Source organism: Hevea brasiliensis, chromosome 5 (genome assembly GCF_030052815.1).
Source record: "Hevea brasiliensis isolate MT/VB/25A 57/8 chromosome 5, ASM3005281v1, whole genome shotgun sequence".
NCBI classification, from domain to species: Eukaryota; Viridiplantae; Streptophyta; class Magnoliopsida; order Malpighiales; family Euphorbiaceae; genus Hevea; species Hevea brasiliensis.
The window spans coordinates 110806859-110908695 of record NC_079497.1 but is presented as its reverse complement, the minus strand read 5'-3'; the positions used below and the strand labels follow the sequence as shown (position 1 = coordinate 110908695).

Here is a 101837-nt window from a genome sequence, read left to right as displayed (position 1 = left end):
CAAACCCTAAGTTTTGACTTCTACTTTTACTATCTCAAAACTCCACACATTTTTGCCTTTTGAGCTCTCCAAGTGAAAAATATTTTTATTTTACCAATAATTTATAATATAATGATAAACTTATAATATTATTTCATTTATTAATATTTATTTACCTTCTTTTCCTCATTTTTTTCATCTTAATTGTCCTATTTTATTTGTTTTTTTCTCTTTAATTATCTTTTTTTATTATTTTTTTGACAAGAACATATATTAAAATTTCAATATATAATCTCATTTAAAATAACTTATGTTGTTTGCAATCAGTCTATGCTGTCTAATGTTATGTTTTTATACCTACAATGATTATACTAATCTGATTAATTAAAAAAATAATTATTTGACAAAAGAAATTATAATAATTAAAATATTTGAGAGAATTTCTCTCATCTCCCAAACTTAAATTAATAGAAGTCAACCACATGAAAAATAAAAGAAAAAGTACACTTTAATTGAAATAGTCAAATAATTAGAGAGTGATATGATGACTTACAAGGTGCAATGCAATGGATATCTCTAATTTCTTATTTGGTTAAGTAATTACTATAAGTTAATAATGTAACTAATCTCTCTTACTTTTCAACTTCTTTTAGGACCATCATCTAATAATACTCATGTCATCTCAAATTTCACACTATGTAATTATATTATCACTATGTTTGAATCATGGTTAGGTATTAGATAATTATGTATTTATAAAGGGTACTAGTTGGGTATGGAAATTTCTTACCTAGACTCGATTTATAATAAACTCAAGATATAAGATGTATGGTGGGAGTGATTAAAAAAAATATACAGTAAGATTCACCTATTAAATATATAAATTTCATATATTTATGTATTGAATTCATGATAAACTGAGTCTAAGTAAAAATTTTTCAATTACGTATAGTTTAGACATATAACATAAATTTGGTATTATTGTTAGAGTTGTTGTTAGCATTAATTAGAAAATATTAAAAATTAATTTAAAATTAGACTTATAAAAATATTTAAATAATAAAATAAATTTTCTTTTTTTCCCAACAACATCAAAAGTAATTTTTAATATATATATTAAGTAAGACTATAAGACTATAAAGTATCTCTACATGGTTAAACCATTATATATCTTTAATTAATCATAATTTAACACACAAGTCCACATCAATATTATTATGTATAATAATTACAAACTTACATAGTAACACACTTTAATAATTAAACAAAGATGTAGATCATGATAGGGTCTTATTCCAATTAAGAGAGTCTACTAAAATATTATAAGGAGAAAGAAGAATAATGAGAAGAGACAAGTACAAGACAAAGAGGAAAAGTGAAAGTGAAAGTGTTGTTTAAGCATATACAAGTGCACTTACAAATTGTGTTTTCTTCATAAGTCATAACCTTAATATTATTGTATGATCCCACCAATTACACTTGTACCACTTTCAATCATTTAAGAAGCAATAGGCAATAACCATGTGAGTTTTTACATTTTTTTTTTTTATCTAAAATTACATATCATTCTATCATTTTAAGAAGATTAGGGAGAATTAATTAATTTTTTTTAATTTTACTTTTATCATAATAATTATTTTTATAATTTTTCAATACCCATTTTATTACCTCTCACTCTTAATTATATGAGATAAAGAGTAGTTCAATTTAATTAAGAAGTATTTTATTATAATATAAGTGATTAAATTATTTCGTTAATAAAAAAAATGGATGGAGGGAGTTAGCATTTGATTTGTAATTAGCTATAGTAAATGAAAAACTCAATGAAATTGAGTACATCTAATATAAAGTCAGCCTCATATAAAAACGAGTTTAATAACCGTTAGATTGAATATTTATATTAAGATTTATACAAAATTAATTAAAGATTATATAATGAATGCACTGATTTAGATGTAAATTTTTAATATAATGTTCGTTAAACTCATGCATATATGAGTTCAAACTTTTTATAATCACACCCATTAAATTTTGAAATTTTTGAAAAAAGAAAATATGAAATCTCATAAAAAGTTAATAATAGATGCATCTGCTATAATTTCCTCATATAATAATGCACTTAACAACCATCAAATCAAATATTTAAATTTAGATATTATACACATTGTAATTAATTTTAAATAAATATTAATATAAAATTTTAATCTAATAATTATAAAATTGATTTTCATATAAGGTGGAGTATATATTAAACGAGACTGATAAACCTATGGACACTGAAAAAGAATAAGAAAAAGTGAAAACAAAGAAGGACCGAGGAGCTGTTGCTTGCTGTATATGCTGGAAAAGAAACTTTCACAGGATTATACCGTTGAGAGTCGTTGTAAAGACACTGTTTCGAATTCAAATGAAATTTGGCGGGCGTCTATGCGTTATCCAACTCTAGAATTCATATTAAAGTTTTCAGAATCAAAGGACATATCAGAAAATATATATAAAAAAAAAATTAGATTTAATTTAATAACTTTTTTTCTTTAAATGAATGCATATTGAAATAATATTATGAAATTTTTTTCCATGTAATTATAGGGCAAAGTTCGAAGTAAGAAAATTTGATGCTAAGTAAGTTGAAATTATAGTTAATCCTCACACTTCTTTCTTGGAAACTTGAAATTCAACCCTAAAATATGGAAAAAGTGGCGAATTCTAATGTGAGATGATCTGATTAATATTGAGTGATAAGAAGAGTTCAGTGTGAGAGTTGTTAGAATTGGCAGTGGAAAGCTATCACGAGGCAGGCAAGTTGAGTTGTAATCATTACACAAAAACCAGCTCAGTATGTTGCTTCCCATTTCAAAAGGTGAGGTCCGCAAGTAAATTGGGCGTACACAGGAATTAATATTTTGAAATTTCACATCGATTGTGGATAGTGTATATGTGACTTATATAAAAACGACAATATTAAAATTATCATGATTTTAACAAGCGTCCATTCCCGTAACTAAATCGTATGAGTATCTATCTACTGACCAAACAACAAAGGCACCCTTAAGTGAAAACAAAAGGTAAGGATGAGTGTCCCGATGTGGCTCTGATTGAGGTTCGCGAGTGATTCGAGTGTGCCTCGAGATTGATCTTTCGGGATCCCACATCGGTTGTAAACAATGCACGTGTGTGGCTTATAAGAGAATAAAAATCTTATTCTATTCCCGTCACTGAACTATGTGCATGTCTATCTACTAAACAAAAAAAAAATCAGGCCTGGTTTGATTGCGATTATTTGTCAAATATAAATCAAACTAACACTACCACATTGCATAATTTTTTTTTTAAGAGAAAAAATGCCAAGCTTTATGCATAGGCAGGTGCAAATACAAGTATAATAGCTGGATTCGACATTTCCTGATTAAGATAAATAAAGTGAAATTCTAATTCATCACAGGGTTATTGATATTACTTTCTTTATAATTACAGTTAATCAAAATAATTTTTTAAATATAAATAAATTACCTTAATTATAATGAGAGTTATAATTAATTGAAAAAAACCTGTTATATATCAAATATTTTTGTTTTCAAATATATTTAAGAAGAAATTATTGGGTGAAGTTAGGCCTGACCAAGAAATTAAAATTATCGATTGTGGTTCAGTCAAAATGATAAACTTGAAGCGAAACTATAAACCCCAAAGTTTCGATTCGGCCCAGTCTGATTTAAATCTAACAGTCTATTATTTTAATTTTTTTTATCTAAATAAATTTTAACTTAACCAGAACCAAACCGAACGACTCATGTTCAATTTCCGTGCGGTTTATTCATGGTTCAAGTTAAATATGCCGGGTCTGGAGCATCTGAGTGTGACGTGGCTACTCTACGTGGCTTACTCAAGACACTCCACTTAATAATTTTTTTTTTTAATTCCCCCATTTAGAATCTATAATTTTGCAACTTAAATGGCAAAAAAGACTGCAGACCTTATTGCCTGTGGCTCTGAACACGCATAGTTCATCAGAAAACAAGCCTTCCATCGAGGCAAAGGAGTTCAGTTCTGAGCCCCAGTACTAGCCCGCACCCACAGCCACACTTGAAGCTCAAAAATTCGGAAGTCTGCAACTTAAGCATGAAGCATGTAGCAATCAATTCCAGAAGGCATGTAAATGTCATTGCAAGATAATCAACGGCAGCCTAAGCCCGCTAGAAATGCAATCTAATGCAAGAATTACTGATGAAATAAAAGGCCCACATAACCTTCCTTGCATCTACAAATACAGAATGACTTGCAGTCGTGCATCCCACGTATAGCCGTACCAGGTGAAAATAGATTTTAAACTACAGTGGAAAGTACTAACATAAAATCATAATCACATTGCTCTGTTTACAGGTTCTAGCGCTTCAACAGTGACAACACTATTTCCTCTGATTACCTGCAGCAAGAAAATGATACAATTAGTATGAGCATCGTTGACAGATTCAGCAAACAACAAATTACAAAAGAAACTGACTTACCACCATGCCTATGTCAGTTTTCTCATCACCATTCACCTCCACAGAGTTGTCAACCACCAGATTCATGAATTGATCAAATCCACGAAGTGTTCCAACTACCATCCTATTTGCGTTCAGCTTGACTGCATAAAAACCAAAATGTAATAAGTATGAAAAGAAAAAGGGAAGAAGAACAAGAAGCAACAGCAGCCAAAATTAATCATCACAATCCTAATGCCAATTTATACAACATGTGTCCGCTTGCATAAATCACCGATATATATGCACGCATGCAACACCGCCAATTTATCAATTAATCACCCATAAGTAACTCTCAAGAAGCCAAAAAGGCAGCTGGACAATTAATTGAAGCTACTAGCCCATTTTCAATGAATCAGGGGTTCTGCCTAATACTGGACCAACGAATGCAACACCAATAATGACAACATTACAAGACAGCTGACATAATGTTCCACAAATGGCTATTAAACACAGTAGCATCACAATTTTTGTTTGACTTACAATGTTAAGGCTAACTTAAGGTTTGCCGCTTCCCTAAAATAATATAACTATAAATAAAGAAAGCTACATAAACTGTAAACCACATGCTCTTTTTTTTTTTTTTTTTTGAAACAACTGTAACCACATGCTTAAGCTACAGAAACTGTTAATTCAATGACACAACACAACTGCAAGTGGTCAAAGATTCACAGCACATCCCTAATTTAAACAAGATTGAGTAACTCTACAGGGAAGCACCTAGAAAAACACAAGGAAAAGCCATAAGGTAATAGGGTTCAACACGTTTTGAATGCCTCTTTTAAACAAACCCATCCCTCCTTTTCTCATCCCAAACAAAGGAAGAAAATAAAAAAGTCGGTGTGATGTATAACTAAGTTGAAATTGAAAAGTTTAATGATAAAATTATAGATTCTAAACCATTTAGGATTTACAATTCATGAAAAAAAAAAATCCCCACCGCCCTCTCTTTCTCTTCCTCCCTCCAAACAAGCACTTTCATATACATTTCACATCTGATTCACATTCAACCAACATTAGAAATTCTCCCTTTACATAATTTGCCTACTTTTCATGTAGTTACCATTTAGAGTAGTCAGTGCCAGCACAGTGCATCTAACAGCCCCCAAATCTTAAATATCCCATGTTTTTGTAATTCCAAAATTTAGCTCCTGCTACCTATGGAGGCACACACATATTGCTAAAGCCAGCTCTGGCCTTCAAAAAATCTATCTAAAAGTACCTCTTCCACCTTTTCTCATCATGAACCTCTAATAATCTAATGTTCCTTCAAGAATGTGGGCATGAATTCTAAAGTAGTGCTTAGTAGCATCATCACTAAGTACAAAAATGCAATTAAGTTCACCTCAAAAAGGAATTAAAAAAGAAAAAATAACAAGCAAAGGCAGGACTCTCTTCTTCTTCTTCTTCTTCTTCTTTCAACAGTGTTATTCACCATAGTATTTCAAACATGTTACAAACAAATTCAGATGCTCTACAGTGCACAACTCAGCTCAGATGCATCTCAAAGGAGATACCACTATTAGCCAAATAGCAAAATTTCTGCATTTTTGCCAAGACAAGTAGACCACCCATAGAACAACTCAACTACATCTAAATCCCAAATTAGTAAGGCGGGCTATATGGGTTTCATACTTCACGTTAAACATTACAAAGTTGGAGTATAGCCATTCCCAAACCTATTTACTCTTTCATGCATAATGTGACAACAGAATTCCATCTCTTTAATAAAAATCTACGCACACCATAAACAATTTTATACATAATTGTTCTATTAAATTTCCATGTTATATTTGAAGCTATTTTTGGGCAAGTGTGAATTGGAAATTAAGCGCACACATTTTTTTGCTATTGCTCTTAAGCTAAGAACAGTGTTAACATGATTTTAAAATAAATAAATAAATAACATGATTTAAGAATACTACTTTGGTTAAACCCTAAGAAGAGCAAACAAAACTTACTTTGAAGTTTCTTGTCCATGTACCTGGAAGCCCCAAAAATGAAAGAAAACAAAAATTAGATATTCATAGTTGAAAAGAAATAATAATAATAATAATAATAATAATAATAATAATAATAATAGTGATTAGATGAAGATAATAGCATCATTAAGAGGAATTACTTCTTGAGATCTGGTGGCTGGCCTGATCTGCTCATGTTGAGCGGCTTCTATTGACTGTACTTTGCGAGCTACAAAACAAGAAGAAGCACAGAGGCTGGGAAAGGGAGGGAGAGGAAGTAGAGATGCCCATGGTTTAGGCATGGTTTCGTGTTAATATCGCAGAAAAAACAAAGGGATGTTCCGATGTCGTTTTGAAGGCCAGGCCTCCATGTGCTGAAAACGAATGGAGGCCCAATTATTTCGTACACAAACAAGCCCAAAAATCTCGGTCTGTTGATGATGCCAAAGTGGAGGTTGCGTGTTTCTCATCTCGACTCGCAAGTTTTATCAAATCAGGTTAATATGTAATTTTTAATTTTTAATTATTATTTAAATAATAATAAATTTTATTATTATTAAATTAATTTTTATTTAATTTAATTTAATAAATTTTCACATAGTAATTTTTTAATTAATTTATAGTACAATTAATTAAAATTTTTATTTAATCCTTTTTATATGTAAATTAATTATAATTCTATGATTACTTTAGTTAAAATGTAATAATTAATTTATTCACAAAAATAATTTAAAATATTAGGAAATTTTTATATTTTATCTTATAAATTTATGTAAGGTGGTATTTATTTTTTTAGTACTTAGTAAAAGTATATTAAATTAAAGAAAAATAATATTATTTCTAATAATAAATAAATATAATATTTTTTGTAATTAATATAATAAAAAAATTATTTTAAATTAATAATAATGAATTGAATTATTTAAATTTAATAATAACAAAAATATATAACATTATTATTAATTAAAAATGATATTTTATTAAATTATTTTTAAAAATGCTACATCTTTATATTTTTGCAAAGTGTTAAAATTATTCTTCTATTAATATGATATTTTTTTGCCAAATAATTTTTTTCATAAAAATTATTATCATTCTACAAAAATTTATGATATAAAATATAAAAATTTAATTAAAATTAAAATTTTAAATATATATCATCATTTCTATTAATCCAATAAATTTTAAAAAGATATACACATAATTTTGATATTGTAACTTTTTCTTCAATCAACTTTACTTATAATTATATCATATTTATTATCTATTTTTTAAATTCTAGAGCTATATAAAAATATAATTGAGAATTGATTTCTATATAAAAATATAATTATCAATAAAAATATAAAATAATTTTATTGAAAAAATAATAAAATAATGGATGATCAAAATATTAGTCTAGGGGTGTAGTTACATTGTCCTTTAAAATAATTACAATACAAGTCATTATCTTTTAGAATTTAATGGATACTTTCTAATATTATAGAGAATCAGAAATCAGTAAAAATATAAATAATTTTTTATAATTAAGACTAATAAATTTTAAACAAAAACAATAAAAATAAAGTAAGACAGAAAAAGAAATTAAGAAAAAAATATGAAAATAAATTTTTTCTTATTAGAAAATTAATAATTTTATTATAATTGAAAGTAATTAAATAATTATAATAAAAATAGAGAAAATTTAATTTAATTAAATTAATTATATTTTATAATTAGAGAATTAATGTTTTTATCATAATTAAAGCAATGGAATAATTATAATAAAAAATAGATTTGTAAAATATTTTTTCATAAAAATTATTATCGCTTTATATAAATTTATAATATAAAATATAAAAATTTTATAAAAATTAAATTTTTAAATAAATATACAATATATGTATATCATCATTTCTATTAATTTAATAAATTTTTCAAAAACTACCTATAATTTTGATATTGTAATTTTTTTTAATCAATTTTACTTATAGTTATAATAATATTTATCATTTATTTTTAAAATTTTACTATTATATAAAAATATACTTGAGAAATAATTTCTACATAAAAATATTATATCACAAATTAATAGTTACTTTTTTAAAAAAATTAATATAATGGCCATCGATGACCTTTTATTATTATTATTATTATTATTATTATTATTATTATTATTATTATTATCTTTTAAATTATTTTTCATTTTAAATTATTATTATTATTATTATTATTATTATTATTATGGAAAATAACATGATTGTATAATTATGGAAACAATTGCCTACTTTATTTATATACAGAGATATATTTTTAATAATGATTCCATAATATTTTGAAAACATAAAAATATTTTTAAAAATAATAAAAAATAAATATAAATTAAAAATGTGAAATAATTTGAGATTAGTTAAATCATATGATATTTTCATCATTTAGAAAATAAAAAAAAATTATATATATATATATATTAAACATTATCTTTATTAATATTATTAATATTCTTAAAAAATATGCTAATAATATGAAAAGTATAATGAGATTATATGAAGAAAACATGAAAAAAAAATGTACTACACAAAATTTTAAGTATATGGAATATATATTAACATTTATTAATAGTATTAAAGCTAAAAACTAAGTTAATCAGCTACCACTATATCTATAATTATTTTTATCATTATAATTAGAATTTATAAAATAAATGCAACTAAATTAGTAAAATAACTTTTTCATTTCAAATAAATTGCATATAGCTCCTATATTATTATTTTGTTTCTAAATTGTAAGTAATAAAGAAGAAATTTATAAAAATTTTAATAATAATAATAATAATAATAATAATAGTCTGAGAAATGGTGACACTATCTTTAAGAATAATTTTGGCACAAATTATTATTTTTTAAGATTTAATAGACTCTTTTTAATATTATAGAGAATAAAAAAATTAATAAAAATATAAATAAATTTTAAGATTAAAATCAATAAATCTTTAATAAAAATAATAGAAAATATAGTAAATCAAAGAAAGAAATTGAGAATAAAATATGAGAAAATAACTATTGATGTGTATATAAGCATATAAATAAAAGTCATTTAAATCAAAAATTAATTTTATCATTAAAGACAAAAAAGTTCTAAAGTTGGCCGTTTGAAGTTTATGGGCGTAACCGCCAGTTAGCCATTCAATGCCATAACATACTAATTATTAATTATTATTTTAAAATTATTTAAATAACTTTGACAATAATTACTTATAATTATTGCTCATAAGTAAAAAAAAAAATGTTAAATGCATTATATTTTTTATGGCACAAATAAATTATATATTTTTAAATAAATTACAATATTATGGGAAAATACCTACATGAACAATTTTTTTTTAATTTTTATAATATAATTTTAAATTTTTAAATAATTGTATATATATTATGCATGAATTTTTATGATAGAATAAATATTAAACATTTAAAAATTTAAAAAGGAAAATAAAAAAATTAAAATTAAAATAATCATTTAAATTATGAAAATTAAAGTAATAATGAAAATAATAAAAATATTTAAAATAAAAAGGAAATTAAAGAAATACATCATAATTCTTTATGTCATAGATAAATTGTATATTTTTAAATAAATTTCAATTTAAAAAGGAAACTTAAAAAATTAAAATTAAAATAATCATTTAAATTATAAAAAATAAGGTAATAATGAAAATAATAAAAATATTTAAAATAAAAATAAGGAGGAAATTAAATAAATACATTATAATTCTTTATGATATATATAAACTATATATTTTTAAATAAATTGAACTTTTATGACCGAATAAATATAAAACATTTAAAAAATTTTAAAAAGAAACTTAAAAAATTAAAATTAAAATAATCATTCAAAATATGAAAATTAAGTTTCCGTTGTATTAAACTATAAATATTAGAATTTTTATTTTTTAGCCAAAACTTATGCATATTGGGTTAAAAAATTATTTGAGTCATTTTACTATTTGGTTTTATTGGTTTTAACAGATAAAAAATCAAATCAAATCGAATCGAAAACCAAACATATTAAAATTTTCAAATTGAATTGAATTGATAAAATTAAAAAATCAAATTGATTAAATCTAAATACCTCCATTCAGTTCGATTTTTCGATTCAGACTCAAAACTGCACAAATATTCCCGAGTGTTTATGGATGGAGGAAGTCCCTCATCCTATTTTTTCTGCTGTACTCAATGACTCTTCTTAAGTTTCGATGAAATTTCTTAAACATGTAAAATTAATAGCCAAAAATTTCAATTATCAATAATTATAATTATAATTGCTTACTTTTAAAAAATTTATTTTAAGTCAATTTTTTAAAAATTTAAAAGTTAAAAATTAGTTCCAAAGGCCGAACTACTTAATTTAATATAAGAACGAATTTGACAATATTTTAAATTTGAATTTTTTTTTATTCTACATTCACTTGTGAATCAAAATAATTTTTACTTAAATCTAATTCACTATGAATTTAAAATAAAAAAAATTATGAGTTTAACATTATTATTAAAAAAATATATTTTTTAAATGTATAAGCCGGGAGCCCTTACCACTCATAGAATGAACTCATGCTATGCCTCTTCCCTATCCATAGGTACTCTCTGGCTGTGCCCTTTTGTTCATTATACAAGTGATAATGGGACCGTCGCACCTTAATGTCAAAACAAAGATATTTCTGATACACAGGATCCTCATAAAGAGGCAAGTGTAGAGCATACGTATCTCTGGTTATAAGAGTATCATACACATTCAAAGATTTTCAGAGAGAAGGAGAAGAGTTTAGAAAGCCATAGAAGAAAACTTCAGAGAATCTTATTAAAAGAAAACTGAGTCTGGATACAACTGAAGAGAGCAACTCCTTATATAGGCGAGGAGGCTCTTGATATTACAGGCAACCGGTTAGAAACTGGCTACCGACACTCTTAAAGCAACATAAATAAAGACAGATACACATCATTACATTATTGACTGACAAACTTTAACTTTTATCATGGAGTAGTGGACAGATTGAGGGTGTCAAAGTCGGAATCATCAGAGTCGATTCCAAAAAAGTCCTTTGGCCACTGTTGGTGAACAGGAGATGGTGGGTCCGCACTCTGAATGGCCTCTCGTGACTCTGTGTCCATTGGATCCTGAGAATCTTGCCACATGGGATGGGTCCAGTCAATGGGCTCATCAGTGAGAGACCGGATGGGACCAAGTGATGTACAATTCACATGGGGAGGCACCGGGCAATAATAGCTGTTAATTTCACAGAGGTACTCAGCTAGTTGCTTTCTCAAGGGTCCCATGGCATATTTGTCAATAATTGACCCTTCGTAAGTCCTCCACTCATATTCAGTATTCTGGGTCCAGAGGAGTCCATCGGGCCTTCTAGAGAAAGGCCTGTGAAAAATGAACAAGGTTCTGATGTTGGGCTGAGCAGCAATGGGCCTGTCTTCTATTCCATGGGTGTCTATGATGCGTTTCAGGCTGTAGCGCCATGCTGAAATAGGCTTAAACCATTCTAAAAATCTGGACAGGAGAGTCCTGTTAGTATTGTTCATAACATACTGATACAGGGCCATGAGTGGGAATTCCAGTCCTGTGGAATAGAGTGTAACCATGCACCAGAGGAGCCATAGTTCTTCTAGGATGAGTTCTCTGCCAGGTTAGATACTGAAACAGGTGAGGAAAGGGTTATCAGGGATAAAGACAGTCGAGGAGGGGAGTAATCCCCTTAGGGTGTTTCTTGCACTCAGGTAGTGAAACAGATGATCCCTTGCGAACTTAGCCATTTTTGAGATAGGCTGGTTTGGTGAACATCCAGGGGGAAAACTGTCTGGAGTAGGAACCAGGAAATTGTGCATTGGAGAAGGAGTATGTGGAGAGGAAGAGGATGATGCCATAAGGATCAAAGGAAGTGTGGAGAAAGACTGAATCAGGTGGAGGTTTTTGGGCCTGGATAGGAGGTCAGGAACCAAGTTGTGTTTTCCTTTGATATGCTGAACTGAGAATTTATACTTGGCGAACCAGTCCTTAAGCCTCAGTAATTGTGGTTCAGGAAGAGACTTGTTTTTGAAGTCTAGAACCTTTGGGAAGGATGAGCTGTCCATAACCACAGTGAAGTGGTGGCCAATCAGATGAAATTCGAATCTCTTTATCCCATTTTTGACAGCTAATATCTCTTTATAGACTGAATGATAGTGTTTCTGAGGTTCTGGGAACTCTCCACTAGCATGTCCGCATATGTGCTTTTCTCCTTGAATTTCTTCGATGAGGACTGCACCCCAGTGGGTGTCACTAGCATCAGTCTGAAGAATGCGGTGTCCAATGCTAGGAATTTTTAGTGGTGGCGGGTTTAAAGCCACTTCTTTTAATTTTTTGACTGCACATGTCTGTTCTTCCCTCCATGGTGGGGAATCCTTTTTAAGCATCTTTGACAGCTGGCAAGTGTGGGCGGCCACATGCGGGATAAACTTCCTGATGTAATTGATAATACCAAGGAACTGTTGTATTTGTTTTACTGTCAAGTCCTTATCAGGAAACTTCAGTAATTCTTCTGCAATGTGAGGTCCCGGTTGGTATTTTCCATCCTTGAATCTCATTCCAAGGAAGTCGATATCAGTTTGGGCCAGGGAGCTCTTCTTTTCTGATAGCATAATTCCATAGGAATCCACCAATTGTTGGAATGTGGAGAGGAGTGCCCTATGGGTTGTAACATCTTTGGAGAAAAGAAGGATATCGTCTATATAAATAAGAGCACTATGCAGTATGGGCTCGAATATCCTTGTCATGGCCTTTTGGAAGACTGATGGGGCTGTCTTAAGGCCGAATGGAAGGACTGTCCATTGGTATTGGGCCGTAGGAATGCAGAAGGCAGTCTTGGGCCTATCAGAGGGATTAATACCCAATTGCCAAAAACCGGCTTTAAGGTCAAACTTGGAGAAAATATGGGCTTCATGCAGTTGAGTGAACAAGGCTTCAGGCTTTGGTAATGGGAACTTGTCATCTTGGAGGAAATGATTCAGAGGCTTGTAATCTATGACAAGCCTTTTTTTCCCTCTTAGTCGCTCCGATCTTTTTTCAACATAAAAGGCCTGGCAGGCCCATTGGGAGGAAGTGGGTTCTATGAGGCCTTGTTGGAGAAGCTGTCTGCACTCTTCTTGGGCTAAAGCCAAGTCTGTAGGATTCATTCCCGGGTGTGAGGCCTTTGTCGGATTGATATCTTCATTGAGTTTGAATGGGAGACTGATAAAGAATTCTGGTAGTGTTTCTCAATGTCTGATCTTTTCAAAGAACAGCAGCGCATATCAAAGAACTCTTGTCTTAACTGCTTGCTGTATAAAGATGCATCTCCAAGAAACTCAGCAAAGAGAGCATTGATTGCTTGTAAGGGAGTCAGGTGGCAAAATTGAGCTTTCTGATATTCTCCAATGGAGGAAAACCAGTCTTGCAATGTGCCAACAGTTCGAGAGATGAATTCTCTGAGTATGGTGTGGGAGTCAGCACCTTCCCGGAGCATTTGAACATCAAGCCAAGCTTTAAATTCTGCAAGGCGGTCTCTCCATCTTGATGGGGGAACATCATCTAAGGTGAACCATGGGCCTGAACTGGGCCTGGCCTGTTGTGGAGCGCCTGGTAGCCCAAAGTCTAGAATTGGTTCATCATCAGGGATCTCAACATGGGGATCTTGAGGAGGCCCTGTAGGGCCTGTAGTGCCACTGGCAGAATCTGTGGTTGGTGAAGGACCTGTTTGGGAGGCTGTTGGCTGAGGATCAGCCATGAGTAGTGTCGTGATATCCATTTGTCCGTCCTCACTATCATCAGACGAGTCATTAGAAGAATCTTCTTCTGGTTCTGGCTCAGAGGGTATGGACACCATATGCTGAGGAGGAGGATCAGGATACATTTTGTCCTTCCCTTTGTCAATCTTCCTTTTTGGAGGATGGGATTCTTCTGAGGAAGATGGACTCTTTTGTTCATATCTGGCAGGTGTCGGAGTAGGTTTGAACAAAGGAGATGGGTGATATGTTGGAGGTGGTTCATATGAATAGTTAAAAGGTCCAAAAGGAGAGTAAGCAGGTTCAGATGTAGGAAGAAAAGGGTTAGGAGTTGTTTGAGTAGAGAAAGGGCTGAATGGGCTGAAAGAGACTGGAGCTTCTGTGGGCTTATGCAAGTCTGCTTCAACTTGGGCCAACTGTTTTTTCAGCCTTCTTATCTCCTGTTCCTTTTGGTTGAATTATGCACCAAATCCCCGCTGTTGGATTAAAGCCTTCAGATCTCTATCAAGCTGGGTAATTCTACTTTGTAAGTCCTTATACATGTTTTGGGCAAACGCAGTGAAGGAGTCAATCTTTTGATCAACATGCTGAGTCCTAGTGAGGACCTGGTCAATCTTGGAATCAATACGCTGTAGCGCCTTATTTTGGACAGCAGCATTCTTGGTTTGCCAGTTTAAAACTTCTTCAGCTTGAGTGATCGGGGTTGTCTGTCCTTCACTATCAACCTTAGTTGAGTGAATGAAAGGTCTGGTGGAGATCTTGGTCTGTTGGTCGGTCTGTTGTGCTAATGGAGGAAAATCTGCTTCATAAGAGGTAGGTGAGAACATCATACAGGGTTGTACCAGAGGAAGTGCAGGAGGAGGGGAAGAAACCGGTTTAAGAGGGGGTAGTTTCTTTTCTTCCTTTCTGATGATCTCAAGGGCAAGCTCATAGATGGTAAGAGGCTTCTTCTGCTTGGTTTCCTCATGGATACCAATCCATGGGCTACTATCTGGATAGTCTCTTCTGGGAACTCGTTGTGGCTTGCAAGAGGCTCTTCTTGTTTGTTTGGTAAGCTTCCTCCAATTTTTATCAGACAGAGGATGGTCATACTCATTTTCCCAGTAATTGTCTTGACAGTCACAATCTTCATCGCATGCTCAGAACAGGAGATCCTGAGGCAGTGACCATCTATTTTCTGAGGGTAGATGTAATGATTGTCTGGTGTTACTGCTCCAATGGGATAGTAGTCTTGCTCCTTTTCTAATGGCTGGACCATCATGGTCTGGAATACAGGCAAAGAACCTGTAGAATGCCGAGGAGGTTGAAACGTGGTCTGCACCGTTCCATCAGGGTTTCTCCTGAAAGAAGACTCAGTAATCTGGATTGGCTGAGAGGTTGAATGAAGCCTTTCGTAATTGGTTAACCAATCTTTTGGAATGAGCTGTTCAAGCTCATTTCTAGGCAGTTGCCTAGGTATCTGGACAATTATTGGGGTGGTCTCAGTATCAGCCAATACAAGCAAAGCATCATTGGAAACAGATGGCTTTGAGAGATCTACAGCATGATACCAAGATAGATGGTCACTGCCCCTGGGATCTCCCAGGTTCTGGAGCATGCGATGAAGATTGTGACTGTCAAGACAATTACTGGGAAAATGAGTATGACCATCCTTTGTCTGATAAAAATTGGAGGAAGCTTACCAAACAAACAAGAAGAGCCTCTTGCAAGCCACAAAGAGTTCCCAGAAGAGACTATCCAGATAGTAGCCCATGGATTGGTATCCATGAGGAAACCAAGCAGAAGAAGCCTCTTCCCATCTATGAGCTTGCCCTTGAGATCATCAGAAAGGAAGAAAAGAAACTACCCCCTCTTAAACCGGTTTCTTCCCCTCCTCCTGCACTTCCTCTGGTACAACCCTGTATGATGTTCTCACCTACCTCTTATGAAGCAGATTTTCCTCCATTAGCACAACAGACCGACCAACAGACCAAGATCTCCACCAGACCTTTCATTCACTCAACTAAGGTTGATAGTGAAGGACAGACAACCCTGATCACTCAAGCTGAAGAAGTTTTAAACTGGCAAACCAAGAATGCTGCTGTCCAAAATAAGACGCTACAGCGTATTGATTCCAAGATTGACCAGGTCCTCACTAGGACTCAGCATGTTGATCAAAAGATTGACTCCTTCACTGCTTTTGCCCAAAACATGTACAAGGACTTACAAAGTAGAATTACCCAGCTTGATAGAGATCTGAAGGCTTTAATCCAACAGCGGAGATTTGGTGCAGAATTCAACCAAAAGGAACAGGAGATAAGAAGGCTGAAAAAATAGTTGGCCCAAGTTGAAGCAGACTTGCATAAGCCCACAGAAGCTCCAGTCTCTTTCAGCCCATTCAGCCCTTTCTCTACTCAAACAACTCCTAACCCTTTCCTTCCTACATCTGAACCTGCTTACTCTCCTTTTGGACCTTTTAACTATTCATATGAACCACCTCCAACATATCACCCATCTCCTTTGTTCAAACCTACTCCGACACCTGCCAGATATGAACAAAAGAGTCCATCTTCCTCAGAAGAATCCCATCCTCCAAAAAGGAAGATTGACAAAGGGAAGGACAAAATGTATCCTGATCCTCCTCCTCAGCATATGGTGTCCATACCCTCTGAGCCAGAACCAGAAGAAGATTCTTCTAATGACTCGTCTGATGATAGTGAGGACGGACAAATGGATATCACGACACTACTCATGGCTGATCCTCAGCCAACAGCCTCCCAAACAGGTCCTTCACCAACCACAGATTCTGCCAGTGGCACTACAGGCCCTACAGGGCCTCCTCAAGATCCCCATGTTGAGATCCCTGATGATGAACCAATTCTAGACTTTGGGCTACCAGGCGCTCCACAACAGGCCAGGCCCAGTTCAGGCCCATGGTTCACCTTAGATGATGTTCCCCCATCAAGATGGAGAGACCGCCTTGCAGAATTTAAAGCTTGGCTTGATGTTCAAATGCTCCGGGAAGGTGCTGACTCCCACACCATACTCAGAGAATTCATCTCTCGAACTGTTGGCACATTGCAAGACTGGTTTTCCTCCATTGGAGAATATCAGAAAGCTCAATTTTGCCACCTGACTCCCTTACAAGCAATCAACGCTCTCTTTGCTGAGTTTCTTGGAGATGCATCTTTATACAGCAAGCAGTTAAGACAAGAGTTCTTTGATATGCGCTGCTGTTCTTTGAAAAGATCAGACATTGAGAAACACTACCAGCGCATGACTCAACGTTATTATCTGCTTAATGGTTACAATGATGTCAACCTCCGGCATACCTATATTGCCTCCCTACCAGAAGCATTGCAACCAGAACTCCACAGAAGTATTGCTGCTACCAGAAGAGCAATGAATGCTATCACTATAGGGGAAATTCATCAAATGACTCTGGCCTGTCTTGACAAAATGTGTGAACAACAGAAGTTGTTCAAAGATATCATTGACAACAGCAAAGCCTTGAAGAATGTATGCCAAAAGTCTCACCTTGCCATTAAATGCAAGGAAAAGAACTGTGAATGCAAACCAAAGAAGAAAGCACATTACAAGAAGCATCCCTCTGGATTCAAACCCCCTTTCAAGCAAAAGAAAGGAAGAAGGTCAGTAAAATACTTTCGAAAGAAAAGGACGGGTACAAAGAAGTCTGACATATGCTATATCTGTGGCAACCGAGGCCACTATGCCAAGAACTGCCCTAAGAACCCCAATAAGGCAGTTAAGCTATTACAACACATACAACAGGCTTCTCACATCTCCTTGGAGCATGATGATGTCGAATCCTTGTTCTCTGAACAGGATGAACCCGATGAAGATACAGTCTTTGCCCTAGGAGTAGACACTGGATCAGAAGAAGATTACTTATTCACTTCAGAAGAATCCAGTTCAGATACTGAAGCCCATTACCTATCTTACCTGGCCCAACATATCCAATCCTCCCAATCCACCTATGGTCCAGACACTATTCCAATTCCTTTAGTCCCGATCCATATTCTTCCCAGCAAGTATGAACGGCCCATTAGTGTCATTGGCTTCTTGGATACCGAGGCTCACAAGAGTATGATGAACCCAGCCATCTTACCCTCAGAATACTGGGTCCCTCATGAAGAATACTTTAAGGCTGCAGATGGAAATGTTTTCAAAACTAGCCTTATCACTAAGCACCCAATTGGAATCCAGTTCTTCCCCACTTGCATCCTTTGGACTAAGGTCATCGGGTCGGATCTTCCTGACAAGGATTTGCTGATAGGCTTTGACTTGTATCAACAGGCGAAGCATTTGAAGATCCTCCCCACAGGATTGAAATATAAGAGAAATTTTCAGCCATTTACTTCTGTCCCAAGGTTATATTCTCTGGCTGATGCCTCAGCCGAATTCCAAGAGCACAAGGAGCTCCTTTTAAGGTTCTGTGCTGGCTCCCATGCACATTTTTACCATCACCATCCCCTATGGAAAAATCCGGAATTCTTTGTCAGTCTCCCATTCAAACTCAATGAAGATATCAATCCGACAAAGGCCTCACACCCGGGAATGAATCCTACAGACTTGGCTTTAGCCCAAGAAGAGTGCAGACAGCTTCTCCAACAAGGCCTCATAGAACCCACTTCCTCCCAATGGGCCTGCCAGGCCTTTTATGTTGAAAAAAGATCGGAGTGACTAAGAGGAAAAAAAAGGCTTGTCATAGATTACAAGCCTCTGAATCATTTCCTCCAAGATGACAAGTTCCCATTACCAAAGCCTGAAGCCTTGTTCACTCAGCTGCATGAAGCCCATATTTTCTCCAAGTTTGACCTTAAAGCCGGTTTTTGGCAATTGGGTATTAATCCCTCTGATAGGCCCAAGACTGCCTTCTGCATTCCTACGGCCCAATACCAATGGACAGTCCTTCCATTCGGCCTTAAGACGGCCCCATCAGTCTTCCAAAAGGCCATGACAAGGATATTCGAGCCCATACTGCATAGTGCTCTTATTTATATAGACGATATCCTTCTTTTCTCCAAAGATGTTACAACCCATAGGGCACTCCTCTCCACATTCCAACAATTGGTGGATTCCTATGGAATTATGCTATCAGAAAAGAAGAGCTCCCTGGCCCAAACTGATATCGACTTCCTTGGAATGAGATTCAAGGATGGAAAATACCAACCGGGACCTCACATTGCAGAAGAATTACTGAAGTTTCCTGATAAGGACTTGACAGTAAAACAAATACAACAGTTCCTTGGTATTATCAATTACATCAGGAAGTTTATCCCGCATGTGGCCGCCCACACTTGCCAGCTGTCAAAGATGCTTAAAAAGGATTCTCCACCATGGAGGGAAGAACAGACATGTGCAGTCAAAAAATTAAAAGAAGTGGCTTTAAACCCGCCACCACTAAAAATTCCTAGCATTGGACACCGCATTCTTCAGACTGATGCTAGTGACACCCACTGGGGTGCAGTCCTCATCGAAGAAATTCAAGGAGAAAAGCACATATGCGGACATGCTAGTGGAGAGTTCCCAGAACCTCAGAAACACTATCATTCAGTCTATAAAGAGATATTAGCTGTCAAAAATGGGATAAAGAGATTCGAATTTCATCTGATTGGCCACCACTTCACTGTGGTTATGGACAGCTCATCCTTCCCAAAGGTTCTAGACTTCAAAAACAAGTCTCTTCCTGAACCACAATTACTGAGGCTTAAGGACTGGTTCGCCAAGTATAAATTCTCAGTTCAGCATATCAAAGGAAAACACAACTTGGTTCCTGACCTCCTATCCAGGCCCAAAAACCTCCACCTGATTCAGTCTTTCTCCACACTTCCTTTGATCCTTATGGCATCATCCTCTTCCTCTCCACATACTCCTTCTCCAATGCACAATTTCCTGGTTCCTACTCCAGACAGTTTTCCCCCTGGATGTTCACCAAACCAGCCTATCTCAAAAATGGCTAAGTTCGCAAGGGATCATCTGTTTCACTACCTGAGTGCAAGAAACACCCTAAGGGGATTACTCCCCTCCTCGACTGTCTTTATCCCTGATAACCCTTTCCTCACCTGTTTCAGTATCCAACCTGGCAGAGAACTCATCCTAGAAGAACTATGGCTCCTCTGGTGCATGGTTACACTCTATTCCACAGGACTGGAATTCCCGCTCATGGCCCTGTATCAGTATGTTATGAACAATACTAACAGGACTCTCCTGTCCAGATTTTTAGAATGGTTCAAGCCCATTTCAGCATGGCGCTACAGCCTGAAACGCATCATAGACACCCATGGAATAGAAGACAGGCCCATTGCTGCTCAGCCCAACATCAGAACCTTGTTCATTTTTCACAGGCCTTTCTCTAGAAGGCCCGATGGACTCCTCTGGACCCAGAATACTGAATATGAGTGGAGGACTTACGAAGGGTCAATTATTGACAAAGATGCCATGGGACCCTTGAGAAAGCAACTAGCTGAGTACCTCTGTGAAATTAACAGCTATTATTGCCCGGTGCCTCCCCATGTGAATTGTACATCACTTGGTCCCATCCGGTCTCTCACTGATGAGCCCATTGACTGGACCCATCCCATGTGGCAAGATTCTCAGGATCCAATGGACACAGAGTCACGAGAGGCTATTCAGAGTGCGGACCCACCATCTCCTGTTCACCAACAGTGGCCAAAGGACTTTTTTGGAATCGACTCTGATGATTCCGACTTTGACACCCTCAATCTGTCCACTACTCCATGATAAAAGTTAAAGTTTGTCAGTCAATAATGTAATAATGTGTATCTGTCTTTATTTATATTGCTTTAAGAGTGTCGGTAGCCAGTTTCTAACCGGTTGCCTGTAATATCAAGAGCCTCCTCGCCTATATAAGGAGTTGCTCTCTTCAGTTGTATCCAGACTTAGTTTTCTTTCAATAAGATTCTCTGAAGTTTTCTTCTATGGCTTTCTAAACTCTTCTCCTTCTCTCTGAAAATCTTTGAATGTGTATGATACTCTTATAACCAGAGATACGTATGCTCTACACTTGCCTCTTTATGAGGATCCTGTGTATCAGAAATATCTTTGTTTTGACATTAAGGTGCGACGGTCCCATTATCACTTGTATATATTTTAATTATAAAATTTTAAAATAATAAAACACAATTTTTCTAAATTATTTTTTAAAAAATATCTAAAATAATAATTTTCTTCTAAAAGCGTCTTTTAATCACCAAAACCTAAATGTGAAATGGGTTTATATAATTTAAAGTCATCACAACTACAAAACGAGAAAACTTGAGTAATGAATTATACGTTTACTAACAGAACTGAAAAAATATATATTAAAGAATATTAAAAATTAATTTAAAATTAAATTTTTTATTTTTAATTAAAAACTATTAAAATGATAAAAATATTTTAAATTATTTTTAATGTTAAATTATATTTTTTTTAAATTTTCTTTTTAATTATTGAAATTTAATTCCCATTGAATTCAGATTAATTATTAAAACAAAGGCTATTCTCTATAAAATTTATATCTGAACAAAAACTCTCAACTCACTACATTGCTTCTTGCCCTCCTTCTTTCCTCTAAACGTAATAACCTGATTTTTTAATATAAAATTTTTTTTTATATTTTTATATAGTATTTAAATATTATTTTAATATTATCTAACTAATTTATAATTTTCGTACAATTTTTATTTATATATATATTTAATGTTATTTCTAAACATATTTTATAAATTTTTTAATAATCCAATTTTAATTTAAATGATTAGTTTTAAATTTTAATGTTAAACCAATTAACAAAATATATTATTTCATTATTTTTAACCTTAGTTTTAAGATTTGATTTATTGTTATTAATTTGAATATTATTATCTATATTATTTATTGAATTTATTTATTATTTAATTGTACATATATTGATATTTTGAGATTTATTTGAAAAATATAGAAAAGATCAAGGATTTATAAAAAATCAAGGATTTATTAAGTACTTATTTGAAACTTTCCATAAATGAATCTTGACAAACGCTTGTCCAAATTTATTCCCATATTTAAAAAAAAAGGCAGCAGCCCCTTTTTTCTCTCCCTTTCCCTCTCTCTCTCTCTCTCTCTCTCTCTCTCCCCCTGTACCTTTTTGCAGTTGCCAACGAGCTACCACCCACCACCCATGGCTAGTGAGGCATGCCACCACCCTGGGTGATGTGGGCAAGCAACCTGCTAGCCTAAGCAGCGCCAATAGCGGCGCACAAGGGGAGATTTTAGCCTTCAACGGGCACACAGGGGTGGCGATTCCGACTTCATCTGACGTCTGATCAAGGTGTTCTTGGTGGCATTAAAAAGCTTATTCCAAGAGCTTTCTTTTGATACCAATTTTGTAATAAATGGTGGTCAGAAAAAAAAAAGTTATGAAGAAGAAAAGTTTCAGATTTTTTAAGTTTTCTGATCAGATCTAGAACGATCTGACAGTTGGAATTCAATATCACCGTTAAACTCAGAGCGACAAAAACTTCGAGATGTGACCAACTCCGCTTCGATCAGACTCCGTTTGAAAAGGGCGATTATCGAACACTCCAAATCGCTTGATAAGATTTTTGACTTTTTTTTATACCAAAAAATTAAATATAATTATATGATAATTATTAATAATTTTTGGGCTTCGTTTAGGTGTAATTAGATTGATAATAGATCATCGACCCCTGGGACCGAGTTTTCAGCTTGATCCGGCTGCCCGGCGACCCATCCCAAAATATAGTCAATATTACAATCGTTCCTAGTATTTTTAGACTTTCAGATACGTTCCAGATAGCAGAATATGCAAAGGTAGTCCCGAACTTAAGTTGTGTAATTTTTACCTTGATTAAGCTAGCTGATAAATCTGTAAAATATTTCTGGCTTATTCAAATTAAGTAAAATAATTTTAATTAATATAAGAACGATGTAGAGGACCTTCAGGAATATTTTTATAATTTTTAAATTGCTAAAAATAATTATTTGAACTATAGAAGAGATAGGGACTCGAGCTGGAGTTTGGAGGATTGGACCAAGATTATAATTCTTGTAGGCCCTGAATAGGCATTATAATTGTTGTTATGGGCCTAAGGACCTGTGTATTATTGTTGGTTCATTTTCTTGTAGGGGCGTTAGGTCTAATTATAAGGGAAACTCTGCCGAAATTTTAGCAAGACTTTAGAAAATTATTTTTGCTTCTTTAATTAAATTAATTAATTTTATCAGTCATTTGATAGAGATCAGTGTGTACATTTAGGTGATCGGTGCCGGTCATATTCTCCTTCCAACCGAACCAGCTATAAATGAATCGACCAGTCTGTGAGTTAGATATTGATTATTTTTACAATTTTAATATTAATTATATATTTGGCATGCTCATATGTTCTATAAATATTTAATTATGCAGATAAATAGTTAATATATTAGGAATATTTTGACTGTTACATATTTAATTATTGTTATTTATTTGTGATTGCCACCCTAAGAATAATTTGGAGCTCTATGTGTGTGTATTGGCGTGAGTATGGTGTGGATATGAATATGGATAGGATGGGTAGTCATGGCTGAAAATTGACTCTCTGGGACTCGATCCTTATATATGGATAAGTCGGGGTGAGTACGGTTTTAAGTTGATCTCGTTGACCCCCGCAATTAGATTATTAAGTGAAAGCCTGGCTTGAGTTGACATTGCTGGCAGGTATTTGATCAAAAGAGCTGTATAGGAAATCAACTCCCATATGTATATATTGATGTAATACTCTGGGAGTAATTCCAAATTAACTTCTCATGCGAATATTTGGTGAATTATTTATTTTATGTATTAGATGTGCATTTCATATTAGGATTATACTAGTCTTAGATAGTTATAGAAATTGCATCTATAATCAATATCTAAACTCTATGAGTCAATCACTCATTCCTGGTTAAATATTTTTTCCCAGATTGTAGGAAGAGCGAGTTTATTTCTTAAAGTCTAACTTACATTTTTCCTCTGCAAATTATGCTTCTTAATTTAACAATTTCTTGTGTCTATTTATTTATTTATTTGGTAACTAAAACTCCGATGTGACATTATTAGATTATATATTTATGGTATTAATTAATGAAAAATTTTTATGATATTAAGTAGTTTGTACATTATGAGTATCAGGGTTGAGCTGGGCTCCCATAGTTTTGGTTTTTAATGGTTATCTAGTTGAGTTGAATCATATAAAAATATAATATTTTATTTTATTTTATTTGCATATTGGGCCTTAATTTTGGCCCTAACTATGGGTTTGAGTATAGTGAGGCTTACTATCAGTCTCAGGGCTTTATACTGGTCCAGATCCTAGTACCGATCCGACCCGTGAAATCGGGTTGTGACACTAAATCTTTTTTATTATAAATTTGCTTTTTTTCTATTTTTTATTTTTTTTATTTTTTTCTTTTAATAATTTTCAGATACGTGCCATTTTGGAATGAATTCTAAAATTTTGTTTTCGAATCCATTATTATTGGTAAATCTTGAGTTTATTTGTCTCATCTCGAATGAGAGTTATTATATTTTATCTCTACTTTTATGATAGTCATTTTTGTAAGAATTTAATATTAGTTTTTCTAAATAAAAGTATGTTCATCGATAGTTTTAGATCTTGATTTGCAAATAAAGTTTGATAGTGTGATTTGTTCCTCTACTGACTTATAGTGACTTAAACGTCATATGTAGCAAATCCTTGAATAATTAGTTCAAGTATGAAAAATTAAGATATGTCATTTTAACATTTAAATAAATAACATTATGTTTGGATTGAAGAAAAATAATGGAGGAAGGAAAATATGAGTGTAAAATAACCTTATTTTTCATTCAATTTATGTTTGCTTGAGAATAAAATAGAGAGGAAAGAAAATATTGAAGAGAAAGTAAATGTTGGATTTCACTCTCATTTGCTCTCTCGATTGGCAGAAAAGTGGGAAAAATATTTAAAATTACAAAAATATCTTTTATATTTTTTGCTTATTTTTTAATATTTAGAGGTAAAATTATAATTTTACTTTTAAAAAGTAATTTTATTTTTAATATTTATCTTTTTATATTCAAATATAAAATTAAAAATTATTTTTCTTCCTCATCTTATATTTTTTATTTTTTTATTATTTTTCTTTCTTTTCATCTAAACATAGCGTAAAAGACTATTAATTACATGAAAGATTTATATTTATTGTGAAGATAATCTTGAAATAAGAAGTGGGGTTTTGCTCTTCATATAAATTATTTATAATATTTAAAGATTTAATATTATTAATGAATTTATTTTAAACAAAATTAATGTGTGATAGTTGATTGAAAATATATTTATTATTATTTAAAAAGAGAGATTATAAAAAAATGTCAAAAAGTATCCGTGATTGACGAAGAAGAAGAGTACTTCTTTTGTACAAATGGATCATAAGTCCACTCTGTCTCCTTCTCCTTGGAATTTTCCATTCAGCTCTGCCCCCAACCCTAACCCCACTTGGCTGGTTGACGTTGAATATCCCCTCCACCCTCCAACTCAAAATTTATAAATCAATATTTTGTCATTTATATTTCAATTCTATGATATTTATTTTTTCAATTCAAATAAGATTTACTTTATTATTTTCAATGCCTTTTAATTAAAATTTTAATTTAATATTCTATGGAATTATGAATTTTCAAAGTAATAAATTATTATATATTTTTATTATGAAATTAAGGTACTAATTAATTATTAATAAATTATTATTTATTTAAAAATTTAAAAGAGAAGAAGCTCGAATTAAAAATAAAACATATTATTAGTTTTATTAAGAAATTATATTAAAATTTAAAATTTATAAAAAAAATATTTGAGTAAATTATTATCTAATCTCTATATTTTAACGAAATTAACTACTTAATCTTTATATTTTGAAAAATATATTATATAATCATTTTATTTTGCTTTAGTTAAACTATTTAGTCATTCTATTAATTTTTCTATTAGTTAATATTAATTAAATTATTATTTAGTCTCTCTATTTTTTTAATAAAATTAATATGCTAATCTTATATTTAAAAAAACGTATTAGTTAATCCCTACGATTTGACTTCAATAACTATTTAGTCAAATAATTATTTTTTATACATAAATTATCATAATCTCCTCCCTTTTATTTTTCTCATAAATTTCCTTGTTGCTCTCTTTCTCTTCATAATTTTTTCTCATTTAGGCTTGCACCATTATTTTCCTCATTCTCTTTTTATTTTTATCTGTTGATAAAATGATATAAACTCTCTATAAAAAAAAAATTAATCAGTTTTCTTAAATCTATAAACAATTAAGAAAAATTATTTTATAGTAGGAAAAATATAAAAATAATATCTCAAGAATTAAAAATTTTAAAAATTTATAAATTCAGATTTAATCTCCCCATAATAAAATTTTTATTTTTATCTAATAATATATATTTTAAAATACTATTTTTTTAAAATATATTAACCAACTAATTAATTTCACTTAAATAAAAGAATTAAATGATAATATTTTTTTAAAATATAGAAATCAATTAATTAATTTTCTTAAAATAAAAAAATTAAATTGTAATTTAAATAATATTAATAATAAAAAATTAAATAATTTAATAAAAATAAAATATAAAAATTAAATAATATATTTTTTAAAATATAAGATAAAATAATTGATTTTATTAAAATATAAAAATTAACTAATAATTTTTTTAAAATATTAATAAAACTCGAATTTTCATCGGCCGATTGAGTCTTGCCCTAACCATTGTTTGTGTTGTATGCCGGCCGACCTCTACGCGTCCGTATTGATATCGGCGAACAATAAAGACAAATTTTCCTCCAGCTCCTTCTTCCTGACACGTTGTAAGTCGTATATGATACTATCGCCAATATGACAATGAGATTTTTCTCCTTTTTTTAATTTTTGTCTTAATTGAGTTTATTATTTGACTATTTTAATAAGTGAAAAGATAACAAACCACAATATACCTTAAAAACCAATTAATTAATTAATTATTTATTTATTTGATGCCACCCACCAACCCCCATATCTCTCTCTAATACTCTCTCTTGAGCAAGGGAGAAACATAAAATAGTGTGTAAGATGGTAAGCACTACTTTATTTCAATTCTTATTATAATAATTTCTTTTATTTTTATAAACTAATAATAATAATAATTAAATTATTAATAATATAAATAGATTTGGTGCTTGATTAGAAGTGGGAGGAAGGATTGTAAATATCCACCATACCTTATTTTAGTTACTAATAGTAATGAAATTGAGATTCCATTTCATAAAGAAAAGAGTAAAAATGCTAAGCACTATAATAAGGGTAATGAGGGGTTGGCATTTGAATCAATCACAAAAATGATTGATTGTCTAGCAATTTTAAAGGTTGAAACTTCATTATCTAATTAACAAGACTATTAAGTGACTCCTAACCTATAGTTTCAAGGTGATTTGATGGGGTTTACCAAGCATGATCACTATGCAATAGTGGTATATATAATGGTAGATGACCAATAAAAGGGAATAATATGAGTTTAAGTCAAAGAAAATGAATACTTTATTTATAAGACAAAGTTGCCATAATCATTAGATTCTTAAACAGAGTGAAAACACAAAAGAAGAAGACCCATTCTTTCTTGAGACATTCTCCTCTTATCTCAATACAAATATCTCCACCCTCAGCCACCCCTCTCCTATAAGCAAAAGCCATGAGACCACTTCTCCTATAGCCCTCTCCCCCCCACTTCCATCTATCCATCTCCAAACTCTCTTATTCTTGATCTCAAAAACAGCAAAAGATATCTTGGAAAAAGGAAAATGTTGGGGAAAAAGATGGTTTCTTTCAAAAAACTTGCCAAGAAGGTGAAGGTTATTGGTAAAGGGGATTGTGAGTCATCACAACAAGAATATTTGCTTAGGGGATTTGAGGATGCTTCCTCTGCTAATTTGACCACAACCCCAACTGGATTTTTTGCTGTATATGTAGGGGAAGAGAGGGAAAGATTTGTGGTTCCAACTAGCTTCCTCAGTCACCCACTCTTCAAGATGCTGCTGGAGAAATCATACAATGAGTTTGGGTTTGAGCAAAGGAACAAGCTTGTGGTTCCATGCAGTGCCTCCACTTTTCAAGAAGTTATAAATGCTGTTGAATGTTGCAATGGTAGGTTTGATTTTGGAAATTTGGTTGAGGAGTTTATATAGATGAGAAAAAGATTACGAATATTGGGTATGAAAATACATACATGTAATATGCTCAGCTCTATCTAGATGATTGGGCTAATTTTGGTCATATCAATATGAGTCATAGCTAGAATGTAGGTTTTCTTTCTCCCCTTTTTTTCTTTTCTGGGTTTAGTGTGTTATATTCTGGAGAATGACCTAATATATAGCAGTGGCAGAAGAAGGAGATAGCTTAATTTTGAGAAAGTTGCGTGTGAACATATCAAAGAAAACCCAGGTTCTTGATCCTGCTTCTTAATTAATTTCTTGCATTCATTTCTTTCTTCTAGTTTTCAGCTTTATTGGAATGCTACAGAGCTCAATTGTTTTTCATATCCACCAAAAATGGGTATCAGTGTAATGATAATAACAAATAGCAATAGATAAAAGTAAAGAAACTGACTACAATTGCAAATTTGAGCAAAGGTTTAGATTTTTTTAATGTTAACTCAAAAGAGAACTCTGTTTGCAATGAATAGTTTATTTATTTATTTATTATTTAATTATTACTAAATGGGCCCTTTCATTTTAAGTACATAAAGAAATCATGGGCCTAGCTCATAGGGAAAATGATGGGGTGGCCATAATCAAATGGTTCATTTCATAATCCAAAGTTCAGCAAAGGAAATCTAGTTCTCCCCTTCCTCCATGTTGACACAAGAATCCACAAGAATTCTCTTCATATCATCAATAAACTTCTGCATTTGATCCCTTGAATGCAATGGCGATGGATAAACACAAGCAGAATCCAAGCTTCCATCACGTATGGTGTCAAATACGGCGATGGAAGGGCCAACGCCATGGACTGAAGCACAACCCACATAATCCTCAACTCCAAGCTCTCCATGCGTTTCATTAGAATCATCAATCACAGGGTCCTCAAACACTGATATGCAGGCAGTTCTCAATGCTGAAGATGGAGTTAAACCTGGATTATCAATTGCCTTACACATTAGGAAGTTGAGGTCACTTATGTCCATAAAGTGCTTGTTGTTGTTCTTTGCATTTGAAAAGGCCAAGTAACATCTCTTTGCTAGCTCCCACAGCTTGTCACCTCCACTTACATCATGTGTATTCATGATGCCAGAGTGGTAAAATCCTGATGCAACAAAGAGTATAAGATATAGAATCAGTTGGAATGGAACGAAATGGAGTTGATAACTATAATAGAAAAGCATGGCTTACCAAGATGGTGGGAATTGAGGACAGGGTCAAGAAGTGAACGACAGTCGATGAGGGTTACAACACCATACTTGTGCCTTTGGTCAACAGTAAGGCCTTTGGAGGAGTGTGCTGCTATCAAACCAGCAGCTGCTATGGCTCCACACAGTTGAATCCCTATCGATTTGCAGCCCTTCAAAAACATGCAAGTGATTATTTATATTAATCATGTGATAATACTACTGGTACCAACAATGAGCATTGAACACCCGAACTACTAATGCTAATCACCAGTTGCTAACTATATAACATAATAGTATAAGATTAAAAAACATAATAAAACAATAAAATAAACATATTGCTTATAAAATAAAATAAAATAAAATAAAATAAACACATTAATTAAAAATAAATGTATATAAATGTATATTTAATTAAATTGATCCTTCTAAAATTTGTATAAAAATTGCGACCACCAATTTAATTTATTTATATAAATATAAATAAAATAATTTTTTTAATTTGAAAAGAAAGATAAAAAAAAATTATTGTATCCATATAACAAGGGAAGAGCAAAAATTAAAAAAAAAATGAAAAACCCAAACTATTTTAGATTATATGGCAAGAAATTATTAGATTTGATTGAATTTAATTTTCAATAACTACTAATCAAATTTTAATTTATAAATATAAAAGTTTAATAATTATTTAATTTTTATATTTATTTAATGACAATCAAGCAATTTTATTGTTTTAATTTAAATTACAATATATAAATTATAAATTATTAGGGTTCAATAGAAAAATTAAAGGGATAATCGATGAAAAATAAGGCCCAGTTTGATTCACCAAAAATTGACCTAAAAATGGGAATGAATGAGAATGATTTCCTTTGCAGGTATTTGAAAACTAGTTTTTGCATTCTCATTTCCACAAACTAGGCAATCCAATTCCCATAACTAAGATAATAAACATTCATTAACCTGAGAATCAAAATACAACAATGAAAATAATTATTATATTAAATGCTTAACGCTCATTCTTACTCATGTATTTATTAGGATGTATCAATTTTTATATTTTTATATTATTAATTAAAATAAAAATATAAAAATAATATTTTTATATTTCAAATAATTAATTAAAAATTAAAGTTATTATTATAAAAATTATAATAATAATTAAAATAATCCCAATAATTATAATAAATAATTATAATAATAATTAAAATATAAAAATATTATTTTTTACATTTTCACATAAATAATTTAAAATTAAATATTATAATTATAAATAATTATACTGATTAGACCGAAACACAATAAAAATATATTTTTTTATTTTTCGTATAATAAAATAAAATTTACAATTTACAATTAATTCAAATTAAAAATATTAAAATATTATTTTTATATTCTCTTAGAATAATTAAAATAATAAAATAAAAAAAGAAATAAAATAATTTTAATTAATTTTTATTAAGTACAAAATAAATTTAATTTCTATTTTACAGTTTATATATGTAATTCAAACACCTTAAAAAGAAATCTGACTCCGATTTTACAGTAAAACAAACATAAATAAAAAATTTATCATTCCGTTTTCAATTCCGCTCAATTCTAATTTCAATACTGATTTTGATTTCAATATGCAAACCAAACAAGTCCTAAAATTTATTATACATATTTAAGAAATTTTTATAAATATATAGAGACTAATACAAAAAATTAAGAAATCAATTAATTAAAAAAATAAATTTTAATATACCTATTAAGATTTTTTGAAAATAATTGAGAGGCCAAATCTACCCTATTCTCCCTTATCGTCTCTTTATTGTCTCTTGCTTTAGATAGCCCAACTACTAGCTATTATATCAAGAACAAGAAGAATCAACCAAGAAATACATTGTCTTTCTTTTGCTCACGTGATACTCCTACATCACAAAATCATATGATAATCCAAGCCTGCCCTAGTGGTCAAGGCCTTTTTTAAGCCCAATAGTACTTGCAATATGTTAGTTTAAAACTTATACAGGAACTAGGCACTAGTAGGCAGAGCCCCAAACCCAGATCATGAAATACATTCACAAAAGCACATCTTTAAAAGAGAAATTATAACATTTTTTTTTTAATTCAATGATCGGCAATTAAGCGATTTAAAGTTTATTCAGGCCTCTCAAATATGATTATAAGGAATACCCAGGAGAAATTAAGCAAAAAAAGGGCAGTGGACGCAAATTACCTGAAGAAGCCTGTGGGTTTCATCTGGGTTCATTTTTAATCTCACCAACTGAGAGCATCTAGCAGATTCAGCATCAACAAAGTTCAAATTCGCCAGCCTTAAAGAATTCAAAGAATACCCAAGAACATCCATTCCACGAGCCCAAAAGGGCTTGTTAGCTTTCCCACTAGGAATACAATCTTCAATTCCCAACCCAACCACTCCATTATCATTATATAATTCTATATTACTATTCTCTTTCCTTCCACCCGTCGCCTCTAGCAGTTCTCTTAGCACCGCCACCCCCGATGCACGGTCGCATGCTGCCGTGTGCAGCCGGAGCACCACTACCCACTGGCTTTCGCTTAGAGTGTACACGCTAGCGAAGAACAGATCAAGGTCAGTACTCTCGAGTGCTGATGACGACCATGAATTTGTGTTTATTTCGTGCTCTAGAATGAGATGGAATGGCGTAACAGAGGGGTTGTTGGAATTATTGGAAAGAATAGCGGAGGTTGAAGAATGATCAAATAGTTGGATTTTGAGGTGAGAGGAGGGCGGAGTAACGAAGGAGAAAGTGGCGGTGGCGGCGTCGAAGTGGAGCTTGGAGCGGAGAATGGGGTGGGAAGTCTGGAGTTGGTGGAGGGCAGCTTGGAGAAGGTTTATGTCAGGGAATTTTGAAACGAGAAGGGCTAGGACGGTGATACCGGTGCCGCCGGGCACTGCTTTGCACCAACTGTACTCTGTGCCACCCACCGGCCTAGCCCTCGGCTCAGGGATTCGTGGTCCTGGGTGGTCGTGGTCATTGTCAGACATGGTGAAGAAGATAAGGGATGGATTGGAGGAGAAGAAAATAAATGAAGTAAGACTGAGAGCTTTGTTTAATTTGGCCTTGTCGCTATGAGCCCGTGACTCATAACCAACGGATAACGACAAGTTCTATGTCCGTCCAAAGAAAATTAATTAAAAGGCTGACTTTGGGTGGGCCCGTACCGACGTGCCATGTCCTATGTCCAGCCCATGTTTTAATTATCGACTCTTATCAAACATATTTGAAACGATTAAATCGAAACTTAGACAAAAATAATAATAATAATATTTTTTTTTATTATTTTACTTTTAAAGAATGTATTTTAAAATATTGTAATTTCATTGTAAAAAATATTATTTTAAATGATATTAAAAAATTAATTTAAAATATATATTTTATTATTTTAATTTTTTTCTTAAAATGTATCAAATTTAATTTAAATTAATTTTTAATATATTTTAATTAATATAATTTAAAATATATTTTTATATAACTCCACGTACATAGAAATCAAGGAATGACAACAAGGTGAGTTAGGGTAGGAATCACTCACCGTTCTCTCCCAACACAAAATTAGGGTCGAGGTGGAGACTTTCTCATTGGGGAGCTGGCAGAGTGAGTTTTCCTATGAGAATTTTTCTTTTTATTTTTTATTTTAATTTATAATTATTTAATATAATTTTATTTATTAGAAAATAAATTATAAGTGAAAAATATAAATTTTAAATATAATCTTAATAATATACATTTATTTAAAAAAATTTAAACATATAAATATATAAAAATAAATTATTTTTAATAAAAATAATAATATATTATAATTGAAGCTAGTTATATAAATTTAGGGTCTGGCCTTCCCACTGAAAATCAAAGCTTTAGCCTTGATTTAAATAATCCAAATCCTTTAAGGCCGGCTACCCAGACACATGAACCCATTAACAACACCAACCCAATTCCCCAACCCAAAACCTGGGGCCATCCCAACATACCCACTCTCCCAAACCCAATACCAGTGGAAGTGAGACTTTCTCCTTGGGCCCATCAGCACCCAAGAAACCTGTATCTAAATGGCATCAGAGAAAACAAGATATAGTCTCAGCTTGCAGGCCCATTGAAGTTTGTCCACGGATTCTCAGGCTAGAAGAGTTTCTTTCTTTGGACACTTGATTCATTTGGCTGTTAGTTACTTTAAACCCAACCCATGCCAAAAGCTACTACAGCAACAGAATGTCCCCTGCAACAGAATGCTAAAAAAGGTTGGAAGAAATTGGCACGAGAAAAGATCAAACAGAACAAAGGCATCGTTATCGGGGAAGTTGCACAAGAACATGACAAGATCAATGATGAGGAAACTAAAGTAGATAAAAGGGATTTATGTGAGAAGATATTGTTGCCAACCAAAAGAAGATTTGAAGAGGATACTGTAAAAACAAAAGGAAAGAAAATCTGCCAAGAAGTAATTTCCATTGAAGAGGTGGAGGTCCAGCGCCAAGTGGCCCCAACCATTCAAATGAGAATTCTAACTCCCAGGGTGTGGGGAACCCCCGGACAATCCATCATCTCAAAGGACTTATTAGAGTTCACTCCCTAGATGTGTTGTGTCTTATAGAGACTAAAAATAAATCCTCTGTAGTCTCAAAGCCTCTCCGAATGTGTGGCTTTAGTAACTTTTATTTTGTAGATCCAAGAGGCCTTGTTAGCGATATTTGTATCTCTTAGAGAGACTCTTTTCAAATTAATATCGCTAGTTTGGATTACTACTATGTTCATGTCTCTATTTCTCACTTGCAATTTTGCTTGGATTGGGACTTGGTTATTACTCACTTAAGTTCAGATGACTCTTTGCAACTCCAATAATTTAATTTTCTATCACAGTACCAGCAACATCTTCGAGCAGAGGTTCTTTTCATGGGTGATTTCAATTCTTTATTGCATCCAATGGAAAAAAGAGGAGGAGATCGTCACTTTCAATCAAAAATTTAAAACTTCAGGAATTTTTTGAATACTTTGGGGTTGGTGGATCTGGCTACATTGGACCCAAATTCACTTGGAACAATAGAAGAGGAAACCATCAAAATATTCAGGAGCGCATTGACCGAAGCCTAAGCACAATCCCTTGGCTTCATCTATATCCTGACTCAATTGTTGACCATTTAGATGACTCTGGTTCTTATGGCCGTCCTCTACTTCTTTCCACTCACAGGGCTGACCTGAAACTAGCATCTAGATTCTTTTTTAATGCACGATGGTGTGATAATGTCGATGTGAAGTAAATTATTTCATCATCTTGGCTATATGATTTCCATAGCATGTTTCGTACTTTCTCCAAACTTAAATTCTGCAGGAATCGCTTGGTAGCTTGGCTGAAATCTTCAAACCTCAATTCAAATAAGAAAATGATAGAACTTTAAGAGGAAATCTATCGAGTTAGATCTGCTCCAAATTGGGATGAATAAGCAATCCACCAATTAGAATTAAAGTTGAAGCAAGAAATTTCTAGAAAGGAGCGTTTTTGGGCTCAAAAGCTAGAATGGATTGGCTACTCAGGGTGATAAAAACACAGCTTATTTCCATTAAAAAGTGCTTCATAAAAGACGCCGTAATTGTATCTTAAAGATAAAAGATGAGTTGGGGCATTGGCACTTTTCTCTTGATAGTATCTCAATAGTGGCACAAAAATATTTCAATAAAATCTACTCTTCATGCAACCTTTCTCACTTTCAAAGAATTATTGCTAGTTTCGCTCCTCAAGTTACGGAAGACATGAACATCTCTCTTATTAAGCCTGTCACTAGAGAAGAAGTTAAACATGCAGCCTTTTCTATTCATCCTTCCAAAGCTCCAGGAGATGATGGGCTTACTGGTTTATTTTTTAAAAAATACTAGAACATTGTGGGTGCAGATGTTAGCGAAACTGTAACACCCTAGGTAAATCCCACATCGGCAAAACACAGAAGAGATGCTGGGTTTATAAGTTGGTGGTTCGTAACCCAGTGACGTGTTTTAAAACCGTGAGGACTTCGGTCCAGAGCAGACAATATTACTAGTAGGCCGGGCCATTACAGAAACAATTATCAGCTTCTTCCAATGATTTCAAATGTTAAGAAACTTCAACCACACAGTCATCTCCTTAATTCCAAAGGTGAAATAGGTTTGCATTCCATTGTTAGCGAGGAACATAATGCTTTTACTAAGGGCCATCTCATCTCAGATAATATTTTAATCTATCATGAACTCATGCACAACCTAGAATTGAGGAAAAAGGGAAAGAATTATGGCATGGCTCTGAAGTTAGACATAAGCAAAGCTATGAGTGTGTCGAATGGGGGTACTTACATCACATGTACTCAATTGGATTATGGAATGCATCAATACAGTGTCTTATTCTCTTCATACCAATGGTCATAGAAAAGGCTTCATCATACCTTCAAGAGGACTCAGACAGGGAGACCCTCTCTCCCTTTATCTTATTCTTTTCTATGCTGAAGGCCTATCTCATCTATTGCATCAGGCTACCTTTAAAGGCATATCCATTTCTAGACACGGCCCTTTGGTGAAACATTACTCTTTGCAGATGATTTAATCATTTTCTCAAAAGCAACCATAGTAGAAGCTCACAAACTTAAACATGTTCTCAGTGCTTACTCTAAAGCAAGTGGTCAATCCATCAACTTGAACAAATCAACTCTATTCTTTAGTCCTAACACTCCAAAGGATCTAAGGAGACAAATCTCCTCCCTACTTCAAATTCAAAACACCAAAGATCAGGATAAATTTCTGGGTTTGCCATTGGTCTTTTCTCGTTCCAAATGTCAAACTTTCTAGGAATTAAAAGAAAAAATTCAGAGTAAGGTTGCAGGTTGGAAAAAAAAAAATCCTATCTCTTAGAGTTAAGGAGGCCCCCATCAAAGCTGTGGCCTTGGCAATCTCGATATATGCTATGTCTTGCTTTAGATTACCAACTTCGCTCTGCAAATCCATCAATATTTTACTAGCTAACTTTTGGTGGGGTCAGAAGGACAGTGAGAAAAAGATCCATTGGATATCTTGGGATAAAATTTGCAATTCTAAACTCCATGGTGGTTTGGGTTTTAGGGATCTAGAATTTTTCAACATGGCTTTGTTGGCAAAACAGGGCTGGCGCATCCTCTCAAATCCCAACTCTTTGGTAGCTCGTGTCCTTGAAGGGAAATATTTCCCCCACACATCTTTTCTACAGGCTCGAGCAGGTTCTAGGCCATCTTAGCCATGGCAAAGTCTAATTTGGGATTGTAAAATTCTTCAAGAGGGTACTAGATGGCAATTATATGATGGGTATTCTATCCTTTGTAAGGAAGACAAATGGATACTGTCCTCTTTTCCATCTCCTCCTAAGATCAAACCTAATGCTGATAATTTTATTGTGTGGGCTTTTTAATTTATTGACACTGGTTCCCTATCCTGGAATATCTCTAACCTAAGAGCTGTATTTGAAAAGGAAGAAGTTAACAATATTTTAGTTATGCCCATCAGCATGTATCTATCTCCAGATAAACTAATTTTGCATTTTTCTAGTGTAGGGGATTACACGGTGAAGTCAGGATATTAGTTTGCTTGTAGAAGATTTTGGAATTTCTTTCCATCTAGATCTTCGGCTGCATTTGTAGAGTCATCGGATTCTCATAGGGACCATTGGCGTCAACTATGAAAATTGAATTTATTGCCAAAAATTTTCATTTTCCAATGGAAATTCCTAAAAGGAAGATTGCCCACGAATGATTGACTTCAACAAATTATTTTGGATTGTCAATTTGATTGCAAATCTTATGGAGAGGTTGAAGACATTATTCACACTTTCTTTTCTCGTCCCGCAGCTAGGCAAGTTTGGCTACTGTCGCCTTTGATGTTACGTTCAAATTATCTTTAAGGCAATTCTACCATGGACCGATGAAGTGAACTAGTAGCTCACCTTCAAAATTCCAATGATCTCCTCAATGACCTGAAACTTCTTGGTTTTATTCTATGGAGCATATGGAAATCCAGGAACAATTTGGTTTTTCAAAATCAGTCCTCCTCTCCTAAGGAGATTGTTTTATTGGCTTTGAAAATGTTACACGGCTATTCTGCAGCCAACCATCGGAGCAACTCATCTCTAAATCTGTCACGACCCAACCTATGGGCCGGACCGGCACTAGGACCTGGGCCGGCATAAAGCCCCCGAGGCCCGTGGTAAGCCTTACTGTTCTCAAATCCATAACCAAGCCCACAATTTAGGCCCAATATGCATATAAAATAATTTTAAATTAAACTGTTATAATTTTATTTCGAGCCATCTTAGCCCAGAAATTATCAGAAACAAAAATTAGGGGAGCCCAGCTCAACCCTATTACCTCATTTATAACCATTTAAAACTCATAAAATTTTTTCTTTTCATTTATTAATATGAAAACTTGAATTCATACAGTCCCTGACAGGCTTAATGCTACTACTAGCACATGCGGAGTCCTAAATTACAAATTTAGATAATAATAATACAATTAAGTAATCTTTTCATAACCTAAGAGGAAAGGGACAGGTTATTCTGAAAAATGTCTCCTCCTGTAGCCTAGAAAAATATGGTGAACAGGAGTGAGCGTTCGACTCAGAGAGTAAAATATCAATTTTAACCATAATCTCTATAACTATCTAAAGCTAATGCACCCTGTAGAGTGAAATGCAACATCAGCAATAAGTTCACATCATAACAGCAAAAAGGTAATTTGGAGCACTCACACACCTAGTAATGTCAATCATAATATATGGGAGCCGATCCCCATACTCTCTTAAATCCAACTTTGGTGCGTGAAGAACTCAAGCCGGACTTTCGCTTAATAAATCAAATCGGGAGTCCCAGCGAAGAACTCAAGCCGTGACTACCCCCCGAATGATCGTGTCCCAGCGAAGATCTCAAGCCGTGACTACCCGTCCTATCCATAGTCCACATCACATCACACGCACGCCAATGCACGCACACTGCTCCAAATTACCACAACAACATCCATGGCACATTGACAGATATGAATGCAACATAAATCGTGCCTAGAGTTTAACTACATAAATATATGCATATAAGTGATGCGTGGGCATGCTTGAACATATAATAATATCGAAATTACAATTAAAATTAATATTTTACTCACAAGATAATCGATGACTATTGTGGCTGCTGGATGCAGAAAAATAGCTGACCTCGATCACCTAATAATTAAATTATAAATTTATTAGTACTAAGTTAAGATAAAACTCTAAAGAGGCAATAGACAGCCTAATTCATGCCGGAAAATTCGGCAGAGTTTCCCCTATACCTGGGATCTACCCAACCTACAAAAAAGCTCAAATAACACTTCTAGATTCTCAATTTTTACAATCACATCTCGTCAATATCACATGGCTCCTCCTGGGCCCTCCAAATCAGATAATACTCAAAATCTTAAAAATTACATTTTAGTCCCTATAATTGATATTTTTCAAAAATCCACTCAAACAAGCTCTAAAAATTCTAAAATTTTGCCCCGCGGTCCTTAATAATATTATAAGACTATTGCAAAATGAATTGTAATTTTCTAATCACCCATGAATATTTTATTCAAGAATTTTACTCGATTCCATAAGTTTCCAACATCTAACGTATTCTTAATTCAACCCAATTAAATATTTACATATTTAAACTTCCATCCTCAAGCTTCAACCAATTATATAAAATTTAATTATCTTAATTTCAAATAATCTTATATGCCCATATGCTAAAAATCTAACTAAAATCTATCTATATTTTTCAAAAATATTCTACAATCACTCAAAAATTCAACAAACACCATAGAATATCTCCAAATAATTTTACTTTCATCATATACTTTTCTTAGAATTTTTCTCCAATTTTTCCTGTTTAAGAAACACTGTATTTATGCTCCGCAGACAGAGAAATAATAGAAATTGTCTTACCCGAAGTTTATCTGTGTCTCAAAAATTCCAAAAATTTATGAGGAAGCCTCTGGAAGTTGAACCATCACCATAGCTCACCGGAGCCACCGCAAGACCATCACAAGACGGTGGCCGGCCGCCGGCGACATTTGCCGAATCTGATCATACTACCATGTTCCTCTCCTCTTCCTCAGTCCATAGGTGGTCTCGGATCGTCGATCCAACAGTCGGATCGTCGATCCAACAGTCGGATCGTCGTAGATCTGACGAAAAAGCTTGAAAAACCCGAAACTTCTCTCCTTCATATCTCACTCATTCGACCTCCATTTGCTGCAAAATTGGTGTCAAAAGAAAGCTCTCGGAACAAGCTTTCCAACGCCACCGGAATCGCCTCGATCGGACGTCGGATGAAGCCGGAATCGCGCCGGAAAGCCGCCATCAGGCGCTGCGTTTTCTCTCTCTTCTCCCTCTCTTGCCGCCGTTTCTGGTGGTCCTGGTGGTCGCCGGTGGGGAGCTGCTTGGGACGTCGCCGGCCGGTCACCGGAGAAAGGAAGAAGAAGAAGAAAGGGAAGGAGAGGAGAGAAGAGAGGTTTGGGGGGGGGGGGGTTCCTCCTCCCGATTTTTGAAGTTTTTTTTTTTTTTTTTTTTAATTAAAAAGGCTGCTGTGACAGTGGGAAACCCACTGTTACACACCAATCCCATCATTCAAAATTTTTTTTTTTTTTTTTCTGGATGTTACATTCTTCCCCCCTTAAGAAAAATTCGTCCTCGAATTTTCGAATAAACAAGAGATAAGGAAAAGAAGATTATTAGAACAAGCACAATCATTACTCCTCCAGCTATGCAGAAATTGATAAAACATTTATTCTTCAAACTCTTCGTATATTATATATGACATTCTACTGTTCTCTGATTCTACTATAGTGTCCTATTTGTCATCATCTCTTTCTAGAGGGCTTTTATCTTGTAACTATTCATTGACCATTTTTCTGACATTTCAAGTATTCGCTATACCTCACTGTTCTTGACTTGATGTCTCATAACTTCAATCAACTTTGGTGCTTACCTCACTTTTATTACGCCCCAACATGTCTCTTGGTGACTTCAGTCATCATTCCTTTGTTTTAATAATCTCTGTTTCCCCAATGACATAACTTATGTTCCTTATTCCATGGTATCCTATGAGTAGCTTTCCTGTAGTACCTAATCTAGGCATCTTGTTCGAGATCTTTACTCTTCCTATGACTTCAGTGGTCAACACCTATAAATCTTCTCAATCCCATGCTACTTCAAATTCTTAATCTCTTTTGTGTCATTACTAAAGTACTTAGACCAATCCTCTATCAATCTTATGTAACTAGTCAGGTAGAGTCTCCTCCAAGGGCCAAGTGTATCATTTATCAACATTGGAAAGTAAACTGGGTCTCTCCTTCTAGGTAACAAAAGTGTTTATATTCCCTGACAACTCAATCCATGCGACTTTATCAATTCTCACTCCTTCTCTGGAATGAAAATATCCAGACTTCTTCCTTTAGCTTCTTAGTATGTGGCCTACTTCTGACACATTGGCACTCAGATCGAGGCTCCACTACTCCTTTAATCTATCATCTCATAATAACTTATTTTAAACATCCCTTAGTGTGTTCCTAGCATACCTATTCCTCCTTATCCTCATCATTATAACTGGCTCTATCGAGCTTTCTTCCTGTCCTTTGCATCTTATCCACTTCCCTTTTCCTGTTTCTACTATTGTTGATATCATTCCAACCTACTGTACTTATTCTTTAACCTTTGTTTTCTCTCGTTCTTATACTTTTTCCTTCAAGGATGTCCATTCCATCATCAACTTTAACTTTCATTTTATTACTTAGTCTTATCTTGATTACTAATTCTATTACTTCGGGAATTCTAACCTTACGATTTACTCCAACCAGCACATTCTTCACCTTATGTAACACTTATAATTACCTATGGAAATTTCTTTTTGTATCTCATTTTCCAACTTAACTATCAGAACATTATCATTCCCTACCAGCCTTAGTAGGAAATTACTTATCCTGGATGGATATGAGCCCCAAAAACTATAAGTTCCATCTGAACTAACACGGCTATGGAAAATGTGTGCCATGCCTTAATTCTAAACAAGATACTTCACATGTTCATTCTCCTTAATATAATCACGTATACTGCCCATAGCTTTCTAAACTTTAACCTCAAATTATCCATCAGCAACAATTTCATCTATTGAAACTCATCCATAAATAGTACTTCATCTAGCTCATGGTTTAAAACAGTCGCAAGCCTTAGTAGCTAACTCAATTTAACTCCTGTCATTACTCTGATCGTCCTTTCATACTTAACACTAGGTATGCACTTACTGTCATTCTCATATCAGGAAATTGTATATGAATTGGTGCCTACCAAACTCTCAAATAACTCGGTCTCCTTGACTCAGTCTCTGTTCCTTATATAACCTTCTAGAACCAAAAGCACAAGCTAAACTTGAAAAGAAAGAAAAATATCCTCTTATATTCAATTACGCCCAATTGTCCATATAACAACGTTTAACCTATGTTTCTTGGTCTCTCTCTTCAAATTTCATCATCTCCTAGCATAATTGTCCTTTACCTATAAGATATCATCTGTATGAACCATTTATCATACCATTGTCCTTCCTGACATAATATTTTGTAATTTATTAATTTTACTTATACTCGACCTATGATTCATATCTATTATAGTTTATATTGTGCCCTTAACTTTTGTTGATTCCTGAAGGATTTCTCTCGCTAATAGATTCTTCCAACACTAATTCCACCCTTATCTAGGGTCATTAATTTGATCCTTGAACTTTCTAGTGATTTATAACCACCCAGACTTGTCACTTTTCATTCTACCCCTACTATTGTCCTGTCGTTATTGCTTCACTACAAAGTGATTCTGTTGATCACACTAAAGACGTTTGCCTGACATTCATAACGAACCTCTAACTACCTTCTCACTATCTCAAAAGTCCAACCTAAAGCCTCTGTGTCATTATCTATCATTCTTTTCCTCTCATCATACCTATTTGATCCCTTAGATTGACTTTTATTCAACTTACTGCTTACTAACTTCTCTTTCTCTGCCTAATTAGATAGTCCGCAATATCATCGCACACCTTCTACTTTTTACTCATTATTATTGTATTCCATACCTCCATCACTATTCTTGCTAATATGGTCCCATTTTGGGTTCTCCATCCTTGTCATTCACCTTGCCAAAAATAACACTTAGCCTACCCTATATCTTAACTTTGTTCCTTTTATTATGCGCTCTTTAGGTTGTCCTTTCATTTATTTCCTTTGTCTTACCCAAAATAGAACTTAACTATTCTATCCCTGGCTCCATCCTTCTTCCTAACATGACAGCTGTACCTGCTAACTATATCTTCCAGAGTCTCTATCACGTTATCACATATCTGTGTTACTCAGATTTGGTCCTTTGACCACTCTAGCTAGTACTCCCACTGGCACTTAGATTATATTGCATCTGTAATCAATTATCCAAACCTTTATTCTGCACTTCCTCTATCCATTGGCCTTCTATAATTTATCTTCGCTAATTTATTTTTCTTAACACTATTATAATTAGATTATACTATTGTTTTGAATAATATGAAGTTAGAAAGGAACTCAGGAAATTACAGTCATACTTTTATTGTAGAATCTCTATTCTTATCCTTTAGCTTACATAATACCCTTACTACCTCGAGAACTGATTCTACAATAATTTTATTTATTTGTTATTATTATTATTTTCCATGTTTGCTCAATTAGCCAAAACTTAAGATTCTGGGCACCCAAACCCATCATCCAATTCAAAGGATTTACATCCATCATGATCTGATTATATATGGTTCCTATAATGGAATTTGTACCCTCTGCAGGATACCCGAGCCAACTACTCTCTACCACACTTTACAGTCCCATCTGGGACACTATTTTGTTGGTCACCATTATTAGTAATAACTTTCGATCCCTTCTGAAAAGATAGGACTATACCCTAACTTGTTGCAACAAAGGTACTACATTTACTACCTTGCCAAAACCACGTCAAATTAATGACTCTCTTATCATATCATAGCTTGTAAATCATCAATTCATAGTTTCGAACTTCCCTAGGTAGTAGGGTTGTACTTTATTCCTTACTGATACACACAAGGTATACTATTCTTACTAAACTCTAAGCAAAACGTCTGTCGTACTACAAAAACAATCCAAAATTCCATACTGAAGACTAGATGATCTCCCCCTATAAGTGTCACCTTTACTTTGCATCTAGTGCGAAACCTCTGGTCTGATGGCAACTCTTAATGCAACTCTAGCTTATGCTAGGGTAACTGAGTCACTGACTCTAGTTATCACCCAACTGTGACCTTCGATATTCTAGCTCTGGACTCTTAACCAGGAGTTCCCAACTTCTTTGCAGATATAGAACTCTGTTCTGGTATTACTGTACCAAAACAGAGACTGCCTGCAACATCCTTATCATAAGCACTAAAGGGAAGTACGCAGCTCTACACAATAATCTCATGTCGGTACTATAATCTGCAGCTTACAGAGCAGACATTGAGAACATTGTATAGTTACTACGATACGTCCTGACAGACTAGGTCTCCTAATTTCTTATCTCTCCTGAATCTTCTATTGTCACAAACTTATTCTGACTGGGTCATCTACTGATGACTGCCAGCAGTGGTATCCTCATCCTTATCTAGAACAATTGTACTTTCAAGACTCACCTTTATGTACTCGTGCCTTGCACGAAATGGGCACACCATTTAAACCCATACAGACAGAAATATAGTATTTATTGGAGTACGTGTCCTCATGACAAACCTCAACATGTCTGCTAACTCTATTTCACGTTTTTATGTACTCCACGAAAACCAAGACACTAACTGAGGTACTCTTATATTTCCCGAGGAATAACGCAGAATCTAAAAACAAAGAATTATAGAAAAGACAAAACAGAATCCTATACTCCGCATGTAACATCCTAACAAGACTCCTTTTTCACTCCCAAGTATATTCTTTCCCATGAATCTAGAGCCTAAGCTCTGATACCAACTTTGTCACGACCCAACCTATGGGCCGGACCGGCACTAGGACCTGGGCCGGCATAAAGCCCCCGAGGCCCGTAGTAAGCCTTACTGTTCTCAAATTCATAACCAAGCCCACAATTTAGGCCCAATATGCATATAAAATAATTTTAAATTAAACTGTTATAATTTTATTTCGAGCCATCTTAGCCCAGAAATTATCAGAAACAAAAATTAGGGGAGCCCAGTTCAACCCTATTACCTCATTTATAACCATTTAAAACTCATAAAATTTTTTCTTTTCATTTATTAATATGAAAACTTGAATTCATACAAATTCCCGATGTGCTTAATACTACTACTAGCACATGCGGAGTCCTAAATTACAAATTTAGAGAATAATAATACAATTAAGTAATCTTTTCATAACCTGAGAGGAAAGGGACAGGTTATTCTGAAAAATGTCTCCTCCTGTAGCCTGGAAAAATATGGTGAACAGGAGTGAGCGTTCTACTCAGAGAGTAAAATATCAATTTTAACCATAATCTCTATAACTATCTAAAGCTAATGCACCCTGTAGAGTGAAATGCAACATCAGCAATAAGTTCACATCATAACAGCAAAAAGGTAATTTGGAGCACTCACACACCCAGTAATGTCAATCATAATATATGGGAGCTGATCCCCTATACAGCTCTCTTAAATCCAACCTGGTGCCAGCGAAAAACTCAAGCCGGACTTTCGCTTAATAAACCAAATCGGGGGTCCCAGCGAAGAACTCAAGCCGTGACTACCCCCCGAAGGATCGGGTCCCAGCGAAGATCTCAAGTCGTGACTACCCGTCCTATCCATAGTCCACACCACATCACACGCACGCCAATGCACGCACACTGCTCCAAATTACCACAACAACATCCATGGCACATTGACAGATATGAATGCAACATAAATCGTGCCTAGAGTTTAACTACATAAATATATGCATATAAGTGATGCGTGGGCATGCTTGAACATATAATAATATCGAAATTATAATTAAAATTAATATTTTACTCACAGTACACCGATGACTATCATGAAAGATGTTTAATAATAAATAAAGTTCAAATCAACATTTAAATTCAACTATAAAAATACATATTTAGAAGTTTCATAGTTATAAGAAATAAATATTAACTACAACACATTCAAATGTTAAAAAAGAAAAGATAATGAAATTTATAACATTTCCTCAACTTCACTGTCTTTCTCATTTTCCTTCTCCATGCTTGTAGTTGCATCTTCATCAAACAAAACAGACACTAACTTTGGTTCATCCAATGAAAGGTTGGCAAATTCAAGAACTCCCACATCTTCCATACTCCCAAATTGATCACCACCAACATCCCATAATTTTGTCTTCTCATCATAATATTTGGAGGAGTTTCTCGACAGAAGACGAAGATTATTATGGATAAAAACCAAGTCTTCTGCACGTTTGGGAGTTAATTTATTCCTTCTACATGAATGAATGAAGGAATAAATACTCCAATTTCTTTCACAACAAGAGGAGGAAGTAAGTTGTCCAAGCACTTTAAAAGCCAACCTTTGAAGTAAAGGTGCATTAGAACCAAAACATGCCCACCATTTCCTAGGATCTGTAACATACATACTTCCAATAGAATCAGGATCAACAAAAGGTCCACTTTTCAAAGAAAAATTTGCAAATTCATCATTTGTTCTAATTCGCTCATCTTCATTAGAGAAAATCCTCCTAAAGCATTTAATTCTCTCAGTTGATACTTCTCCATCCATATGAGGAGGCACTCTACCTTCTCTCTCTTGAAGCCATTTTTCACTATAAAATCTTCAAAAATAAGAAAATAAATTCAGAAAATAATAAAAAAAAATTTGAACAAGAAGATGAGTATGTAAGTTAGAAATTTACCTTGGATTTAATGAATGGGCTAAACAATGAAGGAGAGTGTTGCTCTTTGCCCAACGATCAACAAGAATTCGATGAACCACATAATAAAAAGGAGAAAACCCATTTGCTTGCTTTCCTTCATGATCAAAAATAACTTGCTTCACCTTTTCAATCATAAAATCCCACAACTCATAAACCAAATGAAGGCATGGTTTGTCTGTGTCACAAACTCTGATCATGTCATAAATGGGCCCAGTAAAAGCAATGATGTAATCAACCTTTTCCCACCAATCCTCATCTACCACTTTATCACGAACAAATCTAGCTTTGCCTTGATCATCTTCTCAGTATTGTGCCCATTGATCACTCATAACCATTGCTTCTAAAGCACGCCTAATAAGTTTAAATCTTTTAAGCATCACAACAATAGAAGCAAAACGAGTGTCAGCAACTGAAAGCAATTTTAAAGGGCTAAACCGATTATAAATTGCAAGCCTCATAGAATGATTCATTATAAAATTCTTGATTTGCAAAGCATCCCCATGGATTTCAGTGATCCAGTGACACACATCATAAGTTTCTTGATTAGTTTCCAAATTTTTTGCTGCACATATATTCTTCAAAGCAAGATTAAGAGTGTGCACAACACAAGGAGTCCAATAAATATGTGGAAACATTCTCTTAATGATTTCTCCAGCACCATTACAATTTGAAGCATTATCAGTAATGACTTGTACCACTTTTTGATGACCCACCTCATCAATTACTTCTTTTAGCAAATTAGCAATAAATTGCTTATCTTTCACTTCACCAGAACAATCTACAGATTTGATAAACATGGGGCCAGACTTAGAAACAACCATAAAATTAATCAAAGGCCTCCTCTGGGGATCACTCCATTCATCACTCACAATACTAACACCCTTTTCTAACCAAGTGCTTTTAATTGGTTCAAGCAACCTCTCTACATTTGCTTTTTCTTGCTGAAGTAATGTGGTTCTCAATTTGTTATAATCAGGCGGCACATAACCACCCAAAACATGATTAGCAGCAAAAGAATAAGAACTCACATAATAAGGATTTCTAGCAAAATTAAAAGGTAGACCCCCAATGTAGAACATTCTAGCAATCTCTGCATCTAATTGAGCTCTAGTTTATAAGTCAAAAGCTCTACCAAAAGGAGAATCATTAACTCTTCTTTTTTTCAAAGCTGCTGAAATACTTGGTTCAGTTATATTCAATGAAGGAACAGAAGTTATACTAATAGGCAAAGAAACTCGCTTAGATTGTGAATTGGTAATTTTGTTTGTTGCCTCATCCTCCTGTTTCCTCATTTCAGAAATATTATCATTCATCACTTTTTTATACACACCAATCCCTTTTCCAGTGATTTTCAATAAATGAGCCCTCACTCTAGTATAAGTCCCTTGCTTTTCTTGTCCACAAAAATTGCATATCCATTTACAATTACCCCCTCCTTCTCCAATTTTCTCTAGTTTAGTTACATATCTCCACAGAGGATTAAATTCTTCCTCCCTAGTTTTTGAAGAAGTGCCACTAGTGCTATTTGCTTGGGTAGAATTTGAGTTTGAAGAATCCATTCAAATATTGTCCTATCAAAATGACAAAAAGAAAATGCAATTTTATACAATTTACAAATTATTTAAACAAATTATATACTAAGGATTAAAGCACAATGTAAATTATATATTAAATGATTAAAGAATTAAATAATAGAATTGAATAAATTGACTATATTATGAAAAATTTTAATATATAATATAACGATACATTAAAACAAATTATATTAAACACATTATATATAAACTATTACAAAAATATAAAATATATTAATATAAAATACAAATTTTGAATGTTGGAATTTTTTTTATTTATCATTAATTAGAATTTAAACTTGAAATTTTATAATTTTAAAAATAACTTTTAAAATATATTTACATTTGTCCTTAATTTCCTTCAAAATGTTGATGGTAAAAATATGGCAAATCTTGAAAATTTTTAGTAAATTTGGGAAAATTTTTTTTATCTTTTTTTTTAAAAAAAAAAATTTATGATAACTCCTCAAATTTAGTTTGAGAAAAATCTAATTATGGAATATACATTTAGAGAAAAAAAAATTAATATTAAATATGATAAATTTATGATTAATTAATGGAATAAAATTGTAATTAATTAATAAAAATTGCTTGATAAAATTATTTTACAAAAAAATTAGAAAAGGAAAATAATAAATTAATAATAAAGAAAATAATAAATTAAATAATAATAAATTAATAAAATCACCCCAATATAAACCTAATTACCCAGCCCTCATTCATTTCACAATCGGGAAGGAAAAAAAAAAGGGAAACACCACTTACCTTTCGACGAAGGGAGAATCGACTGCTGCTGCTGCTTCTTCTTCTTCTTCTTCTGTTGATAAGAGAGAAAAGAGTTAATATGGCAAATCAGAGAGAAAAGAAGAGAAATGTGGTGTTGCGATTCTTACCCGACGCTGTCGAGTGCCGACTGCCGTTGAAGCCTTGAAGGTACTCCTTTTCCTTTTCTTTTTCTTTTTCTTCTTCTTTCTTTTCTGTTGTTGGTGAATGTTGTGAACTGTGAAGTAATCGATTTTAACCTACCCTTTTTTTTTTAATTTTCTTTAAAGAATGGAAATGCGTTTTCGATTTTCAATATTTTCGGAAACGGCTCGGAAACGTTTCCGAGCCGTGTCAGTTCGTTTCCTCGTCGGAAACGTTTTCGACACTGTGAAACGTGACTCGGTGCTATTTCCGTGCTTCATAGTTTCCCAATCTCGAGGTTTCTCTACTATCTAGTTGGAAGGAGATTCACTTGTTGTCATTCAAACTATTCGGCAGCCCTCCAGTAGGCCTTTATCCATTTCTGGTTTGATTATTGATGTGATTCAGCTTGTTGCTTCTTTTAATTCTTCCATGTTCTCTCATGTCAATAGGACAAGGAATATAACAACATACACTTTAGCTAGGAAGTGTCTGCTTGATAATTCCTTTTATTGTAATCCTTTGACACAAATCATGTTTGTAACCTCTTCTTTACCCTTATAGGGTTTCCAATGAATCTATCTTTGGAAAAAAAAAAAAAAAACTATCAATGTAAAAAAAAAAATTAAGTGAATATAGAACAAATCGGATTGGGTTACAAAACGATTGCCATATTTACACACATATCTTATATTTGGGTCATGGTACTGAGAAAGGAGATAAGAAATTTCATGGATTTTCATTGTACCAATCTAGGAATTTTTGTTTTATATTGAATTTAACAATATATATATATATATATATAAAGAAGATTTTCTTTTATTGTTGTCACATAACATTTTAAGAAAAAGGCTTGCCAACTCAAGACGTTTAATTTCAAAAATCAATGAATATTATCATGACTCTTTAATTATTGCCACAACTGAAAATTTAAGTTCCTTTAAAATATATACTCCAAATTAAAACTAAACATCAAGGCACATTTTAATTTTTATGAGAAATTAATAACTGAATTTTCTTTTAAATATATCTAATTATTAAAGGTAATATTATTCATTAATTTTAATTTTTTTTAAAAGAGAAAAGTCAGCATTATTTTTTTTTATATTTCCTAAATAGTTGTAATATATAATTACTAAATATAATTATTATACATTATCATGTTTTCTAATTTTTAATTTTTAATTTGGAAATGTCAGTAAAGTCAAAACCTATATTTACATTAAAGGAAAAATTAATGCTTAAAAGTTTTCTCTATCCCTTTTTTATATTTAATAAATTTTAATTTACTTTAATATTATTTTATTAGTATTATTTTAAAATGATTTAATAATAACAATAATAATAATAATAATAATAATAATAATTATTATTATTATTATTATTATTATTATTATTATAAATAAAGAATAACTTATGGCGATTAAGAAAAAAAAATATTATGGTTATTAAGGCCTCTGATTTGAAAGCAATTGCCAACTTATTTGGGATTGATTTTTAAAATAATGTAATTTAAAATTATTTATAAATATAGTGTGATTCTAAAATTATTTACTAAAATAATGCTTGCTTATGAAAATGCCACTTGAAAAAGTATTTTTAAGTGATGTCACTTCATGTTTGAATGCTTAGGACAAAATCATTCAAAATGAAGTTTTTTGAAGCAGTGTCACATCGCGTTAGAAAATTCAAAAATTTCATAAGAAAATGCCATTTGAAATGACGCTTTCTGAAGCAGTATCAAATCATAAATTGCTAAAAAACCACCATTTAAAATAGTATTTTTTGAAGCATTTATCTAAGTTTACTTATAATTTTGGGAATGCGTGAAATTCAGAGAATTTATTCTCTACCTATTGTATTATATACTCTATAATTCAATTTAATTTTTTCATCAACTTACTATAGACAATGATCTCTCTAAATGTTAATAAAAATGTCAGTAATATGAATGAAAATAATAATTTTTATTTTATTGTTAATATAAATTTATAGTTTTAATTATTTAAGAAAAATTTTAATTAAAACTTGTGTTATATTTATTAATTTAATAATTATATATTTATTGTATTAAATAAACTTGAAAATATTTTTTATGTTGTTATTCCTTAAAATGAAATGAATAATTCAAAATAAATTTATTTTATGTAAATTTTAGTTATGTGAAATTATATTTTAGTAATAAAAATACTTGTTATTTCAAAAAAAATACTAGGAAATATTTAAGAAAAAATACTAGTTATGAAATATTTTTTATTTCATGTTTATTTAATATGATAAATAATTGTTAAATTAATAATATAACACAATAAATTCTAACTACAAACTTTTTCTCAAATAATTAAAAAAATCAATTTATATTAATAATAAAATAAAAATTATTGTTTTTTATTTATATTACTGACATTTTTATTAATAGCTAGAAAGATCATGGCTTATAATAAGCTTATAAAAAAAAAATTAAATTGAATTGTAGAGTAGATAATACAATGTGTAGAGAATAAATTCTCTAAAGTTCACTAATTCTCAAAGTTCTAATTGGATAAATACTTTAGAAAACGCTATTTAAAATTATATTTTCTTGAGTAATTTTAACACAATTTAATGTGATGTAATATCGCTTCAGAAAATTTAATTTCAAATGGTATTTTTTTTTTAAAATAATTCTTGCATTCTCTAACGTGATGTGACATTGCTTCAAAAAACGCCATTTGAAATTGTATTTTCTTAAATATTCTGACATGATATGACATCACTTAAAAATATTTTTTCAAACTGACATTTTCTTAAACAAATATTATTTTGATAAATAATTTCAGAATCACACAATATGTCACACTTCAAGGCTCAAGCCCCTCATTGGGTGCATCTTGCAGTACAGAGCATTATGATCGCTTTAGTGGAGTTCAATCTTCGCAGAGTTAGATTCGAACCCATATCACCTCACGGTTTGCTTCGCCACCAATTGGTAAGAGGCGAAGCAAACCCGAGGTGATATGGGTTCAATCCTAGCTCAGGCGAAGGGATTGAACTCCACTAAAGCGACAAGACTTGTGAGTCGCACGCCAGCCTCTAGGGGTACGCCAAGATGGCCACCCAATGAGGGGCTTGAGTCAAGCCGGGTGTGACAATAAAAAGGCGCTTTTTATTGTCACACCGGCAGTGTTCAGCTCAAGCCCCTATGGGTGGCCATTTCTTCAGAGGCGGCGATGCAACTCAATGCAGACGTTCGCAGGAGTTCAATTTCGCCTGCAGTTAGGATTCGAACCCATATCACCACGGAGCTGCTTTCTACCAATTGAGCTACACTCAATTGGTAAGAGGCGAAGCAAACCCGTGAGGTGATAAGGGTTCAATCCTAGCTGCAGGCAAGGGATTGAACTCCACCAGAGCGACAAGACTGTGAGTCGCACCGCCTCTAGGGGTACGCCAAGATGGCCACCTGCAGAGGGGCTTGAGTCAGCCCGCTAAGTTGGGATGTGACACAATATTTATAAATAATTTTTTAAATTACATTATTTTAAAAATTAATCTACTTATTTAGTCAAAATGTATTACTAATGTTTTAGAATTTTAATATTTTAAAAAGCAATAATAAAATTTTTTTAATTAAAGAAAACACTTTTTTAATTAATAATAATTTAATAGCCAAATTAAATTTAAAATAGATTTTTTTTTATCTCTTTTGATATATATATATATATATATATATATATATATATATATATATATATATATATATATATATATATAACCGCTAGTATATCTTTATACTTTTGAAGGTAAAAACCTTGACGTCAAAGAATTATTTTAAACTTATTTAGATATCCTTAATTAAAAAAGTAAGAGACAAATTTACACTTTATTAAAAAGTAAAGGTAAAAACCTAAGAAATTAAATGAAAAAATCTCTTTGTTTTTCATAAATTAAATAAAGGCCAAGATAACATTCTAAAGATGTTAGGAAATTAAGAAAAATATGAAAAACATATGTATGTTGCATAACAAACATACAATCCATAACAAATGTAGCATAACACATATTAATTATAATATGTCAACATATTAAAAATTTTTTGTCTAAATTTAGTTCACCATGAACTTAAAACATAAGATTTATGGTGAAACTCATATGTTAAATATATAAATCCCACATATTTGTATTTTAAATCCATAATAAATTGAATTTAGATAAGAAAAATCTTAATATATTCACATAAATATTGAGAGTAGAGCACTTATTAAGTTAATTAATTGTGTATTTTTCTTGCTTAGATCTGATGTACATAGATCCAAGATATATATAAGATATATGGTGAGATTTATTTATTAAATATATAAACTTCACATACTTGTATCTTTGATCATGATAGATAGATTCTAAACAAGAATTTTCAATTAGATGAATTAAATAACAGAAAATAAGATAGCTCTACAAACCACTCCAACTAAGAAACAGCAACAAATTCATATAATAGCTTGACGCTGAATCCAATAATTTTTTATTTTTAGCTACTAGCCTGGGCATCATTTAGTTGTAAATTCTTAAGCATAGTTGCAGCCATCCACGAGGACGTTCTTCATTTCTTCAACAAATTCTTGGATTTGATCCCTTGAATGCAGTGGAGAAGGGTAAACACAGACACAATCCAACTTTCCATCCCTAATGGTGTCAAAAATAGCAATGGAAGGTCCAATCCCGTGAATAGATGCACAACCCATGTAATCCTCTAGCCCTATTTGTTTGTGCTTCTCATTAGAGTATTCAACCACTGTGTCTTCAAACACAGTCAATAATGATGTCCTGAGAGAAGATGAAGGTGTCAAGCCAGGGTTTTCAATCACCTTGCACATCAGATAGTTGATATCAGCCATGTCTGTGAAGTGCTTGTTGCTGTTCTTGTAGCTTGCAAATTCCACGTACACTTTCTTGCTAAGCTCCCATAGCTTCTCTCCTCCTTTCATTACGTGTGTGTTTAGTATCACAGATTGGTAAAACCCTGTTCAGGAAGTATGGTAATTTGATTCTTAGTATAATATTCTAAAATATTTTTTATTAGTAACACATCAAGTAAATACTCCATATAATGCATTTTTAATTAATTTTTATTGAGTAAAAGAAGAAAAATAACATGTGAAACTCGATCTTTTATCAAAATATAAATATGTGAAATTTATATATTTAATAAATGAGTCTTACTATATACGTTGTATCTTAAATTCATGGGGAATTAGATTTAGGGAAAAAAATCAAATAATATTAACCACAAAAATGCTAATATAATACAATTTTTGAGTTTAAATTTTTAATTTTAATTCTTTTTTTTAATTTATTTTAATTCTTCAACTACTTAAGTATAAATTATATAATCATTTTAATTATTTTTTTTATTTTAATTTTTATATTCATTTAATTAATTTTTTATTTATTGTTATATTATCTAAAAAAAAAACTTATTTCAAAACAATATGAAAACCATTTTATATGCTAATATATTAGCAAGGAGATATTTATTGCATAACAACTAGCTTAAGACAAGATCGTCACGAATGGGCTTGAGACTGGCTAGGGCTTACCAAAATGATGATCAGAAAGAGGTGGCTCAAGAAGGGATCTGCTATTAATGAAAGTCAAAATTCCATACTTCCTCTGTTTATCGATATGGCCTTTTGGGCTCTGCGCTGCTATCAGTCCAGCTGCTCCCAATACCCCACATAGCTTTATTCCTCTTGACTTGCAACCCTACATAGACATTCATATGTATTTCCTTTCATTAATGAATCTTTCGAGTTCAACTGCATGTATTTATTGGACACTAGTAGCTGATTGAGACTTATGAATGTGATTTTTCCGGTTTAGATCCGATTTATTATGATTTAAAGTATAAGAATTTTCCAAAGAATCGTTTTCAAAATCATAGAGTTACAGGTTCTCGGTCGGAGCCCAGTTAAAAAATTTGGAAAACTAGAATTAACACGAGAGGCATCAACTTACAGCAATAATCCTCTTAGTGTCATCTTGGTTCAGGTGTAACCTCACCACCTGGGAAGATCTTGGAGATCTTGCATCTTGGAATTTCAAGTTTGTTAGTGTGAGTGAATTCATCGAGTAACCAAGCACGTCCATCCCACGTTGCCACAAAGTCTTCTTAGCCTTTCCTTTAGGAATAAGATCTTCAATTCCCAAGCTAATCATCCCTTTGTTCTCTTTTTCCAATTGTATACCTCCTCCCTCCTCATTTCCCACCAATACCAGCAACTCCCTCAGGAGAGAAATTGCTGAGGGTTGGTCACATGCGGCCGCAAGCAGCCTAAAAACTACCACCCACTTTTCACTAGGCAGTGCATATGTGGTGACGACAAAAACATTCTGACTATGACTGGAGTGATTAATAAGCCATGTGTTTTGCAGGTTAAGCTCATGTTCGAGGATCAACTGGAAAGGAGAGATGGATTGGCCTTTTGGGTTGATAACATTTTCAAGAATCTTCAAAGTTGATGAGAGATCGAAAGCTTTCACTTTAAAGTCCAAAGGAGTAGGAGATGTGATGAAGGAGAATCTGGTTGTGCTAGTAGTAGTGTTGGAATGAAGCTTGGACCTGAGAATTGGATGAGCATTTTGGAGCTTTCTGAGAGCGTTCTCAAGGAGTGAAGGGTCTGGAAACTTGGAGATGAGAATGGCCAAGACCGTTATGCCAGTGCCACCGGGCACGGCCAGGCACCAGTTGTGCTCGCTGCTACCCAATAATCGGCCTTGTGACTCAACCATCTCCGGAAGTTTCTTCTGGATAGACATTTCACTATACTGCTAGCAGCAATAAATTAAAGAAGTGTATTGCTTCTTCAATAGCCAACTCATGGAAGTTACTTTTATAGTGCAGGCCAGCAGAGTGCACAGCGGAAATTCTCACAAACATAAATGAAATTTACCTATAAAATAAGTTACTAGTAATTAATTTTAATTTATTTTATCCATAAGATTTAAATAAAAATAATTTAATAATTAATTATAATGATTGATTTTTGTAATTAATTTTTTTATATAACTGAGTGCAACTAATTATAGACTCGAGACTTCATAGCTTTGTCCCACAATATTATGTTAAATATTTTATGTGCTTTGGTGAGGGAGGGAATAACTCAATTGAATTGAGCAAAAAAGAAATTCTAATTAAGAGAAAGAAATAAAAAAAATTAATATTAAATAAATAGAAAATAAATAAAAATCAAGCAAAAATACTCAAAATACAGGAATTGAATTCTGTCAGATTTTAACTCTTTTGGTATTTTTTAGTTTTACTTGCAACAAAGTAAAAATAAAGGATAAAATAAAATCTTTGTGCAATTTTGATGTTTATGAATTGAAACTAATAATAAAATAAGAAAGATAAAATGATAAGCAGAAGAGGGAAATTCTTTGATAAATTCAAAATGCCATAAAGAACCAAATCTTCAAAAGTAGACACCACACAATGAATCTTGTGATAAGATAAGTAATTTGCCACAATCAAACTAGATTTATAAGAGTTGAAATTTGGTAATATTTATGCCAAGCTTTTCTCTTCATTTTTTGAAGTGTCTAAAATCTCTTAATTGTGTTTAAGTATTACATATGTGAGCCTATTTATAGGCAAAGAGAAGAAATTAAAGAGGAAATTTATAAAAAAACTAATTAGAAAATAAAGAGATACATGTCTGGAATAAATACTAATAGAAATAGGAAAAGAAAAGTAAAAGATTCTTAATTAATAAAATGTTAGCCAAAATCTTATAAAATAATAATAATATTTCAAGATTGTATTATGAGTAGACAAGTCAAAATTCATCCATATTGTTACTGGCTATAATATTTAAAGATCTTAGAGAATATTTAGTGGTCAAATATGTCAAATTGACTCTCAATTCATATAAAAATATATAAGGCATCAAAAATACTAAAATCTCCTTATTATGGGCTGTCAAAAGTGAATAAATAACAATATATTATGAACCCATGAATTTTCAAAAATAAATGCTCATCACAAGTTAACTCAATGTATATCTCAATAGTATGGTCTATTTGAGCTTAATTTTTTTAATTATAAATAGGCTTAACTCTTTTACTTTCATTGAGCCCATGTAATTATAATAAAAAGATTTCTTATATTTTTTTTACTTTATATACTTGTGATGAGTATGCTGAAAATTCTTTAATTATTTTGTGAGCGCATCAATATTAATATATATATATATATATATATATATATATATATATATATATATATTATTAATGGCTTCATCATTTTCTCAGCAGAATTTTCAACTAATAGCAACTGTCAATATATATATTATTAATGGCTTCATCATTTTCTCAGCAGAATTTTCAACCAACTTACACATTTTTTTAATATTTCTTCAGTCCTTTTTTATTCATAATTAACAGCCATCTGTTTTACCAATTAATGGCAACTGTCAAGGTTCCCATTTGCCTCTCTTTCGATCTTTCTCCATACTCCTTACTGACAATTTTTAAAGGGGCTCGGTAGTCGGTACAGATATTAAGTGAATATTTATTTGTGAAAAATATATTTTTTTATTTTTCATGTTTAAAGAAAATTAATTTTTATTTTTATGAAAATAAACAAAAATATGAAAAGTGTGATTAACTATTAATAGTAACAAATAATTATATAATTAAAAAATAAAAAATTATTCATATATTTTACAATTAAAAAACAAATTTTTATAAAATATATTTAAAATTTTATTTTACATCCAAAAATATTTCAGTTTGCATTTTTCATTTATTTATAATAATATAATTAATTTTCTCATTTTTATTAATGTTTTAAATAATTATTTAATTTTAATTATAAAAAATTGTAATTTAATTTCGAATATAAAAAATATATTTTTTTACTTGAAAAACAATATAACTTATTTTTCAAATTTTATTAACATTTAAAAAAAATTAAAAAAAATATTTTTAATTCTTTATTTAAAAAAATTGACACATATAAATATAAAACTCTATCTTCTCTTTAAAAACTAAAAAAAAAAAATTTAATTATTCATTTAAAAAATTGACACATATAAATATGAAACTCTATCTTTCAAATTTTTTAAAAAATTACTCCAATTTTTCATAAATATAAATAAACACATTTGAAAAACTTACACATCCATTTTTTCAAAGTTTCTTCTGACAATTTTTAAAGGTTCTCTTTATATTTATGATTCAACTGATCCCCCAGCTGGCATTTGCTTAATATATGCATATCATTCATTTTCCAAGATTCTATCAAACTAGTGATGCTTGAAACTTGAGAGTTAAAGGCTTTTGCTTTTATTTCTCCTTCATTTATAATTTTTTTTTTTTTACATCAAAGTATTTTCTATTTATCTGTTTTATAATATATATAAGATTAATTCTTCAAAGATTCATGGCTATTCCTTCTAACAATACGTTCTCTGAGATTCTTCATTTATAGCTTTATTTAAGGCTTTTATTACTTTTTTTTTATCTAAGGGTCAATTTCTCAAATCCAAACAAATAATATGCACATTTATATATTTACTGTGTATCCCTTCTTTCCTTGCTGCTTTACCATCCAACTTTTTTATTGGGCCATACCATGTTGAGTATAAAATTGGAAATGAAATAATTGATTATTTTATTTTTCATAATTTTTTTTTTATACTTGAATAATTTGAACTTACATTGAAATGATGACATTATTTTTTCAGTATATAAAAGGTGGAGGAAATGTTTTCAACTTATACCATTATCACATTTGGAAAAATTAGTAAATGAGATCATTTATAGTTTGATTAACCATAATTTTAACAGCAATCCATTAATATCACTAACCCGAATGTTTATGTTCTATTCATACATAAAAAAAAAAAATTGAGTTGTAAGGCTACTATTGCCAAATGAGATTATATTTAGATATGTAAATATATTTATTTTTAATTTAAGATTGAGATTTGAATTTAAAAGTTGATATTTATAATCTTAAATAGTTATTTTTATCAAATTTTATTTTTATAAGGGAACTAAAGAAGTGAAAACTTGAATTTAACACCTATAAAGTAAGTGATATATTTAGCAATTGAATCAAGTCAGTCTATGCTTAAATTTATTAATAAACATATAAATAATTATTAAAATGTAATGAGACATATGAATAGTTATTAAATTGTGAAGATGATAGAGAGGGACATTTCATTGTGTACAACAATTTTACTTTACCAACCATACCAACCATGTAAAAATATTAAAGACTACTAATTAATGCTGTTGGCTAGATTTGTCCTCTCTTTCTATGAAAGTTTGTTAAAAAAAAAAAGAAAAAAAGATTTTAAACTATATATTATTTTTATGCTGTGCTTGGAGAGTTATGTAAGGAGGAAAGAAAATAAGAAGTGAAAATTAAAGAGCAAAGATAAAAATTATTTTCTTCTTTATTTAGATATTAGAGAGTAAAAGAGTAGGAAATTTGTTCTATAAATACTAAAATATCTATTTTACCAACATTATTTTCAAATAAAAAAAAAAGTTGGAGGCAAACATTTCCTCACTTTCTCTTTAATTTGGAGAAAAAAAAAACAAATTGTGTGCCATATTTATTAATTTTCCTTTTTTTTTTGAATTCTTTTCATTCTAAACATGATCATTTGCAATAATTCAATTTATTTTTTTTTATCAATTCTTATATTTGAAATAAAAGTGACACTACCCGAGTAAAATAATGACATTTAGTCAAGTGCTCAAGTCAAATTGTCCAACGTGATAGTCGAATAGTTAAACTCTCGATAGATGAGTATCCAATGTGATAGTCAAACATTTGAGTTAAAACTGAACAAAATATTGCTTAAGCACCTAGAGAAAGTAATCTCGATCGCCCTTAAAGACAAGCCAATCCAAGACCAGACCCAAACAATAATACAATAGCTCACCCATTTGACTGAGCAAAATCCATACCAAACAGAAACAACACTAAAATATGGAAAGCCATATTACCATGAGGTAATCTTGGAATATTAGTTTGAGATTATCTCCGTGATCAAAACAATGACTAATTTTTCTAAAAACCTATAAATATTATAGAAAAATTAAGAATAAGGTATGCATATTTATCATCTCAAATCAATTATAATTCTTTTTTGTCCTCTCAAATCTAATTCATAGACTTGAGCATCGAAATGGTTGGCTATAGGGTTATCCACCTCACTTTTTATTTTGTTTGCAGATCTACGTGACATTAGAATTTGACTCCTGAAGCTCACAGCAGCATAAAAAAGAATTTAATTTTTTTAATTAATAAAATTTCATTTAAAAAAAATAAAATCAAGTATGATTGTGTAAAAATTTAATTATTATTTTTTGATTATAAATAATTTATTTCAAAGGAAGTTAATAAAAAAAAATTATATTTTACTTCTCAATTTTTCTTATTTTTTAAAATTTTTTCATATTATTTGATAGATTTAACTAAAACTTTTAATGATAATTTCAAAGTAGAAAGTATTGCACAATTTTAATTCGAAGTATTCTATTCTTTTTTTAATTTCATTTTTAGACTTTTTAATCATTAATTTAAAATATTTAATGAATATAATTTAACCCTATCCTTTTCCTTGAGATTGTCCAACATCCCAAATGGGTTGGTAGAATAGAATTTGGGCTGAAAAAATAAAATGCCGGGCAAAATTGAAAACGCCAATGGGCTTATGTCTACAATTATGGGCTGGGCTTGTCCGACCCACTTTACAAATTTCAAACCCTACCCTACTGATTCACCTCCCAAAACACAGCCTGAACCGGAATAAATTTTACCCGTCCGATCTAGGGACCCTTCAAAATCTAACCGTTCGATATATTCCAAGCGAGCGGGTCTCAAAATTCAAATCCCATCCTCAGCCCGCTCTCACTTTCACATCTCACTGCTTCACCACCCCAGAGCCAGAAATACAGAGAGAGGAAGGGAGCGAAGCACACTTTTCTACTGGATCTAACAGTGTATTTTCGTAGCTTCGTGCGATTCTCTTTCTAATCTGAGATTGGAAAAGATGTCTGCTCGCCACGAGAAAGAGAAAGGTGTTAATGTTCAAGTCCTTCTTCGTTGCAGGTGTGGTTTGGGTTTTTATTTTTATAATTATTTGCTTTGATTTTTCTAATGAATTTGCCATCTATTCCCCATTTTATTTCTGTTTGTTTGTAGTATTTATGGATTGATTGGAAATTTTTGTGTTTATTATTGTATTTGTTGATTTTTGCAGACCATTTAGTGACGATGAGTTGAGGAACAATGCTCCTCAGGTTGTTACTTGCAATGAGTACCAGAGAGAAGTTGCTGTTTCGCAGAGTATTGCTGGGAAGCATATAGATAGAGTCTTTACTTTTGACAAGGTTGTTTTCTCTATTTAATTAAAACAAAAGCTTCAATTTGTTTGTTTTCCTTTTTTTAATGCTGGGAAATGATGCTTGGTTGATTTGGGGCTTCAGATTTTGCTTCTGTTTGTCGTGTTTTGATTTTGTGGGTATAGTTTTTTGATTTTGTGGGTATGTTCATTATGTGTTTGTTAAGAGTTCACTTTAGCAATGACTGATTTGCCGCTTAGAGGAAACATAAGATAACATCAAACACATGTTAGTGTCTGCATCTCCTTAAAGTGTGACCAGGTCAGAACCGCTAGTGTATGCATGAGGTCAATACAGAACTTCAATTTAATGGGTTCAAATGAATCAGTCACATTTTGCCATATTTGAAAATTTGTCCTTTTGCTTTCGTCCTTTATGCTAGTGTGGCTGGAATATTGTTTGGCAACTGAGGCTTTCTCATCTAGGTGTTTAGAATGAGGGTTGACTGCCGTGAATGCCAGTATTTTTAACAGAATTAGATTGTCCGTACCATAATGCCACTCATAAAAGTTGGATAATTGCCACCCCTTCAAGTCAATCCTGCATTGCCAAGTCTTTCAGGGCTTTGCATTGGAACAGTTTCCTTACCAAACTTTAGCCTGTTTATGATTTAACAGGAATATGAACTAAGCATACACTTGTGGTTCTACTCAACAGCCGATACACAGGGTCTGGTATCTGTGATCCTAAAAATGTGCATATGTATGATGTATGGTCTTTAATCCCTATTAGTCACCATTGCTTGTCTGATGACCATGGCACATTTTAGTGCACGAATACTTTTAATACATTTTTTGGGGCTGCCTAAACAACGTATCCTTATGATCTAAACATGTATCCTTGGTCACAGTTCTCTGAAAAAAGTTGTAGTTCTCCAAAAAAAGTTGTACATATAGCAGCAACTCTGAGTTTTTAAATCAAAACATACATATGCAAACAAATGCACTATGCTAATTGATCACTTTAAGTTCCACACCATCTTTTTTTTTTTAATGATGATATTCATTGGTTCGGGAGTTCAATGAAATGATTTTGTTATTTTTTAAAATGGAATTGGAATACAATTATAATATTCTAATGGGAGGCAGACTCTGATATTTAGCTTACGGTGCATGTAGGTTTTTGGTCCTTCTGCTGAGCAAAAAGATCTTTATGAACAAGCTGTGGTGCCAATTGTAAATGAAGTTTTAGAAGGCTTCAACTGTACTATTTTTGCATATGGTCAAACTGGTACAGGTAAAACATACACTATGGAAGGGGAATGCAAAAGGTCAAAGGTATAGCATATGAGTGTTTCATGGTTATTTTGTTTTATTTTTATCTTTAATGGCCACATTGTTGATTTATTAATGTGATGTAACACTTGTACAGAGTGGACCTAATGGAGAATTACCTCCAGGAGCAGGGGTTATACCCAGAGCTGTTAAGCAAATATTTGATACACTCGAAGGCCAGAATGCCGAATATAGTGTGAAGGTTACTTTCTTAGAACTGTACAATGAGGAGATCACTGATTTGCTTGCCCCAGATGAAATTTCCAAAGTTGCTTTGGAGGATAAGCAGAAGAAGCAGTTGCCTCTGATGGAGGATGGGAAAGGTGGAGTTCTTGTGAGAGGTCTGGAGGAGGAAATAGTAACAAGTGCGAGCGAGATATTTACTCTTCTTGAAAGGGGGTCTGCAAAACGTCGCACTGCAGAAACTTTGTTAAACAAGCAATCAAGGTTATAGCTCTTTTGCCATTTTTTTGCTTAAGCCAAAATTTTAATTTTTGTTTCTTGTAATGATATCCTGTTTTTTGTTTTAGTCGGTCGCATTCTCTTTTTTCCATTACAATACATATAAAGGAAGCAACTCCTGAAGGCGAAGAACTAATCAAATGCGGGAAGTTGAATTTGGTTGATCTAGCTGGTTCTGAAAATATTTCCCGCTCTGGTGCTCGGGAGGTATGCTTTATTGTTCTAACACCGGTTACTTGGGTATTTCATTAGTTGGGAACTGCTAGATATAATTTCAAGCTAAAATTAATCATGCCTGTTATGTAATAGGGCCGTGCAAGAGAAGCTGGTGAAATCAACAAAAGTTTACTTACTTTGGGTCGCGTCATTAATGCTCTTGTTGAGCATCTTGGGCATGTCCCTTACAGGTTTAAACAGCTTTCTTAATTATTCTCTGTAGTCTATAATCTGTGTTCTGCCAACTTTTGTTTACATATTTACATTGACCCAGGGATAGCAAGCTCACTAGGTTGCTTCGTGATTCACTTGGGGGAAGAACGAAAACGTGCATAATAGCAACAGTTTCACCAGCTGTTCATTGTCTCGAAGAGACATTGAGTACACTGGATTATGCACACAGAGCCAAGAATATAAAAAATAAGCCAGAGGTTTGTTTGCAATATTTTGAAGTTAGTTTTAACTGATTTAGTAAGTTTACTTTAGTCCCTTCAATGTTAAATTATTTGGCCCATGACTCAGTATTTATGTTCAATAAATGACCTGCTTCATGTAATATGAGGACTCTGAAGTGACATTTGATGAAAATGACGTGGTGGAAGGAGGGGATTGCATGGACTTCTAAGTTATCATTTACACTAGTGTCCTATAGCATAGTAATTTTTTTTTTTTCTCTTGCATTGTCAAATAGTTTATACTTTTGAATGGATGCTTTCCACTGGATTTGCGTCATCTTCACCTTCTGCTTTAGAAAGTATCTCAAAAGTTAAGAGGTTACCTTGCAATATGCATTTATTTGTAGCTTAACATCTCTACAAACTGATGATTTTTCTCTTCGATTATGGAGGGGTTATGCTTCTGTATTTCTCTCTTTTATACATCTTTTTGTGGCCGAAGCTGAAGTGATATATTGTATGGAAACTCTTTACATATGTCGCTGCATTATATCTTAGTGAGTGCTTACATGTTATGAATTATGACCACTACGGTTTATATTCTCCTTAGGGAAGTTCAGTATTTGTTGTGGTTATTTGTAGGTGAACCAAAAAATGATGAAATCAACTCTTATCAAGGACCTTTATGGAGAGATTGAAAGGCTTAAGGCAGGTGAGAAACTCAAGTCTGCAGAGCTAATAAATGCAAAATGTGTGCATGCAAGTGACTGCACTTCACATAATGTTTGATCTGTTATATTATTGAGGTGTAACATTTTTGTCATTTTGTACAGAGGTGTATGCTGCACGTGAAAAGAATGGGGTTTATATCCCAAAGGAGCGATACCATCAGGAGGAGACTGAAAGGAAGGTATTTCACTATTTCCTTTGATTTTATTCTTGTTTCTTCTTAGTTGTGAAATGATAAATTTTTATACTGTATTTGAGAATGTTCTGCTGTTTAATTACTCTTTCGTTGCTTAACTGGGAGAAGAGTAACTTCTTCTAATCTTAGCATTTGTCCTAAAATAAGAACTTTATACAAATGAACCATATGGTCTCTTTCATGTATGATTTTCTTGGATTTGATTTATGGAAAGGCGCCATTTTTAAACCTGTTTGCTTGTGTGTTTCTCTGTTATTGTGTTTAGGCCATGGCTGATCAGATAGAACAAATGGGGGCTACTATAGAAACCCATCAGAAGGTTAGTCCACACTGCCATTTCTGAGAAACAAAGGAGAGAATCTGTTATTTGTTTTCATGACATCCAAATTCATATGAAATGTCTATGGTATATTGCAAAACAGCAACTTGAGGAGTTGCAAGAAAAATATGATGCCCAAGTTCAACAATGTTCAAATTTGAGCAGAAACCTTGATGCCACTGAGGTAACTTGTGTACCAATGTTTTGTGTATGTTTCTTATTTATGAATAGATCAGTAGTGACCTTTGTAAATGCAGAACAAATTGAATCAAACCTGCAAATTGCTCACCAGTACTGAGGAAGAATTGAAGAAGTGTCGTTATGCTTTGAAGGAGAGGGATTTTATCATCTCTGAACAGAGAAAAGCAGGCATGTTTGTCTACTATTTTGTTGGATTTTTAAGGTTTTCTTTTGGTTTTGTTATTAATGGTGGTATTTATTTTTTGAATCAGAGAATGCTCTGGCTCATCAAGCATGTGTTTTGCAATCTGATTTGGAGAAAGCTCTTCAAGATAATGCTTCTTTGTTCCAAAAGATTGGTATGTTTTCCTTATTTGTTAATATGAGGTTTTGCAAGTAGTTTATTTAAAATGGTGAAGTATCCAATGCAATACTCTATAGGAAGAGAAGATAAGCTGAATGCTGATAATAGAGCACTGGTGACCAATTTCCAAATGGAGCTCTCCCAGCAAGTTGGTTCTCTTCAAAACATGGTCGCTTCATCAATGTCGAAGCAAGATGAACATCTTCAGTGTGTTAAGAAACTTTGTCATTCTTTCCTAGACATACATGATAAGGTATTGGAAAAAAATATAAACGCCACATTCCATTTAGTCCTTTTTCTTTGTTAAATTATTCATATTATCTTTGAATTGCACTCTTGTTATACCAGTTAAGATTTTGGATTCAATTAAGTTAGATTTTATTCCTTACATTGCAAATGCTTCCCTCTAGGCGGTGAAGGATATGAAGAAGAAATTGACAGCTTCAAGGGCTTTATATATTTCCCACATTGAGGCAGTGCAAAATGTTGTGCGATTACACAAGGCTAGTTCTATTGCTGGCTTGGAGGAAATTTCATCTCTGGCTTCTTCTAATGCACAGTCTATTGAAGATGTAAGTAGCAACAATTTGAGTAACTCTCCCATTTATCTCCTTTTAACTATCTCATTGAGGTTTTTGCTTAATTTTGATTTTTGAATTAGTATCTCGACTCAGAGGCTGGTCAGGCAGCATCAATATTTGACGATCTTCAGAGTACTCTTTCAGCCCACCAGGGAGAAATGGCTCTTTTTGCTAGGGATCTGCGTCAGGTTTGATACGTGACCTGATCCTTACCTTTTGTATTTTTGCTTGATGTTGGACCTCTTGACTGAATTTTATTATTTGAAATGTTTAGTTCTTTAAATTTTCATGTATATATGTTTCTTTTCCTTTTCTGAAATATTTTGCACGTGAAAATTTTCTGTAACTGGCTTTTCACACTTTCTTTGGTGAAGAATATGTAAGCTTGTTTTATGTTGTTGAAATGTGCTTTCTTATTATTTGTCAACGCACCATATTCTCATTTTCTGTTTTTAACACATTTTCTTGCTGTTTCTAATTCTTTATTGCTCTTGTTTGGATTTGGAATGACTTGGAATTCAACAGAAATTCCATGTTAATGGTGAGCGAACACAGGAGATTTCTGAATTCATGAATGGATTTCTTCAAAAGCTTTTAGAAAAATCCCAAGGGCTGCAGAATGATGCAGCTCAAGCCGATGAAATTCAATTGAAAAGCATCACTGATTTTCAGAAGGCTTATGAGGTATGCTACATTGTCATGTTTGAGTGAATAATATGTGCCCTATTCAAGCATTGCTGACTAAAAAATTCTTCCTGTGCAGGAGCAATCAAAATCTGATGCTGAGAAGCTCGTTGCTGATATCGGCAATCTGGTCTCCAATCACATTCAGCGTCAAAAAGAGCTGGTTTGCTTCTTTCAAATGCCTTTTATTTTCCCATTATATCTGTTGTGAAGTTGGGCTGAAAGTTGAGTTGATAGGTGGATGCAAGGCTTGTTGATCTTAGAGAAACTGCTATTGGAAACAAGGCAAATTTGGATGTGCGAGCTTCTTCAATGGAGGGTATAACAACAGATGCAAAACGAAAATGGCAGGAATTTTCTATGCAAGCCGAGAATGATGCTAAGGATTGTGCAGATTACTCTGCTGTGAAACACTGTCGTATGGAGTTACTCTTACAGCAGTGGTATGTTGGATCTTTTTTTGGTTCTGGTTTGTATTGATATCTTTGCTGGAGCTGTGTTTTTAAGAACAAGTTGGCTTAAATTGGGGGGTAGTGATTGGAAATTTTTATACAAGTATGCAATTCTTTTCAGCAACTATTTGCAACCATTTTGTGTGTGTTTTTTTAATTGTGAAACTCGTATATGCCTAAAAGAGTTATTCTTGTTTTTTATTTGACTTCTTTGCTTCTTTCTTTCATTTAGTTTAACCACTAGCGAATCAGCATTCAAGCACTGGAAAAGGACTTGTGAGTCGGTGAATGACATGGGCCGTAAACATGTTTCATCCTTGATGTCACTTACAAGGTAGGAAATTGCATCATTATGTTTCGATTTTCTGTATTCTTGGTTTTCATAGTAAAGGAGTGGAAGCGTGGATTAAAGGGCATTAGAATCTTGAATTTCAAAAATTATTTCTAAGGTTACATGCATCATACCAAGTGTTTTATGATCCTAATTAATTTTCAATACCCAATTGCATACCAAAACATTTTTTAGCATGCATTAAAATTTCATTTGCCATTAAAGATTGTGAATTAACTCAATTCAACAAAGCCTTTATCCCAAAAATTTGGGGTCGGCTATATGGATTCGCTTTCTCCGTTCTAAACGATTTTGGGTTAAATCCTCAGAAATGTGTAATGTTTCTAGGTCATGTTGTACTACTCTCCTCCAAGTCAATTTAGTTCTACCCCTTTTTTTCCTTCTATCCTCTAACCTAATATGCTCTACTTGTCTAACTGGAGCCTCAGTATTTCTACGCTTCACATGACCAAACCACCTCAATCTCCCTTCTCTCAACTTATCTTCAATTGGCACCACTCCTACCTTTTCTCTAATACTCTCATTACGGACTTTATCTAGTCTAGTATGGCCACTCATTCACCTTAACATTTTCATCTCTGCAACTCTTATCTTAGATGCACATGACTCTTTCAGTGCTCAACACTCACTACCATATAACATAACCGGTCATATGGCTGTACGGTAAAATTTTCCTTTCAACTTATTGGGAATCTTACGATCACATAAAACTCTCGTGGCACGTCTCCACTTCAACCATCCGGCTTCAATCCTATGACTGACATCTTCCTCACATCCCCTATCTACTTGAAGGACTGAGCCTAGATATTTAAAGTGATTACTTTGGGACAGTACTACTCCATTCAAACTAACTCTTTCCCTATCACTAGTTTGGCCTTCATTGAACTTGCAATGCATGTATTCTGTCTTCGTTCTACTTAACTTAAAACCTTTTGACTCTAGAGCACTTCTTTAAAGCTCTAGCTTTTTATTGAATCCTTCTCGTGTCTCATCTATCAGAACAATATCATCTGCAAACATCATGCACCAAGGAATACTCTCTTGTATATGTTTCGTCAATTCATCTAAAACTAATGTAAAAAGGTAAGGGCTTATGGCTGATCCTTGGTGTAATCCAATTGAGATAGGAAAATCTCTTGTGTCCCCTCCCACCATGCGCACAATAGTGATTGCTCCTTCATACATATCTTTCAACACTTGTATGTACCTAATAGATATCCTCTTTTGTTCTAACACATTCCATAAGACATCTCTTGGAACACTATCATAAGCCTTCTCCAAATCAATAAAAACCATGTGCAGATCTTTCTTCACATCTCTATATTTCTCTATCAAGCTTCTAAGGAGAAAAATCACTTCCATAGTTGAACGACCGGGCATGAAACCAAATTGATTGAGAGAGATAGAAGTATCATGACGTAGTCGATGCTCCACAACTCTCTCCCACAACTTCATAGTATGGCTTATGAGTTTAATTTTCCTATAGTTTGAGCAACTCTGTATGTCTGTCTTATTTTTAAAAATAGGTATTAAGATACTTCTCCTCCATTCATCAGGCATTTTCTTTGAGTTTAGAATTTTATTAAATAATTTAGTTAACCATGCCACTCTCATATCTCCCAAACACTTCCACACTTCAATTGGTATTTCATCGGGTCCACAGGCTTTACCCACTTTCATTCTCTTAAGTGCTTCTTTTACTTCTAAAGATCTAATCCTTTTAGTATAATTCACATTCTTTTCTATTGTTCTATAATCTATATTCACGCTATTACCATTTTGACTATTATTAAAGAGATCATTAAAATAATTTTTCCATCTTTCTTTAATGTCCTCATCTTTCACCAACACTTTTCCTTCTTCATCCTTAATGCACCTAACTTGATTGAGATCTTCACATTTCCTTTTTCTCCTCCTTGCTAATCTATAAATATCTTTTTCCCCTTCTTTAGTTCCAAGTTTCTCATATAACTTTTCAAAGGTCTGTGCTCTTGCTTGACTAACTGCCTTTGCAAGATTGTGAATTAACATTTAATTCAATTAAACCCTAACTAAAAAAGGGATTTTTAGGTACTAATCTCTTGATACATAATTGATGTAATTTCGATTCTTAGAATGTTTTTAGGACCCCAAATATTATTCCTCTAGTTTGTCCACCACAAGCACACACCAAAGTTGCAATGGCAGCCCCTAGATTGGCTTCTCAAGCCTTGTCAATCAATTTTGAGATGGAGATTGTGCTTTGTGAAGGTTGTATGAATGTATTGGGAGTTAGAAACACTTTCTAATAATTTTAATTCAAGAGGAGATCAAAGTTTTTCCCTTGAATCAATTGAAAGATTGAAGAGGAGAGGAAGAGACCAAGTTGCCGTCCAGCTTGAGAGAAAAAGAGAGGAGTGAATTTTTCTTTATAATTTTTCTTTATATACCTAGGTCAAACCCTCACTAACTCCCTTGCCACATGTCATCACAAGATCCCATCTTGTTATTATTTGATTTAATCCTATGAAGCCAATTGTCAAGCTCCATTTAAATTATGACATGTGGTCTTCCATCATAGGAAGACAAGTGGCAAGATCATATGGTGCCATGTGTCACCATCTCATGGTGCCACATGTCACCATGTGAAAAAACCAATTTGCCCTTACTTTTTGATTTGAGTTTTCAATCCAAAATTATAATTTTTCCTCTTTAAATCAATTTATATCAAATATAAATTAATTAATTAATCTCCATTAATTAATTTTTCATAATTAAATTCATATTTAATCAAATTAAATATAAATTTAATTTATACTATACATCCAATAACCTAGATTTGGTTTCAAGTCATGCTAGGGACTTTGCAATCTTATTACAAACCAAACCTCTTTAATTAATTAATTAAACTCTTTAATTAATCAATTAAACCACATTTTAAATGGTGATTAGCTTGTGTAAATGTGTGACTTACTAGACTCATTACTTATTGACAATGAGAAATGATATTAACTTTTAATATCATTAGAACTCTTTCTTACCGTAAATGATTTCTCTAAATCATTTCAGGCATCTCATAGACCATGGTTGACACTTAGCATAGTATGTCATGGCCACCTAATCAGTAATAATGAATACCTTAAATGAACCTTTAATCATATGTTACCATGCACTAGAATCTCTCCGTTATAAAATCTCAATTCGAGCTGGAGTCATGGTTAATGTCAAACCCCATTTGCTATGAACATTATGTTCTCTTTTAATTCCAGTTCTTGATTAATTAGATTTTCTTATCAGAAATTCTTTTCTGACTAAATCTGTCTATTCTGACCAGGAGCTTGAAACATCAAGAACAATTAAATGAACATAAGCTTTTATCTCTATTTACTTAGAGTAACGGATTTTATCTTGATCAACACCTGTCTCCATATATAACTAGTAGGAGCCAACACATACCCATATACCCATACACAGTATAAGTATAAAAGCAGTATCAAACTCAAACCACCTATATACAAGATAACTGTGTTATCTCAGGTCTAAAGATTATATGCACTGATATGATATATGACAATGCATTGATAAGAGTAAACTTCATGTGCTTGTCATAAGCGTCACTGGTTCGGCCTACTTATCATGTATAAGTGCCTATCATGTTTGTTATGTGGCATGAGACTCACCACTCCATTTTATTTATATCTCATATAAATACCTTGGGAACAAACATGATTACAATTTTTCTGGATAAGTCATGTCATTTGTGAATTATCCTCGATTGTGAACCAATTTATGATACTTTGTGCTAGAAATACTGTCACTCATATTCTTAACAACTTAAGAATAGAATTTCTAACAAAATATCAATGGACCTTTTCTATTGCACATAAATATATTATGTAAACAGAAAAGTGAAATTGCATTTTATTAATAAAATATGTACAAGATACATATAAAATGATATTCTCTAGGGCATACTACTAACACATAGATGGTACTGGAAATGATCCATTTTGACATTTGCTTTTCTTACAACTAGTAGTTGTAGCTTCTTTTATAGAATAAGCTACTAGTGGCCAGCATTGTTCAGCTTTAGGTTATTGATTTTGGCTCTGGTCACTAAGAGCATAACCAAAATATCATCAGATTGTTTTCTCATTGATCCCTTGATTCATCTCATATTTGTCTCATTTTGCTGATTCATTTATCTTCTCTATGATCATTCTTTTGAAAAATGCTTTTGTAACAGAAATGCATCTGATAGCATTGAGCAACATGATGTTGAGATTGGTTCAGCAAGGGTTGCAGCTGAGCAAGATGTGGCAAGGAATAGTGATGATTTCCTTGAGCATATTGACAGTGAGTGTCATTCTAGTGTATCTTGAGTTCTATCAATTACTTTTGGAATTTCACTGAGAAAGCAGTTGATAGTCATATAATCTTTTATATTCCTTTGATGATCCTAAGGAGATTGTATTGCTTCATAACTATTTAATGAAGTGTATATAGACACACAAACACACTATCAACCTTTTTTAGTTTTTCAAGTTAGCTTTCATTCCTTTACTGCTGTGAAAAAAGATTCATGATTCCAGAGGAAAACACTATAGAGATACTTTTTGGTACTACATATTTAATTTACTTTAGTAGTAGATAAACCATAGGTAGAAAATAGCTTCTTCTATGAGGTTTGACTTGCTTGAGTTGGTTTTCTTTGTTTGCATAGATTTGCAACAGGATCACTATCTTAACAAAAAAAGTGACATTGTAGTTATGCTTTTATTTGTGTTTTCTGGACTTATTTCTAACCTCCTACCCTACGAAAACTAAAAATCTCGGATGTGACACGTTAGTCTTGGAAATTTCTACAGATGTATCAGAACAGGAGCAGGGATCAGTATCTGGAATCTTGCAAGCTGTCAACGCTCATGCAGATACTCTTGAGAAGTTTAGGGAGGATCATTCTGGCCAGTCATCTGCCATTGAGGGCAAAGCACTGGAAACCTTCCAGCAGCAATATATGGTAAGTTGATTAGCATTTTGCCTGCTATGTTTCGTATTTCATCACCCCAGAGCCTATATACAAAGCTTTTGGTCATCTTCAGTCTTTGGTTCAAACTGTGTGAATCATGAAAGTGGAATCAATGCTAATGATTAGTTTGCTTAGAAATTTTGAATGTTCACATTAAAGTTTCCTGCTGTGCTGATTTGAGACTCTGAAATGAAATACTCTGGCCTCAACATTGTCTTCAGTTTATTCTGCTTTTGTTTGACCTTATCCTCTTTATACTTTGCAGGATTGTGAGCCGACAGGCACAACACCAGTGAGATGTGAGCCAGACATTCCCAGCAAGGGGATGATTGAATCTCTTCGAGCAATGCCAATGGAAACTCTACTTGAGGAATTCCGAGAAAATAATTCTTACGAATCATTTGAGGTGAAGGAATTGAAGCCATCTTTAATACCACGATCGCCCCTTGTACAACTGAACTAGTAATTGGCTGGACGTATGCCATCCATCTACTTGCAGAGAAAGCCAATTTGTCCATGTACGAATCTTGTACATTGTTATTATTTCCTTCAGAAAATTCTTAGGATGCATTGGAGGAGGTGGTGGAGGCTGTATTTTACATAATTCTGGTGTTTAGGATAAATTAATCCCATCTTGGGATTTTTAGTAATATGTAGTAGCTTAGTACAAGGATGTAAAGTGAGGCAGAGCACCACACTTGGTCATATAATTTTTATTTTTGGGATACTGAATCCATTAATCAATTCTGTGCTTATTGTATGACATACACAGTTCTTGTTTTCTTGAGAGCAGAAAATAAAGTTTTGTTGGATAGTCATTAGAATCAATTTATGGCCTCGCTCCAATTATTTAATTTTGGATTAAGGTTTAATTACTGTTTACATCCCAATTTAGTTTTCATTTTTTTTTCTAATTAATTAATAAATTTGAAATATTAAATTAAATTACCTATTTAATATGACTTAATCCTAGTGGAAGATTAATGGTCGGCAAGTATCAATTATATGAAGTTAAACTAATTAAATAATTATCCATATAAATGAGTTATTTAATGTCTAACATATTTACCGAAGATGATAAGCATTGAAGTGAAATAGTGGGAAAGTAAGCAGTGTAAGTGGATGATTATGCGAGTTAGAATAAAATGGTAACTACCAAATTTGGATAAAATGGGAAAGCAAGTTGTGTGAGAGGATGATTATGTGAATAAAATGGTAACTACCAAATTTGGTTAGCAATAGCACTTTCTTTATAAATTAATGTGCTGGGCTTCATTTAAGGGAACACAATAATAATCAATTAGCCAATCAAGATTTGACATACACAATGTCATACCTTATTTTTTCTCTAGTTCATCTAATTTGTTTATATTTTCAAACAATTATTTACTTTTCAGTCTAGCATTAGATTTAATTTTAGTCTTTATTTTTAATTCAAGGAAGCAATTTATTTTTCCTCTGCAAACATTTCAATTCCTGTAAACAAATTTTTTAATTTTCAATGCAATTTACAACTATATTATCCATATTTCAATTCACGCGAATTTGCTTGTAGTTTTCAATGCCAATTTACAATTCCCACACAAATTTACTTTTCAAGCAATCAACTCATTTAATTTTTGATGCTTAATTTACTTTTTCAACAATGATTTAATTTTCCTGTAAAGCAATTAATTTACTTTTTCAATGCATAAATTTAAATTCCTATAGAGCTATCAACTTACTTTTCAATGCACATATTTACTTTTTTCGCAATGATCAATTTACTTTTTAAGCATAATTTTACTTTTCAATGCACAATTTTCCTTTCAAGTTTTCTTAAGCAATAACTTCTCTTCCATTTTCATAAGAGTTGAATAAGTAGAGATCCTAATGAAGAGCCGTACCCGTGAGGAAAGATCCATAATCCGGTTCACATATGAAGAAAGGCCATAGGCAATTTTGACGCGTGTAAATTGAGTAAAATTAATTTTATAGGAAACAATTTGTCACGACCCAATCTATGGGCCGGACCGGCACTAGGATCTGGGCCAGCCTAAAGCCCCTGAGGCCCGTAGTAAGCCTAACTATTCCTCAAATCCATAACCAGGCCCATAATTTAGGCCCAATATGCATATAAAATAATCTAAATCAAACTGTTATAATTTCATTTCAGGTCGACTTAGCCCAGAAATTTTCAAAAACTAAAATTAGGGGAGCCCAGCTCAACCCTGTTACCTTATTTACAAACTATTTAAATACCATACAAATCTTCATTTATTAATCTCAAAAATTTAAATTAACACAATTTCTAACATGGCCCACACTATTACTAACACATGTGGAGTTCTAGATTTTAAATTTAGAAAAGATAGTAAAACAATTAAATAATCGACGTTAAACCTGCGAGGAAGAAAACAGGTTGCTTTGTAAAATAACTCCTCCTGTGGCCTGGAAAAAATATTGAACAGGAGTGAGCGTTTGACTCAGAGAGTAAAATATCAATTTTAACTATAATCTCTATAAAGATTTAAAACTAATGCACCTTGTAGAGTGAAATGCAACACTAGCAATAATTTCACATCATAACATCAAAAAGGTAATTTGGAGCACTCACACACCCAATAATAGCAATCATAATATATGGGAGCTGATCCCCTATACAGCTCTCTTAAATCCAACCTGTGCCAGCGAAGAACTTAGCTCGGACTTCCACTTAATAACCAAATCGGGGTCCCAGCGAAGAACTCAAGCCGCGTCTACCCCGAAGGACCGGGTCCCAGCGAAGATTTCAATCCGTGTCTACCCGTCCTATCCATAGTCCACACCACATCACATGCACGCCAACGCACACTGCTCCAAATTACCACAACAACATCCAAGGCACTTTAACAGTTATGAATGCAACATAAAACGTGTCTGGAGTTTAACTACATAGATACATACATATAAGTGATGCATGGGCATGCTTGAACATATAATAATAGTGAAATTACAATTAAAATTAATATTTTACTCACAGTACACCGATGACTATTGTGGCTGCTGGATGCAGAAAAATAGCTAACCTCGATCACCTAATAATTAAATTATAAATTATTAGTACTAAGTTAGAATAAAACTCTAAAGAGGCAATAGACAACCTAATTTATGCTGAAAATCTGGCAGAGTTTCCCCTATATCTAGGATCTACCCAACCTGCAAAAAGGCTCAAATAACACTTTTAGATTCTCAATTTTCCACAATCACATCTCATCAATATCACATGGCCCCTCCTGGGCCCTCCAATTCAGATAATACTCAAAATCTTAAAAATTACGTTTTAGTCCCTATAATTGACATTTTGCAAAAATCCACTCAAACAAGCTCTAAAAATTCTAAGATTTTGTCCCGCGGTCCCTAATAGTATTATAAGACTATTACAAAATGAATTGTAATTTTCTAATCACCCATGAATATTTTATTCAAGAATTTTACTCGATTCCATAAGTTTCCAATATCTAATATATTCTTAATTCAACCCAATTCAATATTCACATATTTAAACCTCCATCCTCAAGCTTCAACTAATTATATAAAATTTAATTATCTTAATTTCAAATAATCTTATATGCCCATATGCTAAAAATCTAACTAAAATCCATCTATATTTCTCAAAAATATTCTACAATCACTAAAAAATTCAACTAACACCATAGAATATCTCCAAATAATTTTACTTTCATCATATATTTTTCTTAGAATTTTTTCTCTAATTTTTCCTGTTTAAGAAACACTGTATTTATGCTCCACAGACAGAGAAATAATAAAAATAGTCTTACCCGAAGTTTATCTGTGTCTCAAAAATTCCAAAAATTTATGAGGAAGCCTTTGGAAGTTGAATCATCTCCATAGCCCACCGGAGCCACCGCCGGAACCACCGCGCACGGTGGCCGGCTGCCGGTCGCCGGCGACATTTGCTGAATCTGATCATACCACCATGCTCCTCTCCTCTTCCTCAGTCCATAGGTGGTCTCGGATCATCGATCCAACGGTCGGATCGTCCTAGATCTGACGAAAAAGCTTAAAAAACCCGAAACTTCTCTCCTCCATATCTCACTCATCCGACCTCCATTTGTTGCAAAATTGGTATCAAAAGAAAGCTCTCGGAACAAGCTTTCCAACGCCACCTGAATCGCCTCGATCAGACGTCGGATGAAGTCGGAATCGCGCCGGAAAGCCGCTGCCCACTGTGCGCGCGTTTTCTCTCTCTTCTCCCTCTCTTGCCGTCGCCGAAGGGTCGCCGGCCGGGTGGGGAGCCGCTTGGGAGGTCGCCGGCCGGTCATCGGAGGAAGAAAGAAGAAGAAGAGAGGGGAGGAGAGGAGAAAAGAGAAAATGGGGAGGGGGGGGTTCCTCCTCCCGTTTTTGAAATATATATATATATATATATATATATATTTGCTTTTTTATTAAAAAGGCTGGCTGTGACAGTGGAAACCCACTGTCACACGCCAAAACCCCATCATTCATTTTTTTTTTTCTGGATGTTACATTCTTCCCCCCCTTAAGAAAAATTTGTCCTCGAATTTTCGAATAAACAAAGAAATAAGGAAAAGAAGATTATTAGAACAAGTGCAATCATTACTCCTCCAATTATGTAGAGATTGGTAAAACATTTATTCTTCAAACTCTTCGTATATTATATATGACATTCTACCGCTCTCTGATTCTACTATAGTGTCCTATTTGTCATCATCTCTATCTAGAGATGCTCTTATCTCTTGGCTATTCATTGACCATTCTTTTGTCATCTCAGGTATTCATTATAACTCCATTACTCTTGACTTGATATCTGATAACTTTAATTAACTTTGGCGCTTACCTCACTTTTATTACTCCCTAACGTGTCTTTTGATGATTTCAGTCCTCATCCCTTTGTTTCAATAATCTCTGTTTTCCCCAATGACATAACTTATGTTCCTTGTTCCATGGTATCTTATGAGTAGCTTTCCTGTAGCACCTAATCTAGGCATGTTGTTCGAGATCTTCATTCTTCTTATGACCTCAGTAGTCAATACCTATAAATCTTCTCACTCCCATGATACTTCAAATTTTTCAATCTCTTTTGTGTCATTACTAAGGTACTTAGACCAACCTTTATCCATCTTATGTAACTAGTCAGGTAGAGTCTCCTCCAAGGGCCAAGTGTATCATTTATCAACATTGGAAAGTAAACTGGGTCTCTCCTTCTAGGTAACAAAAGTGTTTATATTCCCTGACAACTCAATCCATGTGACTTTATCAATTCTCACTCCTTCTCTGGAATGGAAATATCTAGACTTCTTCCTTTAGCTTCTTAGTATGTGGCCTACTTCTGACACATTAGCACTTAGATCGAGGCTCTACTACTCCTTTAACCTATCATCTCATAATAACTTGTTTTAAACATCTCTTAGTGTGTTCCTAGCATACCTATTCCTCCTTATCCTCATCATTATAACTAGCTCTATCGAGCTTTCTTCCTATCCTTTGGATCTTATCCACTTCCTTTTCCTATTTCTGCTATTGTTGATATCTTTTTGACCTACTGCACTTATTCCTTAATCTTAATCCTATTTCACCCTTACACTTTTTTCCTTTAAGGATGTCCATCCCCATCATCAACTTTAACTTTCATCTTATTTCTGAGTCTTATCTTGATTACTAGTTCTATTACTCTAGGAATTCTAACTTTACGATTTACTCCTACCAGCACATTCTTCACTTTATGTAACACTTGTAGTTAACCATAGAAAATTTTTCTTATATCTCTTTTTTCCAACTTAACTATCAGAACATTATCATTCCCTACCCGCCTTAGTAGGAAATTGCTTATCCTGGATGGATATGAGCCCCAGAAACTATAAGTTCCATCTGAACTAACACGGCTGTGGGAAATGTGTGCCATGCCTTAATTCTAAACAAAATACTTCACATGTTCATTCTCCTTAATATAATCAAATATACTGCCCATAGCTTTCCAAACTTCAGTCTCCACTTTTCCCATTAGCAACAATTCTATTCACTGTAACTCATTAGCAATTAGCACTTCCTCTAGCTCATAATTTAAAATAGTCACAAGCCTTAGCAGCTAACTCAATTTGACTCCTGTTATTACTCTGATCGTCCTTTCATACTTAACACTAGGTATGCACTTACTGTCATTCTCATATCAGGAAATTGTGTATGAATTGGTGCCTACCAAACTCTCAAATAACTAGGTCTCCTTGATTCAGTCTCTGTTCCTTATATAACCCTCTAGAACCAAAAGCACAAGCTAAACTTAAAAAGAAAGAAAAATATCCTCTTATATTTAATTACGCCCGATTGTCCATATAACAACGTTTAACCTATGTTTCTTGGTCTTTCTTTCCAAATTTCATCATCTCCTAGCACAATTGTGCTCTACCCATAATCCATCATCTGCATGAACCCTTTACCGTACCATTGTCCTTTCAGATATAATATTTTATAATTTATTAACTTTACTTATACTCGACCTATGATTCATATTTATCATCGTTTATATTGTGCCCTTAACTTTTGTTGATTCCTGAAAGATTTCTCTTACTAATAGATTCTTCCAACACTAATTCCACCCTTATCTATGGTCATTAATTTGATGCTTGAACTTTCTAGTGATTTATAACCACCCAGACTTGTCACTTCTCCTTCTACTGCTATTGTTGTTCTGTCGTTATTGCTTCACTGCAAAGTGATTTTGTTGATCACATTAAAGACGTTTGCCTGACATTCATAACGAACCTCTAACTACCTTCTCACTATCTCAAAAGTCTAACCTAAAGCCTATGTGTCATTATCTATAATTCTTTCCACTCATCATACCTATTCGATCCCTTAGATTAACTTTTATTCAACTTACTACTTACTAACTTCTTTTTCTCTGCCTAATTAGATAGTCCGCAATATCATTGCACACCTTCTACTTTTTGCTCATTATTATTATATTCCTCGCCTAATCTTCTTGATACTGTTAACAAGTTAAAAGAATCTTGCCCCATTACTATCCACTTCACTTTAGAAATAGAGAATAAATAAAGTATGATCCAATCATGTAACTCCAAGCTCTATATTTTAGCCCCTGTCACAATCTCAACTACATCATGCTATGAGTATCACATTCCTAGATTCCATACCTCCATCACTATTCTCACTAACATGGTCCCATTTCGGGTTCTCCATCCTTGTCATTTACCTTGCCAAGAATAACACTTAGCCTACCCTATATCTTAACTTTGTTCCTTTTATTATGCGCCCTTCAGGTTGTCCTTCCATTTATTTCCTTTGTCTTACCCAAAATAGAACTTAACTATTCTATCCCTGGTTCCATTCTTCTTCCTAACATGACAGCTGTACCTGCTAACTATATCTTTCAGAGTCTCTACCACGTTATCACATATCTGTGCTATTCAGATTTGGTCCTTTGACCACTCTAGCTAGTACTTCTACTGGCATTTAGATTATATTGCATCTGGCACCAATTGTCCAAGCCTTCATTCTGCACTTTCTCTATCCATTGGCCTTCTACAATTTATCTTCGCTGATTTATTACTCTTAACACTATTATAATTAGATTATACTATTGTTTTGAATAATATGAAGTTAGAAAGGAACTCAAGAAATTGCAGTCATACCTTTATCGTATGATTTCTATTCTTATCCTTTAGCTTACATAATACCCTTACCACCTCGAGAACTGATTCTGCAGTAATTTATTATTATTATTATTATTATTATTATTATTATTATTATTATTATTATTATTATTATTATTATTATTATTATTATTATTATTATTATTTTCCATGTTTACTCAATTAGCCAAAACTTAAGATTCCGGGCACCCAAACCCGTCATCCAATTCAAAGGATTTATATCCATCGTGATCTGATTATATATGATTCCTATAATGGAACTTGCATCCTCTGTAGGATATCCGAGCCAACTACTCTCTACCACACTCTACAGTTCCATCTGGGACACTATTCCATAAGTCATCATTATCAGTAATAACCTTCGATCCCTTTTGAAAAGATAAGACTATACCCTAACTTGCTGCAACAAAGGTACTACATTTACCACCTTGCCCAAAATCATGTCAAATTAATCTCTCTCTTATCATATCATAGCTCTGTAAATCATCAATTCATAGTCTCGACCTTCTCTAGGTAGTAGAGTTGTACTTTACACCTTACTGACACAGCCAAGGTATACTATTTTCACTAAACTCTAAGCAAAACGTCTGTCGTACTACAAAAATGATCCAAAATTCCATACTGAAGACTAGATGATCTCACTTCATAAGTGTCACGTTTACTTTGCAACTAATCCGAAACCTCTGGTCTGATGGCAGCTCTTGATGTAACTCTAGCTCATGCTAGGGTAACTAAGTCACTGACTCTAGTTATCACCCAACTGTGACCTTTCAATATTCTAACTCTAGACCCCTAACTAGGAGTTCCCAACTCCTCTGCAGATATAGAACTATGTTCTGGCATAACTGTACCAAAACAGAAGCCATCCACAAACACCCTCATTATGGAGCACCACGGGGATGCACGTAGCTCTACACAATAATCTCATGTCGGTACTGTAATCTGCGGCTTACAGAGCAGACATCGAGAACATTGTATAGTTACTACGATACGTCTTGACCAACTAGGTCTCCCAATTCTTATCTCTCTTGAATCTTCTATTATCATAAACTTATTCTGACTGGGTCATCCACTGATGATTGCCAGCAATGGTATCCTCATCCTTATCTAGGGCAACTGTACTTTCAAGACTCACCTTTATGTACTCGTGCCTTGCACGAAATGGGCACACCATTTAAACCCATACATGTATTAAACATAGCATTTCTTGGAGTACGTATTCTCATGATAGACCTCACATGTCTACTAACTCTATTTCACATTTCTATGTACTCCACGAAAATCAAGACACTAATTGAGGCACTTTTATATTTCCTGAGGTATAACGCAGAATCTAGAAACAAAGAATTACAGAAAAGACAATACAGAATCCTATACTCCGCATGTAACATCCTAACAAGACTCCTTTTACACTCCCAAGTATATTCTTTCGCATGAATCTAGAGCCTAAGCTCTGATACCAACTTTGTCACGACCCAACCTATGGGCCGGACCGGCATTAGGACCTGGGCCAGCCTAAAGCCCCCAAGGCCCGTAGTAAGCCTAACTATTCCTCAAATCCATAACCAGGCCCATAATTTAGGCCCAATATGCATATAAAATAATCTAAATCAAACTATTATAATTTCATTTCAGGCCGACTTAGCCCAGAAATTTTCAGAAACTAAAATTAGGGGAGCCCAGCTCAACCCTGTTACCTCATTTACAAACTATTTAAATGCCATACAAATCTTCATTTATTAATCTCAAAAATTTAAATTAACACAATTTCTAACAAGGCCCACACTATTACTAACACATGCGGAGTTCTAGATTTTAAATTTAGAAAAGATAGTAAAACAATTAAATAATCGACGTTAAACCTGCGAGGAAGAAAATAGGTTGCTCTGTAAAATAAGTCCTCCTGTGGCTTGGAAAAAATATTGAATAGGAGTGAGCGTTCGACTCAGAGAATAAAATATCACTTTTAACCATAATCTCTATAACTATCTAAAACTAATGCACCCTGTAGAGTGAAATGCAACACCAGCAATAATTTCACATCATAACATCAAAAAGGTAATTTGGAGCACTCACACACCCAATAATAGCAATCATAATATATGGGAGCTGATCCCCTATACAGCTCTCTTAATTCCAACTGTGCCAGCGAAGAACTCAGCTCGGACTTCCACTTAATAACCAAATCGGGGTCCCAGCGAAGAACTCAAGCCGTGTCTACCCCGAAGGACCGGGTCCCAGCGAAGATCTCAAGCCGTGTCTACCGTCCTATCTATAGTCCACACCACATCACACGCACGCCAATGCATGCACACTGCTCTAAATTCCCACAACAACATCCAAGGCACTTTAACAGTTATGAATGCAACATAAAACGTGCCTAGAGTTTAACTACATAGATATATACATATAAGTGATGCATGGGCATGCTTGAACATATAATAATAGTGAAATTACAATTAAAATTAATATTTTACTCACAGTACACCGATGACTATTGTGGCTGCTGGATGCAGAAAAATAGCTGACCTCGATCACCTAATAATTAAATTATAAATTATTAGTACTAAGTTAGAATAAAACTCTAAAGAGGCAATAGATAGCCTAATTTATGCCGAAAATTCGATAGAGTTTCTCCTATACCTGGAACCTACCCAACCTGCAAAAAGGCTCAAATAACACTTCTAGATTCTCAATTTTCCACAATCACATCTCATCAATATCACATGGCCCCTCCTGGGCCCTCCAATTCAGATAATACTCAAAATCTTAAAAATTACGTTTTAGTCCCTATAATTGACATTTTGCAAAAATCCACTCAAACAAGCTCTAAAAATTCTAAGATTTCGCCCCGTGGTCCCTAATAATATTATAAGACTATTGCAAAATGAATTGTAATTTTCTAATCACCCATGAATATTTTATTCAAGAATTTTACTCGATTCCATAAGTTTCCAACATCTAATATATTCTTAATTCAACCCAATTCAATATTCACATATTTAAACCTCCATCCTCAAGCTTCAACCAATTATATAAAATTTAATTATCTTAATTTCAAATAATCTTATATGCCCATATGCTAAAAATCTAACTAAAATCCACCTATATTTCTCAAAAATATTCTACAATCACTAAAAAATTCAACTAACACCATAGAATATCTCCAAATAATTTTACTTTCATCATATATTTTTCTTAGAATTTTTTTCTCCAATTTTTCCTGTTTAAGAAACACTGTATTTATGCTCCACAGACAGAGAAATAATAAAAATAGTCTTACCCGAAGTTTATCTGTGTCTGAAAAATTCCAAAAATTTATGAGGAAGCCTCTGGAAGTTGAATCATCTCCATAGCCCACCGGAGCCATTGCCGGAACCATCGCGCACGTTGGCCGGCCGCCGGTGACATTTGCCAAATCTGATCATACCACCATGCTCCTCTCCTCTTCCTCAGTCCATAGGTGGTCTCGGATCATCGATTCAACGGTCAGATCGTCCTAGATCTGATTAAAAAACTTGAAAAACCTGAAACTTCTCTCCTCCATATCTCACTCATCCGACCTCCATTTGTTGCAAAATTGGTATTAAAAGAAAGCTCTCAGAACAAGCTTTCCAACGCCACCTAAATCGCCTCGATCGGACGTCGGATGAAACCAGAATCACGCCGGAAAGCCACTGCCCACTGTGCGCGCGTTTTCTCTCTCTTCTCCCTCTCTTGCCGCCGTTTCTGGTGGCTCTTGCCGTCGCCGGAGGTTCACCAGCCGGGTGGGGAGCCGCTTGGGAGGTCGCCGGCCGGTCGCCGGCCGGTCACCGGAGAAAGAAAGAAGAAGAAGAGAGGGGAGGAGATGAGAGAAGAGAAAATGGGGAGGGGGGGGGGTTCCACCTCCCGTTTTTGTAATTTTTTTTTTATTTTTATTAAAAAGGTTGGCTGTGACAGTGGAAACCCACTGTCACACGCCAAAACCCCATCATTCATTTTTTTTTTTCTGGATGTTACACAATTACAGCCCTATACCTATCTAAGAAGTTCAATTTATCTCATTTGAATCTTTTTCTCTAATTTATCCTAGAAATTTCAATTTAAACCCATTAACCCAAAAATCAAGAAAAACAAGAAATTAATCTTCTTAGTTTTTTAGTTTAATTCCAGAAATCAATAATTTTAATATTAAAATTAAGAAATTAAACTTCATAATTTTTAATTTAAATTAAAAAATAAGAAATTTAATACATAAATTTAATTTTTATGCTAAATTAAGGTTACATTGAAATTTCTAAACTAATTCAAGCAAAAAGTTGAAAATAAGCTAAATTAAAATTTTCTAATAAATATAGAAGTTAAATTGAATATTTTATTTATTTATTTTTTAATTGCTGTTGGGACCAGCATTTGCGTTTTTCTGCTTATTTGCGCCATTGCAATTATAAAAAAAAAGTCTGAATTTTCTTTTAAAAATGAAAAAGGAAACTGAATACAACTCAACTCAACTCAACTAAGCCTTTATCTCAAAAATTTGGGGTCGGCTATATGGATTCGCTTTCTCCACTCTGAACGTTTTGGGGTTAAATCCTCAGAAATGTGTAATGCTTCTAGGTCATGTTGTACTACTCTCCTCCAAGTCAATTTAGGTCTACCCCTTTTTTTATTTCTATCCTCTAACCTAATGTGCTCAACTTGTCTAACTGGAGCCTCCGTATGTCTACGCTTCACATGACCAAACCACCTCAATCTCCCTTCTCTCAACTTATCTTCAATTGGCACCACTCCTACCTTTTCTCTGTTACTCTCATTACGGACTTTATCTAGTCTAGTATGGCCACTCATCTACCTTAACATTCTCATCTCTGAAACTCTTATCTTAGATGCATACGACTCTTTCAGTGCCCAACACTCACTACCATATAACATAGCCGGTCATATGGCTGTATGGTAAAATTTTCCTTTCAATTTATTGGGAATCTTACGATCACATAAAACTCCCGTGGCACGTCTCCACTTCAACCATCCGGCTTTAATCCTATGACTAACATCCTCCTCACATCCCCCATCTACTTGAAGGACTGAGCCTAGATATTTAAAGTGCTTACTTTGGGGCAGTATCACTCCATTCAAACTAACTCCTTCCCTATCACTAGTTTGACCTTCACTGAACTTGCAATGCATGTATTCTGTCATCGTTCTACTTAACTTAAAACCCTTTGACTCTAGAGTGCTTCTCCAAAGTTCTAGCTTTCTATTGACTCATTCTCGTGTCACATCTATCAGAATAATATCATCCGCAAACATCATGCACCAAGGAATACTCTCTTGTATATGTTTCGTCAGTTCATCTAAAACTAATGTAAAAAGGTAAGGGCTTATGGCTGATCCTTGGTGTAATCCAATTGAAATCGGAAAATCTCTTATGTCCCCTCCCACTGTACGCACAATAGTAGTTGCTCCTTCATACATATCTTTCAATACTTGCATGTACCTAATAGATACCCTCTTTTATTCTAACACATTCCATAAGACCTCTCTTGGAACACTATCATAAGCCTTTTCCAAATCAATAAAAACCATGTGTAGATCTTTCTTCACATCTCTATATTTCTCCATCAAGCTTCTAATGAGAAAGATCGCTTCCATAGTTGAACGACCGGGCATGAAACCAAATTGATTGAGAGAAATAGAAGTATCATGACATAGTCGATGCTCAAGAACTCTCTCCCACAGCTTTATAGTATGGCTCATGAGTTTAATTCCCCTATAGTTTGAGCAATTCTGCATATCTCCTTTATTTTTAAAAATAGGTACTAAAATACTCTTCCTCCATTCATCAGGCATTTTCTTTGAGTTTAGAATCTTATTAAATAATTTAGTTAACCATGCCACTCCCATATCTCCCAAATACTTCCACACTTCAATTGGTATTTCATCGGGTCCACAGGCTTTACCCACTTTCATTCTCTTAAGTGCTTCCTTTACTTCTAAAGATCTAATCCTTCTAGTATAATTCACATTCTTTTCTACTGTTCTATAATCTATATTCATGCTATTACTATTTTGACTATTATTAAAGAGATCATTAAAATAATTTCTCCATCTTTCTTTAATGTCCTCATCTTTCACCAACACTTTTCCTTCTTTATCCTTAATGCACCTAACTTGATTGAGATCTTGACATTTCCTTTCTCTTCTCCTTGCTAATCTATAAATATCTTTCTCCCCTTCTTTAGTTCCAAGTTTCTCATATAACTTTTCAAAGGCCTGTGCTCTTGCTTGACTAACTGCCTTTTTTGCCTCTTTCTTTGCTATCTTGTACTGTTCATATGCCTCATTATTATCACATTTAGGTAATTTCTTATACCATTCCCTTATTCTCTTTACTGCCTTTTGTACTTCCTCATTCCGCCACCATCTCTCTTTTGAAGGTGGTCCATGTCCTTTAGACTCTCCAAGTACTTTTCTAGCTACTTCTCTAATCTTTGATGCCATCTGTATCCACATATCATTGGCCTCCATATCCAGCTTCCATACTTCGGACTCGAGAAGCTCATTTTTGAACTTCACTTGCTTTACTCCTTTGAACTCCCACCACTTTGTTCGAGCTACACTATTTCTTCTGACCTTACTTGAATTGTTCCTAAACTTGACATCCAAGACCATCAACCGATATTGACTTGTTAAAGCCTCTCCTGGAATGACCTTGCAATCCTTGCATAGAGCTCTATTTGTCTTCCTATTTAAGAGGAAGTCGATTTGGCTTCTATGTTGCCCACTTTTGAAAGTCACTAAATGCGACTCTTTTTTTATAAAGTAGGTATTTGCTAGTATTAGGTCATATGCCATAGCAAAATCCAGGATGCTTTTTCCCTCCTCATTTCGACTGCCAAAGCCAAAACCTCCATGAACATTCTCATAACCTTGTTTATCACTTCCTACATGCCCATTCAAATCTCCACCAATGAAAACATTCTCTTCATTCGGTATGCTTTGCATTAAATCATCCATATCTTCCCAAAACCTTTATTTACTCTCACTGTCTAGTCTTATTTGTGGGGCATAAGCACTAACTATATTTATTGTTTCTCCTTCTAGTATTAGCTTTACTAGTATAATTCTATCTCCTACTCTTTTCACAGCTATTACTGCGTCTTTCAATGTCCTGTTCATGATTATGCCCACTCCGTTCTTGTTTCTCTCCTTTTCGGTAAACCACAGTTTGTACCCTGAATTACCCACTTCCTTACTTTTCTCTCCTACCCATTTAGTCTCCTGAATGCAAGCAATATTCACCCTTCTCCTTTCCAAGGTATCCACAAGCTCCATTAATTTTTCTGTAAGTGATCCAACATTCTAAGTACCAACCCTGATCCTCCCCTATCCTGCTCCTTCCTAATTGGTCTCCTTCTATGATATCTTCTATTGTTTTCTATGTCTATCTTGTGTTATATTCCACTATTTATTCTACTATCTGTCCTATGGACTAACTTCTTTACCCACGCCCGTCCATGATGTGGGAACCCTTGCTCACTTAACACCACACCCGGGCGCCGGCATGGCGCGTCGCTTTCAGTGAATGCCCTACACCCTTGCATATTTCTCACTACACCTGGGCTCCGATGTAGCGCGTCGTTAGTAGAGGACGCCCCAACGTTTATATCATTTGAATCCATATCATAGGGTGTGATGAAATTTTTACGCTAGTTGTCACCTACCGCAACCCTCCTCCTTTATCCGGGCTTGGGACCGGCTAAGCGCAAACTACTTAGGCGGAGTATTCCCCAACCCGATCTACAATTACAATTTCAGTATTTACTCCCTCCTGTCTCTTTTGTTTGCCCTCACTTTCAGCCTCAACACTCGAGGGGAGCTTTTCGAGCCAGGTGAAGTCTTCCTCGAGGTAGCGCTTGATCAGCTCGGCTAGGAGATCACTATAGGCGTTCACGTAAGTACCAGCTTCATTCACCAGAGCATCATCCTCCTTTGCTTTTATCTCTTCAGAGAACGTAGCCAGGTTAGAAGCTCTACAGGCCCGGGCCTCCTCAAGTTCCTTCTCCAGCTGATCTATCCTCTCTTCGTGAGACCTCACTTGTCCCTTTAGTTTGATGATCCATTCATTCGCAGCAGAGAGTTGGCACTTCATAGTCGCCGCATCTTGGACCGCCTTGGTAATCTCCCTCATTAAGAGATGTGCCTTTTCTTTGAGCATCTGTTGGTTCACAACCGCCTATAAACCCAAGCTCATCGTTTGAGTGAGGAGATCCTCCATGCTTTTCAGACCCATCCGAGTTCGATCTTCAGGGAAGCAGATTGAAGCGCCTAAGACTTTGGCTAAGTCGATGTTCCCTCGTATCGAGTGGTTCCTTTTTAGTGATTGAAGCAGGACTTGAGTACCTCGGGAGAGTAATCGCTGCTTGCCCTGAGGATCCAATCTCTGTAGCTGAAGAGACCGGAGGTTGGGAAGGAGGTTCGGTGGGTTGAGGGGAAGGCTCCGTAGCAAGGACCTGCACTTTCGAAGTCGGCTGCACATCAGTTCATTCTGGCGAGATCAGCACTTCCACCTAAACCCGTGTCTGAGCCTCAGCAGTGGTAGCAGCTTCTTTCATTTCAAATACCTTCCTGGCGAGCTCCTTCTTTCTCTTTTGAGTCTCTTTTTCAGCATCGCCTCTCGCCATCTCTGCACGGAAAAGCAAGTTAGTGAGATCGCTAGGGCTAAAAAACAAAGAATTGAGTTTACCCATCCCGGGGCTAAAATCAGAGAGTTGTAGCTGGATGTTCTCATGGGCAATCACATTCATCATCCACCACTTCAGTTCGGCCACGATCACATCCAAGCATGAATACTTACAAGAGATCGCTTGGCTTTTAAGCTCCTTTACTATGACGCTCTCGATGTCATTCAGGGTTATCTTCTTCATGGGCCTTTTTGCCAAATAATTCCAACTTCGTGGGATCCCCTTGAAGCCACAGGGATCTTTACTTTAGAGAACAAAGAATCGGTCTTTCCAATTTTTTAGCGAGGAAGAGAGATCGATGAAGAGTCCACAGTCCAGCTTTGCTTAGAAGAACCAAAATTTGTCATCTTTTCGCCAAGCAAGTCTATATAGCTCGACAAAGACCTTCGCTTGGGCTCGAGTCCTTTAGCTCAGCATAATCCTCTGAAGGCCACCGGAGTTCGCTAAGAGTTCGGATGCACTTGGGCGATGCAAACTCAGTGGTACCTCAGGGCATCCTTATAAATTTGCTTTAAAGGAAATCACGGCCTGGCCTTCAATTGTTCTTCGTACACTATAATTAGATCCACCTCATCGAAGAAGTGATCGGCTTTAAGATTCCTGTGACACCGAATGAGCTCGAAGGAGTCAGTTGGAAGATTGAACTCTGAGCTTATGAGTTCAAGTTAGGACATCCCAAGGATTGAAGGGAGCTCATTCACGAATAGAGGCTCCCTCCTCACGACTAAAGCCTGCTGTTGGCTCGACCCGGCGGCCTAATTAATGGTCGGAATGGTAGCTCTAACAGTTTTAGATTGCCCACTTAGTCTAGCCTCATCACCATCATCGGAGGACTAAGAAATGTGAATGGAAGGTGGGCTTACAACTCTCTGACTGTCGGTGTTGTTCATTCTCAGGCAGTGAAGGTAAAAATGACAGGAAAAAAATCAAAATTGTTACCTGAGGCACAAATCGGCTCCGAAAAAGCTGAGAAATTGAGAGAATCGTCAAAAGGCTTGAGGATAATGTAGAAGGCAAAAGTGAAAAATGATTGAGCCCCTCCCCTATTTATAAAGGTCCGAGCATTAAATGCTCGCGAGACCATAGGCGGCACATCGGTCAGCAGAAAATTTAATTATATCCCAATTTTTGATGTGTACCAAGAGAAAATCGATGGAGATGGGTCCAAACGGAAAGAGATTGATTGAAAGAGTCATGACTATAAATCGAATAGGAAAGGGGTCCAGACGAAAGAGATCGGATAAAAAGGGTATTAGAGAGAGAAATCAGAAGGACGATCACAACAATGCAAATAATAAAGAACATAATAAATAAATAAAAAAAGAATAAATAAATAAAATAAAATAGAATCGAGCTTAAATAAAGTCCATTTCATTTCCAAAAGATAAGATTGCATTATTGGGCGATCCTCCCCAACCCGATCATTAATTACAGATGTACCTACATTCTACTATACATTCTACCCATCTTGCTTCCACAGTTCAAACATCTCCACAGTTCGAACACTTATAGATCTCAAGTTGCCATTCAAGAGATACATGAAGATCTGAAAGGTAGCTTTTGTCAACTTTGCTAAAGACTACTGAAAGCTCGTTGTCATCATCGGTGTCATCGACCAGAATCGAGCTTTAATCGGGACCCTTGAGATGGTTAGGAGCCAAATGAACTTCAAGAGGTGGTCATCGATATCAAGATTGAAATTAGCAGTCCCCTTACCTGAGATCGGTCTTTGGCTCGGACTGGTAGGCCGATTAGAAATCGGAATGGTGGTTATTTTGGCCCCAGGTCGGCTGTATAGTCTGGTTCTCTCGCCATTATTAGATGACGTTCTCGTAATTCTTTGATCATCGGTGTCACCCATTTTCAGGTGATAGGTAAAAGAAGTTATCGAAAAAAGATCAAAACAGTTGTCATGATGAAAATTGGCGCCGGAGATGTAAGGCATAGAGGAAGAACACATCAAAAATTGACCAGAGAAGGAAGGTGGAAATGTGAGAATGGCAGCCTACCACCCCCTAGTATATATAGGCCTAGGCATTTAATGCTCACAGGACTTAAAGGGGATCATTGGTTAATGGGGAATTTAATGCTTTCCTGATATTTAATGTGCATCGACTTAGACCAGATACCGGGAACATATAGAAAAGAGATCAGAAAGGTATTAAGAGATGGAATGGGGGAACGAGATTAAGAGATCGGGTAGAATGAGAAAATGGCTAATAAAGATCAGAAGATTGGGGAAATCAGATGTCCAGAAGTTAATTCAAACCATGACCCTCGATTCGTGAGATTAGCTCTCTCATCGTCGAATCTAAGTTTGTTAAAGCATTTGGGGTACAGTCCAATCTCCACCATTCACCCTTATTGTAAGGATGAATCTGAACCGTTGGATTTGAGGCAGTTAAAGCATTCTAGTACGCCCCAATTTGCATCTTTGATCTCATTTGTAAGGATTGATTTTAGGCAGTTCGATTAAAAGAAACAAACAGATTAAGCACTTTTCATTCTCAGCCCTTTGACCTGTTCTTTAAGGCAGAATCCCCAGCCATTGGATTAAAGAGAAAAGGACAAAAGAGTCCTGAGTTAAATATTGGCCCTCTATTCTTGGCCTCTTTAATTCTTGACCCTCAGATCTTATTCTTTGAAAGCCACATCCTTCAATCTTCCCATCAAAGATCTTAGCCGTTCATTGGAAGACCCCTGTTCCCTATAAATACCATAAATCTTCACTGTAGAAGGGGTCTTTTTGGAGCTGAAGTCTGGAGTTCTTCCGATCAGGATTTACATATTGGAGATTTCTTCCGATCTTGAACCTTAAGTCTTTTAAGCTCCAATCATAAGCTCATTTGTTTTTCACCTGAGTATAGAGTCGCTAAAGAGAGGCTTTAGAAACGTGTTTTCTAAAGAATCTTGACTTTATAAATCCTAATGCACCCTAGTCACCATTTTTTATAGATTCATCCAGTGGCTCAGTTGTCCATTTTCAAGGTTTCAATCATCAGGATCCCTTGCCCATTGCTTTCGTCACTTCAAAAGGAGCTCTGGTTAGCCCAACCCCAGCGGTCCCATTGTGACACAAGATATAAACATCTGCTTTCTCATCACTTTTAGAGTTTTCACAGGTAAACACTTTAAAGTTGTACTTTTTCTTATTGGGTATAATCAGGCCGTGTTAGTGGCGTAAGCTAGAATCCGGACTTTTAGAATGTCTAAACATGTCAAACTTTTAGAATAGTTTAAGGTTAGACTGGCATACCTCACAAATATTACTGTTTTCAGTTATAATAGCATTTACATCATCTCATTATCTTGAAAGGCACATGTTTCTTTTTAGTAGTGTAGAAATAAAGTTCGGGTAATAATAAATGATATTTAGAGTTCGGAGGGAAAGAGGAGAGCTCAGTTAGGAAGTACAAAAGGTCGAAAATAATAAAAAAAAAGTTGACATGGAGGGTTTAGATCGATTTTAAAAAGGTCGAAAATAGTGAGTGAAAGGTGATATTGATATGAGGAGTTTGATTTGTTTAGAGGGATCGGAAATAACAAGAGGGTCTTGGAATAAAGAATTCAAATCTGATTAGAGAGTGGAAATGGTGAGTACAAGGGCTTTGACGAGTTAGGATGGACATGGAGAGTCCGGATGACTAGTAAGAGATCAGAAATAAAAAGAGCAAGAAAGGAGTTCAGATAATGGGAGAGAGATCGAAAAATAACATGCACAATTTGCCATTTGCATAGTCACATAAAAATTAGAAAGTAAAACCATCTAATTCTTTGCACTTTTTATGAATATCCCTGTCATTTATCCCCCTGCAGTATTTAAAATAACGAGAGTTCAGGAGAGAGTTCTCTCCTAAAGTTCATATTTACAATATTTAGTATCTGTTCTCTACAAAATTTCTTAAAAGAGGGAGAGTCCTTCCTCAAAAACTTTTCTAATGATTTTTAAGAACTTTGCAATTCAACATTATGAGTTCACAAAAGTTTCTTACGTGAGCCTCATGCTTTATAAATTTTATTTGGGTCCAATGGAGAGTCCTTCTTGGAGCTCTTGCATTTGTGATCTTTCTAAATATGAGGGAGAGTCCTCCCATAAAGAATATCTGAAACTAACTAACTATTTTATAAACACAGAAATAATTTGGAAGTGGATTAATACCGATAATGCCTTATGAATAATTATGCCGATGATGGGACCTTTCTTCATTAATAGAGAGTCCTCATTAATGAAAAAAACTCTTTAGGTCATAAATAACACATCCCTTTTAAATTAGAGTCCTAATTGAAAGGAATGAAAGTCTTTACCCTCATCAATCCAATTTCTTTACACTCATCACACCCTCGATTGTTTAGACATCAATGATGAGACGAATAATGTATGAGCTAAGAGTCCTCCTCACTCAATGTGAATCTCTAGGGACCAAATAATACCTCTTCATGGTTAAAGTCTTAATTCTGTAGAGGGAGGAATATAATAGAATATCATATATTTATTTAATAAATCAAATAATCCTAATGAATTCACTTTAGGATTGTCTCATTTACTTATGTTCTTGGGACAATCCCAAATAGTGAAATATCAAGCAATCCTATAATGAATACAGGAACCAACATAGTCATTTAAACTCTAACAATATTATCGGTCTTAAGTTATAAAGAGCACACTCTTAAATCTACTTGCCCTCATTGAGGGACAATGTAGGTTGCCTAACACCTTCCCCACACGTGTATAGACACCAAACCTAGAATCTCTATCTTAGAAGTAGTCAAACCTTTTCAAAAATAAGAATGGTTTTCTTTCATTTCTTTCAAAATTAAAGTGGCGACTCCTCACTTTCCCACTTCAGTGAGAATCGTTCGGCGATCGCAAAACCCTTGCGACAGCTTGGCGACTCCACTTACATATTTAATCTTGTGCTCTTATAAATTAAAATCGATAATTTTGTGGTTTAACTTACAAAATTAAGGGCCTTAATATTTAAATTATTACTATTCTTTTTGACTTTTGTTATTGATTGTTTGACTTGTTTTGTGTGTTGCAGCAAGCATCATTTAAATTCCCCTAAATAAGGAAGAGGAAGATATGTCCCTTCACACACTTAACACTTACACAATGTCCCCACACACTTCAGCCCTATACCTCGGCTTTCTTACCCTCTAGGAACTAGGAGGGAGTCGTGTAGCGGTATCCGAGGGTTCTACCCTGTTAGTATTCTTGAGGACTTCTGCTCAGATTGGAACCCACTTCATATATTGTGATACCTATGGTTTTCTTGTTAGTATCATGATAATGGAATGGGGCTCTATTGTCCACAGTAGGGACAATTGGAGTACCTTTAAACTTTAGAAAGCTAGATCCCTTGAGCTAAAACTGTCACGCTAGTTAAGAGCTCTAGTAAGCCATCCTTAAGGATAGAACCATCCCATTATCTAGCTCTCACCCGATGATAGGATTATCCCATTTTAGGATAAAAGGGACGTACTTCTTTTTCCTATTTATACTTAAGCACTTCTTTGCTTTCTTTAGGAGAAAAATGTAATTTTGAATTATATCATTAAAGTAGTCTAAACACCTTCTTACTTCGATAGGTGTATAAACATTATTTCCTTTGACAGTATAATTCAAAATTAATCAAAATTTTGTATTTACATTTTTATGCTCTGATAAGTTTTTCCTTTAGTACAGGTACCATAAATGTGCGTTTGCAAAGGGTAAATAAGAAAAGTTTAGATGGCATCTTCAAGTCAGTCAGCTGACGAGATTTCAAAACAAGAACAAAACGCACAATAATGGTCTTGATTAATCCAAAATTTAGAGTCCTTATACGTAAGAGAAGTGGACATAGAAGTAGAGGCTCACCCATTACCTCCATTCAGTCCTGATAAGATCGAAGTCAGATTAGTCGGTCTTAACAGTCTGCTTAACAGTTGGAAACCACTACCTTTGCATGCCGAAGCTAAGTTTGAGGAGAAATATTGAAAAATTGCCACCTCGATGCGGGTTAAAGTACAAGTTCCTGCTTTGAAAGCTATATTATCCACTTGAAACTCCAGTTATAGGGTCTTCTCCTTTAATGATATTGATACAACACCAATAATAGAGGAGTATCAAGCATTATTGGAGATCCCTTATGTGGCTCAAAATCATATTTATCTTCACCTCGACTATAGGCAGACTTGGAAGTAGTTTGCTAATATGCTAGGAGTCCCAACAGAGGAAGCTAGGGCTAAAAAAGCCATCAAAGGCAATTCTCACGGATGGCCTTGGACCTATATCAAGAAGAACCTGGTTCAACATATTCAGAATGGAATGTTGGAAAAGGCTCTACCAATTCTAGCTCTCAGTATTTACGGGTTGATCTTGTTGCCTGGGCCTCTGGAGATTGTGACCCAGAATGTGGTGGAGCTATTTTAGGCACTGGAGAAGTAGAATATCAATCCAATCCCTGCCATCATAGCCGAAACCTTTTTGACCTTGACATATTATCGACAAAAGGGTAAAAGAGCCATGAAGTGCTGCGTTCAACTGTTGTATCTTTGACTCTGAGCCATGTCTGCCCATGGGAGACCATGGGGTTGACATGGTATTCTGATCAGTCTATCATTGAAAAGATGTTGAAGATAAGAATAAGTGAGAAAAATGAACAACAATGGCAAGAGTTGATTCTAAGTTTCAACAGTCACAACTATTATTGGAGGAAGCTGTGGACTTCTGGTCAACCTTTCTTGTTCAATACAGAGGATTATCAATTTATACCTCTGGTCGGGTTAACTAGATGTACAAGTTATCTCTCGGCTTTGGTAATGAGGCAATTTGACTCGACTCAGTCTATCACATGCATCAGAGAGTTTTCCCAAGTTCATTTCTATTATGAGGCTGGTAAAGCGGATGAACTAAAGGCCCTACGCAAGTCTTGGGAGAAGATAATCCTAATGAAATGGTCGTTTAAAGGACGTAGCACAACCAAAGGATATCCTATGTGGAGGAGTAGGAGAGACGAAGGGTATGAAGTTCCTAATCTGATGGGCCCAGAAAATAAATCACCTCATAAAGATAATATAGAGGATTATTTGGAAGAAGCTCGTGCTAGGTTGGATATCCATTTCCAAAGTTTGGTCTCAAAGAATCAATAGCTGAAGGAGTGAGCAAAGCAGTTGGAAGATCTGTTAGCCCAAAATAATCGGCATGCTTTGAAAAGGGAAGGAAAGAGGGTCAGAGAAGAAATGGCAGCAACTGAGGTAGAGTATAGGGAACATAAAGTCAGTGGGAAAGGGAGAAAGCCATACTCGAGGACAAAATAAGAGAGGCCAGGGTACAAAACAACAAGTTACAAGAAGAATTAAGTCGACAGAAGATACTGGTGGCCAAATATAAGCAACAGAGCAAAACAAAGAAGATTGAACTTAAGGGACAAGCGCAGTTGATCAATGACATTCTAAAAGAATGTGCCAGGGAAAGGAAGGAAAAAGAGCATCAGACCATTCTTTATCGTGAACTAAAAGAAAATGTTGACAGATTAGAGAGGATGGTGGCACAAGGAAAGTAGGAGCTATTAATAGAGTCAAAATATGCCCTCTGAATATTTGATCCTACGAGACAAGAAGAGAGGTTATATAAATACCTCAAGAAATGCCATTGCATCTTAAAGAGTCTCATAGAGCCTAGGCAATAGCTGAATTCTATAATGTCTTTGGTCGTGTAAATGAATGATTGAGATTTTAAGTCAATAAATTAATCAAATTATGTTTCACGCCTTTGAAGAAATCATGAATGAATAACATAACCCCCGTAGGATATATCCTCATTAGGGCTATGCGAAAAGTCATGTATGCCTCATGAACTAGTATCATGGATATGTACATGATCCTGTTATTCACAGTTGGACTATTGAACGATGCCGCCACAAAATTGACTTGGTTTACCCTTGACAAGCATTGTTTGGGCAATCATTTGCCTCCGTATCCTTTTTAATCAATAAGAAAAAATTATAATAAAAGAATCTTAAATAAATCAAACTAATGCCTACATGCCTCTCTTCACAGAAAATCAATATTGCTCACGACAAATCACACCCAATCAAGCAAGTCGCTGTGCCAATAAAAGTTTACTTAACGCGTTCTCGAACAAAAAAGATCATGTAAGAGCAGGAACAAGTCCTAAGCCTTCAACAACAAGTTGCTGACCTAAAGGAATAAGTTTCTAAATTAATGCAAATGATGAGGGAGCTGGCCAGTGAAAAAGAAGCCACAACCCCACCAAGCTTAATAATAACTGCCCCGTTGATAATGACTAGGGATCCTAACCCCCAGCTCTACCAAGACCAAGCTTCATCTTCCTTTGTTTTCCAACACCCAAATGTTGAACCTGTAGTAGCTACTAACCCTCATGCCTCTACCTCCCAAGTAAATGAACCAATCTATCCAGTTCAACAGCCTTATAATCAGACCTTCCCTTATGCTAAACAATACCCACCGGCCCCTAACACATCAGTAGGAATAGTAAATGGAATGGGCAAGGAAAAGGAGAAAATAGAAAATGAAAAGCTGACAGCCCTGGAGAATGTTGACAGGCTATTGAGGGATTAAATATGCATGGCTCATTGGATGTGTCAGCTCTCAGACTAGTCCCAGATGTGGTGGTGCCCTCAAAGTTTAAAATTCCTGAATTCAAGAAATATAGTAGCACTTCTGATCCTTATATACACTTGGACACTTACATGGCAAAGATGTCAGCTTTATCGGAGGATGACAAGTTACTAATCCACTTCTTTCATAAGAGTCTTTCTAGCCCAGCTCTGTGCTGGTATATTCAATTGGACCAAAGTAGATTGCACACCTTGAAAGATTTAGTAGATGCTTTCACAAAGCAATACAAGTTTAATTGTGACGTGGCTCCTACTAGGAGGGATCTTCAAAATTTGATCCAAAAAGAGGGAGTGAGTTTTAAAGAATATGCACAAAGATAGAGGGAAAAGGCCACGGAAGTGCATCCGCTAGTGACAGACAATGAGCTCTGTTCATTATTTATTGAAACTCTAAAAGCTCCATATTTCAATTTGATGATTGGGAATACATTTAACAATTTTGCTGAAATCATATAGACGGGAGAAAGGATTGAGGCTAACCTGAGGCTGGGAAGGCTTGAGGAGACTGTAGGGGAAAATTCTGGGAAAAGAACTCCAAATCTTACTAAGAAAAGAAAAGGGGACGTCCATGCCATATCTAGACAACTTTATCCATCTCGCCCTCTCCAAAATAATTTCTGCCATTAGATTCCTACCTAGAATCTAATGGTGGCAAATGTCCCACCACAATTCCTAAGCTATCCTTACCCTTGCAATTTCCACGATAGACAACCTATCATCCAAGACCTCCGATCCAGCCCACTCCATACACCCGACCACCAGCTCCTCAAGCTAATCCCAGACTAGCTAAAAATCTAGATCCACCTCTACCTATGCCCCTGAGTGAGATTTATCGGTACTTGCTGAGCATTAACCAAATTGTACCCATACCGTTAGACCCTCTGCAACCACCTTACCCTAGATGATATAATCCTAATGCCAGATGTAAGTACCACGATGGTGTGGTCAGTCATGCAATGGGTAATTGTAGGGCCTTAAGGGGTAAGGTACAATCCCTCATTAGGAACGGTTGGCTGAAAATAGAGGGAGGAAATACAGTTGCAAATATGGTGACAAATCCATTGCCTAACCATGATACTAGAAGGGGATATGATAGAGGTCATGGACAATGGTTCGGAACTTGGGATTGAATACTTGCAGCCATTTTACGAGGAAATTTTTGAACTTGTTATGAAAGAGGGGTATTTAGACCCCAAGGTAGTGAAGTCTGGGGAAATGAGATTGGGGTGTCCTTACCATGGGGGTGCCCCAGACCATGCATTAGTTGATTGTGAAGAGTTTAAAGACGAGGTGGACAAATTGATGAGGTTTAAAATTTTAAGGTGCCATAAGAGATCGAAAGTAAAAGGAGAAAAAGAAGTAAATACAAATGGAGAGGAACGAAGAATTCAAAGCCCCAGAATCACATTTTCTTTTCCTTTAGTGCCAACCTCATTTATACCTCCTAGAGTCGTCATCAGGACGCCCAATAACTCCCAGTCACTAATACCCATGTAGTACCTTGGAATTATAATTTTCAAGTTTTCACCCAAGATGCTTCAAGTAGTTCATCCACTCCCACTCTCAACCACACTTACACTCAACCAATCACTTTATTATCCCCCTCCCATTTCAAGCTCTCTTTTACTGGACCCTCTCTTCTCCCAAACAGCATAACCTTGCCTGAGCCAAATTCAATCCCACAATATGAGAAGCCTACTCTTAGCCCTCCTGTGCTCAAGGAAAAGATAGAATATATTACCAGGAGCGGAAGATGCTATGGCCCAGAGGAAATTGAAAGGAAGAATGGAAAAGCAAAGGTAGGAGAGTTGCCAGAAAATGTTGAAGAAGGGGCCACAGAGGTTGAGAAGGGGGAGGCCAGTGAAAAGAAGGAAGCGGATGAATTTCTACTATAGAAAATGAAACAAAGTGAGTATAATGTGATAGAGCAGTTGAAGAAGACACCCGCTAAAATCTCATTATTGTCGCTTATTTTGAGTTCAGAGGTGCATTGCCAAGTGCTACAAAGGGTTTTAAATCAGGCCTTTGTGACTCCCGACATCATGTTGGGTCAATATAAGAAGATCATTAGGCAAATCTGAGCATCAAATTCCATCAACTTTTTAGATGATGAGATAGACCCTATTGGCTTAACGCACACTAAGGCTCTACATGTGATAGTTAAATGCAGAGGATGTATTATAGCAAAAGTTCTGATTGATAATGGGTCTGCACTGAATGTGCTACCAAGTGCAACTTTGGCCAAGCTCCTAGTGGAGCCATCTCTAATACGGAAAAGCAGTATGACAGTTCAAGCTTTTGACGACACGAAAAGAGATGTACTAGGAGATATTGACCTCCTGCTCCAAATCAAAGCCTGTACCTTCGATGTCACCTTCCAGGTGATGAACATCGAGCCAGCTTATACTATACTGCTAGGGAGGCTGTGGATCCATGCAGCCAATGCTGTTCCTTCTACCCTCCACTAGAGGATTAAATATATCATGGATGCGAAGATAATTACTGTAAGGGGAGAAGAGGCCATGCTAGTCACAAAGCCCCAATCTGTTCCTTATGTAGAGGCGAATGAGCAGGCCCTGGAGAGCTCTTTCCAAGCCTTGGAGCTGCAATGTACCCCCTTGAATGATGGTAGAGCTATGGCTATAGTTACAAAGGTAATGCACAAGAATGGTTACGAGGAAGGAAAGGAATTAGGAGCCATGCTGCATGGGATCGTTGAGCTTGTAATGGCAACCCAGAGGAACAGGCACTCAAGGTTAGGGTATTGAGAGGATGCTTTGGTGGACATGAGGTTCTGGATGAGAAATATGCTCCTAGATCAGAGATTTGAGGTTTCACCTGAAAAGAAGAGGAGCATCCCTCAAATTGAAGACGTTTTCACCAGGCTAATTATCAAAAAAGCAAAAGAAGAGGGTGAAGGATCTCCGTCAGATGTATTTATCAATGCCCTACAACCAAGTCTCGTATCGAAGATGCTGATTGTGCCAATTTCAGAAGGCCAAGAATTGGACAACTGGGAAGCTAAGGATATCCCTATGTTTTTCTTCGAGTAATGTATATTTAGTTGCCAACACTTTATCACTTTGTCTATGGTGACAAGTGAGATTCTGTAAATGGACCCTTCCTTATGATGAAACATTAATAAATTAATAGTGCATTTTTTAAATTCTATGTCCAGTACATTCTTTTGATTAAAGCCTGATATTAAATTCCATTCTTTAATATATTTCATTTTAATTTCTTTAGGACTATGGATTAACCAAAACATAATAACTCAATTGACTCCGAAATTCTTCATGCTAACTTTGAAAGGCCCATAATTGCCATGGATACATGTGATTCTGGTGAAGAGGAAGAAATTGTACCCTTGTGGGAGCAAATGGGAAAACCAGAATTAAGTAAGCCCACTGTTATGCCCTGTGGAAATGGGATGAGCACCTTAAATCTAGGGACTAAAGAGAATAAAAAGGAGCTCAAATTGTAAATAATGAGGAGTTAGAGGACATGATTCAGTTGCTGAGGGAGTTTATTGATGTATTTTCTTGGAGCAACTCCATGCATTCTACTGTTTCGGTGAACAGTGTCGGTCCGGACAACTAGAACGTCCGAAAAAATATTTAAACTAAAGTGAGGAACCATAATTAACTCAAATATTAATAAGAAAAATTTAGGACAAATTTTAAAAATAAAATACAACCAAGTTAAATGAGCCGGTGCCCTAGCGATGGGTAACCCAGTAGGAAGTTACGGTTCTCGCAACTAGGAGCCCTAGACCCAGGAGAAAATTCATAAAATAATTTTTGAGACTCCAGAGAATGGTCATTGAGAGTTCTATGGCATTAGAATGCCAAGAAAATGCTTAAAATTTTTTTTCAATCGGTACAGACAATTTTAGTCTGTTAAGCCAAACAGAGGGCATTTTGGTCATTTCGTCCTCAGAGATGATTTTTGGCCGACTTGTCCAGTTAAGTAAATAATTTGTATGATATAAAATATGAATAAATATTTCTAAAAATTGAATTGAAAGTGGGTAGAAAAGAAAAGA

General features: G+C 34.2%; 6 protein-coding genes and 1 long non-coding RNA gene across 7 annotated transcripts; 3 read left to right on the top strand and 4 right to left on the bottom strand.

The window, feature by feature from the left end:
* Nucleotides 1-4092: 4092 nt before the first annotated feature.
* Nucleotides 4093-6899, bottom strand: LOC110640253 (probable small nuclear ribonucleoprotein G). Its single transcript, XM_021791488.2, has 4 exons — nt 6625-6899; nt 6464-6486; nt 4485-4606; nt 4093-4402 (listed from the first exon to the last, which is right to left on the bottom strand). Exons 1-4 carry the CDS (start codon nt 6657-6659, stop codon nt 4340-4342), a joined length of 243 nt encoding a protein of 80 aa, XP_021647180.1. The 5' UTR covers nt 6660-6899; the 3' UTR covers nt 4093-4339.
* A 20983-nt stretch (nt 6900-27882) lies between these two features.
* Nucleotides 27883-28751, top strand: LOC110656015 (auxin-induced protein X15). The gene has a single exon (XM_021812528.2). It carries the CDS (start codon nt 28091-28093, stop codon nt 28472-28474), a length of 384 nt encoding a protein of 127 aa, XP_021668220.1. The 5' UTR covers nt 27883-28090; the 3' UTR covers nt 28475-28751.
* A 206-nt stretch (nt 28752-28957) lies between these two features.
* Nucleotides 28958-32765, bottom strand: LOC110656014 (uncharacterized). The gene is made up of 3 exons (XM_021812526.2): nt 31895-32765; nt 29678-29846; nt 28958-29591 (listed from the first exon to the last, which is right to left on the bottom strand). The coding sequence occupies exons 1-3, from the start codon at nt 32687-32689 to the stop codon at nt 29122-29124; spliced, it is 1434 nt and encodes a 477-aa protein (XP_021668218.2). The 5' UTR covers nt 32690-32765; the 3' UTR covers nt 28958-29121.
* Nucleotides 32766-45052: 12287 nt separating this feature from the next.
* LOC131179974 (uncharacterized) lies at nt 45053-76992 on the bottom strand. Its single transcript, XR_009148980.1, has 3 exons — nt 76552-76992; nt 75751-75807; nt 45053-45184 (listed from the first exon to the last, which is right to left on the bottom strand). It is a non-coding gene; the product is annotated as an uncharacterized LOC131179974 (long non-coding RNA).
* Nucleotides 53546-55988, bottom strand: LOC110653057 (uncharacterized). The gene is made up of 3 exons (XM_021808675.2): nt 55129-55988; nt 54711-54876; nt 53546-54133 (listed from the first exon to the last, which is right to left on the bottom strand). The coding sequence occupies exons 1-3, from the start codon at nt 55927-55929 to the stop codon at nt 53679-53681; spliced, it is 1422 nt and encodes a 473-aa protein (XP_021664367.2). The 5' UTR covers nt 55930-55988; the 3' UTR covers nt 53546-53678.
* Nucleotides 61024-73579, top strand: LOC110656016 (kinesin-like protein KIN-5C). Its single transcript, XM_021812529.2, has 23 exons — nt 61024-61246; nt 61398-61527; nt 62658-62816; nt 62911-63260; nt 63344-63482; nt 63585-63682; nt 63766-63922; nt 64529-64598; nt 64720-64796; nt 65077-65130; nt 65234-65314; nt 65388-65499; nt 65583-65669; nt 65752-65927; nt 66085-66246; nt 66336-66443; nt 66781-66939; nt 67019-67102; nt 67177-67382; nt 67624-67725; nt 71969-72078; nt 72591-72742; nt 73017-73579. Exons 1-23 carry the CDS (start codon nt 61188-61190, stop codon nt 73212-73214), a joined length of 3030 nt encoding a protein of 1009 aa, XP_021668221.2. The 5' UTR covers nt 61024-61187; the 3' UTR covers nt 73215-73579.
* Nucleotides 76993-98863: 21871 nt separating the features above from the next.
* Nucleotides 98864-100260, top strand: LOC131180160 (uncharacterized). Its single transcript, XM_058147786.1, has 3 exons — nt 98864-99099; nt 99444-99652; nt 99899-100260. The coding sequence occupies exons 1-3, from the start codon at nt 98864-98866 to the stop codon at nt 100258-100260; spliced, it is 807 nt and encodes a 268-aa protein (XP_058003769.1).
* The last annotated feature ends 1577 nt before the right edge of the window (nt 100261-101837 follow it).

Coding starts and splice junctions, on each gene's coding strand:
- LOC110653057 (XM_021808675.2), bottom strand. CDS start 55,929: ATGTCTATCCAGAAGAAACTTCCGGAGATGGTTGAGTCACAAGGCCGA. Junction 54,877..55,128: donor ACACTAAGAGGATTATTGCT/GTAAGTTGATGC, acceptor ATGTCTATGTAG/GGTTGCAAGTCAAGAGGAAT. Junction 54,134..54,710: donor TCTTTCTGATCATCATTTTG/GTAAGCCCTAGC, acceptor CTTCCTGAACAG/GGTTTTACCAATCTGTGATA.
- LOC131180160 (XM_058147786.1), top strand. CDS start 98,864: ATGATACTAGAAGGGGATATGATAGAGGTCATGGACAATGGTTCGGAA. Junction 99,100..99,443: donor GAGGTGGACAAATTGATGAG/GTTTAAAATTTT, acceptor TCTCCCAAACAG/CATAACCTTGCCTGAGCCAA. Junction 99,653..99,898: donor GGTTGAGAAGGGGGAGGCCA/GTGAAAAGAAGG, acceptor TCAACTTTTTAG/ATGATGAGATAGACCCTATT.
- LOC110656016 (XM_021812529.2), top strand. CDS start 61,188: ATGTCTGCTCGCCACGAGAAAGAGAAAGGTGTTAATGTTCAAGTCCTT. Junction 63,923..64,528: donor ATATAAAAAATAAGCCAGAG/GTTTGTTTGCAA, acceptor GGTTATTTGTAG/GTGAACCAAAAAATGATGAA. Junction 65,131..65,233: donor CTATAGAAACCCATCAGAAG/GTTAGTCCACAC, acceptor ATTGCAAAACAG/CAACTTGAGGAGTTGCAAGA.
- LOC110656015 (XM_021812528.2), top strand. CDS start 28,091: ATGTTGGGGAAAAAGATGGTTTCTTTCAAAAAACTTGCCAAGAAGGTG.
- LOC110656014 (XM_021812526.2), bottom strand. CDS start 32,689: ATGTCTGACAATGACCACGACCACCCAGGACCACGAATCCCTGAGCCG. Junction 29,847..31,894: donor AAACCCACAGGCTTCTTCAG/GTAATTTGCGTC, acceptor ATGTTTTTGAAG/GGCTGCAAATCGATAGGGAT. Junction 29,592..29,677: donor CCTCAATTCCCACCATCTTG/GTAAGCCATGCT, acceptor TTGTTGCATCAG/GATTTTACCACTCTGGCATC.
- LOC110640253 (XM_021791488.2), bottom strand. CDS start 6,659: ATGAGCAGATCAGGCCAGCCACCAGATCTCAAGAA. Junction 6,487..6,624: donor CAGCCACCAGATCTCAAGAA/GTAATTCCTCTT, acceptor TGGGGCTTCCAG/GTACATGGACAAGAAACTTC. Junction 4,403..4,484: donor AAACTGACATAGGCATGGTG/GTAAGTCAGTTT, acceptor TTCTTGCTGCAG/GTAATCAGAGGAAATAGTGT.